Source organism: Phaseolus vulgaris, chromosome 2 (assembly GCF_000499845.2).
Source record: "Phaseolus vulgaris cultivar G19833 chromosome 2, P. vulgaris v2.0, whole genome shotgun sequence".
Taxonomy (NCBI): Eukaryota; Viridiplantae; Streptophyta; class Magnoliopsida; order Fabales; family Fabaceae; genus Phaseolus; species Phaseolus vulgaris.
The window spans coordinates 8788690-8932868 of record NC_023758.2 but is presented as its reverse complement, the minus strand read 5'-3'; the positions used below and the strand labels follow the sequence as shown (position 1 = coordinate 8932868).

General features: G+C 33.5%; 4 protein-coding genes across 6 annotated transcripts; 1 reads left to right on the top strand and 3 right to left on the bottom strand.

Moving 5' to 3' along the window:
* Nucleotides 1–29441: 29441 nt before the first annotated feature.
* On the bottom strand, nucleotides 29442–63163 carry LOC137810590 (uncharacterized). Of its 2 annotated transcripts, none has more exons than XM_068611943.1 (10): nucleotides 62745–63163; nucleotides 61733–61810; nucleotides 61107–61577; nucleotides 54857–55483; nucleotides 54270–54424; nucleotides 31810–32006; nucleotides 31597–31727; nucleotides 31119–31447; nucleotides 30918–31021; nucleotides 29442–30032 (listed from the first exon to the last, which is right to left on the bottom strand). In XM_068611943.1, exons 1-10 carry the CDS (start codon nucleotides 62946–62948, stop codon nucleotides 29974–29976), a joined length of 2355 nt encoding a protein of 784 aa, XP_068468044.1. In that variant the 5' UTR covers nucleotides 62949–63163; the 3' UTR covers nucleotides 29442–29973. The 2 variants fall into 2 exon arrangements, with proteins under 2 accessions (XP_068468044.1, XP_068468043.1); XM_068611942.1 differs by having other exon boundaries at nucleotides 29475–30032; nucleotides 61107–61621; nucleotides 62745–63106.
* Nucleotides 63164–76195: 13032 nt separating this feature from the next.
* On the top strand, nucleotides 76196–80838 carry LOC137810589 (protein TWIN LOV 1). Of its 2 annotated transcripts, none has more exons than XM_068611940.1 (7): nucleotides 76196–77404; nucleotides 78055–78262; nucleotides 78367–78431; nucleotides 78800–78879; nucleotides 78995–79050; nucleotides 79139–79202; nucleotides 80476–80838. In XM_068611940.1, the coding sequence occupies exons 1-7, from the start codon at nucleotides 76873–76875 to the stop codon at nucleotides 80626–80628; spliced, it is 1158 nt and encodes a 385-aa protein (XP_068468041.1). In that variant the 5' UTR covers nucleotides 76196–76872; the 3' UTR covers nucleotides 80629–80838. The 2 variants fall into 2 exon arrangements, with proteins under 2 accessions (XP_068468041.1, XP_068468042.1); XM_068611941.1 differs by having other exon boundaries at nucleotides 76218–77404; nucleotides 78995–79030.
* A 1425-nt stretch (nucleotides 80839–82263) lies between these two features.
* On the bottom strand, nucleotides 82264–84226 carry LOC137809611 (aldehyde oxidase GLOX). Its single transcript, XM_068610723.1, has one exon. It carries the CDS (start codon nucleotides 84108–84110, stop codon nucleotides 82422–82424), a length of 1689 nt encoding a protein of 562 aa, XP_068466824.1. The 5' UTR covers nucleotides 84111–84226; the 3' UTR covers nucleotides 82264–82421.
* A 1668-nt stretch (nucleotides 84227–85894) lies between these two features.
* On the bottom strand, nucleotides 85895–91268 carry LOC137810588 (protein NRT1/ PTR FAMILY 4.6-like). Its single transcript, XM_068611939.1, has 5 exons — nucleotides 91182–91268; nucleotides 90978–91086; nucleotides 90403–90620; nucleotides 87494–87925; nucleotides 85895–87195 (listed from the first exon to the last, which is right to left on the bottom strand). Exons 1-5 carry the CDS (start codon nucleotides 91182–91184, stop codon nucleotides 86218–86220), a joined length of 1740 nt encoding a protein of 579 aa, XP_068468040.1. The 5' UTR covers nucleotides 91185–91268; the 3' UTR covers nucleotides 85895–86217.
* Nucleotides 91269–144179: the final 52911 nt, after the last annotated feature.

Here is a 144179-nt window from a genome sequence, read left to right as displayed (position 1 = left end):
TAAAAATAAGTAAGTTGTATTCGAGAAGTACCACTTCATTCTTTGGAAGTCATCACCCTTAAACATGACTTAGTGGCAAATAAAAATGAACAAAAAAGTGTTAGAATTTCAGGGCTAAAACAAGAGGGGGTGAATTGTTTATGCAAGATTTTCACAAACTTTGAAGGTTTAATGAAAGTCACTAGCAGAATCAAAGATAGAGAACAAATTCAGCCAAATCAAATATGTTTTTAACTTGATTCCAGAAAATCAATCAGTTGTTTCTTCGATTCAACAAATTGTTTTTATCAGCAGTGTATAAAAACAATGATTAAACAGATTTTAAATGAGATAAGTGAAGAGAAATCAACACAGTAGGTTTTTATTGGTTCACTCTTAACAAAGAGTTACATCCAGGCCCCAGAAACACCTGGGAATTTCACTAACAAATCAAACTCTTTTGATTTACAGCACACACAACAAAGAGATCTTCTTAAACCTTTCAAGAACACAACCTTCTCTTTGCAAACACTACACATATCAGAATACCCTATTGATCTGCACCACACAACCTTACAGAATTACAAAGATTAAAAGAAAAGGAAAGAGTACACATAATTGAAAAATGACTTTACACACAGCAGTCATATTCCTCTTGAAGAAAAGTCCAAAGCCTTAGGCAATCTTGGAAAACTGAACTCAAATTTGCAATCTGAATCTCTTGTAAAAAGTATATTTAGCTAGGAGTATAAAACCTTTTTTATAGACTCCAAGTAGTCGTTAAAATCGTTAAAAACAAAAGCCAAAGCAATTTAAAAACCAACCAAAACAAATTTAACAGACTTAACAAAACTTTGTTAAGAAATTTCAAAAATCAATCGATTGATTTATCGAAACAACTAATTGAATTGGTTTGACAGTAAAGTCAACCAAAGTCAAATTCTTTCAAAACTCTTTTAAAAGCTTCTAAGTGTAAAATAACCGATTGCAACGATAAATCAACTGGTTGTTTTTCCACTTGTCTTTGAAAACTTATCTTTTTAAAAGGTTTCAAAATCAAATGGCATTGGATCAATTCTAGAAGTGGATTACAAATTCAAACACTACAAAATACCCAACTAAATAAGCAACAACAAAACTTCACACAAATCTTGAGGATTTGGAGTCATCAAAGCCTTTGTTCAACAAAAAATTCTCAAGATAAAGAATGACTTTTGTTATGAAAAAATATTAAAGAACTTGTGTTCACTGAGAATAAAATTGATTAACTTTTGTTGTTAACCTTTTTTTTAGAAGTTGGAGTCATCACGGGTATGATGACTTGATGCAATCCTAGATTGCATGGCTTTGTTTCTTTTGTTTTATATTTTTGGGATGCGGGATTTGGTAACTAAAATGAATGAAAGAAACCATAAGAGAATGATAATGAAGCTTAAAAGAGGTTAGACCAACCCCTAAGAGGTTTTCATACTAGTTGAGGTTGAAGTTTGGCCACAATTCAATAGTCTATTTAAAGCTCCTTTACAAGGAGACTAACACTTGTATTTGTAGGGCCTTAAGGTGCAAACTTTAACCCTCAAAATTCTCAACTCATAGAAGAACGAGTAGATCTCTCTAATTGGAGCAAATCCTCTCAAATTAGAGGTTGACAAGTGTCCTTCTCTAATTGGAGAGAATCATCTCCATTTCCATGAAGACAAATGGCCCTTTTGTCATTGGTGGACCTCTACATTGAGGGGATAACATGTGGACCTTCATGCCTTTCTTGTCACTCTATGCTTTCTATTTACACTCTAATAATTTATTTATGCACCCTAGATGGTCTAGAGTTGCATTAGGTCCAAGAAAGCCCAGTTGTAACTCTAGCTAGACTATTTCTTTTTCTATTTACACCATACTCTAATTGGCCCAATACATGGTTCAAAACATCCCAAGAAAATGACTCAAATACAAGCCCAAAATAAAGCCTATACCACTCTATACAATGTTTATAAAACTAGAGAAAAATGGAAGAGCAGACAACACTTAATTCTACCTAAGAGGAAAGTCTTTACAACTCCTTATTCTGCTTCTATAAGCACTTCCAGATGGTCCTCCATTAGAACCTCTCTCTTAAAAAATGATTTTTCCTTAGATCCAAATTTTTTTTTATAGGCATCACCACCTTTCAAAGACCACTTCCTCAAACATTATTTTTCCACCAGGTTCATGTATCCACCTATACCATACAACAAACATCATTAAAACGCAGATGTTATATGGACAATGTGAAAAGATGGTCCTTGATTTTTGTAAATCTTTGCATGTGAAAAACTTGGACCTTCTCCTTTGAAAATAGTTTTGTTCACTTTGTAAGAGTCATTGCCTAAGTCAGGAATTTTTTTTACAAAGTGTTGATTTGGAAAATTTTGCAAAGTTAATTTATTACCTTCCTCTAAAGAAGAGTTCAAGAGCATACATACACAAGTGGAAGTCTCTACCCTAGGCTCTTCTTTTCTTCTTCTTTTCTTTTTCCTCCTTTTTCAATTTTTCTTTCACATTTATCTCATCCTCTCTCACTTGTTAGGGTGTGGGAGGAGATAACATTATTTTTCTACCTTCATGAGTAAAAGTTATGTTGTTGGTGTAGCCATCATGTTTGGTGTGGTGATCATATTGCCATGGCCTTTCAAGTATAATGTGTTCAAGCTCCATAGGTATAACATCACACAAAACATTTTCAAAAAATGTTTCTATGGAAATTGGTACATGTGTTCCTTTACTACTATTTCACCATTATTATTAATCCTTTCAAGTTTATAAGGTTTTGGATGGGGTATAGTAGTTAAGGATAACTTTTCCACCAAGCTAGAACTACAACCGTTGCAAAAAGATCCATTATCCACAATCACTAAGCAAATATTTTGCAAGATTTTACATCATGTGTGGAAAATATTTTTTTGTTGTGATTGTTTTAGTTCAATTGGTTGGTTTTGAAGAAGCCTTCTCACCAACATCAATTATCCCTCACAAGGTTGAATTTTCTCCTCAGACTCTAAGGCTTCATCCTCATTGGGTGGGGATGTAGAGTCACTAGTGTTATCACTGTCATAATCTTTTAAAACTGGAGTTTTTTTTCTTGGACACTCGGAAGCATAGTGCCATTTTTCATGACAATGAAAACACTAAATGTCTCTAGTTTCTTTATAGGAGTATTTTCTTTAATTTATCTATCTTTTTATTTTTGCTTTTTCTTTCTTTTTGCCCTTGGATCCTTCATACTCGGATTTGGAGGGGTAACCCCCCCCCCCCTCTTAGAATCTTTCCAAGAATAGGATGTGTTGAGGTAGTCTCTCTTAGAAATAACTATTCTTTTCAGCTGTTGTTCTACCCTAACACAGAGTTGAACCAACTCATCTAAATCTTCATAAGGCAGGAGTTCAACCCTATCCTAAATTTCTAGGTTAAGGCTACTTTGGAATCTTGCAATTGTTACTTCAGGCCTTTCCTTAATATTAGCCCTCAACATGAGTAACTCCATTTTCTGCCTATAATCCTCTATAAATAGATCTCTCTATTGGAGCCTTTGGAGTTGATACACCAACTCCCTTTCATAGTAGTAGGGAATATGGCGTTTTCTAAAGGCATACTTTAGTTCATTCCAAAATCTAATGTTGACTGCAACGTCTTTTATTAAGGAATAATGAAGTCCACCAATACATGGCTTGTCCCTGAAAGCTAAGTGTAGTTAGGAACACTTTTCTAGTTTCCTCTACATAGTGACTAGCAAAGATTTGTTCTACAATCTAGGAATTCATCTATATCATTTCTTCCATAGAAGGGAGTCCTACTTGTTCTTTTGTGGAATGTTCATGTCTAGGTCTATGATGGCGTCTATGGTGGTGTTCTTCACTATATTCAAGATCATACTAACTCTTAGAATGCTGATCAAAGTCAGAACTTCTTCTAGACCTAGATTCTTCTCTCCAGGCCTTTTATCCCTATTTTGGTTAATAACCACTTGGGCAAGAATGTCACTTATATCTTTTTTTATTTCCATTCTAAGGTCATCAATGTTTTCATCAGTCTTTTCTACTTGATTTTTTAGATTTTGATATCTTTTATCTAAATTTTCTTTCAAGAACCTAAGTTATTTTTTCCACTCATAAGCCTCATCGGGCTCCTTATTGCTACCTTGAACACTAGATGATTGACTATGATCACTCATTTTGCAATTAAAGGAAAAGGTTTTCACAAAACGTTTGATCCTAATATTGAGTGATAAAGATTTACACAAATAGGTTTTTGAATTTTGGGGAAGTTTCAATTAAGGTTTGCAAGTCAAGATTTCTCCAAGTTCACTCCCAGGAAAGAAATGTGAGTCACTACGAGCGCTTAAGTACCAAATCTTTCCTTAGCCAGATCTGACCTATAGACAGTCTTAACAAATTTCTCTTAAAGAAACTTCAAAACAATTTTTTCCTAAATGTGTATGTGCAAGGCTTCCTAAGGATTAAAAGAAAATCAAAGACAATGGAAAGAAGGATCCTAAGTACCATGGAGACTTAAAATAAAAGAAAACAAGAAACTAAGAAAGAAGGAATTAAAGAAAAGCAAAAAAAAGAGTAGAAAGTAAACTAGTTATGTCATATGTGAAAGTGAAAATGATACTTAGAGCCCTTTGACACAATTTCACTTTCTAAAGTGTGAGTTAACTATTACAATATTCTTAATGGGATTGCTTTGAGAGCATTTTCCCAAATAACAAAAGAAAGCAAGAAATTAAAAACACAAAGAACTCAAAGGTTATGTGATACTAAACCCTATTACAAAAATCTTTTTATTTATTTTTCTTCACTTGTCAAATTCATCATTCACTTGGTAATTTATTCATTCTTGAACCTCAATTTTTTCCATCTCCAAATAAGCACGGTCTTAGCAATGAACCAAGGAGAAAAAAAATAGCTTCACAACTCCAAAATCAAAATTCTACTCAAGATGAAATTTACTTTAGGAGGCCAATAAGTTAAAATCAATAAAAGCCAATTAAAAATTGGCAAACTCAAAAAGAATTAATTTGACAACTTCAAAGATTAATTTGAAGACATAAAACAACAATTAAAGTTGGAAAAATAGTGAGCACACAAAATGTAAACCTAAGAATAACACTAGAATAGATTTCAAAACAAAAAGTTTAGAATAAACAGACACTGAAACTTCCAAATTTTGTGAAACATTATCCAAAAATTATTTGTGTATGAAATTTTTATGTGAGAATTTCAACACAATATGTGATCAAACGCAACAAATTTTAGATCAAACGATATGTATTCTCAGAGAAATAAATCAAACACTGCAACACCAATATTAAAAAATTGAAACTAATTTTCAGCACTAGCAGAGATGATTCAGAAATTTATTGGAAAAACTATATAACAAATTTGAGGCTTAAATTTTTATCCCAATTCCAAAACAAATCAAATAAGGTAGGGATGACAATGAGAGCTGGCCCACCATGTGTTTGGCTTGCCTTGCATTTGGCCCGTCCTGTATAAGGAATGCGGGTTCATTTTACGGGCTTGCCCTGCATAAGAGGTAGTCCGCGGGCCAGCCCCCATAAGGAAAATACTTTTTTTTTAAAATTCATTAATTATAAAAAAAACCCTATTTCTTCTGCTGAAAAATTAAAATTTTATTCATGTTTCAATTCATTAAATTAAGATCAAAATATGAATTCAAGTATGAGGATTGTTAGAAGGCTTGATTAAAATAATTAAAGTTTTGTTTTGCATATATTTTCTCTCTATATGTATGTAAATGTATCAGAGTATCTTATCAAAGTTTTGCTACAAATATTTTAATGAAGATGACTAATTTTTTAAAGAGTATCTTATTGAAATCTCTTCTATATATAATTTTTTTATTAACAAATTTTAAATATAATTAGATTCAATTTCACTCTTAATATTGACTCCTTTATATTATTAAAATAAAAAATTACATTTTCTAGTTCATTAAATTTAATTTTTTAAAAAGAAAATAAAATAAAGGCCATGTTACAATAATAAATAAGTGGGGTATGATTTTTTCTTTTAGCAGAAAAAATAAAATAATTATTTTTTATTTATGCGGGCTAGCGTGTCAACTCGCTCTGCCCACTATTGGTCCGCACGGATTGCAGGTCATGCGAGGCAAGCCTAAGTGGGTCAACAAGCTAGATTAGTGAACCCGACCCTCGCATTTTTATAGCAGGCTACAGGCCGACCTGCATGGCTCGCCCTGCATTGCCATCCCTAAAATAAGGTTTGGTAAAAATTTCATCTTAAAAAGCCCAAGGAGAAGGTGCAGTAAATTTTATACTGAGAGCAACACCACATTGAAACTTGTTTTTTCTAAGTGTTCTAGCTTTTATTGTTTATAACTTTGTTTATATTTTTGTTTTTGGACTTGCCTTTTTAACTAGATACAAACAACACATCAATATACTTCTGTGAATGTTTCATATTGTTTTACCAAAAAACAAACCCAAAATCAATTCTCAAAACTAGCCTAAGGAATGTGAATAAAAAATTACTTGAAACTTCAAGATATAATAGAAACCTAACTCTAATGAACTTGTTAATAATCTAATAACAAGATAAGAGACTCAAAATTAGAAAAATAAAATCACACAAAGGCACCAAATATGACTTAAACCAAATGGGTATTCTTTGCAAAACAAGAAACAAAATTCAAACAAAGGACTACTTGAATTTTATGATATATATGGAAACAACATGACTTTAGACAACTAGAAATGGATCATAAAATGAAAATGAAACCAACATAAACTTTTTTTACCAAATGAAAATGAAAGAAGACTAAAAATTCACAAACACACAAGAAAAACACAAAAAGAACTCCTAAACACCAATATAGATGGTTCAAGGAAGAACAAGCTATTTAAATTGATTAAAACAAGAAAAAAAATACATGATGCAAAAAAAAAAAAGATTCGAGACAAGAAGAACAACATGTAAACAACACATAACAATGACGAGCAAAAAGGTTTGAACACTTATCTCTTGAAGAACTAAAAACCTTGTTGTAGATACCACTTGATGCAATTCTAGCTTGCATGACTTAGTGTATTTAATTTTATATTTTTGGGGTACAGAATTTGGTGGGATTTGTGGCTAAAAGGAGTGAAAGAAATCGTGAAGTATTAGTCTATGGAGAATGATAATGAAGCTTAAGAGAGGTTAGGCCAACTCCTAAGAGGTTCCATGTTAAAACACTAAAAAATAAGGCTAGTAAGGAGTGAGCTAAGAGACTAGTTGAGGCTGAAATTTGACAACAATTGAATATTCTATTCAAATCTCCTTTACAAGGAGGCTAACACTTGTATTTATAGTGTTATGGGCAGTCAGGTGCAAACTTTAACCCTCAAAACTCTTCACTCATAGAAGGACAAATGGATCTCTCTAATTGGAGAAAATCCCATCAAATTAGAGGTTGACAAGTGTCCTCCTCTAATTGGAGAGAATAATCTCCATTCTCATGAAAACAATGGTCTTTTGTCATTAGTGGGAATTCTCTCCATTGAGGGGATAACATGTGGACCTTCATGCCTTCCTTGCCACTCCATGCTTTGTATTTGCACTCTAGTAATTTATTTATGAATTGCATTGGGTCCAAGGAAGCCCAATTGTAACTCTAGTTAGATACTTTAATTTTCTCAATACATGGTCCAATAAAATGGCTCAAATACAAGCCTAAAATAAAACTTATACTACTCTATACAATGTTTATAAAACTATAGAAAAATGGTAAAGTAGACAACAATGAATTCTCCCTGAAATGAGAGTCTTCTCATCTCCTTCTTGCTTTCATAAGTCCTTCTGGATGGTTCTCCATTACGACTTCAGTGTAAAAATAATACACATAATTCATACATGGGTGTAACGACTTCTGTGTATTATTTGTGTAGTGAAGTCATCATATCCTATGACGATTTCAGTACATTTTATTTTTTTTTTGCATAAAATCATAATTTTTATTTTCATAAAACAATAAAATTGTGAAAAAGTGATGAATAATTTAATAAATATTTTTATAAATTGTTTGAGATTTTTTTTATTATAATGTATAAGAAGTGAGAAAATAGTGCATAATAATGTGAAAAATAGATTAATTTCATAAAAACATATATAGTTGTGATGAATTGTGTAATAAGTATGGTCAATTATTTATCAAGTAATAGAAAATTTTATTTATGTTATTTAAAAAATGATACATTGAATTCTTTAAAAATATCAAATAAAAATATGTAAATATTTGTTTAATAATTTGGTTGGTTTATGTAACAATTAATTATTAATGTTTTTTTAATAAAATAGTAAATAAAATGTTTTAATAATAACAAATTAGTTGTAATAATATAACTAAATTTGTAAATATATATGTGGTTATTTTATTAAATAGGGTAACAATATTTGGATTATTTAGAAAACAAATTAAAAAGCATTTATTATATTGTGTGAATTGTGGTTAAAGAAATTTGTAAATAAAACAAGATTTATAAATTAATTAAAATAAATAAATGTAGCAATAATTTGGATAATAATATTATTATATATAACAATGAAAAAGACATGTATGAGACATTGTGTTATATGGTGATCTTCTTCTTTGTCTTGATTGTTCTTGTGGGTCTTGTTGGGTTGAAATGCTACGAGGTCTTGCAGATGGACTATCATTGTCATTGTCTTCGATTTCATTGTACTCACTTGGATTTCTGAAACCCTGTGAAGGCATTGTGGTTCTATAATAATACATGGATGACATTGGACTGTAGGTAGATAAGGGTTCATCTTAGAAGTGACAGAGATATTCGATGGACCGGGAAAAGAATTGGCTGAGATGGAAATGTAGTGTAAGTGTAAGGTACTTGTTGGAACGACAATTGAGATGACATGTTGTGGATTGAACAACTGAGTTGGTTGAATACTTGACAAACGAAAAAATGGATGTTCAAATGGTTTAACATTAGAAGAAGACCCAACATGATGTTGATAAGGTTGAGAATGAGGTTGTTTAGTCTCATGTGGTTGTCATACTATTTCAAAATTAGTTAATTTAATATGAATGAAAGAACAATATTAAAGAATTTTGGAATTGAACTTACATTGTCATCGGGCATTGAATGTATAACTTATATGTAACAAATAATATGTTGGATGTACCATTACATGTATGTTGTATTGTCACACAAATGCCCATTTTCGTCGAATTGATTTCTTTGTATTAGATAATTTTTATGGTGATTCCACATAACTATCCATTTGACATGATATTATGGCCAATATCGACCAGTTCTTCCTCTCATGTCCTCTTTGTGATGTTGATCAAGGTTTAATGGGTTAGGTGGAATACTTTGTCAAACCTCAAACTTTTGTATAACCTTATGAACTTGATGAAATTTAGTTGTTGCAAAATAAATAAGAGCAACTACCACCTGAGTTGTTGAACAAGGTTGCTTTGATATTTTTCAAATCCAACTTGAAGAATTCGTTGTTGTGTGTGTAGTTAGGTACATTTTGAGTTGTTAATTGGCACTTAGTTATGATCCAAGTTCATATGATTTGAAATCTCTTTTGAAAGTTTTGTTTTTCAAATTTGTTTCGTGTTTTAAATCAGTTCAAAAAGCTTCTACTCAAGTCTGGTGACTACAACAAGTTCTTCAATAGATTGATTTATCGCGACAACCGATTGAGTAACACTTAAGGTTTTTAAAAGGATTTAAAAATAATTTTTTTATTTTATTTTGTCTTTTCTGTAAAGCAAAATCAGTTAGTTATTTCGATAAATGAATTGGTCTTTTAAGTTCAGTTTTTAATAGAAAATGAAAATAGTCAGTTTGTTTTAAGAATCAATTAAGTGATTTTAATAGAATTATGTTATAGGTTCCTTGACTCAAGCGATGATTAGAAGAATAGAGAAAGAAGGCACTAGCCTGAAGACTCTACTTATGTGTTCCATTTTATTTTATGGAAATACAAATGTATAAAGAGAATAATACACAAAGTAAGGGCATTTTCTAGATGGAAAGTAAAAGACACTCTAGGAGACCCTCACTTGACACACAAGCAAGGATCTTTAGAGCATCTTAAAAAGGATATAAGTCACTCCTTAAGCCACCAACCCTACCATGGATAAGCAAGCTTACCTAGGGTTAGAGTAGCTTAAGGAGCAAGCTACCTCCTTCCCTTATCATCTATAAATACTTTGCCTAAACACTTTGTACTTAGATTTGACATAAATGTGAATGAAGCTTTCTAAATTCAGAAATCATTCTCTCTCAAGTCTCCCCTTGCTTGCAAGCCTAGACGGCCTAATGAGCTCTTGGAAGGTTGGCCTCACCAACTTCCTCTTCACGTTTCCACCAACACCTTCACAAACCAAAACGAATTGGTTTCCTCTCTTCACTCAAGTCTTCCGCTGCATTTCCATTCTTCACTCCACAAGTATGTATTGAAAATGAAGCTTTGATGCCTCTAAATATGTGAAGAGGCTTGATGTCTGTGCTGTTGTGTTTGGGGTTTAGTTCTAGGTAGTTTAGAATTTGTAAATTTCATTCTTAATCCAAAGTGCAGCTGAATCAATCTGGTTTTGAAAATGAAAAGTGTTTTTCTAAGCTAAGTAAAAAACAACCGATAAATTTCTCAATTTAGTCGGTTGTTTTACACCCAACTTGTTTGGAGGGTTTTCAAACTATTTTTGACTTGGTTGACTAACTGTCAAAACCAATTCAACTGGTGAAAACAACATTTCAACCGGTTGATTTTTGAATTTCTTAACAGCTTTTCAAAATCCCGTTAAATCTATTTTCAGTTGATTTGAAATTGTTTTGGCTAGCGTTTAACTGCCTAAAATGGCTAGTTTGAAAAGCTATCAAACTGGGTTGCCCTCCATATTTGAAAACATAGAAAGAGAGATTAAGAAATTGTTTTAAGAGAGATTTGATTCAAGATTTGTAAGATTGCCTAAGGCTGTGCTATTGGTTCAAGAAGTGAATTAGGAGCTCTGTGATTTCCTGTACACCGGGTGTAATTTGTTCCTTCTATTCTTGTAATTGTTTTATATTTTATATACTTGTAAAACAGTAAATATGTAAGGTCAGAGGTTGTTCTTACTATGTTTGTGTGAAAAGGCAAAGAGAGTGTGTGTTCTTGAGTCATCAAGATCACCTCTTTATAGTGTTGTGTGATTGTAATTTGTTGTTGGTTACTTAGTGAAATGCCAGTGGTTTTCTGGGGGCTGGATGTTGCTCTGGTAAGGAGTGAACCAGTATAATTGATTGTGTGAATCTTCTTTCTCTCTTTCTCTCACTCATTACAAACTGTTTGATGTAGTTTTTGTCTCTGCTACTATAAACAACCGGTTAAAACAAAATTTCAACCAATTGTTTTTCTGCAAACAGTTTTAACAGCTTTGATTTCTTGGCTTCCCTGATTGCTCTTTTTGGAATTCTTCATAAATCTTCATTCTTAGCTAACATTTGCGAAAATCTTTTCTTAAACAATTCACCCCCTCTTGTTTAGGCCATTAATTCTTACAGTGTGAACCTTGGCTTTCATCAGCGTCCTTCACGACCAAGAATGCCTTTTCACATACATCGTCACATACAAAGTTCTCGTCTTTTGTCATGAGTTTCAAAATAGTCTTTATCTTGTCACCTAGCCTCGACATGAACCTCGATAGCAACACCAATCCCCCTACCAACCTCTAAACCTCCTTCAAAATTCGAGGACTTCTCATCGCTTCCAACGCTTGCCATTTGTCAGAATTTTCCTTGATTCCTCATCTTGTCGACATAAAATTGAGGAACTTTCCTCCCTCAACCCCGACTTTCAAGGTTCAACCTCATATCGAATTTGCTTAGTCGGCCAAATATCTCGGTCAAGTCGGTCGCATGCTCCTCACAAGTAGTAAACATCACAATCATATAAAGGTTATCAATGATAAGCTCCTCTTATTTCTCTTTTCAATGAGATTAACAAATTGGACGACCCTTAAGTGTCTCTTCCTCGAGGAGTATATGTTGCCTCCCCCAGCAAATCCTCATGCATTGGTGTTGATGACGTCTCTCAAGGGTCTTATTTCTCCTCGATCTCGACTATCTTTCTTTGCTCTCTTTGCTTTCGTCTTTCAAGATGGTCAACTGCACCAACTCCTCAATTTTATCTTTAAACGTCAGGAATTCCTCTATTTTGTGGCTATAGTTTTGATGGTATCGATAGTGCTTTGTTTGGTCCGAGTCAGCAAACGAAGGGGATTTTCTCGAGGTGAATATAAGGAAGGTGTTGAGGAACTCCTCGAGTATCTGGGACCAATCCGCAGTCAATGTGATATAGTGCATGAAGCAGTTTGTCCTAAGAAACCTCCTTTCTCTCTTCGGCAGCTGCTGTGGCTTACCTCGACCTTTCTCTGCTACCCTCCGCCTTGCGTCGTTAGGTGATCTCACATTGGTGTGGAATTCTCGTAATTCTTCAAATTGTATGAAATTATGCTGCATTTTGTCGCAACTCATCAATATCCATAACTGATTTTTTAGATAGGGTATCTGATAAAGGGTCAAATTTCAATGTAATGACCATGTGATGCATGGCCACGTTGGACTCAAGTTTTGGATAATAAGCGTGACCTTTCGGAATTGCTCCATGCATGCTTGTAAAGACTCTGTCTTTTCTTGTCTAATATTAATGAACACTATCCATGTGAGATCATAAAGTCCTCTTGTTGCGAACTATACCCCAAATTTTTGGAGATCTTAAAGTATTGTGTGTTGCAAGTTTGATCAAGACAGTTTTGTTTCTTCTTCAAGGCATGGTTATTTGATTCCATCAAACATGGGGATATTGTTGGAGATCTTAAAGACTACCTAACTATAGTGTTTGATGAATAAATAGACCTTGAAGAGACGTGAATGTTGTCATATATCTTTATGGGAAGTGAATGTTGTCATAAGCATTAAAGTGGAGCTTTGGAGCCTAATAAGGTTGTCTTAGTAGCTAAGGTAAATTATATTAATAGTTCTTGATATCTTGATCTATTTCTATATCTCAAACCTATATGATGGTAAGCCAAAGCACAAAGCTTTTTGAAAGAAACAAAATTGTTTTTAACCTCTCACGGATTTTTCAATCTGTAAGTTTTTTCAACTAGTTAAAAAATTTTGTTTACACACTCTACATGTTTTTCAATTGATTTTTTGGTGAAACAATTGATTTAAAGTTTTTCAACTATAAAGTTGTTTTGTTTCCAATTTTTTTTGTTTCCACATTCAGGTTTCAGCTTCTCAAAGTTAGTTTTGTTTTCCCTTAGTGTATTTAAAAAATTAAATCTGTTATTTTAACTTTTAACCAGTTGTTTTCTTAACAAATTTTAAATTGTTTTATCAAATAAGTTCTGTTTTTGAAATCTATAAAAGGGAAGTAGGTTCTCTAAGAAAATTATCACTTGAATACACATATTCTACTGTTTTCATAAATTTTTTGAGAGAATTCATTTTTGGAAGGTTCTTTGAAAATCTTTATGAGGTTCTTGTGTTGTCACTTTCACCATTGGCTTGTGAGTAAGAGCTTCTTCAAGGTGCTTCAGATTGGATGTCCAGTTTGTATCTCCTACTAAGTCTGTAAAAAAGGAGTATTTGTTTCATACTTTTTCTTTGATATAAAATTTTGATAGTGTTCTTCTAAGATAAGGTTTCTTGGAGCATAATCTTAGTTGAAATAGTACTTTTCAGTGTATGTTTGTCGTTCTTGTAGGGTTCAAGAGTTATTCTTGAGCAATCTTGTGTAAAAGATTCTTGTGATATAGTGAGATCCATTTTGGTGTGAGATGAGACTGGATATAACTCATTTTTTAGTGAACCAATATAAATCCTTGTGTGCTTAATCAATTGTTTTTGCTGCAGTATTATTGTTTTCAGTTTTCTGTTAATACAATTCCTAAAAAACTATTAATTGCTCTAAAGAACTAAATAACTACAAAGTGTTTTGGGTTTTGAATCTTTCTATTCAAATTAAAATCAAGTTTTTAATAAGTCATAAAGTATTAGAACAAATCAAATTCTTATATTTGAAGACTAAACTTAAAACTGATTTTGTGTAAGTCAATGAGGAGTTTAGAATAGAAAAATTTAAGTGAAAAATATAATCACTTGTTTCGAATACTAATTAGTTGTTTAAATCTGATGGAGAAATTTAAATTTGTTGTTTCTAAAAACAAACTGTTATTTTACTGTCAGGATTACTTAAAGATTACTTTTGCGAAAATTGGTCTAAGTACAATTCACCCTCCCTCTTGAACTTAGACTCCCATAAAGTCAACAAATGGTATCTAGAGTTAGGACTTGTATTTTAACCAAGTTTTATTGATATGACTGAGTTTAATTTGCCTTTTGCTAAAGGTGCATCTATTAATAGACCTCCCATGTTTGGTGGTGTGAATTATGCCTTTTGGAAAATAAGAATGAAAAACTTTATGGAATCAATAGATATGGGAATATGGACTTAGTAAATGGACCGTTTATACCTATGCATGTTGTTAAGGAAGAAACCATTAAAAAAAGCTTAGTCTGAATGGTCTGATAATGAAAAGAAAAAAGCCCAATATGATTCCTTTGCAAAAAATATCATCACCTCTGAATTAAACATAGATGAATTTTTCAAGCAAGAATTAAAACCAGAATTGAAAGCAAGAATTGAAATGTGCTAAAAATTAAACGCAGAAATCAATTCAATAAAGATAAGCACAATTAAAACCATGCTCTGAATACCATATCATGTGAGTTGATTTTAGGATTGCACATTTTATTGGTTGCTCTTTGTTTAAGATTTTTTTGAATTAGCGATTTAAGGTGAGAACCCTAAAAAGATTCTCACTGGACACGAACTTAATCAAGTGGTTATGTATGTGTGAAGGTTCACTTCAGAAGGGCAAAGAGAAAAGAAAATTATAAGGTGAGAAATGATGCAGTGGAGTTAGAGACAAGGAACAAATAAAGAAGAAGAACAAAGTAAAGAACAAATTAGAGAGTAGAAGAAGATGTATATGGAATGGAGAGGAAGAGATGAAGAAAGGAAGAGAACTTATAGGAAGAAATGAAGTCACACTAGTTGGAGCAGAGGGACTCCAAGATGAGTGATGCGTCGCCACTTGAGATATTACCCACTCAAGATAAGACCCAACATGAGAGCTCACAAGTCTCAGCAAATCACTCATGCAGAGTTTCTTTACTTTTCAAATCAAGTTGTGAATACATGAGGCAAGGCACCCTATTTATAGGAAAGGGTGCCTTGGTGGGCAATATAAGGGAGGGGAGAATTGGAATAAGAGAGGGGGCGACCTAGGGTTGGACTTTTGGTCAATGCCGCCCCTAGTCCTAGCTTCTAGAAGCTAGGGCTACCTTCTTGATGTGAGTTGATTTTAGGATTGATCATTAGGTGACACTTTGATATTTATGATTGAGATTTTAAGACAATTAAAGAGTGAAAACCTAAGGAAAATCCCCACTGAACATTAACTTAACCAAGTGGTTAAGTAGATGTGAAGGTTCATTTCACAAAGGCAAAAGGAAAACACAATTATATGGTGAGAATGATGACAAATATGGTGCGTAATTGAACAAACAATAAAGGAACAAAAGAGAAGACCGAATTGAAATTCAAAGAAGCAAAACTAAGAACATGTTTAAGATAGGATAGAATGGAAATGGATAAATGGAAGAGATGATGAAAAGGAGAACTTAGGGATGGTGAAGCAAGGATGAATCACGCCACTTGATGGGATTGAATCACCAAGATGAGTGAAAGGAGGCCGCCACTTGAGAGCTTCATATCTCACAAGATAAAACCAATTTAGGAGGATAACACTCACTCACAACTCACACAAAAAATTGTGCATAATTTCTTTACTATATTTTCAACTTGTAAAATACACTAGGTAGGCCTCCTATTTATAGGCGCAGGAGCCTTAAAGAACAAGCTAAAGGGGTAGGATGGGAAAAGGGAAAAAATGAGCAGCCTTAGGGTTTGACTAAGTCAATCCCGCATCCTAGGCTTGTCCTTCTAGAAACTAGGTCAAAGCTTCCAAATGGGCTAGGAACAAGCTAAAATGTTACCCACACCCCCTATTATGTTAATGGTACCTTATTCTAGCATATCTTTGCTATTTGGACCCCTAAAGTGAGCCCAATTTATTTACAATATATTCTAAACTTTTAAGAAGACTAGCAGGAAGAACTTTAGGTGCTCTAGTTTATAGTTTTTTCTTCTATTGATGTTGTCTCGAGGTTTGGTGGGGCCCGACTTTGTAACTTGAGATGACTGACCCTTTTGGAAATTGTTTGTTGTGTCTTTAGTCATTTGTGGGTTTGTATCACTTCCTACCCTAATGGACTTGGCACAAGCCCAATTTGATAAATACACCCCCTATTATGCCATATGGACCTACTCTAGCCTATTTTTCTATTTGGACCCCCAAAGTAAGCCCAATTTATTTACAAACATATTTTTGTCTTTTAAGAAGACCAGAAGAAAGAACATTTGATGTTATGGTCTATTCGTAGTTCTTCTTTTGTTGAGGTTCGTCTGATTTCGTGGGGCCTTGTCTTGATTGCTGACTGATCATAATGTTAATTGTCTCTTGAATCCTTGGTTTGGCTACTTGGATTGTATCACCAAGACTAAGGGTACCATATGTATTGATTTTTATTTTACAGAAAAATAAAAAGGACAAGAAATTAAATCAGTGGTATTTGAAGCATATGACTAGGGACGTAACTCAATTTGCAGAATTAAAACTGAAAGCTGAAGGATATGCAACCTATGGAGATAATAATCGTGGAAGAATATTGAAACCAAGAGGTCAATAATGATAGAAAATGTTTTATATGTTAAGGGATTGAAACACAGTCTTCTTAGCATTAGTCAACTGTGACAAAGGTTACAAAGTAAATTTTGAATCTGATAAGTGTAAAATCTCAAATGAAGTCACAGGTAAGGTGATCTTCATTGGTAAGAGGTTTAACAACATATATCTCCTTGATATCCATCATAACAATTATGTGAATGAATGCCTTATATCAAAAGAGGATGAATCTTGGTTATGGCATAGAAGATTAGCTCACATTCACACAGATCATCTAAACATATTAAATGCTAAAGAACTTGTTTCTGATTTACCTAACATAAAATTTCAAAATAATAGACTATGATGCATGTGTAAAAGGCAAATGATCCTGCCTGTTGACCAGAACGCTGGAAACTGCCTCGTCAAAGGATCGACGTGTGCACCGCTTCAAACCTCCGTCCTTCCTCAAGATCCACCTCAAGAACCTGCAAAAGAACAGAGCGGCGCCGCTGCGGCCGATCGCACTCCAACGCCCAAGTCAGTGACCGAACCACCAAATACTAAGAGCAAGAACACTCAAGAAATCTCAAGGAACCGTGCAATGTTCTCTCTCACAGTAAGCTCTAGAACTCGCAAGCGTAAAGAGTATAATCTAAACGTGCGTACCTCAGAAAGTTCGTGAGAACTCTTATATACCTGGTCACTTTCTCTCTCCTGGCAGTTACGGACCTGGACACGTGGCTCGCATCCAGTCGTACACGTGCCACCATCTAGAGCCTCCTTGACTTGGGCGCTGCTTCTGACTCTCTTTTTGACTAAGTTACTTATGCATGGTACTGCCCAGTGCATAGCTAACTTGGGAGCGCGATCTCTACTGGAATTGGCGAGTTAGGGTGCTCTCGTACACCTTCCCTGTGGTCTCGCCGGCCGCCTTCATAATCTGCACCCCCTTCATCTTCGGCGATGTGCTTGTTCTGGTGATCTCCAATCACTTGGTCGCCTGAGTTTACCATCTGGCGACTTCATCTTCAACTGGGCGATCGCCTGGTATGCTGGAGATCGGAGCACGCCAACTTAATAACTGGCGATTACACGAACCCCCCGACTTCCTTCCCTTCTGCGGATCTGGCGCCTTGTCAACACGCCTACACTGTAGCTTGGTGCCACGTCATCACTTCCGACTACCAGGGCGGTACACAAGCCCCCCAGTCTTAAGCGAAGACTTGTCCAGCGAAAAGACTGAAAGAGTCACGTCAACACCGATCTACGTGGCACTGACGCAGAATTCCAAGCGGTTGTACCTTCTGCTTCTCTGACACGTGGCTTCATCAACGGTTACCTGCAGTTACCGTTTGCGCTTCCCAAACCCATTTCGAAAAACCCTTAAACCCATTTTCGCTCTACTGTTCCATCACTTTTCTTCGCATTCTCAAACGCTCCAACTTCCCTCTGCAAAAAAGCTCTCGACGTTCTTCAACTTCCCGAATCACCAACATTCTTCATCGCCCTCCTGATCATAAAAAGGTACTTCCTTTCCTTCTTCTGCTAGTTTTCACTGCATTTTAACCGATTCGCATCATCCTGTAACTGTCTGGTGCATATGTTGTGGGTTGTTTTTGCTATTTCTCCTTCTTCGTAACTTAGGGCTTTATCGTTGTTGCAACGAACCTTCGTTCGTTCGTCTTTTCACCCTTCGTTCATGGTTAGAGTCAGCCCCTGCAAGTCCTGATTACCTTTTCCTTTCTTCTTCCTTTGCAGCTTCCATCATGACTCGCTCCAAGATCACCCCGAATCCACCTCCTTCATCGCGAAACCCTTCCTCACAAGCACACAACCCACCGCGAGCGCGCGGTGCCTCATCTTCTCAGGCTGAAAGGCCTGCACCTTCCCGCCCCAACCTGGCCCAGGCTGCTCTGCCTGCCACCGGAGGAGCCCCCGTTCCCCCACCAGACTTCAAAACCTTGTATCCCTGGGCCAACTCGACCCTCTTGAGGGAAACTTCTTCTGTGAACACTGCTGGGCAGTTTTGCGGTTGACTAAGGGGGATGAGCCTCACCAAACATTCCACAAGGAGCACGACAAGAAGATGACCGTGCTGCCTTGCCCCCCCGAGCTGCCTGTTTGTGCTGACGACAAGGCGAGCAACGATGGGCCCTTCTGCTTCGTCTACACAACTTTGTTCAAGAAGGTGAAACTGAAGTTTCCCTTCACCCGCTTCGAGAGGGAGCTCCTTACCGAGCTCAACATCGCCGCCGCCTAGCTCCATCCCAACAACTGGGCGTTTGTGCGAGCATTCCAAGTTATGTGCGACCATCTGGGGTTGCCAGCATCGGTGGATGTATTCCTGTTCCTTTTTGAAGCCAAGCACCCAGGAGACCGCCTGTGGGTAAGCTTGAATGGGATTGCTGGGAGGTCGATCCTCTCTATCTTCCAGCAATCCTATAAGGACTGGAAGGGGAAGTTCGTCCAAGTGCGCCCCAACGACAAGGACGCTTCCCTACTCGACGGTTTCCCCTTGTACTGGGTGAACAAGGGGAACAAAGAGTCCAAGAGCTGCTTTAGGAGACCCAGAAGTCCTGATAGCATGGGCGCCTTGGACAGAGACCTTTGCTTCTTTTGGAAGAGCGTGGCAGATGCCAACATCACCTTCCTCACCACCACGCTCATCAGCTTCGAGTTCTTCGAGGACCAACTCGAAATCCGTATAGGTTAGAACGCCTAAGCTCTTGCTTTAATGCTGCTTCTGTTAACTGTTCCTGGGCGTCCTGTGCGTTGTGCACAAGACTTTGGTTTTATTTTTCTGCACTCTCTACCTGCTTTGCTGCACATTGCCTCATGCATTGATTTTCTCTCTGAACTAACCCATGCATTTTTGCTCATGCAGATAACATGCTGGGTAAGGGTAAGCTTGCTGAATTGAGGGCGCTCGCCCAAACCCATGGGTTGGCGACGGGCTCTCAAACAGTGCCCAACTCTGTGGTGGAGATCGCCGCCGCACAGGGCCGATCGCCACCTAAGGGCCCAGCTCCTTCCGATGTCCAACCCGCCGCCCCTCGCAAAAAACTTGTCCTCAAAAGACCCAAGAGGAAAGCTCCCCAGGTGATCCACGAGGAGGAAGAGGAGGACGACGAGGCCACTGAAGATGGCCTTGTTACGAAGAGGAAGAGGGTGGCACCTTCTTCACCACCTGCACCACCCCCTCTTCCCACATCAACGCCGCCATCCACGCCTGCTCCTCCTCCATCATCGCCACCCCCACAAGCTCTTGTTTCGCCAGTCCAAGCCATTCCACTGGCCACTGCACCACCTGCGGTTGAGGCCCTCGAGCCAAACTTCATGGAGGACCCCCCGAGTGCCTCCACGCCGTTCGTATCAGCTGAAGGGGGTCCTCCATCAAATGCCTCAGCCGCAGACGCTGCTCCAATCGGGGATGAGGTTGCTCATACCTCTCCAATCCTAATTACCGAATCCCCGACGTCGCCACCGCGCTCAGAAGCACTTACTGAAGAACCAACTAGAGAAGGTGGCGACGAAAACCAACAACAGGCCCACCCGGTGCCTCTATAAGCAGCAAACCTCCCTCTTGAGGTCACGAGGATGTGGGAGCCTCTATCTGCCAAGCTGAAGACGATAGCAGAAGACATTCCCACCATCATAACCAGGGCCGTGGAGAGCTCCACCAGGAGGCTCCAAGACGACCTCTTCAACCTTAGGACTGAGAACAGCACCATCAGGGTTGAGGTGGAGAAGTTGTCTGCCAATCTGACACTCGCGGAGATTGAACACTCCCGAGTAGAAGATGCGATGAGCACCGAGCTCAAGTTGGCGCACAAGGAGGCCACTGATCTCTGCCATAAGGTACAACAACTGGCTTAAGAAAAGATCGAACTGGAGAGCAAGATTGTGCCTTATCGCGTCAAGGTAGCTGACCTGGAGGCTCTCATAAAAATTGACGCCGCCAAGGTGAAGAAATTGGAGCAAAGGTCAGCCGACCGAGAGACCTTCCTTGGAAAGGTGGAGAAAGCGAGGGATGACGCCATGGCTGAGCTCGCCGAGGCCAACAAGGAAAAAGGGGAGCTCGCTGCCGAATTGGGCCAAGTGCAAGCAGAATCTAAGAAGGTTGCTGAAGACCTTCTCCAGGCTCAAGAAACCAACGAACAACTCAAGAAGCAAGTAGAAGAGCTGGAGCAGCAGAACAAGGGGCTGAAAGAACAAACTGAATTCGCCTGCTTGTTCCCCGATCTGGATCTCAGCATGGTGTCTCTTGATAACGAGGTAGTGGATGGGAAAGTGGTTCCCGCTGAAGACTGATCAGTTTACTCCATCCACTGCTTGTTTCCTTTTGTGTATAACTTGTAATAAACTTTTTATCTTCTCGTACATATGTTCTGAACTGATATTTACTTAATGAAATTACCTTGGCATTTCTTCTTATGACTTCTTCAACTGCTTTAACTTTCCTTGCGCGATTTACTTCGAAGAAATGACTTAGCGAAATCGTAGGCACGATCTTGCACTTAACTGTTTCGAACCACTTTAACTTCAAATAATAACCGCTTTAAAACTTGTAATCTCAAGGCAATTAACCTTAGCGTAAAATTACTCTTCAAGCAACAAACTTTAACTCAACTACTGGCTTAAAACATTGCTTCACCCGATCTGTTTCATCAAACGGGTCTTTAACTTACTCGCCACTGTTTGAACTTTTCCTGATCGCCCAAGACCCTTGGCGATATCAGCTTCTTTTTGGTTTCATGCCTTGGCCATTGTTCCTTTATCTGGGGGTAGAGACGCCTTTCGGATCCTTCTCTACCTTCCAGAACTTCAGAACAAGAGACCGGGTGGCTAGGTGCTCTCTTCGAACCTACCTCAGCCACCTTCCAAACTTCTTCCACCCTTTACACCATACCTGAACTCGTTCGAGACGAGAAGGTTTTTATCTTGCCTGAACTCGCTCATAGGCGAGAAGGTCTTTAACTCGCCTGAACTCGCTCATAGGCGAGAAGGTCTTTAACTCGCCTGAACTCGCTCATAGGCGAGAAGGTCTTTTACTTGCCTGAACTCGCTCATAGGCGAGAAGGTCTTTAACTCGCCTGAACTCGCTTATAGGCGAGAAGGTCTTTTACTTGCCTCTACATTGCCCCAGGGGTTACATCTTCTCGCCCCCAGAAACACTGAGGACTTTTCGCTGGTGCCTCTACATTGCCCCAGGGGTTACATCTTCTCGCCCCCAGAAACACTGAGGACTTTTCACTCTTCCTCGCCTGCACTCGCTTGACGAGGAGGAGGTCTTTAACTTGCCTTAGGACGCGCGAGGGCGTTGAGGTCTTTTAACTGGTGCCTCCGATCGCCGAAAGACGATGAGGACTTTAACTTTAACTGATGCCTCCGATCGCCGAAAAACGATGAGGACTTAAAACCTTTTAGAAAGCATGCAATATATCTTTAACTTGCCTTGAGTCACATATAAGTGACAAGGTCTTTCTTCAAAACTTTTCTGAAAACAACAAGCACGCAATCTAAAACAACTTGTACTTTGAAAACTTCTCTTTATTGGGTGGCCTCATTAAAAACCCTCCTTAGGGAAAAAAGAGTGCCCCCTTCAAACTGTTTTAACAGAGACATTGTAATATAACTTCGTGTTCGTTTTTACTTACAAAGCTCTTAACTGTAATACAACTTCAGGTGCGTGGCGTTCCATGTTCGAGGAATCGCCCCTCCTTCCAATGTCTCTAAGCGGTAGGCGTCGTTCCCGAGCGCCTCGGTTATTCTGAACGGTCCCGTCCACTTAGGCGACAGCTTATTCTCCATCTCGTACTGGTGGGCTTTCCTCATCACCAGGTCACCTTCTCTAAACTGTCTCGGCATCACCTTCGAGTTGTATCTTCGTTCAATCCTTCTCTTCACCGCCTCAACTTTCAATCTCGCCTCTTCCCTGACCTCATCCAGTAGATCCAGGTTCAGCCTTCTCTCTTCATTCGAGTCTTCCTCTACAAAGTTCTGGAATCTCGGCGAGCTCTCCTGGATCTCTACTGGAATCATAGCATCACACCCATAGACCAAGCTGAACGGGGTCTCGTGGGTTCCTGACTGCTCGGTGGTGTGGTACGCCCAGACTATACGGGGTACCTCCTCAGCCCAGCTACCTTTGGCTTTTTCTAGCCTTCTCTTCAAGCCTCTCAGCAACACCCGATTAGCTGACTCCACCTGGCCATTTGTCTGAGGGTGCTCGACGGATGCAAACACTTGTTGAATTCCCACCCCTTCGCAAAGCTTCTTCAACAGGTGGCTTGCAAACTGAGTCCCATTGTCCGACACCAGGCGCTTAGGCACTCCAAACCGGCACACAATGTTCTTCCACACGAAACCTTCGATCTTGTGTGCGGTGATCTGGGCCACTGGTTCCGCTTCGATCCACTTGGTGAAATATTCAATCGCCACCACCAAGTACTTCATCTGCCTGATCGCCAGCGGGAAAGGTCCCAGGATGTCGATTCCCCAGGTATGAAACGGCCAAGGGCTGTAGATCGATTTCAACTCCTCGGGAGGCGCCTTGTGCCAATCGGCGTGCTGTTGGCATTGTTTGCAATATTGGGCATACTTCTTGCAGTCTTCTCTCATCGATGGCCAATAGTAACCTGCACGGAGAGTCCTCGCGGCCAGAGCTCGACCCCCGACGTGGCGTCTCGTCAACACGCCCATACTGTAGCTTGGTGCCACGTCATCACTTCCAATTACCAGGGCAGTACAATGTGCTTCTAAGATAGGGTTTCTTGGAGCATAAACTTGGCTGAAATAGTGTTTTTCAGTGTATGTTTGTAGTTTTTGTAGGGTTCAAGAGTTGTTTTTGAGCAATCTTGTGTAAAAGATTCTTGTGATATAGTGAAATCCATCTTAGTGTGAAATGAGACTAGATGTAGCTCAATTTTGAGTGAACCAGTATAAATCCTTGTGTGCTTTTCTACTTTCGTATCCATTACCTTGAAATTATGGAAAAACTGTATAACTAGTATAAAAATAATTTTATTGTTTCATAGTTTAGCCAGTTGTTTCTGCAACAGTATTAGTGTTTTCCATTTTCTGTTAATACAATTCTAAAAAACTATTAATTGTGCCTAAAGAACTAAATAACCACAAAGTGTTTTGGGTTTTGAATCTTTCTAGTCAACTGAAAATCAAGCTTTTAATAAGTTATCAAGTATTAGAACATATCAAAATGTTATATTTGAGGACTAAACTTAAAACTGATTTTGTGTAAGTGAATGAGCAGTTTAACAATCACTCTTTTAGCACAAACAAGCATTCCCATTGAACTAAAAGAAAAAAAAAGTATGTAGTGTGTAACATAGTGATGGAGGAGGGCCAAGCACACCTCACCATGGAGGCCAAGACCCAAGACTAGACCGTGATGAGCGTCTAGACTCAAGGAGAGAGCGTCTAGGACATGATGAGGGAAGGCTACACATGGAGCGTCTAGGAGGAGGCCTAGACCGTCTAGGCCCTATTACAAGGTCAATGGCTAAGCATATTCACGCCCACATGGACCTAGCCACGGATGGAAGAGAGAAGACCTTGTATATGTTACATGGAGGCCCATTAGGGGTGGCTTAGTAATTAGGGTAGTGTTAGAAAGCACAAATTTGTCTTATATGTGATTTACCCTAGATTTGTGCACTTTCTAGAACCTTAGCACACATGACCGGCCATGTGCCATGTGCCTTGTCATTTGCATTTCATTTTGCTCCCATTTCATGTGTAATTAGCTTAGCTTTTACGGCCCATTAACCTATAAAAGGGAAGGCCATCTCTTGTATTTTTCAAGATTAATGAGAGTAAAGTTATGCTGCCAACATTGTGCCATGCTTTGCTTCTACCTAGTTTCTAGGCTCTAATCTTCATCTTCCTCTCTTACCATAGGGCTGGCCGAACCTCCCTACTTCCATACATATCATGCACCTTCAAGATCACCATAGCTCCTAGGAGGATCTTGCACATTCACATCCATGGCTTCCGCACCATCTTTCACATGATTCTAAGAAGAGCTTCATGAATTTGCCACAAACAAGCATTCCCATTGAACTAAAAGAAAAAAAAAAGTATGTAGTGTGTAACATAGTCTCAATAATGAGAATATAATGTAAATTCTTATGCTACTAGCAAATATAAATATCCTACTTCCATAGTATTTTTCATTGCTATATTTAAATATCTGATGAGGAGGAAAGAATCACAACACAACAATATGTAAATAAACAGTAAAAAAAAAGGTATAATTACCTTATTCGTCCCTACTTTCTGGGGCAATAGTCAATTTAGTATAATGGTTTTTAAAAGAATCAATTTCATCCCTATGTTTGTTTAAATGTATGCAAAATGGTTCTCTCTGTTAAGTCGCACCAAACAGCGTCAACTGGTGCTTATGTGGCAGAGAGAAGTGTGATTGGGTTTAGTGTGAGGTGTCAAGTGACGCGGATGATTAAATTAGTTTAGTGAAAAATGAATTGGGGATTACTGTTTCTGAAATTTGAATTGGGAGTTATGAATTTTTAATTGTAAATTATAAGCAGGTGATGAGCATATATTTATTCACACTCAATAGCCTTAATCATAGATTATTGGACTATAATAATAAATAAATCCATTGTTTTAATTAATATTCTTATAATTGGGTTTATTTGGGCCTTATATATTATTATTGTTAATTTTGTGTTTTTAGGGTAAATGATCTAAAGCATCTACCCTTGTGAATGGGCCAAATATGCAAAAGTCCAAGTTGCTTCTTTGAATCAAAACAGAAAACAAATTCTGAGGAGAAGAAAGAGAAAATAAAAGCTACAAGATTCCAGAAACAGAATTGGAAGCAAATCTTCTGCAAAATAAAACGAATTATGGAAAGTGGAAACTGTTTACAAAATCTAAACTGCAATATTTTCCCAAGATCCTTGGAGCAGAAAAGCCTTATAAAAGGACACAAGCATCAAGTAGAAAGGGAGAGAGCTTCATAGGGTTTTCTTAGTTTCTTTTCTTATTTGTAATTCTTTTGCCTCCGCATGGAAAGCTAAACCTTTTGGTTGATTCCTTTGTGATTCCCCATTGAGTTCTGAGGTTTTGATCAATAAAAGTTTCTATTTTTAATTCTCTATAACAGTTGTTTTTATTGTCTAATCTCCTGGAAAACTAGTTTTTGTGAGAGGTTGTACTTGAACGCATGATTGAGAGTCTTCCTTATCTTAAACTTTGGTTTCTTAGTTAGTTCGTATTGTTCTAATTAATTTCTTGGGCGCATGATTCAAGAGAGAGGAGATAAGCATTCCCATGGAGTATACGCATGGAACAAAGTGGGTATTAATTAAACCGGTAGACGCATGATTTACTGGTGAGCTTCAGTTGAATTAGGTTTGGCGTATGTTCAATCTAGTTTAGCTCTGCTGAGGAATGAGAAAAGAATAATCTTTAGGGAGCCTGTGAAGAATTCATTGGTGGAAGAACTTGGGAGTCAATCTGCATTCTTTATTGATTCAAATCATCATTTATATTTTCTTGCTAAACGATCGCAACCCCTGTTTCTTTACCATTATTGCTAATTTTCATTGTTTGCAGATAGGTTTTGAATTCTATTCACTGAAATTACTATTGGATTCGTTGGGAGACGACTTGGGGTCATCTTACCACAACTATATTATCATCTCTCTAGTGTTAGACAAGTCTACGCTAGAATCATATTAATTTGACAGCAAAACGACAGCTATCAGCAGGGTTGAAAGATTAAGGAAAAAACAATTGGAGATTTAGGGTTTTTTGACTTGTAATTGGGGTGGCAGCAAGAAGACGCCTGGGTGTTCTTTAGGCCATCTAACCCTCGCCTAATGCCACAAAGTTTCATCTCACACCTTCAATTAATGAGATTCATTCACACTTCACCCATGCAGGCAATCAATTTCTTTTTCCAAGTAAAGGCGATGCAATACTCGAGCTATAAGAAAGAAGCAGTCTCAGGCCTTAGGTCCATACCAAATCTGAGAACTTTCGAGATGTGAATCTAGTTTCGTACAACCCTTCTCATTTCCTTTTTATTTTTCATTATTACACATAGGAATTGAAAAGGAAGAAGAAGAATAAGAAGAAGAAGATGAGTTTTGTGGGCATATCAAACTGTGTGAGCGACGCATGTGTGCCCGTGCGTGCAACATACGTGAGTCTCGGTCAGAATCGGACGCGGAGTTTATGCGTAGAAGGGGTTCGCACGTGTGTGGGCACCCGAGGGTGGTGGATAGTGTCTCGTGCCGAAGACGGTGTCGGAGAAGACCCAAAAATGTTTCGGAAAAAATATGGAGAGAGTGAAGGGTAATGGGTTTGTAAGGAGAATGAAGTGTTTGGTTTGGAGAAAAATGAGAGAAATCTCATCTGCAATGGCAGTAAGGTGATATAGGGAAGATGACTGCAAACAGCGGCCACTTCTATACTTAAAAAACGATTATTACTCCTAAAATCACATAGTCCACCATCCAAAATCACAAGAAGAAACCCTAACCCAATGCCACCTAACACAAACCCAATATGATGTCTCTTTAAATTCACATTGCACGTGAACACCTCTCTCTGCCACATAAGCAACAACTAACGTCGTTTGGTACGACTTAACAAAAAAGTCCATTTTACATACATTTAAACAAACATAGGGACGAAATTGATTCTTTTAAAAACCACTATACTAAATTGACTATTGCCCCAGAAAGTAGGGACATATAAGGTAATTATACCTAAAAAAATATCTAAATATATTGTGGTGTGAAATGTGAATGTATTTTGACAATTGAGACACTACAAGAAAATCATGAAATAGAAACCAATTTTTAGAAACCAAAATAATTAGTTACAAGAGAAACTAAAATAGAGATCATTTTAGAAACTAAAAAAATAAATTGGTTTCTACATTAGTTTCTATTATTTTTTATCATTGTTAAATAGTTTCTAAAATGGTATCTAATTAGCAACTAAGGTTTTAACTACCAATTATTTAGTTTCTAAATTTGGTAGCAAAAACTTTGGTTGCTAATTAGATACCAATTTAGAAACTATTTAACAATAATAGAAACTAATTTAGAAACCAAATTTCTTTTTAGTTTCTAAAATGGTCTCTAACTTAGTTACTATTGCAACTAATTATTTTGGTTTCTACAAATTGGTTTCTATTTCATGATTTTCTTGTAGTGAGAACTTACATTAGAGAAGTCATAATTAATTCTATAATGTCATTTTTGTGCATTTTGAAGTAATTTGGTTGTAATTGATGATCATTTAGAATTAATGTGATATTTTTAATGCACTTGGTTTTATTGGATATTGAATTAATGTGATATTTTTAATGCACATGGTTTGATTGGATATTGAACTAATTTGAGATTGTAGGTAGAATGTTATATGCTATAATAGTAAAATATAACTAACTATATTTTATTCACTATTTTATGATTTTATTTCATGATCTACTTTAATATATAATTTTATGATGTGTTTTTTATTTGCATATAGTAAATAAAAAATAATTAATCTTTAAGTTTTTCTTATAATTTTATATTTGTAGTAAATCTTTGTTTTTATAAAATATTTAAATTTAGGATTAAAAAGAACTTTATTGATTTTCTTATCATTTTTTAAAATATTTATACAAATTGACTCGTAAGCCCATACTTATGCAAACGACTCATTAACCCTTAAATCTTATTTGAATCACCCCTATGATAGATAGTATTACCTAAAATCTGTTATAAACTATAAATTATAAATATGAAAAATTAAAATATATATTTTATAATTATTAATACTTTTTAAAAAATATTGAAATTCAATTTAAAAATAAAATAAAATTGGTATTGATTAAAAGCGATAAGTGATGAAGAAGATGAATTTGAAATGAAAGATTTATTTATTCATATATTTACAGCATAGTATATGACAGTTATGTGTATTATGGCAGCTATTTGTTCACCTAGTTACCAGTAGATGGGTGTTGTGTAAATTATTAATTCTTTTTATATATAATATTTATCTAAACTTAGTTATCTTTACTCATACTACCGAAAATTCAAACGTTAATACGTCTATGTCCGAAATTTTACCATGTTATTAAGTTACAACTTAATTAATATTATTATAATTTTTATTATTTTCCATATTAATGTCGATATGTATGGTTATGTTGTTTTGTTTTAATTTATGATATCATTTGAGATTTAAATTTAAAAAAAAAAGAATTAGAAGTTTTCATTTAATTTAAATCTGATTTTAATTTGAATATACATTTTCAAAAATTTACTTTTTATACTAAATTATTTAAAAAAATATTTTACAAATTATTTTCTAAGTATAGTATAAAATTTATTCTATGACATTAATTAAATTTGGTACGAACTTTTGTTTCACCATCCAGTCACTTTCTTTCTTGTTCTACTCTAGTCCACCCTCAATCCAAGGAAAGCCTCGTCATCCTTAGCTTATAAACAAGAAAAACGAATTTTTCAAACGCAACTTCAGTTCCATGTAGTTTCAGCGTAAGTACGGAAATCACAGTACGGTAAAAGGCAGCTGAGGAGAGAGTGGTACATGATTAAGCATTAAATAATTGGAAGTTGACATCATAATCTTTCAGTTAACAAAACATATCAAATAAGAAGAGATTTTACACCAAATGAAATTTAAAGAATCAAACACCCTTTCTTTCTCTTTCCCTCCTTCGAGAAATACAGTAAAAATCTGTAAATTAAGATGATTAGTTGACACTGCACTCAGTTGCAGCTGTCTGATGCAAATTAAGATGCCTTGTTTTCACTCTGAAGAGTTATCACAACAATACATATAGATAGTAACAAGCTTCTACTTAAGCTTGTGGTTTACAACACAAAAGTGTAACTATATTTAACATAAACTGACATCCCAACTTCATCCCAATTTTCAACAGACAGAAGGACATTAGAGTTACTGACAGTTAGTCGCAAGATCAATTTGAAGTCCAAGCAAATTACCCATTTTGTGCCATTAAGAGTATGCAAATCATCCATTTTTGTTTCTACTGCACCCGTGTAAAATGCAACCAGCTATACGGCCAATTTACATAATTCCCTAGGAAATACCGGAAGTTGCATATATCTGTAATGAGCGCTCAGGAATATAAGTAACACCTGTTACACCCGAATGTAACTCAGTGAGAACATATTTTTGCAGAGAAAAAACCATTTCCAATGACAAATAAAACGGAATGTAAAATAAACCAATGTTCTTTGTTTACATGCATACTTTTCGCTTGTGAGTGTTTCGTAAGAACATATGCTCTTCACATGTAAATAAATACCTAGAGAGATGAAGGTGGGAACTGTTGTTAGTAGGCACTAATTAGAAGAGACTCCCAGTGTATAATTAGAATATATTTATAACCATTAGGATTTTTTTTCTTATTTTCCCTCTTTCTCTCCATATGTTAACATATAAGTGTTAACATATAAGAGACTAGTGCTTGTATTGCAAAACACTCAATAATATTCACTTTTTCTCTTTTTTAAGTTGATATCACAGCTCTAAATCTTGGGAACTTTTTGTTAGATTGTGCATGTGGCCATACCAATAGCGGTGTCATCATCCCCACCACACACCTCCAGTTCCCGACGTGTAAAGTTACATGCTACTGTCTACTGCTGCCACTCGCCACTGCCACTATCTCCTCTTTCCAGTCCAAGGGTCAGTTTTCCCCTATCCCATCCCGTTTGGCTTATAAACAGGGATTAGTGCTTATATTGAAAGACACACTCAATAATATTCACTTCTCTTTTCTAGTGAAATAAATTATTAAATTTAGGCACCAAAGTTACAGAATGTCGTCCAACAAAAAAACCTTATTGTTATGCAGATGGGTGAGACTTCAAAATAACCATGACAATTTACAAGTAACGGAACTTTACCCATCAGTTCATCTTCCCGTAAATTTGTATTAAGCAAATATTTATTTACATAGATGCTCAAACATGAAATTAAGAGGAAAAAAATGGTCCAAAAGTACAGCAAATATGTACCTTTTCCCTGGACATCAATTTGCAAAGTGTCCAGAACAATTATGCCATCAGTCAATGGAAGTAGTTCAAGTTTGATAGTGGCATTGGATTGAGAAGGAATGCATCTGATGAGGTGCAAACAGGGCTTCAAATCAATTAGTACATGTCTAAACACACAATTTACAGAAAAAAAGAGACAGACGGAAAGATTTGATGCATTACCCAAGTGGAACTTTACTCTGAAACCATAGATGTGTACGACTAAGACCGGCACTAGGGATGACATCATCACTTGAAGAAACAGTCTGAGCTTTGTCATCATAACTTTGTTTGTCATCATTATCTTTTGCAACAGAAGTGAAACTTTGCCCCTGGGTGGCACCAATTCCTCTATCGTCATTTACTCTTCCTAAAACGTCTGAGAAACCTATACAAGGACGTATTGGAGTCGTCAGTGAATTCAGGGAGGCTGTTGAAGTACATGAGGCCGGAGCAAGCACTGTCAAAGTTAGATCCTCAGAGGTCAAATTTGAAGCTTGAAGAGTTAAGATCTGACCAAATTAAATCAAATAATAAATTAATTGTGATTGAGGATAATGGCATTATAAAAGTTTACACAGAAATCTGAATGAAAAATAATCAAACACAAACGAGCTCACATGAAACAAAAAAAGCATAAGTCGAGTTGAAAAATATTAACCTGTACGGGAAGTTGACAAGTTTTCTCATAACCAGGAGACTGTCTTGACATATCTGACACAATAGAGATTTTAATATCCCTTGAGTTACGTGGTCGCCAACTGGTTGGTTGCTTAAAGAACAATGTTGACGCTAGATTAAGCAACAAAAAACTAATTAACACCTTAATTCATCGGATAGCACAACAGCAAACCAAGGTCGCTGAAAAGCATACCTGTATAATTGCATCGACATGACACCAAAATTGAATACTGATCATTAATTAAAGCAGTCTTTCGTCTGTTGAGACTTATTTTTGATGTTTTATTTCTAAGCTGCAACTTTGACCAGTGAGTTCTATCATCCTGAATCTTGAGACCCTTCCATGTAGAAGTTGCTGGTTTTAGAATAAAAGAATGCTCTTCACCTCTCCTGTAATTAGAAACTTATGGTAAGATGAAGAAGATTATTATATCTAATTAAAATTTTAAAAACAACTATTGATTTCAAAAACAACAAAATCAAGTGTTCAAGAAACACGCATCACCTTATCTACATGCTGATTTTTATTTATTTTTCATGAACAAAGACATACTGTTTTTTTTATCAGCAAGAAAAACAAAAACAAAGACATACGGTATTCTCCAAGGTAATTTTTGGATTATTTACACACTATTGTACACTTCATTATTAGCAAGTAAATAAAAAATGCAACATGATATAATTCTCAAAAACATCATGGTGTTTCCTATGGTGCCTCTCCTTTAAAACATGTTTCAGTGCCCTCTTTACATGGAACGAATTAGCGTATGGCACGTGTAGTAACTTTACATGTCATTATGCGACGTGGATACATAAATACATCCTGAAATACATTGTATTAACCGAAGGCAGGTGCGCATTAAATGCGAAGTACGTATTTCTGCCAGAGTACTAAATTTGACGTACGGAAAGAATAATAAATTTGACGTACAGAAGATATGTGAGAAATGGCAGAGTTGCTTGTCTTCCTTGGAAATCCATTGGTCAAGGAAAAGCAAGTACGAGTGAGTCTCTTTTCTCCAGTTTTACCACAAGGCAAAAAAGAGAAGTGGAATGGTGCATAGTCCATGATCGTCCCTTAATGATCGTGGTTGGATAATGCAACTGAAGGAGATGTAATCGTTGACTGAAGTGTTTGAATGAAGGAAAGCGTTATTTGATGGTGGGGTGGTATGGATTGAAAGAGCAAGTGTTGTAGTTGAAATACTGGTTTGTGACTGATTTCGAATTTATTTGGTGGTATTAGTTTAATTTTTTGTGTATGTGATATGTAAAAGGATGGTCAAATGTAATTTTTTGTTTGTTAGGGGTTTTGTGTTACATATTTATGGTGGGATGCAGATGGAGCACTGTAATGAGGAGGCATTTGTAAATTTGGTTGAAGATGACAAAGTTAGTGTTGGTGTGTGTAAGAGGGGAAGCATTGGTAATTCTAAATAGGAAAGTGATGCATATGTTGAGAAAGACTGTGATATAAGTGTGCTTATAAAAGTTATATGGACCTGTGTGCTGAAGACATATTAGGGATGAAATTTGAATGTGAGGATGATGTTTACGCATATGGGAGGTGTCATGGTTTTGGTATTAGAAAAGATTAAGTTGGTTATGGTTATAATAATGAAGTAATAATGCGAAAATACTTATGTAGTAAGGCCAGATTAAGGTACAAGAAGCATTTAATGAGGGAAGACCGAAAAAGGTATCACAGACCACTGACACGAACAAAGTGTAAGTGAAGTTTCTTCCAAGGTAACTTGGTACGATAAGTAGGTGGGAAGTTGTTTTGTTGGAGGAAAGTCACAATCTTGTGTTGTATGAGCCTAAACAGGTTGGATTGATTAATTGTTATAGAGGTCTCAATGTTGGTGACAAGGCTCAAGTTGATTGCAAGGACAGGGTGTAAATAATAGGTTATTTAATTGAACAAAAGGGTGGACTGTCTAATGTTAGGTTTAGTAAGTGTAGTAAATAAAAGTTGAAACCACAAACAAGGTGATTAAAGACTTATCCACAATGTATTGCATAAGTTCTCATGATAAAACATGATCTTCTCAAAAAATATTGAGGATAATAAAACTAGCAACACAACTCCTAAAAGAGTAAAAATCCAAGATACCGAAAAATATTAGTAAGGAAAAGAGAAAGAAGAAGTCGTGAGTCATGATTTGAAGAGGCGGGGAAACTCCCTTTTATAGAGGGAGAAGAAAGCAACTCCAGCTGCTCCATTTCCAATTTTAGTGGTGCACGAAATCTTTTTCTAGCATCCAGCCGAAAAGGGAGGAGGCCACCGGAGAAGGAGGAAGTCTCTCCTCTAGTCAAGGTGGCGCCAGTTTTGGAACTTCTGAGGAGACCGGGTCACACTTGAACAACTTGTAACTGCGGAGAAAGTCAATCCAACTTCCATTTGTTTTTGGGTCCGAGAAACCCTCCTTCTAGATCTGAAACCAAAAGGCCTGAATGATGTGCATCAGGAACTCCATTGCTTAACTTTCGCAACACTCTGTTACGTTTACAATATCTAAGATTTACAACAATCCCCCACATATTGAAAAAAATATAAGGAAAGAAAGAAGAAATTCATGGGTTCGTATAAGATGTAATACATCAGAGTTAGTATAACAAGCTATATGAACAAATCATAGATTGTTGAACTTAACAAACAGTGTAGTTGGTAAAGCAAGCTATATGAACCAAGACACCTAGCATGTGTTAGCAGTTTATCAATCACAATACACCTACACAACCCTTGTTGTTATCACTTTGTTATGCTTATTAGGCCATGCGCGTGCCCGATATTCATGAGTGCTCTAGAAATCATGTCAAGATCTCATGCAAGTGGCCCCACTTGACATCCATATAGGTGATTTCATCAAGTGTATGCTACAAATCATAAACCACCCATAAGGGATATGAAAATTATTAAAAATTTTGTTAGATGTTAAAACTCTTATACCTCAAAAATTTTACCACAAATTTTACTCCCTCGATAATACAGTATCTAACACTTTCACACACCATAGGAATGGACAAATTTGATATTAAATCAATTCTAATGCTAGGAGAACTAACAAATGACTTGTTTTTTTACCCATATGAACCTTATTCATGGGATCTCCACTCACAAAGGTTGGGTTTCCATCACTTGTTTGTTTTCAAGTGGCTTAAGTCTCATTCCCCTCGATGTTTCTAAATCAGTTTTCTCCCTAGGAGTTTTGTCAGAAGAACTGCCAAATTCCGTTTTGATTTGACATAATCAATGGAAATCATTCCCTATTTAGCAGTTGCTTCACTAAATTAAATCTCAATTGTATATGTGTGGTCTTTTCATTGTAAGTTTTACTTTCAGCCATAGCTATTGCCAATTGGTAATCACAATGCATAGATACAGATGAGGTTGGTTTCATTCTTAACATAATGTTAGCTAAGAATTTTTTTCAACCACTCAACTCCACTACCATTCATTTCGAGAGCAACAGACTCGGATTCCATTGTTGATCTCGCAATAATTGTTTGTTTGGTTGATCTCCATGTAATTGCACCACCCCTAAGTGTAAACACATAACCACTAGTGGATTTTGTCTCATCTGAATAAGAGATCCAGTTGCCATCATTGTACCCTTCTTCTAGCACAAATGGAAATTCACTATATTCAATGGCATAATCATTTGTACCTCTAAAGTATTTCATGAGTCTCACAAACGCATCCAAATGATTATGGCTAGGACTTTAAGTGTACCTACTCAGCCTAAAAGCTCATTAAATGCAATAAGCTCCCAATTATTTGGGCATACTGAGTTTGAGAAATAGATTTTTCTCTGTTCTTTTATAATTTAGAGTTAGCATCATAAAGAGTGCTCACTGACTTAAAGTCATAGTAACTAAACTTCTTAAGAAGTTTCTCAGTGTATTGTTCTTGTGATAGTAATATACTATCTCCCTTCCTTATGACTCTAACTCTTAGAATCACACTTGCCTCACTCATGTGTTTCATCTCAAACTTAGATCCAAGAAAAAATTTTGTTTTAAAAACAATATCTTCGCATGTACCAAAAATCAACATGTCATCCATATATAAACATGTAATGACACATTAACCATTTTCAGATCTAGAATACACACATTTATCATTGTCATTGGTAGAAAAACCTACAAAGTAAAACATTGTCAAGCTTTTCATGTCATTCTTTTGGTGTTTGTTTCAATCCATACAGAGATTTTAAAAGTTTTCACACTTTTTCCTCTTGACTTGCAACTATACATCCTTCAAGTTGAGTCATAAATTTCCTCCTCTAGTTCACCATTCAGAATTTTTTTTTTTAACATTCATTTGGTAAATGACTAACTTATTATGTTAGGGCTAGCAATACTCAAATGGAGGAAATCCTAGTAACCGGAGCAAAAATATCAAAGTAATTTATGTTAGGTTTGTTAGTAAAATCTTTCACTACTAATCTTGCCTTATGTTTGTCTATGGATCCATCAGGATAGTACTTTTTCTTAAAGATCCATTTACAACAAATGGGTTTTGCTCCTTTAGGAAGATATACTAAGGTCCAAGTATTATTTTTCTTAATTGAATCAATCTTAGTCTTAATGGCATTATCCCAAAGTTTAGCATTAAGAGTACTAGTAGCTTCTAAAAAACTTATTGGATCATTTTCAACTAGATAAGTATAAAAATAATTTCCAAACGAGGTTTCCTTTTTCTATCTTTTACTTCTCCTAATATCCTCACTCGTGACATCATTAGCACTATCTATAGGTTGTTCGGATGTACCACTACTCTTTAAAAGAAAGATATGTTAAAAAAACTCAACATTTTTCATCTCTACTATAATGTTATGTTCAATTATATCACTATAAAGAACAAGAAACTTATAGACAACATTATGTTCTGCATTGCCTAAGAACATACAATCAAAAGTTTTAGAACCTACTTTCCTTTTCTTAGGATCATGTAACATCACTTTAACTAAGCACCCCCACACTCTTAGGTATTTCAAATCATGGTTATAGAATCCAAATTCGAATCCTGAATTTTTTTTCAATTTTTTTGAATCGTGAATCGAATCTTATTATGAATTGTAAGATACATAATAAATAAAATATATATTTTTAAATAAAAATAAGTAACATGAATAAATGTTCAATCTATAAAATCAAAATATGAAGTCAAAATGTTCAATCTACACAATCACAAAACATAATATAATGTAAAATACTTTTCATATTTAAATCCTACATCCTAATCTTATACTTTCATTTATCATCTTCGAGATCAAGGTCACTTAGATCATCTTCTTCCTCTAATATAACATTCTCTTGGAGCTCATTTTCATTCTCTTCCTCCACATCTTCAACCATATCTTCAATCTCATTATCATTTGTAGTTAAGGTTATCAGACTCGAGAGTCTACTCAGACTCGTGGGAGGCCTGTAAACCCGACTCATAGACTCGTAAGAGTGTACTTCATACAAAATATTTAATAAAATAAATTCATGATCATCCCAAAAATCCACAATCTGCCAAAAATACATTTGTCAAAAAATTCCCAATCTACCCAAAAATTCCCAAACTCAACCTAAAAATAACCCTAAACCCAATCAGCTAAAAAGCCCCAACCCAATTTAAAAATTCCTAACCCTAAACCCAATATGTCCTAACCTAATTTACTAAACCCTGAAAAAAAAAAGAAATGTGAAACCTGGGAGGAGGAGTGCAGCGCGACGCTACGAGACATGCGACGAGGCGGTGCGGTGTGCGGTGAGGCGAGGCAGTACAGCATGCAGCGAGGCGAGGAAGACGACGACAATGATGAAGATGAGAACGTGAACGCAACTATGTGAACTATTTTGGGCTTTTTTCTAGACTCTGTGACTCAACCTTGAACTCGCGAGTTTGCACTGAATTCATCGAGTTTGACCGAGTTTACTGCGAGTTTACTAAAAAACAAGTTTACTTATGAGTCAACTTTTAAACTCGTAAGGGTATACGAGTTAACCCTAGGGTTTGATAACCTTGTTTGCAGTTATGGTAGATTTTCCCTTTCTATCAACCTTAGTAGTTAAATTTCATAGACCTCTCTTCCTTTTGTTGCTTGGAGCCCCGTCTTTAAGAATAATAGATTCATGTATATCCATCCATGAAACATCATTTAGTATGCACGAATCTTCCTTTTTAGTAATCCACTCATCATCTGACTCCATATCAGATAAACATATAGGATCATAAGTATCCCTTTATTCCTCTCTAACCTTTTGTCTCATCTCAAGTTGAAGGTTATACTTAACAAAGACAAGAGCATTTAATCTTTGTTGTTCTAAGTGATTCCTTCTTTTAGTATGCTCTTTATCAAATATGCTCCAATTTCTTTCGCACGCAGTAACACTACAAGTTAGACTTAAAACTCTTATTGCTAGATTTTGTAGCTCTTTACTCTCTCCACCATAACTTTTCCACCAAAGAGCTGCAACTTCGAACAAAAAGCTAACATTAATAAATTGTTATCCAAATTGTTATGCCTTTTATGAAACTATTTAGGATTAATTAAATGCTTTACGAGGATGCTTCTTATCCCTAATATCTATTGTCATGCTTCTTCCAAATAATCCTTGTGCTCTTTTGAATTTGTCAAGTTGAAATCTAATCCTTTTATCTGGGATCATTTTTTCAATGGTCTTATATAAACCATATAAAAATTCACTATCTGCATTGAAATTTTTGTCATAATGAAATCTGATCAAAAGAAACAAAAATTATTGAAATAAAAATCATTATTAATTTACAATAATGATTAAGGTAATAATAAATTAATAATAGTTACTTACTTAGGATTAAAGTAGTAAGCAACAATATGAAGAGGCCTATGTAATTGCAAATTGCAACGAGTATCAATTATTTTTCACACCTTTTTGTATAGAGAGTCTGCATTCTTGAAATTTGAGGCAATTTGTTGTTTGGCTCTATCCATAGCTTCATATATATATGGCATGACAGGATTTGCCTCTCATCTACAAGTCTTAATACTTTCACAAGTGAAGTTACACACTTCAAATAATATTGGATGGATTTCCAGAATCTATCATCACTTAAACAAATGTTCACCTCTTATTTACCTTCATTTTTACTAACATGATTACTTGTTGTCCATTCTTATGAAACAAGCATACCTCGAATAGCTTTTTTTTGTTATGCTATGGATTGTAGGTAAGGAAAAAAATTGCAAATCTCGTGACTGCTGCTCGAGCTAATACTTTTTCTTTGGAATACTTTCAATATAAGTTTAGGACCCATGTGTGCCTATAAATGAAAGTTTTGATCTTTTAGGTATTTGCAATGGTATTATAAAATACTGGGAGCTGACCAATGTCTTCAAGAATTAAATCAAGGCAATGAGTTGTACAAGGAGACCAAAAAGTTTTGTTCTCTTTTCTTCTAACATTGTTCCTGTTGCCACAAAATTAGAAGCACCATCAGTCACAACTTGCACAAAATTATCCTCCCCAAGTGTTCCACTTGGACTATTCAGCAAAAAAATTGGTAAGAAACCTTCCTTTTTCCATCTGTCCAACCATCACACATCAAAGTACACCCACATTTCTCCCATTCAACCTTATATTTCTCCAAACTAGCTTGGATATTGTCCACTGAATTTTTTTCAAATAAGACACCCTAACTTCATAATAAGTAGGAGGCTTTAGACCATTTTCATATTTAGCAACAAATTTTAACATTACAGCAAATAAGGAACTTCTTACCAAATTAAATGGTAAAGCATTACCGTATATGCATTTGCAAATGTTTGTAATCACAAATTCTCTATCTTTAAACATTTCATTCATGGTTTTTTGTTTTCCTTTCCTAGAAAATGACTCCAATGTCCCCTTCTTATCTTGGATATACATTTTTCCAAAACAATCTTGACGGTTTGCTTCTTTGATTTTTTTCTTTATCTTCTAATAACTTCATAAACATGTTTTTGAAATCATCTGAAACTGATGTACACGCAATGACATTTTCCTTTGTACCAGCAAGATGATGATTCATTTTTGCAACACCACCCCAACAACTGAAATTTTTTCAAATAAGACACCCTAACTTCATAATAAGTAGGAGGCTTTAGACCCTTTTCATATTTAGCAACAAATTTTAACATTACAACAAATAAGGAACTTCTTATCAAATTAAATGGTAAAGCATTACCGTATATGCATTTGCAAATGTTCGTAATCACCAATTCTCTATCTTTAAACATTTCATTCATGGTTTTTTGTTTTCCTTTCCTAGAAAATGACTCCAATGTCCCCTTCTTATCTTGGATATACATTTTTCCAAAACAATCTTGACAGTTTGCTTCTTTGATTTTTTTCTTTATCTTCTAATAACTTCATAAACATGTCTTTGATATCATCTGAAACTGATGTACACGCAATGACATTTTCCTTTGTACCAGCAAGATGATGATTCATTTTTGCAACACCACCCCAACAAGTATGTAAACAATATTTACACTTAACTAGAAGTCTATGAGGGGGAACACTTTCACATGTAAGATCTATTTCTTTCTTTCGCTTGGTTTGCTCTCTACCAACAAAGTCAAACAAGTAACATAAATAAACAAATATAAGAATTTATTTTAAAATATAGTTTTTTAAAAAAAATATTATATAAGAAAATCAAATAAGTACTCAAATAATTTAATATAAAAAATAAAGAAATAGAAACTTAAATAACTATTTATAAAAAAGTAAAAATAACATAAATAGTTATTATTTTAAAATTCAATTTTTTTTAAAAATATAATAAAATAAAATAAACAGAAACTTAAATTATTATTTATAAAAATGTAAAAAAAAAAACATAAACAAATTTTATTTTAAAATACAGTTTTTTAAAAAAAATATAATAAAACAAAATAAACAAAAACTTAAATAATTATTTATAAAAAGTAAAAATAACATAAATAGTTTTTATTTTAAAATACAGTTTTTAAAAAAAAGATATAATAAAAAAAAGATTTTAAGGGTGGGTCATCTTTTCTGAAAAGTAGGTCAGCTTTTCTGAAAGGTGGTTTAGTCTTTTAGAAAATGGTTCATAATAGGTTAGGTGTTGTTCAAATATTAAAAACCTGCTTCTGCAATTACTTTAGAAAATAAATTTTTTTTCTCCCAAAGATCTTCTTCTCGTGGTCCTTCTTCTTCTTTGGTGAATCCCCTCTTTTCTGGTGACTGAACTTCTTTTTCGTGTTTCTCACTTTTCTAATTCTTCAAATGTTCTTCTTCTCACTTGCTCCGCCATCGGTAAATTTATATTTCCCGTGTTCCTCACTTTTCTTCTTCTCTCCTTTTCTCCACTGTCGTTCTTGACTTGATTTATAGGAAAATTGATTGTCTCTCTCGGTGACGGTTTGTTTTCTTTATTAAGTTTTTTGGGATTTTTCAAAACAAATTAAATGTTTCGATTAAGCATCTCTATGAATCTGTGATTTTTTTGGGTACATTTATCTCTATACAACTATTTGTTTCTTTATGGGAGTTTTCAAGAAAAATTAATGAATCGTGATCTTTTCTCTCCATTTTGAGATTTTTCCAGAATTTGATTGAATCGGAAATAACGAAACAGAATCGAGAATCCCACTATTCACTCGATTCATCTCACGATTCAAATCCTAAAATGATTCATCTTCTGATTTGAATCGAGAAAGTCATGATTCGAATCTTACGATTCATTCAATTCTAACTACCAAGTTTCATATTAGATTGATAACCTTTCCCCAATTCATAGGATTACCGATTTTCTTATGTGGTATCCTATTTTACAAAAAAAACATGCGATAAGTTGAGATTCACTCCAAAGATTATTAGGAACATTATAACTAATAAACATAACATTCATCATTTCTTTAATAGTCCTATTTTTCCTTAAACTCCATTAGATTCAGGTGAATATGGTGGTGGGGTTACTTCATGAATAATATTTTCTTTAACACAATAATTATTAAACAAAACATATTAACCATTGTTATCTAACCTAATCCTTTTAATTTTACTATTCAATTCATTTTTTACTTCTGCCTTATAAGTTAAAAACATATAAAAAAATCCATCCTTATGTTTAATTAAATATACTTTAGTGTATATAGAAAAATAATCTATAAAAGTAAAAAAATAATTTACCACATCTAGACATAGTTTGTTTTAAATTACCAAGATCGGTATGATTTAAACCAAGTTTAGTTTGATGTCTCCAATGTAGAGTTGTTGTTCGTAGTGTTAGCCATAAGTCCTTACGATTATAGTAAATAAAATATAAAAGCACGAATAAAGTTGATTTCTTGAGGAGTGAGTGATCACTGTCCATAAGGACTTATCCGTAGTGTATTGCACAAGTCTCCAAGGATACAATAGGAACTTCTCGGAAAAAACCGTTGATAACAAAACTAACAAGCAACTCTTAAAGCGTAAGAACCCAGGATACCGAAAAAAATAGTAAGGAAAGAAAAAGAAGAAGAGAAAAGGAGGAAAAAGCCATGAGTCGTGATTTGAAAAGGCGTAGGAACCCCTTTTTTATAGAGGGAGAAGAAAGCTATTTTTATTGCTCCATTTCCAATTTCAATGGCGCACGAAATCTTGTTCCAGCAGATTTAAGTGTTGTCCAGCCAGAAATGGAGGAGGCCACCAAAAAAGGAGAAAGTCGCTCCTTCAATCAAGGTGGCACGGAATTTGAAACTTTCGAGGAGACCGGGTCACACTGAAACAACTTGTAACTATGGAGAAAGTCTATCCAACTTCGATTTGATTTTGGGTCCGAGAAACCCTCCTCCTAAATCTGAAACCAACAAGCCCAAAGGATGTGCACGGGACTTTGGTATGTTGCAAGAACTTCGCTACTTTAACTTTTGCGACATTTTTAGCGATATCTGTGATTTACAACAATCCCCCACATATTGCAAAAGATAGAAGGAAAAAACTCACCTTGAGTTGGACATTATAGAGACACTTTTCTTAGAGTTGGATCATTGTTCTAAGACAAGAACTCACCAAAAACTAGTACCAAATCCCAAACTCATTTGGATGAACCAATTGTAGTCAAATTGAACCGAACAAATGAGCAAGAAAAGCAAAGGAACAAGATGAATGGACAGAATTATAAAACTGCCGAACCAAAAACTCATAAAAACAGCAAGAACATCTAACCAAAACTCAAGAACACAAGCTAACACAAACAATAGAAAGAGGAGAAAGAAAGGAGAGAAGAAATGCTCATGAAGATGGAAGGAGGATGGATGATCTCGCCACTAGAAGTGTGGAATGCTCCTAGATGAGAGTGATGCCGCCACTTGAGGACTCCATTGATCCATCAAGATAAGACTAGAGAAGAAGGCTCAAAGCTCTCCAAAGTTCACTCAAAATTTGAGTAGAGTTTTCTTAGATTAATTCCAATCTGAAAAATACAAAGAGAGCACCTCTATTTATAGCCTAAGGTGCTGAAATATAAGCTACACAAATTCAAAAACTCCCTCCCAAAAAGCTTCTAGAATTTGCGCCTAAAACAAAGCATGAGGAAGGTGTGACCTCTTCCTTCACTTTGGCACCTCCTTTTCTACTCCTACACCTATCTACTAACACCCCCCCCCCCCCCCTAAGACTCCTAACTAAAGACTAAAAGATGCTTTAACAATAGAGGTTTCTAATGTTTCCCTCTAACCACCTTTCTAATATTTATTTAATATTTGGCCTTGCCCTTCATGGGATGGACTTTTGGGCTTTTGTGGGCTTTGGCCTTCTTGGGCTTGGGCTTGGGCTTTATCTTTTGCAAAGATTAACAAGAAAAACTTTAAATGTGAAGGCGAATGATCTTGTTCTTCATTATAAAAAGCCACCTTTAGTTGATTCTCATCATCATGGGTTCATATGAGATGTAATAATCAGAGATGGTATAGCAAGTTATATGAACTAGTCCTCAAATTGATGAACTTATCATATTGTACTTAGTATAGCTAGCTATATGAACCAAGACACTTAGCGTCTGTTAGCGGTTTATCAATCATAATACACCCCCACAATCTTTTTTGTTATCGATGTGTTGCGCTTACTAGGCCATACGTGTGCCCGGTATTCGTGAGTGCTATAAAAATCTTGCCAAGATCTGATGCAAGCAACTACACTTGACACTCATATAGGTGATTTCATCAAGTGTATACTGCAAATCATATACCACCTATAAGGGATATGAAAACTTTAAAAAAAATTGTTAAACGTAAAACTTTTATACCTCAAAATTTTAACCACAAAGTTTACCCCCTCGATAATGTAGTATCTAGCACTTTCACACACCATAGGAATGGACAAATTTAGTATTAAATCAATTCTAATGCTAGGAGAACTAACCAGTCTTGTTTTTACCCATATGAACCTTATTCATGTTATCTCCAATCACAAAGGTTGGGTTTCCGTCACTTGTTTGTTTGCAAGTGACTTAAGTCTCATTCCCCTTGATGTTTCTAAAATCATTTTCTCCCTAGGGGTTTTGTCAGAGGATCTGTCAAATTCCGTTCTAACTTGACATAGTCAATGGAAATATATTGCAAGATGGGGCCAAATAATGGGTTATTTAATTGAGCAAAAGGGTGGACTGTCTAATGTTGGGGTTAGTAAGAAAGGATTTATTTATTGATATTTGAGACATAAAAGAGGTAAAAACAAAGATGGAGATGTGTTGGTTGCGTTGAGTTATTATGCAGCCATTCTTTTTTCCAAAATAATTTATGTTCTTCCACTAGTCTTTTCAACCTATTGTTTCAGATATTTCACCCTAATTTCATGGTATGACGGTGGCTAAAATCTGGGACCATGTTTGGCAACCAACTCAAGCATCCTACTGAACTCTTCATTGTTTGCTACATGAAATGAATAACATTTCTTGAAGATGTAATTGATAGTAGTTTGAGGTCCCTTTCTTTTGAAAATACTTGATGAGTCACCCCCACTCTCTTCTTGAGTTGGTCTTTTTTCCAACATTTTCATAATCACTTACACTATTATCCTACTCTTCTCTAGACATAGATTTCTTCATCAAATTTTGTTGCAGCACAAAAACATTACCCAACATTAAATTTTTAACCTCTTCATACAATACATGCTCCAACATCCTTTGAAGTCCCTGCAAGATGATGCTTTAATATGTAAATCCCGCTTGTAAAGACCTTCTCATAGTATTTACATTTTACATTTCTTGATTTTCCATCAATAGAAACACAGTGATTCCATGCAGGGCCAATCCTTCTACTTCCTTTTCATTCACCGCTAGCGTTTGATGCCATTATAAAAGGCACCCAAAAGAAAAAGAGAAGAGCACTACAATAGTGATGGATTAGAAATGGTAAACAAAAAGAACAACAAGGTGAGCCAAAGCGCTACAGTCCATAAGCGACGGCGACCAGCGCAAGCAATGAAGATCGGTGGCAAGAGCAAGCGGCGGTAGATGCAAACACAATTGCTTCTCGCGATTGGGAATGCAATTGCAAACATGAGTGCGACTACGAATGCAGTTGTGAAGTGCAACAACAGCGAAAGGGAGGGCGACAACCGTGAGGATGGTGACTATGGCAAGCACGAGTGGCAACAGCGATTGAAGGTACGTGGGTTCGTTTTTGCCACTAGACCTTAACAATAACGAGTGAATACCCAAAAAAATTTACCGAAAATGGTTGTTCACGAGTTAAGTACACAATTGACAACCTTCGACGATCCTCCAACCCACCAAGCCACGAGACAACTCACTCCGATCTATTTTGATTATGATTCGTCAACCAAGATACCTCGACTTCTCTTCAAAACTTGCTGACTTGTGCAAGTAAACTCCCGAGTTTAACAAACATTGGTCTCGATTGTTTTTTCTTCTGGATTACGTGATCCAAAAAATTTCCAAATTATAGAATCTAAAAATGTTCATTAACTAGAATAACTTCTTAATAGTGAAATCTAAAATAGGTGTTCAGATCTGAAGTCACTTCTAGATTACACAATCCAAAAGTTTCTATTGTGAAATCCTAAAGTGACTTTGAGATCTTATTCCATATTACACAATCCTTCTATAACAAGGACAAAGTAGGAACTTTAACATTATAAAAGTATAAAAGAAAATGACGGAGGCGTAAAAACAAATTGACGATAAAATCTAGTGAAGCCCGAAACCAAAAAAATCCATCAGTACAGCTAAGAAAGCGAATAATCCACCCAAATGAAAAATTGTATCTATCCAATCCATAATTTAAATGACTTCAAACATTTTGACTTTATCCGTCCTATATCAAGCAAAGAGGGTTATTTTGACCCAATTCAGAAGAACATAAAAAAAGAATTCTAAATTAAAAATACTCTTGAAAATTCAAGTCAAATAGATTAATTAATTTCAACTTTTATATATAGAATTTGATCTGTAAAATTTTAACATATATATATATATATATAGTAAAATAATATTATTTTTCATTTTTGTAAAATTATATAATATTTTTAAAAATGCATCAGTCCATAAGTTTATAGACTAGGTTGATATGGGCCAACCTACTTTACGAAGGCAATTGTTGCTTGCATTCTTAAATTTTTTTTAAATGACTATTTTACCCTTCTTTAAAGTGACTTTCGAATTACCTATTAATATTTCTAGAAAAAGATTTCCATAACACATTAAATACATTTTGAAATAAGCTTTCTAAAACAGGATTTCTGAAACAAATTTTCCAAAACGTATTTAATACCTTCTAGAATAAGTTTTCTAGAACACATGAAACGTCACTACAAGAAAATCATGAAATAGAAACCAATTTTTAGAGACCAAAATAATTAGTTACAATAGGAACTAAAATAGATATCAGTTTAGAAACTAAAAAAAAATTGGTTTCTAAATTAGTTTCTATTATTTTATATTATTGTTAAATAGTTTCTAAATTGGTATCTAATTAGCAACTAAGGTTTTAACTACCAATTATTTAGTTTCTAAATTTGGTAGAAAAACTTTGTTGCTTATTAGATACCAATTTAGAAACTATTTAAAAATAATAGAAACTAATTTAGAAACCAAATTTCTTTTTAGTTTCTAAAATCTGTAGTTACTATTGCAACTAATTATTTTGGTTTCTATAAATTGGTTTCTATTTCATAATTTTCTTGTAGTGCGTGTTCTAGAAAAAACTTTATGGAACAAGATTTTTTCCAACGTTCTCCTTCTCTTCATCTTTAGCAATGATGGTGTTGAAGCATCGACAGCAATAGTGGGGTTCAATAAGGGAGAAGCGAATGGGAAATTCGATCATTTCACCCAATTGTCTCGGTGTAGTGAGGGAGAAACGAATGGGGAATTTGATCATTTCATCCAATTATGGGGGTGCAGGTTCAAAAAGGTGGGGTGGAGGAAGTAATTTCCCTTAACTGGATCTACCCGTGAGTGAGCATGGTTCTAACCAGTGTAGGACTTTACATTGTTGCCTGTTTCCTTGTTACCCACACTCCATGTACAAAATGCTTCTTGGATTCTTTGCAAACACTCTCGAACTTGCATATCCTTAGAAAAGTTGCCTTGCTTGTGTACATGCGTCATAAGCTCTAGGCCTCACATTTGTTTATCCACTTGTTCCTACATGTTACACTAGGTAGCTATACCAAGTAAAGCAATATGAACAACATTAACAACTATTATAATATAAAAAAAAAACTATTTTCTAACCATACTCGCACGATCTTACAATCTTTTAAAAGAAAGTGTGTTGACTCGCATGGAGGATCACTAGCTGAGCGGATCAAAACGATCCTCCGAGTAGGTAGCCAGATCAAAGATTGTCTCTAATTTCGTTACTCGGGCTAGTTTAAAAAAAAAACACTTACATGTTGTTTTGAAGGCTCAAAATGAGTCTAAACGTGTTTCATCAAATCTATGAGATTGATCGCAATCTTAACTGTAAAAGAAGCCCCAATTCACGGAGCTCTAAAACTTGAGTCACTAAAATCGTGTTTCTTGCGTCTTCGCCGCTAGCTTCTTCGTCGCGCGCACCTTTCGTTGTCTTCCATGTCAGCTTTTTCGCTTTTGTTAAAGATCATCATCATTCTAGATCATGTGTTTATCGTTGTCATCGTGCTTGTCGTCTTCACACACCCTTCCTTATTGCTCTTCTAGTCCCGTCGTAGCTCCTCCCTCTATTATTTTCATTTTTCCAATATTGTCGTTGGAGGAAGAGAGCTTTTTTGTCTTATAGGACTTTAGCCAAGTCGCGGGATTGTTCCTCTATTTTGTTTTAGTTTTTTTTTTTTGTGTTGGCTGATAATTATGATGGCAAGTGGAAGAATTGATCTACGTGGAAGCATTATGTTTTTGTTGGTGGAAAAGCAAGGAACATAAAATGTAAATATTGTGAAAAGGTATTAACAAGAGGAATTTTCAAATTAAAGCACCCTCTAGTAGGGACTTCAAAGGATGTGGAAGCATGTGTAGTAATTCCCGAAGAGGTTAAAAAATTAATGTTGGATATTGTTACTTCACTGCAACAAAATTTGATGAAGAAATCAATATCTAGAGAAGACAGTAGTATGGGTGATTCATAAAATACTAGAAAAAGATCAAGTCAAGAAGAGATTGGGGACTTATCAAATATTTTCAAGAGGAGGGGCACTCAAACTACTATTAATTCCCATTTCAAGAAGTGTGAGAGGGAGGAGGCATGTCAAGAAATTGCTTTCTTCTTCTACAATAATGTTATTCCATTTAATGTAGAAAACAATGAAGAATTTAAGAAGATGCCTGACTTAGTTGCTAAACATGGTGCCAAATTTAAGCCATCATCATATCATGAAATAAGAGTGAAATATTTGAAGCAACAATTTGAGAAGACTAATTTGATTATGGAAGAACATAAACTGTTTTGAAAAAAAAATTGGATGTACAATAATGACATATGGATGGATGAATAGCAAGAGAAAGACTATATTAATTTTCTGGTAAATAGTCAAAAGGGGTAATCTTATTGAAGTCTATTGATGCTTCTGACATGGGCAAGACAACTAAAAAAAAATCAAGAAAATGGATGATGTTGTTGAAGAGGTTAGAGAAGAGAATGTCATCCAAAACATGGTAGTCAAAATCGTTAGTTGCATTGTAAGATCATATGATGTATACTCATGGTGTCGATCTGCAATCACCAGAATAATATGATTCTGGCAGATCGCGTGCGGTCGTCGTTGCAAATCGAAACTTGCATGGGATCGTCGAGTTTCGCGATGCTGGAAATCGCCACATGCAGCGCTTCTTATATCGTTGTAGCAGCACGACAACACTTATAGTTTCGCGACGCGACAACGTGTGGCACGATGGTTGAAGGATGGGTGTGGTGTGGCAGCAGTAGATGGGGTAGTTGATATTAGGTTTTTTGTTTAAGATGAAGGCAGCAACACAATCAGTATATGGGCTAGTTGATATTAGGGTTTCTGTTTAAGATGGAGGCAGCAACAGCATATGAGCTCATTTAAATAAAAAGCCCAAATAAGTGAAATGAACCCAGTTACCGCACAGTGAAAGAAACCACTTATATTGCATAGTGAAATTTTTAATATTTTACTAAAAACGTAACAACCTCTCCAACAAAATTAATATTTAATTAATTTTTTTAAGCCAACTAATTGTTTCCTTCCCTTTCAACTTCCCCACTGCAATCATGACTCCCGCTCTCCTCTCTCCTTCCCTCATCTATAATTTCACTGTACATACACTACATTTCAAAGTGCAATTTTCTTTCTTCCTCTGTTTTTCTCATTGCAACAAAAGTGCAGTTTTGTCTCTTTCTCTATTTTTTTCACTGCAACCAAAGTTCAATTTTGTTTCTTCCTTTGTTTTTCTCATTGTAACCAAGTGCAGTTTTTTTTCATCAGGTTTTTTTTTTTCATTGCAACATAAACTGCAATACCAGATTTCCATCATTAAAATGACTTCTATACCTGTGACAGTGACTCCCTAAAATGCTTCGGGAAATAGGAGTAATGTTTCTTGGAAGCATTGTATCTCAGTTGTTGGGGATACTAGAAAACTTTAATGCAAATAATGTAAAAAGGTATTAATAGAGAGAGTTTATCAATTGAAGCATCACTTGGCTGGTACTCAAAAGGATGTTGGAGCATGCAAAGATGTTGGAGCATGCAAGGATGCTCCTGATGAAGTTAAAAAGGAGATGTGGGAAATTGTTGTTGGTTTGCAACAAAAATTAAATAAGAAATCAAGTCTTAGTTTGGATGATGAGGAAATGGCAAAAGTTGGTGAGAAAAGAAAAAACAGTGAGGAGTCCACTCAATCGAGCAACAGCCCCAATGACAAAAATACTTTTAATAGACAAGTTATCATCAACAACATGTTTAAGAAAGGTCTTAGAGAGGAGGCATGACAAGCAATTTCTAGGTTCTTTTATAACAATGTTATACCTTTCAATGTGGCAAAGAGTGAAGAATCCACTGTTATGTTTGATTTGGTTTCAAGAGGTCTTGAATTTAAACCTTCATCCTATCATGAGATTAGATTCAAATATTTGAAGGAGGAAGTTACAAATACATCACTCGCTCTACAATCACATAAGGATAAATGGAAGAAAACAGGATGTACAATTATGATTGATGGTTGGACTGATAAGAAAAGATGGACAATAATAAACTTCTTGGTGAACAACCCTAAGGGAATTGTATTTCTAAAATCCATATATGAATATGCTATATCTAAAATAGCTTGGAAAGTTTTTGAGATGATGGATAACATTGTTAAAGAGGTGAGGGAAGACTGTCCTTCAACTTGTCACTGATGCAGCAAACTAAAAAGTTGTTGGTCAAACGTTGATGACAAAGAGAAAAAAGTTATTTTGGACACCTTGTGCTACACATTCTGTGGACTTATTGTTGGAGGATTATGAGAAGAAAATCTCAATCCATGAGGAGACCATTCCAAAAGGTAAAAAAATACTACTTTATTTATTCAAGATCTTCTCTAATATCTTTACTTCAACATTTTACAAAGGGAAGAGATTTGGTACGGGCGGGTATTACTCGCTTTGCTACATCTCTTTTGACATTAGGGTGCCTCCATGGGAATAAGGGAGCTTTAATTAGAATGTTTACTAGTGTTGAATGGAAGTCTAGCAAGTTTGCTAAAACAAATGATGGAAAAATAGTTGAAGATGTGGCTTTATACCAGAATTTTTGGAAGAATATCATAATGTGTTTGAAGGGTGCATTGCCTCTCATTGAAGTGCTTTGATTGGTTGATTTATATCAAAAACCAGTCATGGGTTTCATTTATGAAGCAACGGACCAAGCTAAAGAGAAGATACAAAAAAGTTTTCAATCTCAAAAAAAGGTATTTTATCTATTTGTTTGTTGAGATAATGATTTTGAAATTCAAAACAAAAAACTAATTCAATGTAATATATTTTGGTTAGCTATTTTCCTTTATGGAACATCATTGATGAAAGGTAGGAGAAGCAACTCCATAGGCCTTTGCATGTTGCTTGTTATTTTCTTAACCGTGAAATGCATTATCGTCCTGGATTTGAAGCAGATTTGGAGGTGAAACGAGGTCTAATGGAATGCATAACTAGGATGGTGGAGGATGAGGATGAACAAACTCCCATTGATGTTCAAATTGATGATTTGAAAGAACGAGCAAAAAAATTTGGTTGTCCCATGACTACTAGGTCAATCAATTTAAAGACTCCAGCAGATTGGTGGGAGTCTTATGGTGATGAGTATCAAGAACTCCAAAAGTTTGTCATTCATGTATTGAGCTTGACATGTAGCTCTTTCGGATGTGAGCGTAACTGGAGTTCCTTTGAGATGGTAAGTTGACTTAAAATTTATCTCTAAAATAAAATTAGTAGTCTACTAATCCACTAATTACTTATAATATTTGTCTTTGCATTTCTTTAGGTCCACACAAAGAGAAGAAATAGGCTAAAGCAAAGCACAATGATTAATGTTGTTTTTGTTATGGATAATTCCAAATTAGCTAAGAAGAAGCAAACAAGAAAACCAACTCAAATTAATAAATCATCCGATGACGAGTGGATTATGGAAGATGAGCATGAGCATACTGAAACATTTGATTTGGATGAAAACTTCCTATCGAAGTATAGGAGGATGGATCTTTACATAGTCATGACTTAGACATGACTGATTTGAATGATGAAGGAGATGGAAATCATGAAGTTGAATATGAATTTAACTTACAAGATTATTTGGCTTAGATAGATTATTATTTTCTCAATGTTTTGATTAGTAAATGGTTTCTCTTATCATAGGATGTGTTGTTTACATCTAATTAATTATGTACTCTTTTATATATTATCAAGTTCAATTATGAATTTCATAAAATTTGTAGGATCTTATGATCCATGTTTCGATCTTCCGATTTACGACTCATGTTTATTTTTCTGATGGGTAAGATCTCGATTTCAACTACCTTTATCCAAATTGTAACCGATAATGCAGCAAATTATAAGCCAGCTAGAGAATTGTTAATGCAAAAGAGGAAAAAGTTGTGTTGGACATCTTGTGCAGCCCATTGCATTGATCTAATGTTGGAAGATTTTAAAAAGAAAATATCACTTGATCATGAGATAATAGTCAATAGTAAGAAAATCACAATCTACATTTAGTAAAGAACTGGTATTATTTCCTTGTTGCACAAATATATTAAAGGAACAAATTTGATAAGACCATCCAATACTCGTTTTGCCACCTCCTATTTGACTTTTGGATACTTGAATGAAATAAAGGATTACTTATTAGGATGTTCACATCCAAGGAGTAGCAATCCAATCAATTGTAAAAGCTAAAGATGGATTTTGTGGAAAAATTGATATTAGACAAGGGATTTTGAAAAAATATTTTGATTTGCTTAAGGGGTTTTCTTCCCCTAATTAAGGTGTTGTGAATGGTGGATTCAGATGAGAAACCAGTCATAGGATTTATTTATGACGAGATGGATATTGCTAAAGAGAAGATACAAACTTTTTCAATGGAGTTACTTTCACTTAGATTTGATTTCTAATTTATTTTTTTAGAAATATAGACTTGTTTTGGAGATTAATTTATTAACTTTTATCTTATTTAGCCTCACTCCCCTTTGAGAAATCATTGATCAAAGATGGGACCACCAATTGCATAGGCCATTGCATGTTGCAGTCTATTACCTTAATCTCACTATCATCCTGAGTTTAAAGTTGATTATAAAGTGAAATGTGGAATGTATAACCTGTTTGGAGAGGTTGGTGGGAGACACTGATGAGATGAGTAAAATTGATGTTCAATTTGAGAGTTTAAAAAGCAAGTCTAGATTTTTTGGTAGTCAGATAACTCAACGTGCACTCAAGACCAAAACTTTGTCACAATGGTAGGAATCATATGACGATGAACATCTGGAACTACAAAGATTTGCTATTAGATTATTGATTTTGACTTGTAGTACATCTGGTTGTAAGCGTAATTAGAGTGCTTCTAAAAGGGTAAGAAATTAAATTTATGAAATTGATTTTATAATTATTTTTAGATGATAATATCATGTGTAATTAATTTTATAGTTATTTAGGTCCACATTAGAAAAGAAATCGTTTACACCAAAGGACCATGAATTATGTAGTGTTTGTGATGACTAATTCAAGATTGATGAAGAAGAAAGATGTTAGGAAAACAAATGACTATAATATTAATGATTTTGCTTCTGGCGATGAATGGACGATGGAGGAGAATGAAACAAATTCAAGTTTAGATAGTTTAGATGAAAACATCTTAGTTGAAGTTGGAGAAGATGATGCTAGTAGAGGTGGTGTTGTTACATCCATGAATGATTTGAAAGTTCCTCCAATTGTTGATAATGATGAAGGAGATGATATTAATGAAAATGAAGATCATTCGGAGGAGGACGATGATTTATCCTATGATTAATATAAATGATTTTCTTGGATAGTTTCTTTGTATTAAATGTTTATGAATTTCTTGGTTGTTTTATGGATGAACATTTTATGAATTATGAAACTATTTTTTATTGTGTTATGTATGAAATCTAATTTTTTTATATAATAATAACTCTTCCGAGTTGAGTTATTCGAGTTACGAGTTTTAATTGCCTTACTGATCCTCTTCCGATCCTGAGTTTCACAACATTGATTTACAGTCAATTAGATAACATATAAGTAGTTATAAACTGATTGTAATATTTATAAGAGATGTCAAAGTATGACCAATGTTATAATATAGAGTAGGGTATTTAGCTTCACAAAGCACAAGCCAAGAGGTAGAATCATTCAGCAGATGAGATATCCATTTTAACATGATGATGCCCTATTATTCTCTCCAGAGCCATTAATTTATCTTTTTAATCTAGGTTAATGGTATAGATTCTAGTAGTCACACTGTTTGGGAACTCTAGTTAGTACTTTCTCAAGAGCATGTTGATTTTTGAAACACCTTCCCCCGTTTGACAAGGTTTGTTTTAGGTGTTTGGGGGTGGAGTTGTTCATCTACACAAACATATTTAATTTGATGGCCATGTATCAAGATGAGCCAAGACATCAGAGCAGTAATGATAGAGTTATAAACAACATTAAAATATTGATTCAGTAAAATAACCTGAGCACTAGATTTGGTAAAGAATGATCATTTCCAGCTTCAATACATGAAATCGGCAACGACGACAGTGATCCATTTTGTGTAAGCTCCTCAAAAACAACAGTAATGGTATCTATAAATATCACAATATCTGGAGCATGTGTAGGAGCAACATTCTGGAGAACAGGTAAAGAACTATTAATAAAAGCAGAACTGGAAAAAAACAGTTGAAATGGCTAAAAGACAAGCATGAAAACATAAGATATAATATGTTAGAAATATAATATAAATAATGAAACCATTCATGTTTTCACCTAACCGCTTAGCTTTTAGTACAGTTGATTTTTGAACACATGGTATCAAAGTCTCAAGTATCAAGTAGTCTACAGTTCAATCCTTCCCCATTCTTTTGATAAAATTAAGTATAATTTCATCACAGGGTATTTTTTTCATGCGTCAAGCTCTAAGAGCTCTTGCGTGATAGTGTGCTAGAAATATAATACAAAACCACTCATGTATCTTCATGTGACAAATTGAGAAACTAAGATAGTACATTCGCACACACAAAAATTGTTAAAGAATTTGATGGCTAACATCGTAGTTCAAACCTTTATCTGAACACAAAGAAGATCATCTGAATTGACATCAGCAGCAAAAGAATGAATGTCTAATGGCTGTATTATTTCAAGTTTCCTTCTCCACCTTCTTCCTGGTGTATATAGGCCTTCTAATCCACAACAAACATAAAATCTATCTCGCTCCAATGAAACACCTCGAAAAGATAGAAGTCCTTCAACCCCCATTTTTTTCCATAAATATTTCTGAGATGAGATTTGATCCCAATCCTCAAGGTCAAAACTTGGCTTGGAACTAGCTGCTTTAACAGGAGCAGCTGGAGCATTCACTGGTTGGGGTAATGATGACATGGAGTAACTTCTAAAATTGCTAAAGGAGAATATTTGAGAGCTAGATGATCCAGGAAGATTGGATCCCTGAGAGGAGTTACCAATTCCTGAACTTGAGGTTAAAGGAGGAGATGGTGGAAGAGTAGAAGGCTTTCCGTTATCCAATGGAAGTATCCAATTTAACAGCTCTGCACATGAATCCTGATTTGTATAAACTGCATCCACCTTGCTGTCGGGAGATGACATTCTCTCCTGAAGTTTTTCAAATTGAAGAATTTCTATACAAGGATCTCTAAGAAAATTAACACCAACATTCACCTGTAAAAGAACCTGCATCCTTCCACATAAGAAAACTGAATAAGATCAATAATCTGAGTTATTAAAATAATTAACTTTTCCAAAAATAGGTTTGCGCATATTAAAGGATAACACCCCAGAAGCCAAGAAGCCAATAAATTATATGGAAAGTATTTCATGGTTAACTGAGATTTCCCAGCAAAAGTTCACAAATGTCATCAAAGGCATTAAAGAGGAAAGATAAACAATGCTAAAAGATATTTAAAATTTAATAAAAGGAAAGAATATGTTATAGATAGACCAGTGATGATGTGATTACACATGTAAATATACTCTCCACAATAGTAGGTCCAAGTATCGTATGCATATTGAAATTTGTTACTCTCTAAATACTCCAGAGAAAATATAAAATTGCAGATGTTGTCTGTTAAACAGTGAACCAAAGCAGAGCATACAATAAACCATTCTACGACCTCATACAATTTTCACATAACTATAAGATTCTCTATATTTCACTAACAATAACAAGATGAACAACTGAATTGAACTACAGTGTTGCTTGTCTTAGTTGTAAAAGCTTTTTCTAGTCTTATAGAAGCAAGGATGTATCGGAATGGATTATTTTATTGAAGAAAGAAATTTCATTACAGAGAAGAGGAAAATATAACTAGAGTAAGAGCAAGATATCATCAAAGAAAAAACCTAGATACAAGAAAAACGTGTAAAAGCATAACCACTGGCTTAACACCAAAGAGGGGCCATAAACGTTTATATCTATAATAAACTGAGTGGCAACAAGGATAAAGCATCCAACCCAAACTAAAGTTTAGGATCCTCCTCTAGTTTGCATGTTATTCATTACTAATAATTGATTTCAAAACCATATCTTTACGGTTTCCTCCATTGTATGGATTAAAACAATATCATAAAGAAATTATATGGCACGCAAAATAGTAATTTATCCCAAAAGAAAAAGAAACTAACAGACGTAAGCTAGGAAAATAAAAAAAAAATAGAGGTACACAACGACCAACAACAATGAAATCTCTTTCCCACTAGGTGGGATTGGCTACATGAATAAAACAACAGCATGATTTATTATCATAAATCGTGTCTGTATACAAACTATTAACCTCTAACTCCTTCAAAACGGTTTCACCAACAATTTTTTTTGGTATGGCGATTGGGTTATGCCCTTTATGTACTCTCCTAACTAGGGCTTCTCCACGTATGCCCAAACTTCTTAGGGCAGGAATCTAGAGATTAGGCTACCTTGTTATCTAATGCATTCATTCCTAATCCTATTTTGTGTGGTTTATCCACTCATCTAACATGACATTCTCAACTCTCTCGGATTGTAGTTTGTTCACTCGTAACCTTATTGCCTTTTTACTGCCCAACATTCAATCCATACAACTTTACAAGTAATAGTTGTGTACACAATTCTTCATTTAAGATGAAGGACTTTTTGCTATGGATAACAAGAAGGTACTGTCTATCAATTTACCTTATTGATAGGGACTTAGTATTACGGGGTGCTTAAGTCCTGTATAGAATAATGAGATGCTCAGGGGAGTATTTAAATACTTGGTTATACTCTCCATTAATATGTAGGTGATTGGTTCTCCCCCTTAATTGCTAACATTTAAAGATGGGTTCCCCATGTGCTTCGGTGCTTTCTAATTGACTACAAGTAAAAGATCACCCACAATAGTTGACTTTGCCTTAAATTTTATTAAAGGGAAAGAAAGAATAGGGTAAATCCCTTGTGTATATTGAACACATAGGGTTATGTTTATATAGGAAAAAGAAACATATGGACTAAGCCCATTACATAAATATGAGATATCTAACAATATCTATAATATCTCATAATATCAAATAATATCTAATAATATCTAATTATATCTAATAATATCTAACACTCCCCCTCAAGCTGGTGCATATAGATCATATGTACCCAGCTTGTTACAAATGTAATCAATCCTAGGTCCTCGTAAGGATTTAGTAAAAATATCTGCTAATTGATTATTTGAATTAACAAACTCGGTCTTGATATCTCCTGATATAATCTTTTCTCGAATGAAATGACAATCAATCTCAATATGTTTTGTCCTTTCATGAAAAACTGGATTTGAGCTAATATGAAGAGCAGCCTGATTATCACATATCAGTGTCATTTGAGTAACCTCTCCAAATTGCAATTTTTTAAGTAACTGTTTAAGCCAAATAAGCTCACAAGTAGCCGAGGCCATAGCTCTATATTCTGCTTCTGCACTAGATCTTGCCACAACACTTTGTTTCTTGCTCTTCCAAGAGATCAAGTTATCACCAATGGAGACACAATAACCAGAAGTTGACCTTCTATCAGATGGAGATCATGCCCAATCAGCATCTGAATAACAAACGACTTTAGTATGGTTATTATGACCATATAACAAACCTTTTCCAGGAGAGCCTTTAATGTACTTCACTATACGAATGACTGCATTCCAATGATCTTCACATGGAGAATTAAGAAATTGACTCACCACACTGACTGCAAAGGAAATATCAGGACGAGTAATAGTGAGATAGTTCAATCTTCCAACTAATCTCCTGTACTTCTCAGGATCTGAAAGAGGCTCCCCCTGATTGGGTAGAAGCTTGACGTTGGGATCCATGGGAGTATCAACAGATTTCGAATTCATCAACCCAATTTCCTCCAAAATATCTAATGCGTATTTTCTTCGAGAGATAACAATACCAGTATTGGATTGTGCTACCTCAATCCCCAAGAAATATCTGAGTTTGCCAAGATCTTTGGTCTGAAAGTGTCGACAAAGGTGTTGTTTTACTTGTGAGATGCCATGGTGATCACTGCCTGTAAGAACAATGTCATCAACATATACTACAAGATAGATACACCCAGCACTCGAGTGACGATAAAAAACTGAATGATCTCCTTCACTGCGAGTCATACCAAATTGTTGAACAACATTGCTAAATTTTCCAAACCAAGCCCTAGGAGACTGCTTGAGGCCATATAAGGATTTGTGAAGACGACATACCAATCCAGAAGACTCCCCCTGAGCAACAAAACCGGGAGGTTGCTCCATATAAATTTCTTCCTGCAAATCCCCATTAAGAAAAGCATTTTTAACATCCAGTTGATAAAGAGGCCATTGTTGAAGAGCAACCATAGCTATGAATAAGCGAACAGAGGCCATCTTTGCTACTGGAGAAAAAGTATCACCATAGTCTAAACCAAAAATTTGGGTATAACCCTTAGCCACAAGACAAGCTTTGAGACGATCAATAGTACCATCAGGACCAACTTTGATAGCAAAAATCCACCTGCAACCAACAACAGATTTCCTAGATGGTAAAGGAACAAGTTCCCAAGTTCCAGTATTCTGAAGCGCATTCATTTCATCAAGCATGGCCTGACGCCAACCAGGATGAGCTAAGGCATCACCTACAGATTTTGGAATGGATACAGAAGAAATAAACGAAAGGCAGGTATAAAAGGGTTGAGATAGTCTATAGTAACTCAAAGCAGTATAATGTGGAGAGGGATTACGAGTAGAACGTATACCTTTACGGATAGCAATAGGAAGATCAGGTTCAACAGTCAGAGGTTCAACTATAGGAGCCGGAGGGGGATGAGGTGTTGGCACCAGAATAGAGTCTGCTGATGGACGATGAGACGGTTGACGACGACTATACACCTGAAGAGTTGGCGGCGGTGGTGAATTGTTAGGTGCACTAGGCACAACAAGAGGAATATTAACTTGATTAGATGAAGAAATTGAAGGAGAAAGACAAGACTTAAAGTAAAGGGAAGATTCACTGAAGGTGACATCTGCTGAAATAAAGTAACGGTTTAAAGACGGTGAGAAACATTTATATCCTTTTTGTGATCTAGTGAACCCTAAAAAGACACATTTGGGTGACTTAGGAGATAATTTATCAAGACCAGGACTAAAATTATGAACAAAACATGTGGACCCAAAAACTTTGGGAGGTAAAGAGTGGAGAGGGTCATGTGGAAATAAAATAGAATGAGGAATTTTGTTATCTAAAACTGAAGATGGCATGCGATTAATGAGATAACATGCACTAAGAACAGCATCACCCCAAAAACGCTGAGGAACATCACCATGGATTAAAATAGTACGAGTTGTTTCAACAAGATGTCTATTCTTGCGCTCAGCTACCCCATTTTGTTGAGGTGTATAAGCACATGAAGTTTGATGAAGAATACCATGAGAAGCCATAAAATTTTTAAAAGAATGAGAAAGATACTCACGTCCATTATCACTGCGCAAAATTCGGATGGAAATTCCAAATTGATTTTTAATTTCATTGTAAAATATTTGAAATATAGAAAACAACTCAGAACGGTTTTTCATTAAAAATACCCAAGTACATCTTGAATAATCATCAATAAAAGTAACAAAATACTGAAATCCTAAATTAGACTTAATACGACTTGGTCCCAAATGTCAGAGTGAACTAAGGCAAAAGGAGATGAAGCACATTGTGAGACACTACGAGGAAAAGAACTACGAATGTGTTTCCCTAACTGACACGACTCACACGATAAAGTAGACACATTAGACAAACTTGGAACAAGTTGTTGCATCTTGGCAAGACTAGGATGACCCAACCGAGCATGAATGAGAGATGCCATATTACGAAGTGGACTTTAAGCCTAACTCAACCCCATAAAACCGGATTATAGGGTTGAGGTTTGCACCCACTTATATACAATGAAAGGCTCTAATCTCTAGTCGATGTGGGATCTCCAACACACCCCCCCTCACGTCGAGACTGCCAACTCGTGCGTGGGACTATATATTATGGGTGGTCCGATAGCGGGTGGCCTGATAAGCCCAACAAATACTCGTTAGGATAGGCTCGAAATGGTTCTGATACCATGTTAAAGGAAAAAAAAGAATAGGATAAATCCCTTGTGTATATTGAACACATAGGGTTATGTTTATATAGGAAAAAGAAACATATGGGCTAAGTCCATTACATAAATATGAGATATCTAACAATATCTCATAATATCAAATAATATCTAATTATATCTAATTATATCTAATAATATCTAATAATATCTAACAAATTTTATATTTACTTACGAACAAAATAGCATGAGTTACAACTATAGGTGGTGTCTCAACTACATTTGAACTAACTCGGCCAAAATAGATAGAAAAGCATATGTAATTGTTGAAATTATAACTGCTAAAATACTACTTTTGGGTTATTATTTAAGTTATTCTCAACAATACGAATTAACTAAGATTCAGTAATCATAGCACCCTCCCCACCACAGGAGATAAACTCAACTACCATTAATCGAATTTCTCTGCTATTTTCGTATGGAGTATCTCAAATTCACCATTGATTTTCCAATCATATTTTGTAAACAATAAAACATAGGCCAAAGTGCTTGCGAGCACGTGTTGAAATAATGGAGAAATCTAGACAATAAAAAGGAAAGAAGAAGAGAACTTACATACTGATTGATCCCAAATTTAATGAATGTAGAGTAATTGATCTGACAGTAAATATTAACAAACAAAAAACACCTCTGTCTCTCCTTAACAATATTAGATCAATTAAATGCACAATCATAGTTTCCAACTTTTATGACACATACCACTATGTCTCCATTAGGTAAAGCACAGCACTTCACAGAATTTCTCGCCACTCCACCAGAAACATTTGAATCAAAATTTCCCCTATCAATAACAGCACAAATAGAAGACAGTGTGGACCCTTCACATGTGTTTGTTGATCCGTTTTCGTTATTTGCATTAGAAGTGTCTGGAAAATTTTCTGTAGAGCTTCTTTTAGACCAAAGTGGGTCATCTGACTCGGAAATCCTCACAAAGAAGTGAGAATTTTCAAACTTTTGCAACAACAATGAGGTTTGTTTTTTGAGAACCTCTTCTTGAAGAAGGGAGTCACCATCAGAAACATCATCCAGCTGCTCTTTACCACTGGTACTCAGTTCCCCTTCTCCAGACACTGTATTATTTCTGTTTTCAGTGTTTCCATTTTCTTTCTTGGGGTTGTGACCTGTGCCGGTCTCACTTATCGCTGCATCAATTTTGAACGATGATGTTTCCTGCTTACATGCAGACAAGCATGCCAATATATGAACTTGTTCACCTGAATTACAGGTATAAATTAGGTCTGCTAAACTTTTTTGTGAAAGCCAGCTGACCAAATTACACATGCCAAAACTGTGATTAAAATATAAAGAATGAAACAATCTATTACCAGGGAAAAGAAAGGAACGATCAAGAGAGCATAGAGACAGTATATCTGGTGCACAATTCCAGTTTTCAGGAAGTTCCTCTACAAAATGAAATCGAGAATTGGGTGTATCGTATCATACATGCAGAGTAGTCTGGTCCATAAAATCACATACAAGAGGAAGGACATCAAAGAAAATACTCTGTTTAATTCTACAGTTGAACTGAATGCTAACAAAAACCTTGATATGATTTTGATTTTAGTCATGTGCTAAGCATATAATAAACAAAATTTACAAATTGATTCTAGACCTAGAAGAGAAGAGACAGTTGACCTACTCCTACTTCCCTAATGGTTTAAAGATACATTCAACAGCTGCCCTTTTGCCCCATCTAGGTATCAATTCAGTACCCCCATTAACCAAGTACTGGCAGCTCACAGGCTTATATTTAAAATGATGGGGATTCCTCCCACATAAATATTTACAAAGGGTATGTTGGGGAGTTGTGTTTTGAAGGAGAGGGTAAATATTTTAATTTTATATCGAACTATTTATATAAGGTTAATAAACATTAAGTTTACATTGATTTATCTTTTTATTTTCATTTTAAAAATTATCAAATTAGAGACCTAATCAGAGATAAACAAATTTGTCCTCTTTCCCTTCTCCTCCAAAACTCTCAACTTCCGAACATACCCTAAAATTGAAAGTGAAAGCTGGCGGAATCATTTTTAAAAGTGCTTGCAAAAGAACAACCCGTTCCTCCCATTTTTCTCCAACAATCACGAGGGGAGTCTTCCTTCACACTCGATAATTAAGTGTGATAGATAATATGTTGCTTACATTTCTCAGATGAAATAAAAAAAAATTGTCATCTTGAGCAAACATTAAAATGTAAATAAATGACTCAGGACAAATATGAATGAACCATATTGCCATCAAATTCTGTATCCATGTCCAAGATTCAGTAACCAAATGAAAGCATTAACAGTATAGAAAACAAACAGGAAAATGATAGGTGAAGCGAAGATATACTGCATGGGATGGAAATCCATCCTTCTTCGTTGTCAACATCGGAGTGCTTATTAAAGACGCCATAATCCAACTTGGCATCATAGCGTGCATAAGGATCATTAGGCACACGAGTCTCCATAGAAGATCCAGCAGATGCAGACCTTTGATGCGTATCAGCACGAGGCTCCGGAACAGGAATAGGAATAGGTGGATTACGCTCTCCATACACGCCAGTAGTAGACCGCATCAAAAAATTCATTGCGCCACTAATAAAATAAAATAAAAAACACTATCCTGCAAATTCACACGATTCAATTTCAGCGAATAGCGATGAAATCTACTATCATTACCGAACAGCAAACCGCGAAAAGGATTTTACTGGAACTGAGTGAGCGAAATGAGAGTGAAAATGCGAAAGCGGAATCGGAACAAACGAGTATGCGAACATGAAATGGAGAATTGATTCGATTTGGATGGTTACCTGACGAAGGATGAAGCGTTGGTGCGAAGAGAATGGGAGAGGGAAGTGGCGGAAGATCCGAAGCTGTAGTCGCGATCAGTGAGAACGTTCGTATGCATGCACGCCAAATTTTGGCAAATTATTCTCTTAGCTATTTTCATGTGGCATCAACTTTTTCTTCTTCAGGTGCCTTCAACTTCCATTCAATATTTCTCTCATTTTTTATTTATTTTGTAAATGATATAATTCCCTCCCTCTTTGATGAATTTAAAATATTATAAAATAAAGTATATATTATTCTATTCTTTGCTCCATTCACGAAACAAATTTCAAATTCATTAATAGATATAAATTAAGTTTATATTATCTTAAATTTAACGAAATTTCAACAAAATTTCACTTATATTTCCAAAGTATACAAAATGAAAATGAAAGTAACGACCTACAATGCACCAAAAGAAATATGCTATAACCAAAATTTCATTAAATTTAAGGTTATATTTCATCTCTATGTATTAACTAAACATTAAAAATATTTTTCTAAGTTATCCAACAATTAAAGATTTAGTATAAATTATTAATATTTAATTAACTTTATTTCGTTTAATCTATACATCAATATAAATATAAATTACCAGAATAAATGTACTGCATGAATTAAACATACATATTTATTCTGAAGCATCAATTAAGTTGAATAAGTTCAACTAAAATAATTTAAACAATTTAAAAAAATTATGTTTTGGGTCAAAACTATGATTTAAAAAAAAAATTATCTTATAAGTTAGTTTTAGGGATTAATATGTAATTTATATTCTATATTTTTCCTACAATTTGTAAATTTCTTATAATTAGTCCTTATAATTTTTAAACATTTAAAGGACTAAAATTATTTAGTCCATAAAATTTAAAATAATTTAAAATATTTATGGACTAAAATAATTCAATTTTTATTTTTTAAACAATTTAAAATATTTATTCGCACATATTAAAATAACTTAAAATCATATCATTTTAAATAATTTTAAATTTGAAAAATAAATAAAATAATTTACTCTTAATTATAACAAAATTTCCAAAATCTTAATGTTAATAAACAACGTTCAACATCAATTCAATATAAACGTTCATGCATTTTTTTGACTGAATTTTCCAAAATCAACCATGAATTCATTGTTAAAAGAAAAAAGGAGATATAGAATAACGTATGATTCAACACTTGTAAAGAGAGACACTCTAATGTGCTCTAAATCACAAAAATAGAAGGAATGATAGTTGAAGCATTAGAGGACCACCAACACAAGCCTTTATCACTAGAGAAAAGAGAAATAATATGACAACTTTGTTTGCACCACAACTACAACAAAAAAGATGAATCAAGGTTATCTTAAAAGACATTTTATGACAGTTTCCCTAAGCTTAACATAGAGAGTCTTCTTCCTTTTATGATGGTTAGAAAGAGACTTTCTACTTCAAGCCTAAGACAACCTATGTATAAAAGTTCATCTTATTTTATAAAAAATGTCACCACATATTTATGTTAGTTTTATGGTCAATCAACATATATAATGAATGACATAAATTGTTTTTTTCTTTTAGATATAATATCCTAAAATATGTATTCTAATTTGTTAGACCGTCTATAACATTCATAATTTGATTCACAAATACCAATGAATATTTTGACATAACATATTAAACCTTTATGAGAATGTGTGCTACAAGTTAAGTGCAGTATAAAAAAAACAACTTAAAGGCTACCACAAAGTATAAAAAAAACAACTTAAAGGCTACCACAAAGTCCTGATCAACTCTGACACTACAATAAAGTAATAAGATACAACCAACAACAATCATTTTCTTAATATCTATAAATAAAAACGCATTTATCAAACAAACTAACAAATGAGCCTATGTAAAATACTCACATCAAAATTCTTGCACGTTGTGTGATCGTCTTTAAGTATTGAAATATCATTAAACCATCTTATAGATGAAATAATCGGTATGCACCATATTTGCAAATCCTTCTCTTTTTTGAAGTTATCTCACCCATTGAGAATTTAGAATTCATATCCTTCGGTAGATAATTTTCTTTGTATTCAAACATCTTTCTCTTCTCGTTGTAGAAAAAAGTGGTTCTTTGACAGTACTCGTGAAAACTAGAGGTGACTTAATGAAAAATAATACTAATTCACCTTATTTCAATTGGAAATAAAGAAAATAACTAGGAGTGATTTTATGTATTCGTGGAAGCTCAAAATGAAATTAAAAATATTTATTTAATCTTCTTATTATAGTGGAACTCTTTAAGATTTTCATAAATTATAAATAAACATATCTATATTTGAGTGAACTAGTATAAAATACATCTTTATTACTAAAATGTTGTGTTTCAACATATAAATGATCTCTTTAGAACATCTATTTATAGTTATCTTTCAAAAGAATATGCAACAAAGTTTTAAAGTTCTATTTCATCATCGTTTAAGAAATAACTTATGATTTCACTTTATTTAGGTGTAGAACAATATAACAATATCAAGAAAGGTTATTTCAAAAGATGTTTCTAACCCAAGTTTGAGTTGACGTAATATAAATAATTTACATTTCTAACTATGTTTTTACCTTTACTTTATTATCATATAAGAGTCCAATTTTAACTAGATAAGATAAAGGTATTTTATCCTCTTATTTTCAACCACCATTGGTGATTTCTTGATAACAATTTTAAGGTGAATAGTATTCATGAAATTGTTTGTTAAGACGAACAAACTTATTTCATGATTTATTTTCTTGTGTGGGTTGAGAGAACTAATAAGTTTGAGTGATTGTGTTCATTTTTTCCCTATCCACACATTATATTATGTTCTTTTATTTCTTTTGAATTTTTTGATCTCGTACTTAACCATTTTGTAAGAAGGTATAATGTAATGATTTCACTATCTTTACTATAAATAATATAAACAACATAATAAAAACACACACACGCATATATGTGTGTAAAAATGTCATCACACGTTGGATTACAAAATATTGAGAATTATGTTTTTTACAATATATAAATATATATATATATAGCATTCATATTACAAAAAATTCTCAAAATGTGCTCCTACAAATCATCACAAATGGTCAATACCTAAACTATTAGGTTCTCTGATATCAAACATTATCATAACAAGGTAAGCCGACATCTATTAGGAAAAAAACCTAAAATAGAATAATTGTAAAGAAACACACTTGAATTTAATAAATTCTCATACACATTCATTACCTACCAAAGACACCAAATAATTTAACAACAAGTATAAAACTCAATGACTTATAAAAAACCATATTAAATACTAACATATTTCATGTTCTATATGTAATATTATAAGCTTATATCACCCATATGAAAATCAATAAATTATCATATCACAAGTCAATTCATATGATAACAAAACTAAGAAAAGGTAGTTTGTTACACATCCATCAAATTTATGACCAATGTTAGATTTCTCCTCTAATAACTACCAACATAATAATATCATCTCACTCTCAAATGCCAAACAAACATTAATCACATTTTATAAAAATAAACTAACATAATAATTTATCAATATTCTACAAAGTTACATTTGTAACATAAGATCAAGGTTAAACAATAAGTTTGAAGTTATATAAAAAAAAAATTTAAAAAATAAAATTAATTTAAATAAAGAGAGAGAAAACTCTCTTTTTAAGACTAAGTTGAATAGTGAGAATAATTTAAAATTAAAGAAATTTCACTAAGTGAAAATATTTCGTTGAGTAAAAATAATCATTTTTGGTTACTAAAATTCACCAAAATTAATCAATTCTTTTAGGTGGATTTTTTCTTTGCAAAAATAATTCGTGTTGAACGAATTATGCAAATATGAGCAATCCAAAACTTAGAATTTGAAAAAGATTAATAAGTTTCCATTACTCCACTCCATTTCATATTCTAATACATTCAAATCATGCATGTGACATTGCCTTATATTTGACTAAAACAAAATAAAACTTGCACCTAAAATCACATTCTTTGTCCACGTACGAAATCTATCATATTAGAATGTAGAACTGAAGTGTTGATTTAACTAAGTTTAGGCTAATCAAGATCCACTCTAAGGTGAAGGTTTGAATATACACTTAAATAAAAATATAAGAATGTGAAAATCAAAAAAGTACTCCAACCATTATTGTTTCTAATATATTATATCATTCTCGATTTTTAGGTAGTAATTGTTGCAGATCTCACATCGACTAGAGATTAGAGTCTTTCATTGTATATAAGTGGGTGCAAACCTTAACCCTATGAGCCGATTTTATGGGGTTGAGTTAGGCTTAAAGTCCACTTTGTAATATGGTATCAGAGCCATTTTGAACCTATCCTAGCGAGTATTTGTTGGGCCTATCGTGCCACCCGCTATCGGGCCGCTATCGGATCACCCATAATATATAGTCCCACGCACGAGTTGGCAGTCGGCGTGAGGGGGGTGTGTTGGAGATCTCACATCGACTAGAGATTAGAGCCTTTCATTGTATAAAGTGGGTGCAAACCTCAATCCTATGAGTCGGTTTTATGAGGTTGAGTTAGGCTTAAAGTCCACTTTGTAATAGTAATCGTCAATAAAAGTAAAAATACATTCAAGGACTAAAATTAAGCTCTAGCTCATAGATATTAACACAACTTTCTCTAGATCTCACCATTTATAAGATCAATCATTACACTAAAATACACAATTTCTACTCAAGAATCCATATTTAGCTTTAACACTTCAAATTGCTAATAGAAGTTATCAAGACTTTCCACTTTATTACTATAACTGAAACTTGAATGTAGAACAAAGTTATCTTACTTTCCTTGAACTTTCCTTATGTTTTAAGGAAAGCAAGATTTCAAGAAAAAGATGGGCTAAAACACTAAAAGGTTTTCATGATCACTTCAAAAATCCATACCCCTAGTGACAAAATTTCCAAAATAAGTTCAAGCTCATAAAACCTTATTTCCCAAAGAAAAACCCTAGCATGCAAGATTTCGAAGAGGGGAGAATAGAAATTTAAGAGAAGTGTTAGGAGAAGAAACTCATCCAAAGTCATAATAAAAAAAATAACATTGTTCTCGCTGGTTGACCTCGGTTGGACTAGATGGAGAGTTCAGCTTCTGGTCTGTCTTCTCTTGGTGCATTAGAACAATGCTTCGTTGGGATAGAAGGGACTCTACCGGTTGATCACACTCTGACGATCAAGTCAGTGAGAGCATACAAAATAAGTATTCAGTTTTAGTCTAAGTATTCAGAAACAACGTACCTTTCCCGGGGGTCTCAAGCCCCTTTTATAGATATCTCTTTAACATATTCTACTAGTGAGAATATAATCTCAACAGAGAGCATATATCATAACAGAAAAATCACCTATTCACGCACGCTCACCTCTTATCTTCGGGTGCTAACTACTGGAAAATATTTTGTTTACATGTGCACAATTATTCTTAGGTGCTAACAACATTATTCTCAACATCTTTTATTTATACTTAACTAACATATGTATTATAACCAAAATAAAATATTTCTTTTATCTTTAATTATTTTTCCCGAGCTGACCATTAGTATTTGTGTCAAGCTCATGACCCTTCTTTTGGGTGCAAAGCCAAGCTGACCACACCTAAATGTTTGGATCGAGATCCCGAGCACTCCTGTCCAGTACAAATACTTTACAATATCCCTTAGCTAGCTTAATTTCACAAACAAAGAAAAAAGAGAAAAAAAGAATAGAGATAAATTTAAGAATGAAGGTAGAAAAAGAATGTATGTTATGCTTTTGAAAAAGAAAAAGGTCTTCTTAATTCTTTTGGACACACCCTAAGCTCGTCCTCTCTCCATCTTTTTTTAAAATTTTATAACACTACAAAAAAATCATTAAATAAAAATTATTTTTAAAGACCAAAATAATTAGTTATTATATTAACTAAATGAGAGACCATTTTATAAACTAAAAAATTATTGTTATCTAAAGTAGTTTCTATTATTAATAAAAAATTATATAGTAGTTTCTAAATTGATATCTAATCAATAAGTACCAAGATTTTTGCTACTAACTACTTTATATTCTAAATTAGTCTTTGTGAGTCTTTTAAAGACTAATTTAGAATCTAAAATATTAGTAGCTAAAACCTTGATAACTAATTTAAATACCAATTTAAAAATAATTTTATAAATTTTATTAATAATATAAATCACTTTAAATATCAATTTTTTTTTAGTCTCTAAAATAGTATCTAATTTAGTCAATATAATAATTAATTATTTTTTATTTCAAAATTTGATAAATATTTAATGATTTTAATTAGATTCGGTGAAATAACTCACCATGTAAGTCCATTTACTTTATACACCACTCACATAAAACATATACACTACATTAAGCATACAATTAATTAAATATATATATAATATCTTTAATTATATTTTTTAAATTTATCACAAAAACTTATATTTAAACATAACAAAAATATGGTCTGATATGATAAAAGTTATGCAGTTAGAATGTTAATTATAAATCACATATATATATATATATATATATAAATTAAAAGCACGATTTCTTTTGGAATTTTTATGTATTGTCCTTAATTTGTTATGATTAAATCTTTCAAATCTAAGGAGAAACGTGTGTACACTTTATTTAATTATGTGTTTAGATTTTGAAATCATATTTGAGAGCTTCAAATAAATTTTGAAACTGATTTTAGTCCTTAAATTATAAAATTAAGAGACTAAAATAATATATATTTTTTCAATTCTGAGAACTTAAAATATTTTCTTAAAATTTAAAATACCAAACAATATCCAAATTTGAGTAGAAAAAAATATAATTAAATATAAAAATAATAAGAAATACAAACAAAACTCACCTAATAATGGGGCGTTACAAAAGTACATGCAAGATTATTACGCCAAGAAAGAAAAGGAATATTGCACTCACAAAAAATCATTCGGTGTATTCTTAGACTATAAAATAAAAGTAAGACATAAAAAGTTATTGGCACAACTTATAAAATTAATGAAATAACAAATGTACTATTTCAAAACACAGTAATTACATTTAGGGTAGAGAGTGATCTAAAAGGCACGTGGCGATGGACAATTCGCTGTGCTTCGAAGCTCGAAATTTCCTTCCCATTTTGGCAAGAGCCACTGCTAGTAATTTCAGACATAACCTTTCACTCTATTTATCTTTATAACATAAAGGACAAAACTTACCTCTCATTCTATATATTTATTTATTTCATAATGTATAGCTATACTAAAAAAATTTCTATTTTAACTGTTTTTTTCCACAAATTTCTTTCTATTTTATTTTTATTTAATATATTTTATTAGTAGAATGAAATATATTTTTTATTTTATTGTTTAAAAAATATTTTTTTTTAATTTAATATTAATGTACAGTTTTATAGACAAACTAATTCCTTATTCTTTCCTTAATTATTTATTTTAAGGCAACAACAAGAAAAAATACACGTTTCTACATCAAATCTCACATATCAAATAAAATAACTTTCATTTTCAATCAATCCTTTCACTCCATTTCAAGCATGAACATCATCACACTTTCCGATCTTAAAACTACCAATGGAATAAGAGAAAAATCTTGAAGAAGAATAGAGACTAAAATCGGAGAAGAAGAAAAAAGAGGTTGTTTAATCAATTCATCATTTTTTTACATGTTATTTTTTGTTTTTCATTTTCGACTCATCCAAAATTATTTTTATATATATATTAAATTTTTATTAACGTAAAAATGAGTAAAAAAAAGAAAATGTGGATACACTTGTTTCTGCTAGTAATAATAATAATAATTACTTATACTATCAATACTTATATTTAATAAAATTATTTATTACTATTATAAATTACTAGCGGGAACACAGACACTGACGTGCCTGTGTATCCGCATTTTTTTATTTTTGTTTCTTTAGTATTTTTTTATTTTTTAAAAATAATTTAAAATGAGAAGTTAAAGAGTATACAATTAAATAGTAGTGTGTATCCGCATTTTTTATTTATCTTTCTTTAGTATTTTTTTATTCTTCAAAAACAATTTCTCTTAGTAACATTAAAATGAGAAGTTAAAGAGTAGGTTAATAAAATAGTAGAGAGCGGTAATTAAAAGTTGCATATGGCAAAGAGAATGAATGAATTTATTTATTTACATGAAAGTGAAAAGGAAAGATAAAAGAAAGTGAGAAGTATGGTAAAAAAATGATGTGTTAGGTGTAATGGGGAGAGAAAGTGGGGAGTAGGTACCTATATATGAGAGAGGAAGTGGGAAGTAGGATACGTGAGTTATGTGTAGTGGAAAATCATAAAATCCGTTTCTTAAGTCAATTTTAAAATTCTACAATTTTAATAAAAGAGAATATCAGTTTAAATAAAAAAAGTAACCTAACAAATCTCCACTCTCCGCTAAGGTGGTCCACAAAATATTACAAATATCTTTAATTTTTTATTTAATAGAGAAGAAGATCTTTAAAACAGAAAAGCAACTAATCAATCTCTCCACTCTCCCCACTCTCTAGTTAAATAATAACAAATAAAATAAATTTTAAAATTATTTTATTAATTTTTGAAATTATAAAATGTCCAAATAACCAAAATAAATTAATACAATAAATTATTAAGTAAGGAAAAAATAGAAAAAAAAAATTAAGAGCAGTTAAGAGGGGAATAAGAAATGACATAATAACCATAATACAATAATAAAATTAAATATTAATATAAAGATAAAATAGGAAAAAAAATTAAGAAGAGTTAAGAGGGGAATCCCCTTTATATATAGGTATAGATTTTAAATAAATGTTAATACTGATATATTTTTTTTTCATTTATAAATCAAATAAGTGAAAAAATATTATTCTATATTCACTGATGTATTTCAAGTTATATAAATAAATAAGGTATGAGGGCATCTTAATATCTTTATTTTCTAGTATTTTAATTATTTATACAAAATAATTAAGTATATTTTAGTAAAAAAAAACTCCTTCCTTATTTACTATTTTTCTTGATATTAGTAATTAAACTTTAAATTACTGATAAAATAAACTAGAGAAAGTACTAAAAACTAATAACTTTTGTACTATAAAAATATTATATAGTGACAATATTGTTATATAATACTCCCTACAAACACAAAGTTGAGGTGGAAAATTTGAGAAAGTACTTTTATACTATTTAATAATATTATTTTTAAATACTCTTCGCTTTTTTATATGTTATTTCATAGCACTCATTCTCGGTAATAAGTATTAATAAAAGACACTTTAGGAAAATAAATTATTTTTTAGAATGTGATTAGTGGATTGTATTAATTAAATTTTAATTCAGAATTTTAATTATTCTTTTATATCTGGGGTGGGATGAATAGTAAACAAAATTATTATCAACAATTTATCTTATTGTATTAAATATGAATACATTAGAGCATTAAAATAAAAATATTAGATGTATATCCAAATTTATAAATCAAGTTGAAATTATGATTGATTTATAATATTTTTAAAATTTAATTTATCTAAAAAATAAACACTCTTAATTTGTATAATGTATCAATAATATCGTCTTTTAAGTTTATATTAACATATAATAAGAATGAAAAGATATAGAGCATCATCGTCGTAAGTTAATTTGTATATATATAATAAAAAAAATAATACTAACCCTTTCATTTTATAACTAAAATAACGAAAAAAATAACAAGAAAATATCTTTATCATAATCAATATACATAATCAATTATATATATATATATATATTAAATCATTATTGTAACATAATTGATTATGATACATAATATTATTATTATTATATGTTATATAATATAATTACTATATTATAATTATTTTATATTATATAATGTAATATATTTGTAATATTTTTTTTATCCTCTCACTTGTATGTAATTTTTTTTTCTTTTTAATTTTTTTTTCTATTCTTTCTTTATCTTCATCTTTTCAAACCTTTTTTTTTTAAATGTGATTACACCCTACAACAATAAGGAGATTTTGGATATCATTTGATTGAACAAGATTAGCATTAGAGTTTATAGATGTTTCACATTTTTTCACTTGGCCAAGTTGTACTTGAGAATGTAAACTCTATGTAAAGAAAACTATTTAGTTAAGCTTTAATTAGTAATATCAAAACAAAGTATTTTTTTTGTTAAGATTTTTACATGATGACCTTTCTTTGAGTTGCATGTTGGGTCTAAATGTTTGGGGGTTGCATGTAAGAGTAAAGTTCTTTAGTGGGAAATTGAATAACACTAGTTGTGTTTGCATATGATGTTTTCCGGTAATATGAGGAATCTGAACAACACTAGTTACACTTGTGTATAGTATTTTGTAGTTGCATGTAGAACTAAATAACGTCCTTTGCATGTGCCCCTAAATTTCTTAATAGGTATGTAGAATTTTGAGCAACATTAAACTATTCATATGACATGTTAAGTCCAAAACCCTTGTTTTATTAGTAAAACTAGGATCTTTTCTTATCTCTCTAAATTTGAATCACCACTGAGTCTTAAAACATAGTACAATTAACTCTAATCTTTAGTGATTTTGAGATTGCGAGTATGTTTTGAAAATGTAAGGAAATAGTTACATTTAAGTGTTAAGGTGTTAATACTAAAGACTTCATCTAAATTGCTTAAGTGAGAATATAATATGATATCTCATTTCATCGAATATGGATGTACTCAAAAGAAGGTATTATTCGTGTCTCTCTATTTAGTGCTTCATTTGATACCTTCATTTAGTGAAACTATTTTCTTTCAAGTGAAAATAATGTTTGATGTCTTTATCTAAGTGATATTTACTTGGCTTGTCTGAATGTATTTGTTTTATATAAGTGTCTTTTATGTAGAAGTGTTTGATTGTGTGTATAAATGATTATTGCTTTAATTCAAGGAATGGTGATGTGTATGTATGCATGTGTATGAAATAACATATTTATGTATGAGGTGTGATTTTGAGGTCACAAATTTGGATGATATGTGAGTCATGACTTTTGTGGGCATTAAGCAAATATCTATGTTATAATTGAGATTTCCTAGTTTTTTTGATGGTCTAAGTCACGTAGACTAAGATATAATGATAAGAAACTGAATGAGGAATTATTGTATCGTCAAGTGTTGAAGTCTGAGGGAGTGAATAAAAATGCATGTTAAGGTTTAGATAAGGATATACTTTAAACTTACCTTGATCAATGTAATCAAGGTTACATACTTAAGGTGTTAAAATGGATCAAATGTTAAATCTCTGGTGGAAAATACTTAATATGGGTATTTGAAAGACATTTGTAGATATACATTGATGAATATCCTGGTTATGTGGATCCATGTATGTATGTGTATATGTGTATGATAAAAAGACTAAATGATTGTATGTGATTATGTAGTTCATTGTTAAATTGTATAAACTTAGAATGATGAGTTTCTTATAATTCATTTCAATAGCTCACCCTTATGTGTCATTCTTTATGTAGTAATCTGATATAAATATATTAGGTACATGAATAGACTCAGGTACAAATTCTAGAGTGGTGTCCAAAATAATGTAGTACTAGAATTCCTATGTTGTTCTCATATTCTTCTTTTAGAAACAAACTTTGTGTATGATTATTAATTTTAATATTGTATTAATAATAATGACTACATAAGTTTTATGTTAATATAAATTTATGATTTTTTTATATTACAATATTCTATTTTTTATTATAACAATTATATCTTCATAAATTTATAATTATTTTTATTTTTCATTTTTATTTTTAATTCAAATTACTGTACTCTTCACTTTTTTTTTTCATTTCAAATAAAGTATTAGTTGCGAAGAAGTTAAATATTTTACATAAGTTTCAAGTTTAAACTTTTTCTTATTGTAAAAGAATAGTGCACAAGTTGTAAAATTTACAACAAATTGAAGTTGAAATTAAATTTTAGTATTTATAAATAATAAAATTACAAATAAAATATTAAAACAATGAAACATTAAAGAAATAATAAATAAAAAGGTTACAATAAATATTAAATGTAGACATTTTCTATAAAATATAATATTTTTTTTTGTTAGAAACTTTTCTCTATTAATACTAATTAAAATATTAAATTTAATCTAAAATAAAAAATCCCTTTTTTCCAATATTAATATCATATTTTATCAAACTCGTCAAATTTTATTATTATTTTAAATTAATGATTAAAATTTTAAATTATTTTCTCACCCAAATTTGTTGTAATTTGTAACTATTTAAATAGAAAAAGTATTTTAAATATTGAAATAACAAAAGATAGGTATTTTATCCCGAATACCGTTTTAATTTATACAATACGAGGATATTTTCGGTTATTGTTGGCATACAATTTTGGTTTGCATACCTATTATTTTCTTATTTTGTGCATAGTTTAGTGATTTTTAATTTAATTATGAAATAAGAAGCTCAACATTTATAGATTTTTCGGGTTTTTAATTTTTATTTATTTTATTTTTATATTATTATTTGATTTTATTATTATAGATTTTGTGTTATTTTTTATTTTTTCTAAAATATATTAAAATACTTATTGGAAGCCGTTAGATTAAAGATAATTTTTTTTAATTTATCTTTTAAAATATATCTTAACTTTTTCAATTTTTTTGCGGTTTTTCAATTTAATTTTGAGATTTTATAATAGTTTTTACTGTCTTTGTTCTTTCTCACTTTGAAAAAATCCAATAAGATAACTCTCATATACTCTGTATATCTTTTATACATACATAAATCTATATATCTTTCATACGTACATATAGACATAAATCTATATTTAATTTAAATAAATATAAATATACATATTATAATAATAAAAATAAAAAATAAAAAATAGAAATGGATATTGGTAATAATGGCTGTAGTATTTAAGAAAAAAAGACATAAGATAAGAAACCAAAATGTACAAGAGAAATGACGCGGATTGGATAAGAATCAAGGCTCTCTCTTTATCAAAATTGAAACTTCCTATCTCCCTTTTTCAATTGCTTAAAACCATATCCATATCTTGAAAAGCTTACAAATAAAAAATCAAGTTTCTTACGCTAACGTGCTTTTTGAACATCCCAAGTGCCAAACGTATGGTTGCAGCTTTACTCCTTCGCTTCTCTGTCTTCTACATCTTCCTTCACTGCTCAATTTATTTATTGAGTTAGAAAAGTAAAAGAATATTTGAATTAATTATTATAAAAAAATAGAATTACGTGTGACTGCGGTTGCCGTTGCTCCCTGAGGTGCTTGGTGTTGTGGTAGGAGTGAGAGTCTGCGTTTGTCTTGTCCACCTATTTGTTAACACATAATTTCCCTCTCCTTTTCCATCCAATAATTTTTCCTCAAACAAACACCAGTTAATGGCTACCACAACTCTTTTCAGATATTATTATTCTTATTCTTCTTTTGCTTTCCTCACTGTTAAGTTAAGCTAATAATATCTTCACCCTTCTCTCAACCAAACGCTGTCGTTTTCATGTCTTCACAATCGGCACGCTGCTAGCACTAGCCGAAGAAGAAGCTCCAGCAGTGGTAGTTCACATGGGATTGGGAAAAACTGTAAGAAGAAGAGGAGTCATCGAAGGTTCTAGAACCACCGCCGATGTCGATGGACCTTTGTGCCGAAATCCACCGATCCTTCGACGACCGTTACACGCGCTACGCGCGCGACTCGCTCGACGAATTGCCTGACAGCTTCACCATCACCGACCCCCACATCCCGGGCCATCCTATCGTCTTCGCAAGCCCGGGCTTCCTCAAGCTCACGGGCTACGACCGTTGCGAGGTCCTGGGCCAGACCGCCGCCATCTTCCAGGGCCCGCGCACTTCCCGGAGGTCGGTCATGGAAATTCGCGAGGCCGTCCGAGAGGAGCGCAACGCGCAGGTATCTTTGCTCAACTACCGCAGGGACGGCACGCCGTTTTGGATGCTCTTCAGCGTCTGTCCCGTGTTCAGCGGCGACGGCGGCGCCGTCTTCCACTTCGTCGCTGTTCAGGTCCCGCTTCACAAAAAGGAGGGCTCCAGCGTCAGGGATTTCGGCTTCGGGTGCTGTCGGAAGGAAGTGTGCGCTGATTCGTTATCTGAGCTTGGTCGCGCGTGTTCCGTGGAGCAAGTGTTGGAACGTGATGTCATTGGTTGGTTTGTTTATTTGTTTTTGCATTTTGCCATTTTCCTTTTCAGTTGGGAGTATGCATGTGTGAGTGCTTCCTGTTAAATATTGCTTCACCAGCCATAAGAAATGTTGGTTGCACATTTAAAAATGATTTCAGGACAAAACATAGATATGTGTGCTTTCTGTTTGTGTTTTCTTAATTAGAAGTTTAGTTTGATCTTCTTAATCTATCTACAATTTTAAAGTATACTTTTATTATATCAATCGCTGATATGGAATGAAACTCTTGATTAGAAAGCAACACCCAAAGTACTCAAGCGATAACCTTTATTCTGAAAATCATGAATAATTTTTTGATGTTGTGCTTTTAGGCAAAATTCGAGTTTCAGCCCATTAATCGATATAATTTTTTTTACATAAAAAGTCATCGTAAATTGATTAAGTAAAACATTGAAGAACAAGATCAAAATCACACAGAGAACTGGATTTAAGTTTTGTGCTAATTTTAAATCTTTTTGCATCCTTTTCCTGTTAATCCTTGTACTTGCTGAATAAAAGAAGTTAAATGCATTTTATATTTGATTCAGAATTAATGCAGTGGCCTCATGTGGTCTCGCAGTAACTGTGCTAGTGGTTTGGGTTATACTGATTTATTAGCTTTTTGAGATGCAGAATTGGAGAGGGAAGAGCCGTGTCAGGCGAGTGATGAGGAGAAGCGAAGTGCTGTCACAGCCATGGACAGGATCTTCTCTGTGCTAACCCATTTCAGTGAGGCGACTGGCAGATTAGTGTGTAGGAAGAGGTGCAGCATTCCTGACGTGGGTCTTTTAAGCACATCCTTGATTATTTCTCTTGGTAGAATCAAACAAAGCTTTGTATTGTGAGTTATTGGAAATGTCTAATTTTGTTATTACTTTACCAAGAGCTTTATCCTTTTTACAGACCCTTAATTTGTTGTTTATATGGTTTTGAGTTTCCTTGCAGAACTAATCCGCATTTACCGGACATGCCTATTGTTTATGTTAGTGATGCCTTCTTGAAATTGACAGGTTCTAAAACTATTTCCTTGTATAAATTGAGTTTTGTTTTGATAAACTTTTCAATAAGTACTTAAGGAAAAAAAAAAAAGGCAAATGAATTGCACATTTTTTACAAGTTAAAATCATCTTATGGATTCCAACATTTTATAGAAGTTCTCTCATCCAACTATTTCCAACAACTGATGTGCATAAGTTGATTAAAGAAGCTTGATTCATTTATCTTTTATTTTCTTTTCCTATGGTGCTTTTTGAAAAATTTATCCACAATAATGAAAGCCTCATGCTCATTTACAGCCTAACGCTGGGATCTGATGTAAGAATATAAAACCAGTAGCTCAAATTTGCTTATGTTTTCAATTATCCCATTACCTGAATAGGTTATGGAAGAAATGAAGTTTTGGGTCGCAACTGTAGGTTTTTAGGTGGAACAGATACTGATACCTCTACTTTATATCTGGTAGTATGATTTTCTTGCCATAGTTTTTCAATGTTGTCTTCCTAATTTGGCAACTTGGAGGCATAGACTAATGGAATTGAACTTCGGGATTATGCCTTTTTCTTGTTATTTACAGATAAAGGAAAGCATTAAAGCTGAACAACCATGCACAGTACGTATTTTGAATTACAGGTTAATACTTCACTTTTTGCTTCTGCTGCCAAAGCTGTGAAGTTTATTTATTGAATATACTGAATTAAATTCTTTTCAAAATGAACAGGAAGGACAAAAGTTCATTTTGGAATTCTCTTCACATCTCACCCGTTCGTGATGCTTCTGGCAAGGTAATCTTGACAAACTATTTATTAGCTGAGCTATAAATCTTAAACGTCTGTTTTTCAATTTCTGTCAGTCATTTGTTTTCCTAAGTCTGATGGGAAACCTGAGAGAATTTTAACACAACCAAACATGAATATGGTCTTTATATTGGTAAATAGATGACAGCTACTGCTTTGTTGCTTTGACAGTACCATTCTTTTAAATGTTATAAGCAGTCAGGTCCTAGTGTGTAACTATATTTAAAGTTATGAATATTTTGTTGTTGTTTGTCAACCTATCTCGTGCATGATTATAAACTCTGAAATTTGTCATTCCTTGTGCATAAAAAGTGGTTTGTTGCTCTGGAAAAGTCATTTTCTGGTAGTTGGGCTGGGGAACCAGAGAGTTCATAGTTGATGTTGTGTGCTTGGGGTCATCTTACTAGTAACTAGTATTTCTGGTTAGGTTGTTAAGGAGGTAATGGTTCATATTGTGATAAAACTGGTCCTATTTTGTTTGCTTTTACCAGTTGTTACTCATCTAGCCCGCTCCGGAAAATTAAAAAAGAAATTCGAGAAATGAAGTCAGTAAACTGATTTGCAAAAAGTTACAATGTATTCAAAATTGCTTCATTGGAAATTGCAGGACTGTAATTACTGTGTAAATTTCGGTGATGTATCATCAGATAACTTGATAGATCTATCATTTATGGCTAAAGTGCTGTGGTGAAGAGTAGTAGCTGAAATTATAGATGATGGCTTAAAAAATATTCACAATTCTGACGTGGTTATTTAGGATAACTTTGATAGTCCATTGTAGTGTCTGGTTACAATTTTACTTGCAAACACTTAGTCTTTTGCTTACCTGTTTGATTGGTACCTGGATTTTTCCACATTCTCATTTTCTTTCTGTGGTTAAAATAATGAAAAATCCGGATTCTAGCCTTCTCTTGCCCAATCTACTTTACTTCCTCAGAAGATACTGACTAATCCAAGCTTTTGTAGTTTGAGTTACCAATTATCGTAAGTCAGTTGGGTGAATTTGTTTTCATGTGGATGCAAATAAGAATTCTATTCCTTATAGGTTTTTGCGGAGTTAAGTTAGTCACGGATCCACATCCATTAACTGCACTTTGGGAAGGACGTCATCCTTCACATATGGTGTATACATCATGTGATAGTCTTTCACATCTATGTGTCTTGAATTTGATTATTTTTTACCCAGTTTATTATACTTCCATACAAGCTAAACTGAAGCTACTAATTACACTGATCGTTGCTGAATCATGTGCTTGTTCAGGTTGCATACTTTGTGGGAGTTCAAATAGAAGACATTAATAAAAATGACGATCGCCAGTGTTTGAGTCCAGAGAAGAGGCAGCTTAGTGTGGTTGGTGTAGTCAAGGTTGCAGTGAGGAGTTTATCAATGACTGCGGGATCTTCGAAGTCGTAGCACAAGGATCATGTGAGTTCGTTCCATATAATATTAATCCATTGGGGATCAGTGATCGTTGAGGTGATAGAAAGCTAAAAATATTAATTGTGAAGAGAAAAAGAAAATCCATATTGTAAAGTCTATAAATAAAATGTATTATATTTTCGCGTACTGCGTTGAAAAGAACTTTATTTTCCGTATTTTAGCAATAAAATTTACTTGTATTAATTCCACCTTGTCCTTATATATAGTACTTTGTAGTCCCTTTGATATGTATGCAGTGACCTTTTCATAAAAGTGTGCGTGTGTATATATTCATACTTTGAGTAATTAAAAGAATCATACTTTGAGTAATTAAAAGAATGAATGCCTTCACATTCATACTAGGCATTTATTGCAATCAGTAGATTAAGACCTAATGCAGATAGTTTTTATAAACAGACTGTAAGATGAATTGCAATCCTTATATCAAAGTATTAGAACTTTAATAAGATGAAATTATGACGGTTTCTTCACAATATGAAAATACTGCCACCTCCATAAAGTAGCTTTCAGATTATGTAATTTAAACACGTATTTAAAAAAAAACTTCTAAATTATGTAATTTAGAAGCTAAAAAAAATTGAATTATATGTAATCTGAAAGTTAATTATAAATTTAAAAAAAGAAAATTGGATTACGTAATTTAAAATATTTTCTTCTAAAGTTAATTATGAATTTGAAAAAAGAAATGAAATCTGAAGTTAATTACGAATTTAAAAAAAGAAAATTGAATTACGTTATTCAAAATATTGTCTTTTGGATTATGAAAACTGAAAGTTAATTACGAATTTAAAAAAAAATTTGAATTACGTAATTTAAAATATTACAGAATTAAAGAATATGAATATGAAAATTTATGAAGTTGAGAGAAAAATATACGTAGCTGCAGGAATATATTTAACAATTAAGCATGTGTGATGTTTAATCTTAAAAATATGTGGTGGCACATTTTTCTTTTGTACCTTCAAGAAACTATTATATTATTTCCTGGAAAAATTACCAAAGGAAATTAATCACAATACGTTTTTTTGAAAAACTATTATTATTATTATTATTATTATTATTATTATTATTATTATTATTATTATTGCTAGTTACTATTATTATTTGTCAATATTAAAAACTTTGGTCAGAAGAAACCATTGAATCTTACTTCGAGTTTTTTAAATTAAGTTGTTTTTGTCCTTCAATTCAGCAAATACATTGATGTCGCTACTTGAAATTAAACTATTTTTTTTTCTGTCTTTTCTTAATGTATTTTTAATAAAATACTGTAATTATTAAATGAATAACTTAGGTTGTTACTGCTTTACATAGTTAGAAAGTTTACAGGAAGAGATTATTAAGTTATTAAGTAGGTAGCACATTAATCTGGTGGACCGTTATTATCTTACACTCGTCTGTCTAGTTGTGTGACGAGAAAAATAAAATAAATGAAGACTTTTGTTCATAAGAAAGAGAGAGTAAATTATTGTTGTTGAATAAAGTTTGTTTAGTCTTAGGATTGGATATCCTCTGTTTGAGTAACATAACTTGGTTTAATTGGAGGCATAAGAATATTAATCCTAAGCGATGAATTATATATGATGAAAAAAAGGAATAAACAAAAACTGAGTGTTGAAATAAGATTAACCAAAAATTAAATAGAATAGAAATATGGTCCAAGTGAAAACCTGAAAATGCTCCCTCTACATAACCACACGCATGAAGTAAGTATTTGAACAACCACTTTCCATCTAAACCATAATTTTGATTTGAAATTCCAAACCTCACTTCACCTGAACCCAAACCGCGGTGCTGGGAACTCCCGCGTGAACCACAAAAAGCATGTAGAAACCAGGCGGCGCAACAGCTTGTGAGGGGGGCCCACGCGCCACCACCCTGTACCCGGACGTCGCCACCTGCTGAACCGCCAACACCTGAAGCAGCAGCAACCTCTGGTTCATCGCGAACGAGTGCGTCGTAAACGACGGAGCCACCAGCGTCACGCCCAGCCCTCCCACACGGTAGTCCCAGAGCGAAATATTCACCGCAAACACCCTGCCATAGGATGCCGTATTGTTCACAGCTTCAACAGCAACTATCGAGGGCCGCAACGAGTCAAACTGGATCCCCAAATACTCAGGGTAATACGCATCCAAACTCAACTCCGTCGGGTACGGGTTGGCCCGAAAATCATATACCCTATGCGGGTTGCTCCCGCCCACTAAAACCCTTCCATCTGGCAGCAGCACAGCAGACGAGTGATACATCCTCGGAGTACTCGCCGGCGCCAGTAACTGAAACTTCGGAAACGGTCCAACCAAACCGGGTCTATACAAAACCGGATACAATACCGGGTTGGCTGCGTTCTCCCACCCCGCGGTCCCATTCATTGCACCGTTCACGATAATGACGTTCCCAGTGGGAAGCAAAATCATGTCAGGCATAACCCTCGGCGTGGGCATGGTTTCCATGACCCACACAGGGTTCGAATCCGTCACCCTCAACCTCCCGCACGTTCTGGAAGCTTCTAGAAAGATCTTCAATGTGTTGGCCAAGCTGAACGTGCCGGGGTAGGCGCCGCCGCATATCATAATTTCCGCGTCGGGCAAACGCGTTCCATTGAGACCCGTTAGGTTTAACGGGAGGAGGACGGAGGAGGCTGTGCTGGGGTAGTTTCTTTTTTCTTGGCCGGGGATGATGGGGAAGTTGCGGAGGACCTTGTTGGTGGTGTAGTCGAAGAGAATGGAGTTGCGGTTGGCGAAGATGAAGAGGTTTCCGTCTGGTAAGAGGTGCAAGAAGGGGTAAAGATTGTTCTCCTCTCCACGGTTGGAGTCGCGCGTGAGTTTCAAGAAGGGGAGGTAGTGGAACGACGAGGAGGGGACGTCGTTTTTGGGGACGAATTCGTAGGTGAAGGAGTTGCGGCCACCCACGATGATGATTTTCCCCGAGGGAAGGATTTGGTTGGAAGAGTACCAGCGGCTGTTCGAGAGGTTATGGTTGCGGATTTCGCGCCAGTCGCAGGTGTTGTGTTGGGGGCAGGGGGTGAAGGAGCGGAGGGTGGTGTAGCCGTCGTTGAAGCCGCCAGTCTGGAGGAGTGAGCCGTCGGGGACGAGGGCCCCGGAGGAGCACCAGGCATCGGTGCGGAGGGTGAGGGGGCGGAGGGTGTTGTGGGAGAGGTCGTAAAGGACGGAGTGGGCGGTGCAGTCGAGCTTGAGGGCGAGGTCCCGGGGGTTGAAGCGGCAGCGGTGGTGGGAGAGGGAGATGTTGGAGGGGCCGAAGTCGGTGCGGTCGAAGATTAGGACCTTGTTGTCGTACATGACTTGCATGTGCATGGCGGAGATGCCTATGCTGCGCTGCAGCTCCACCCAGTGCCCTCCCGTGGTGCTTCTACTCTCTTCAATGCTCATTACCACCTCAAACAACATGCTTTGAAGAAGAAAGAAAGATAGAAGCTTCTTGATCTTGAACGCCATGGTGCGTGCGTGAATGATACCGAAGAATTTATATTCTCTGTGTAGTGTACTTACTACTTTTGTTCTCACTTCTTCCTCTTCTCATGATAAAGACTACCGAAACACATGCAGCAAGGCCACACTCAGTTCTTTATCGTTTTGCTTTTTAACACAGTTTCTTACTAGTTATATTCATTAAATAAGTAATAAGTCTCATAATAAATTTTACTTCACATTAGAATGTTTACAAAATACATTATTACCATTTTTCTTGATGGTAACCTTTTGGCAAGTGTTAATCAAGTGATCACATTACTTTCGTGTTTTGAATATTAAAAAAATAACATCAGTTCCATCTCTCTTTTTATACACACGTGTGAAAGGACAATTTAAGTTTTAAGCGACATTCTTGTGTTGTCAATTTTGAGTGTTAACATACCAAGTATCTTGAGATAAGAACACTTAATTATATCTAACAGGTTTTGATATGGGGCGTGTGTAGGTTGGTCAGTCTTTGCAGTGAGTGTTAGTGAATGGGGCCATAATCCCTTTTGTGTTTTGCAGCATTTCAAACACTTTAATTGGAAAGATGGACGGTGGAGGCTGTGACCTGTGATGATATCAGACTAACTACATTCACTAGCATGGACCAGTTTTGTCTATTTTCAATACAAACTCACCTTACACAACAGGGAATGGCTCAATAATTATGAAGCACGATGTAAATTCATTTAAATTGGATCATACAAGTGGAAAATCACCATCCGCATTAATACAAGACGTGATGATTCAATGACTGTACACATTTTCTGTGCATGCAAGCAGTGACCTGCAAGGTGATATATGCTTCTCCAAATTTGTATTTCTCAGGAACCATGGCTAGCTGCTTCTACCATTAGCTTGGTTCATGAAAAGAGGAGATAATAATAACAATTTCTTTTGACATTGTTAAGTATATATATGATTTTTTGTTAAGACGTAGAGGAAACTGAATTAAGTTGATTTGGTCAATGTTACCTTACAGCAAATGAATTCAACTATTTCGATATATACAGTTTATAAGTTTATACTACAAACTAACTCCAATTATCTCCTAATTTCTGATTTACAAGGGGAGAAATTATTAAGTAGTTCTAAACCACCATAAACTCCACTAATCATTATATAACACTAGTTAAATGTCATTAACTGTTTTATTTTAATCTTAAAATCAATTAAAGATTAAGGAGAATTACATATTGAGTATTAGTTAAGAGTGTGCGTAAGACTGATAAACTATAATTAATAAGTTAGTTTGATAAATACAGAACATTTAGTAAAATATATCAAAATAGTTTATTTCAGGAGTTTTTAACTTCTAGTCTATAATTTATTTAATTTTTTCATTACTATTTTTAATATTTTTTTATTAATTTTAATTTATTTTTAATTATTATATATTTTAATTTTATAGAAATAATTAGTTATTGTATTATTTTTAGTATTTGTTTAATTATTTTTTATGTAGTTCAAATTAAAAGAACTATATAACATTACAAATTGAAGTAATAAATAATTACATGAAATATGAAAATTATACACAATCAATTTTTAAAAAAAAAATAAAAGAATTTATTTTTTTAAAAGTAAATAAAAGTTAAATATGCTTTAGCTAAAAATCACGTATCCATCACTTATTTAAATGAGATTATATATATTATGTGTTTTGGTTGCACATCTTCTCTCGGCTCTTAAGAAGCTTTGTTTTCAAACATAAGTGGATGTTTAAATTTGAGTTGAGAAAATTCAAAGTACTTTTGCTGATATGATAAAAACAATAAATTTGATATAAGAACCATTTTTGCTCTAACTGTTGACAAACGAAAGAGTTAGAATGATTACACATGAAGAAGCTATACCATTATTTTTGTTTCTTTTTCTGTGTTGTTTCTATTCTATATTAGCTAGCATATGTATATATATAGACAGATAGATATAGGATATCCCAATGTTATCTGAATTGGGGTAAATGCTCTGTGCACCTTGTTGAACACAGCTCCAGCATAAGACTGGCTTGTACAAAATTTGATCGATGAACTCTTGAACTCAAATGCTCATATGGACCTTATGGAAATTCCCATATGCTTCATTAATTAGCAGTACCTGTCCCTCTATATTTGTATCTAGTGGCCCAGTACAGGTAATGTAGGAAGTTCAAACCACTTAGCACACACATGAGCCAATAGAACTTATGTAGGTGATAGTGGTTCAAGTTGGCACCAGATAGCCATGGTTTCTGGGTGCCATTTCCAGTGACGCTGTTTACTATAGATACAATCACTGAACTTAGGTAATACCCCATTGCCAAAGAGGCCCATGAAAGAGATGTGGCCAATGATCTCATTCTTATTGGTGCTTCTGAGAAGAAATATTCCAACAACCCAGCCAAGGTGAAAAGATCAGCAGATCCAAGGAATAAGTACTGAAAAGCAATCCACAAGAATGTGATAGGTAGTGGTTTGGTTGGATCATCAAGTAGGCCTGAGTGAGTGGCTACCTTTTTCCTTTTCATTTCAACAAGAGCAGCCACTGCCATGGCAACTATAGAGAGTACTAATCCAAATCCTATCCTTTGGAGGTGAGTGATCCCCATTTCTGATTTGGTGGCTTTCCTGGTGTAGGGGATGATAATGTGGTCATAAATTGGTGCAAGGATCATGATGAACACAACTGGGAAAACTGGTAATGAAGATGGTGGCACCTTTAGGGAACCAAGCTTTGTGTTCATAGAAGCAGCTTGTTCAACAGAGAATGTTGACAACTGAGCTAGGCAACAGTTAAGAATGATGGTGCAAGCAAATATGGGTAGTACTTTCAACACTACCTTTACATCTTCTACTTGTTCTACAGTGCATTCTAGTGATGAATACCTTGGCTTGTTTGTAACTGCTTTGTTGAGAAATTTGAGGTGCCCTGTTGGGGTTTCAGTTGTTGTGTTTGCCTTTACAGTTTCTTGTTCTGATTCCATTCTATTTGAGTGTTGATTAGAAGGGCTAGAAGACATATTAACAACAGCACTGCTAGAGTTTTTGTATGTGCAGCTATTCAGTAAAGCAGCAAGAAAAACCTGCTCAAATCAAGCCAAAAAAACATACCATAATAAATTAGTCAGAGAGGACTATAGGACAATAATGGAAGGAAGTTATCTTAACAAGACTAAATCATGAGTACACTGTCAATGCAAAGAAATTTTACATATCATCTGATAAAAAACTGATAAGTTTGTCGAGTTTTTTTAATAATAACCTTAGAAGTTATATTCAGTTAACAGTGTACACACTTTTACATTGATAGTGTAAAGAAATTAAAATCATATAGTAAACTAAATAGTCAACTTAATTAGAGATTGGTGCAACGTTAGTTACCTTTAAAATTGTTGTAAGTGGACTTCCTGAAGGTATCTTGTTCTTGTAAGTAGCAGAACCGGAAAGGAAAACTGGGATAGATAGAAAAATGCTAATAGTAGAAATTGCAAAACCCCATTGCCACCCTTTGTTGTCTTCAATCCACACAACAAAAGTAACTGCAATAAGGGCACCACATGATAGGCAGAAGACAAAGTAGTTGAAGAAAGTTGATCTCTGCTTCCTCCCAGATGGGGTGGTTTCATCAAATTGTTCACCACCATGTGCTGGCAGTGACCCTTTGATCCCTCCAACCCCCAAAGCCACCAGATAGAGGCCAGCAAACAGCATTGCTGCTTTCCCACCATTAACTTCTTCACACCGACTGTCTCTGTCACACTTTGGTGGCTTTAATGAAGGATCACGAGCTTGGATGGTCAGAACAATCAGACCCTGCACAAATTCTACGCATTCTTTACCCATGCATGTTTTTGAAATATAAAAACCAGAACAAATATTAGCTCTAATTACACACTAAGCACTCATTTTCTTCAAATAATGCTAAAATGAATTTTGTTAGAATTAATTTTACACCATTAAAAAAGATTGAAAACTACGCCAAAATTAACTTCAATTATAAATTGCACCTTGCTGACTATTGATATGTATGTATATGCATAAATATCACATTGAAAGAAAATGATTCTTGACGTAGAAATAGGATTGGCTACATGACATTTCTGGGCTAGACAGGGGTTTTTATAGAGGCCCAAACTGGGTACAGAGCCTGCCAAGTCCAAGGTGTGTTCCAGCAGATGGGCTGAATGTGATTATGAACACAACCAAAAGCTGTAGCAAAATATCAAGCAATGGAGCCCACTACCAAATGTTAGACATGAATGCACATGGGAATTGTGGTGATGGAATTAGTGACACCTGCCCCTCTTTAATTTTTTTTCCTCTTTTCTTGCTGAGTGGAAGAAGGCAAACCAATAAAAAAATCAGAATTTCTCCAAATGCTTTTGGACTACACATCATCAAAAGTGTGCCTAGTGCCTACCATTCGTCGAATATTTGACCAACCAAAGAATGGTCTAATACTATGCAAAAAAGTGTCTCATGTGTCACATAAAACAAGTTCCATGCGTCCTTCCTGACCTCGGTTTTGGGACCGTGCACGGACAAGGACAAGGACGTGTTATGATCCACTACTATCATTTTCTTATCAAATATCACTGTGTTGTGTTGGCGTTTTGAGTAAGTTATGTGTGCACAATGGATCATCAAAACCACAGCCACACACGTGTGCTTCTCAAACTTGGTCTGCTACTACTATGATCCGCGAACTTGCCTTATATGTGCCTTTTAAACTTCTGGAACGTGGAGACTTTACAAAAGAAAAACATTCTAATAAAAACAAAGGCATTAGGACAAGATGCTCATCATGAAAATCTTTTGCACAAAGATTACAACTCACATCATAAACCAACGAAAAATTAACTTTATCTCTCATGTCATCAATTCTGCCTCTAGACCAAGACATATTTTAGGTAAAAACACTTTTGATTTAGGCTCAGAGTTCATGTTTCTGTGTGTGTGAGTGCATACTATATATATATATATTTTTTATTTTTTTTTCTAGGGAATTTTTTGACCAATTCGTGCCTGAGCTGGTGGGGCTTTTCACACGCCACAATATCTTAATAGCATTCATTATTCACTTGGTTATGAAGCAGTTTAGAAACAACAGCGTGAAGTGAAAATGATGTCTTAATTAATTTGAACTCCCTGCTGTTATTGTCCATTGTTCATGTATTTAAATGGCTAATTGTTCCTTATGCGTAGCAGAAAACATTATTATTAAAAAACTTAAAAAAATAATTAAGAGACGAGGATGAGGTGTAGAGATGATGATGAGACGTAATAGTTGGGGGCGAGATTTGAGGAGGCAAAACGACAAAAGTTGATGCACTAAACAAAGGGGTCCTAGGCATTTGAGCAAATTAAATACGTTGCATGAAAAATAATACGTGGGTCCTCTTATTTAATAAACATACTTTTCCAAAGAATCAAAATAGTATAAAAATTATTTATTTAATAGTTTTTAAAATAAAACACTCTTTAACCTTTATAATAAACTCTCTCTATATCATAAGTAACACCAAAATATCATATTTATAGAAAGACAAAATCTTCCCCACCAACATTATTTTATCTCCTCCACTCCAAAATCACACAGTCGTCGAACACTATCAGCCATATTATGTGCCCTTCCCATTTAAATGTTGTTGTTAGATGCTGACCACAAGATCAATTAATATATATATATATATATATATATATATATATCATGCTCATAAGTTACTTTTTTTTTTCCCTCCCCACCACTAAGATTGCAAGTTCAAGGTAATAAACATACATATATTTACAATATTTGTAGTGAATCTTTTAAACTAATAATTATTCTTGACTTGCTCTGTGTCTGAGTGGGCATTAATGAAATTCATATCATAAGGTTTTGATAGACCAAGTGGAAGAGGGAATGCAGGAAAAAAGAAAGAGAATCCAGGGTTGGATAAGTGTTTTTAACACCATTCATAGTTTTCAATTCTTCCATCTCAATTTAGTTTTGCACCATTTGATTCAACCCTACTTTACAAGTTGCAAACCTTTGCAACAACTCAATCTTATTCCTGCAGACACGTCACATTCTTAAATTAATATTCCCTTTTCTTTCAGCGACATAACATGGAAAAGGGAAAACAATAAGTGCAAAAGCAAGGATGAGTTTATGCAATAGGTTTGAGTTGTGTGAGTAGTGAGAGAGATAAACAGAAACAGAAAGACTTATATACAGAAAGCAAAAAGTGATATATCTGATGAGATAGAAGAAAAGTTGAGGAAAAGAGTGTAATAATGTGGCGGCTTACCAGGAACTCAATAACTGCACTTATCAGGTAGACACGATAAGTAGTGAACAAGGCATCGGATAAGAAACCACCAAGGAGAGCAAGAAGGAAAGCAGTTCCCATGAAATTGGTGACATTGTTAGCAGATTTTGAAGGTGACATGTGCATATACTGCTTCAGGTACAAAACCAAGTTGCTAGCATTCGCCAAAAACGCCAGATTCTCCAATATCTCAGCCACTGTCCAAACACACAACAACCTCGGAATCAGTAACATACCACTATCAACTGTCTCCTATATTAAACTTTTCTTATATAAATTATTAATATTTTTATGTTTATCTTATAAACTCCCTTTTTCTTTTTGTCTCTAACACAAGAAGAGGTTTGTGGCTGAAACCATGCCCCCAAGAAATAAACGTTCATGCATTCTGACAATACCAGACTACATCTCTTTCAAATTCTGAGTCAAGTAATCTTTTCATGATGAAAAAAGATGCTGATATTGTTGGTTGTAGGAAAAAAATGCCTATAAATGTATGTGTGTTCAAATGAAAAGTTTTTTTTTGAGTGAAAAAAGAAGATTTTGAGACAGACCCAGAACAAAGGAGGCTGCAAGCATGCCTCCATGGCGTGCTCTGAGGGCAGGTTTGTTGTTCCAGTCCACATAGCCTTGCCATGTGGTAACTTGGGGAGCTTCTAGTTCCTGCAAAATGAATGATTGAGTGTGTTATATTAATGTAACAGAAGTTGTGAGAGTGAAAAATGAGAGAAAGAGAGAGAAGTGAATATGGAAGTGACCATGGTGGTTTGTTAAATTTGGATCTGAGAGAGGGTTGGGGAAGAAGAGTGATGAGTGTGGGGGAGATTTATAGGGAAGGAGGGAAGAGTCCAAGTTGGGCATAATGGTCATCACACACCACACCTTTAACATTCAAATTCACTTTAATCCTGCTTTCACATTCATTTTTTTTATTCCTTGCTAAATCTACTTTATATTTTCTTATAATAATAATAATAATAATAATAATAATAATAATAATAATAATAATAATATAATAGTGAGTCGTGAACACGTTAATGCCTTATGTATTATATTTAAATGCGTATTTTACACTTAATTTATATATGAATTAACTTCTAAATAAATTAAAGTTACTAACGTGTTTATCAAAGTACATTTCAGCAATATTGTATTTACGTAAATGATTATTAATTATGTACATAACTTGGATTTATAATATAAGAATAAATTAGTACAATAATTTATTTTTTTTAATTATACAATTTAAAAATATTTTTAAAAACAAAAAATCAGGCATTACTAAATTAAAAATATAATTTTAATTTTATAATTTCTAAATTTTGAATTACATTTTTATCACTTTAAGTTCTAAATAAATTATTATTATTATTATTATTATTATTATTATTATTATTATTATTATTATTATTATTATTATTATTATTATTATTATTATTATTATTACTACTGTTTATCTATGACTGCTAATAAGTATTTGTAATAAGATACCATTATAAATTTTATATAAATTTTACAATTTCAGAGTTTTTGAATTATAATTTTACTATTATAAAAAAGTAATAAGTAAATTATTATTAATATTATTATTAGTTAACTCATTTTTTATGAATATTTGTAATGTGATAAAGTCATTTTACATCATGATCATGATCAATGCATCTTATTAAATACTTTAAATTAGTTTATACGTAAATGGAGAGGGTGATTAAAAAAATAAAAAAATTTAAAACATTTTTATTAAAAATATTATGTAACATTAATTTAATGTTAAAGCACTTGATTTTTAATAAAATATATTTATTCTACCAATTTATTATAAATCACTTCGATTCCTAAATAAAATAAAATTTCATCCTAATTTTATAATTACCACATTCAACCTAATTGAAGAAGTAAAACTCTTGCATTTCAAAATCCTAACCAACACCATGTTTGTATGAATATAGGTGCCAAAGTAATAATATTACATTTTACATCAATTTAAATCTCTAAATTTTAAAGAGCATAAATATATAATAAGTTAATTAATTTAAGTTGTGTAGACCAATAGTTCACATATAATATATTAAATCGGTAAGAATTGATACTAAACCATCCACAGATTTTGAGTACAATTACATATTATGTGGATCAATATCTATATATCAAATTTTAAGTTCATAAAAAAAAGATATTATACTTTAAACTTAGTGAAAGTGGTTGAAATATAAATTACTTGATAAATTAATAATCATTTCAAATTTTCAATTTGCAGATTCAAAGCCTTCCAATTATAGCATATATGATAGAGCACATATTATATCATGAAACTCAACCATTAAAATTAATTCATGTTATCAACATTTACTTTTTTAGGTTTGATAATACTTTAATAGAGTGTTTGGAAGGGAAATTTTAAGACGATAATTAGTTTTTTTTAGAGAATTTTAAATATTTTATAATAAAATATGTTGTTTAGGCAAGGAATTTAAAAAAATAAAAATGTTATAATTTATTAGAATAATTGATTTTTTTTAAATTATAAAATTTTAAATTCTATCTAAATTGTAAGAATTTAAAATTCTTGATATTTAAAGAAAATGTTTTCATGTTTTTGGTTTTCTGTTCAATGGTAGCTGGAATGTCATCAACTTCACTAGATCGAGATATTGTTGAAATGATTAATTTTTTGAATTAAATTTTTTATTAGTATTAATATGAGTTATTTTATGATTTAAGCTGTTGGAACTTTTATTATTTTTGTAGATATTATTATTTTTTGGCCTATTAGTTAGAGTTTATTAGAATAATTAGATTTTTTTTAACAAATGTCTATTTGCTAGTATTTTTTTTAATGTTGACTAGAAACATTCAGCCAATATAAATTAAATTTTTTTTTTTTTACAAATATCAATTAGGGAAATTTGTAAGTTGACATCGATAAAAAAAAGTCAACAAAAACTCAAATAGTCAATATGGTAAAAATAATATTGATCAATGTGAACTTAAACAGTTGTAGTCAAATTGAAAACAATTTCAGTTAATTAACGTGAATTGAGAAGAAGTTTTATTAAATGCAAATTTGTCTATAAACTTTGGCTTAAAAATAACATCAATCAAAATTAACTACAAAATATTATCAAAAATGATATTTTTATTTTTTAACAATTATTTAATATTTAAATAATTTTTTGAATTTAGTGGTAATAAAAATACTTTATTCAAAAAAGACCTTTGAAAAAAGAAATAATTTAAAATAAGATCAATTCAAATTCATTTATTTGAATTTTTTACTATTTGTGAAATTCTCTATTCTCTTACTATTTCTGAAATTTTGTATTCAAACAAAAACTTAAGGTTTTGTTTGGATTGAAAGATAAAATTGAGAGAATAAGAAAAGAAAGAAAGAAGGAAAAAAATTATTTGAATTGAAAGAAAAAAAGTAAAAGTGATAAATATCGGACGAAAAGTTTGTAAGTAATTTGATTAATATAATAAGATCATTAAAATTTATAAATTTAAAAAATTACGAGAGTGTCTTTATATTAAAAATAAATTATGAATAAATGTTAAGAAATATTTAAATATGTATAACTCGCTTCATGTTAAAGGTTTATTCCATTACAAACCATGTATCTACATTTTCGATTATGTAAATGCAGGTTAATATTCGTAATTTTATAAAATAATTTCATATAAAATATTTTTTAGAAATATAAATGAGAGTTAAAAGAAATTTTAAATTAAAACAAAAGAATCATTATAAAATCTTAATTAACAATTATATTTTAAAATAAAAGTTAAAATATTTTCAAATAATATCTAAATTCAATTTATTTGATTTTATTTATTATTTCAATAGTTTTTATTTATTTATTTATTTTATTATAATTATATATATATATTAATAAAATATAAACCATTAATGAAAAAATATAAACTATATTCAATTATATTAGAACGTGATTTATATGCATAATGTGTTACTATATTACATAATCAATTATCTACATAACGTAGTTGATTTTGTTAAACTTTCTTTCAATGTTTGGCATTAAAAAAACTTTTACATTTATACAGTTCATTATGTGTAAATTTTCTTCATCATTATTTTAATAGTTTTTATTTAACGCGTACAATGCTTTTATTTTTCTATTTTTTTTTATATTAAAGAAGACGTTAAATTTAGCTACATGTAAATCATTAATTAAGAAATCTCTTCTATATCAAACTTACTAAACACATGTGGAATGAAAAAGAAAAATACATAACTTGTATTTATGTACTCATAAATATCTTGAGTTAAACTTCAGCATACCAAGTCAAATTCATTCTTAATTTTTTTCCTAATAGCCTAATTAAATTACGAAGGATGTATTCTCCATCTCCATCACTATATAGTCAAAGAAAATGCAAGACATTCATCTATGCAAAGGAGATATTTTGGGATGTTTAGAAATTTCCCAAGTTTGAAATTTTTGAGTGGAAGATAAAAGCAAAGAAAGAAAGAATGAAATAAAGGACATCCATACTTTTTTAGATACTCAAAACGTGTGAAATTTGAAAAGTCACAATTTTCACATTATTTTGTTCTTAAAAATGTTTTTTTTACATAAATTAAATTTTAAAACGGAATCAATATAAAAAAAAACTAAAAATCAAATAAAAAATACGAAAACCAATTAAAACTTTTTTTTAATTTACCTTTCTTTAAATCAAACAATTTAATTTAAATTTTAGATTAAAGACATATAACTTTACATTATTGGCACTAATTGTCCACCTTTACCTTTCATGAAGATTTTTCTATTAAAGCTTTATTAGAAGTCCTAAGAAAATCCATTCTTATAATCTTTTCCCTGTTCACACACCCTCAAACTTTAAAGAAATTTCCTTTTCCCTTCTAAAAAAAGTCTAAAAGGAGATTAAATAAACAAATTACGCCTAGTGAGTTTTTCTTAGAAGTAAATATAAATGAGTTAAGTGGGTTAATTTATTTAAACATATTTTGTTCTTTAATTTATTTAATATATTTATAGAAATATTTTAATTGATTTTATTTGATTTTATTTATAACACTACAATGAGAGTGTTAATCTATTTTCCTAAACATTAATCACAAAAAATATATTATAAAAACAATAAATAAAAATATATTAAATAAACATTCACTACAAGAAAATCATTAAATTTAAATCAAATTTAGAGATAAAAAATAATTAGTCACTATATTGAATAAATTAAATACTATTTTAGACAAAAAAAAGTTATTGGTATAGTAATTTATATTATTAATAATTAGTTACAAAAGTTTTACTTACCAATTTAGATACAAATTTATTGGTAGTTAATTAGATATCAATTTAAAAACTATTTATTAATAATAAAAACTACTTTAAATACCAATAATTTTTTAGTCTTTAAAATAATATCTAATTTAGTTAATTTAGTGACTCATTATTTTTTTTGTCTCTAAAGTTGGTTTCTATTTAATGGTTTTTTTATAACGATCAAAATATTAACTTATTTAATTGAGTAAACAAATAAATTAAGTATCCAAATTATTCAAACACTATATATTTGAACAACCTTTTAATTTAAAAAAAAAAAACTAAAATGTCAACCTACATAATTAAAAATAATAAATAGTTATGATAATTTTTTTATAAAGAATTTTTGATATTAAGGTATGAGTCAATCCATCATCATACTTAGCTCGAACTCATTCAACTCATGAATTAAGTAAATTGAGTTTAATTTGACCCACATTTAAAAAACTTATATTTTTTCAACATAGCCTAACTTAACCCATATTTAACTTAGTTTGAGTTTGAATCCATTTTCACATTCCCATGTTTAGCCTATTTTTTAAAAAATAAAAAATTAATAATCTTTAAGGTTAGATTCTTTCGTTAATTAGGAACTTAATTTATACGACGTAATCTTTGAATATTTAATTTTCTTTTAAAATAATCATGTTTGAAATAGATTGTTCTTTATACCAAAATCAAAAAGTAGGAGTATCATATCCACACTGAAAATCTAAAGGATTTAAGGTTTAGGGTTTAGACTGCACATAATTTACTGCATTTTTTTTATCAGCAAGAAAAAATAAATAAATATGAAGCAGGGTAACTCGTTCCGATTCCCAAGCAAAAAGACCACTTCTCCAAGACAAATCCCACACCCAAACATTATTAATTCAAGTCTCGCAAAAAGAAATCTTAACATCTTTTGATACTGATAGTGAAAACAACCTTGGAAAAAGATTTTTCAAACTGTCAGAACCCACCCAATTATCTTTTCAGAAAAGTAACTCCTACTTATTACCCAACATTTATTTGAAACGATCTTCAAAGGATGATCCCCAAATTTCTTGTTTCTAGACCTCCTTCAGATCTTTCCACCAGAGTGAATTTGAGTTGAGTAATCGTTGATCTTTAAGAATCCTCCGCCCACCATATTTAGATTCTAGAATATCCTTCCAGAGCCCTCCCTTATTCTGACTTAGACGCGACTGTATTGTTTGAAAAAAAAAACAAAAAACTAAGATATGTAAAAAATAATGAATATGTGAAGTTAAAATGACTAAATAGTATCTTTAACTTTAATTAAGAAAAAAATTTAGCATGCTTTAAATTGAATTAATTACAAATATTAATAATTAGGGTGTTCAACACTCATACTATACTTTATGGAGGAGACTATGGATGTAATGAAAATTTTGAATTTATTTATTTATGTTTAAAAACTTGTTGAATAAGCAACAATCATATATGAGATTAATTACCAATATACTAAAGCAATAATAAAAAGTATTTAACAAATATTTAACGACATAAAAGAGATATTTTTAGTCTGTTTGATAATAAACTTCACAATTGCACATTGAAAAGACATTAAAATGTAATTTTAAAATTACTCCATTTCACTAAAATATCATTTATTTTTTTAATTGTAATCTAATACAGATTTTTTGAACGTTTTTATTCCTAAATTCGGCTTGTTATATATTATTATGATGTTTGAAAGAAAAACGATCCACCCTATTTCCACTAACATGTGTGGCAACATCACATAGGTAAACTATGGTTGTCCTACCCTAAAGGAAATTTATAGGTTGTTCAGTCACCATGAAGCTGTGCAACACATGTTTACGCATGCATCACATTCACACACATTGAGTCCCTATTGGTCCATAAGAAGATTTGGTGCATAGTTTTAATTGGTACGTAATATTTGTTTTTAGGCATGCAACTTAAGACAGAAACACGAAATGTAAGAACTTAGGTTGGAGAAGTTAGTGGAGTTTCCATTTATGGTTAAGGAATTCCATTTTTTTTTTGTTTTTTTGGAAGAGTTCATGCATAGATGAGTGAGTCAAATTTTCACCTTTTCAGGACATACCTAACCATCGCACACTCCTTAATGTACAGCTAGTGACAATAACTGGATCCCACAAAAGTCATTATTTTAATAAAAGGAAATTAACAATGTTTTTTTTTAACAGTTGATGAGGTTCAAAATTCCTTTGACCCTATCCCTAAATGTCAAATGTTTTGACTAATGAAGATATTACCCTCACTCAAACCAATCCATGACCTTTATTTTGTTTTTGGGGTAGAAAACATGCGATTCTCACTTTCATATGTTTCGTGTATTGGTACGTCATGAAAGCAGTTTGAATCTGTCATGGGAATTGATAAATTTAACAAAGGGTTGTTTTCCATACCAATATTTAATCAATTTTGTTAGAATTTTTTTCTACTTTATTTACTACTTTTGGGAGATAATGTTATTATTAGAAGATTATTAAATAAAAACTAATTTTAAAAATAAAAAAGTAATAAATTATTATATTGAATAAATTAGATAATATCTTAAAGATTAAGAATTTTTTATTATTATTAATAAATAGTTTCTAAATTGAGATACCGTTAATTGGGATACAATTTGTTCTCCTCTTGAGAATGGAGGTTTGAAGATTATTAACCTTCATGATGAAAATAATGTGTATCTTCTTAAGCTTGCTTGGAACTTTGCTTATAGCAACAAACCTTGGTCTTTTCTCCGGAAAGCTAGGATTCTTAAATCAAAATACGAGTTTAGAATGATTTATAGATCCTCAACTATTTGGTCTGGAATTAAACAGTTTTATTCTATTATACTTGATTATAGTTCTTAGACTCTTGGTACAAACACTTTTATTAATTTTTGGAATGATAAATGGTGTTCTACTACTTCTTTAGCAAATATTGCAGGGTTATCTGATGGTGCTAGCATTCTGGATACAGTCTGTCACCTTTGGACTGGTTGTGATTGGAATATTCCCTTATCTTTACAGCACATGCCCCATTTTTTTTAATCATATCATGGTTAGGGAGGAACAAGCTATTCCGAATTGGATTCTAGATGAGTCTGTTCCTTTCACTCTTAAATCGGCTAGGACTTTTTTCTTGGAACTAGGAGTTCCCTGTGGTTAGGTAAATTCATTTGGTCTTCATCTATTCCGCTTTCCAAAAATCTAGTACTCTGGAAAGTTTTTTCATGGGCGACTTCCTACATATCAACATATTCAAAATAAAGGTTTGCATATATGTTTTATGTGTACGCTTTGTGAAAAGCACGAAGAGTCTATTCAACATTTATTTTTTGAATGTTCTAATGTTTTGCATATTTGGAGTTTGGTTATGCATATTTTTCTTACTTCTCATTTCTCTAATAAGGATGATCTTCTTTCTTTTATTAAGAATGATGGTAGTCCTTTGGTTAAATTGATTAAGTTTGTTGTGATAACTTTTTCTATTTGGATGATATGGCGTATGAGGAATTATTCTATATTTTAGGATAAGATTGATGTTTCTAGGGCTATTTCGGCAATTAAAGCATCAATGAAGAATGATATGTTGGACTTCAATGTGATTAAGTTTTTTTGATATTAATACTCGTACTAGTAAAGTTCTTCATCCTCTTCCTATTAGATGGGAGTTCCCTTCACCAAGCTGGGTTGAAATTAATACTGATGGGGTTTTTAGGGGATATCTTGGTCTTGCTACTTGTGGAGGTATTTTCCGTGGGACTATGGGGGAGTTTATTAGTGCTTTCTCTGCTATGGTTGCTGAGTTTTATGGAGTTATACATGCTACGGAGGAAGCTCAAATGATGGGGCTTACTAATGTATGGCTTGAATGTGATTTTGCCTTGGTTTATGTCGCGTTTACTGCTAGGACTAATGTTTCGTGGATGCTTCACAATAGATGGAATACTTGTCTTAATTACTGTGGGAAAATCAGGTTTAGGGCTACTCATACTTTTTGTGAAGGGAATGCGTGTGATGATAAGTTGACTAATTTAAGATTTATTCATAGAGAATCATTTCATTGGTATAATAAGCTTCCATCTACTCTGTTCCATCTAGATACTATATTAAAATAAAAGAAAATAATAGTAGGATAAATCCCTTATGTATATTGAACACACAAGGTTATATTTATATAGAAAAAGAAACATATAGAAAATATGGGCTAAGCCCTTTACATAAATATAAATATCTATAATATCTAATAATATCTAACAATCTTCATGAGCAATTTTGGATTTATTGCTACAAAGTGTTATGTAATATCAGTATATCAACTTAGTTTATGCATGATTGTGGCTAGAGATGAAGTGAATCACTAGTGCAAAAATCCATACTTTACAAAAACAAATTACATTAGTTTAACTGTAACTATTGTTAACAAAAAAATTATGTCAATTTCATAAAGGACTGTATTACGTTTATTGCCTCTAGAACTGATGTAATAGAGTCATTTTTACATTGGTTCTCACTTCCATCGGTGTAATATATGTTGTTTTATATGTTCGTGCACCTTCATTTTGTACCTTCATATATGTTCTCCAAAGCTTTTCTCCTTCGAGTAATGTGAACCTCTGCGCGTCCAACACTGTCGTGCAGTGTCGTCCACCAAGCACTATCCAATATCAGCCACCAAGCACCATCAAACAATACAAAATGGAGGTTCAATTAGTGGGAGAGAAGTTTGGAACCTTCATTACATACACACCTAATTAAGACAATTTCAAAAAATAATCAGCTATATTTGTCTTATTTAGATTGATATACAATATTTTTTATGATGTATATATATTTATTTTATTTATATTGATATACAATATTTGTTATTGTGTTTTACAAAACCCTAAAAGGAGACAAAAGGCCCCAATTGCATCTGATTTTAGCCTTGAGTCCTAAATGTTAATACAATTAAGGAGTTTGTTAGGGAACATGATTTATTTCATGTGTCTTGTGTCATTCCTTGGATAGAACAATCTTTGGCGTCGAAAATGGTAATCTGCTCTTGTACATAAGCATGCTTGATATGTTTACAATTATCCAAGGTAATTAGATGTTGAACATTGCAATCATTCAACTATGTTTAGAATCTAAAGTAGTTAGTAGCTAAAACATTCGTAGCTACTCTTTGATACCAATTTAGAAAATATTTTATAAATTTTTATTAGTAATATAAACTACTTTAGATATAAATAATATTTTAGTTTATATAATAATATCTAACTTAGTCACTATAGTGACTAATTATTTCTTGTCTCTAAAATTAGTTGCTATGAAATGATTTTCTTGTAGTGAATGTTGATGTTTAAGTAAAATTTTGGATAATTTTATTCATTTGTTATGTTAGAATGGGTGGCTTCAAACAAGAGGGGGAGGGGTGAATTGTTTTTACAAGATTTTCACAAATACTGGAGTTAGATTGAAAACTCAATAAAATCAACTAATTGATTTATCCGTTGAACTAATTATAAAAAACACAACAGACATTTTATCAAAATATAAACCAATTGTTTTTTAGAATTCAACCAATTGAATTAAACACAGAACAATGTAAACAGTTTATATAATAGATATCAAAGTGTGAGAGAGATAATGTACATGAAATTTATATTGGTTCACTCTTAACCAAGAGCTACATCCAATCCTCATCACACTACTAAGAATTCACTAAAAACAATTACACAAGAACAACCAAGAGTGTTGATCTTGAACCCTACAAGAACACACAACACTCTTAACCACACACAAAATTTAGAAACCTTATCTAAATCTATTTACAACACAAAACAATGAAAAGAATAAAGTTTGAATACACCTGGATTTAATACAATGAAGCACAATAGAATTGCAAACCCATAAACCTTCTTCACATCACAACAATAATCTAAGATCCAAATTTAATCTCCAAGAATGATTTAAAACTTTAGCATCTCTCTATTTTAAAAGTATTGTGTTAAGTGATCAGGAAACATCTTTATATAAGGCAAGTAAGATTGTTAAACCAATTTGATCATTTAATGTAACTAGTTGTATCAATTAAAAATAGTTTGATTAACATAATAAAATTTTCTTAAAACATTTAATTGATTTATGAAAATAATTGACTATTTTCTTTAACAAAAGAAATCACTAGATTAAAAACCGGTACATTTATCAAAATATCTGGTCGATTTCACTTAACATAAAAGATAAAAAAGAAAACAAATTATTTTTAAATCCTTTAAAAACCTTAAGTGTTTTCAATCGGTTGATCAATAAATCAATTTGTTAAAATACTTACTATAGTCAACAAACTTGAATAAAAGTAGTTTCAACTAATTAATATATGAATAAACTAATTAAAAAATAAACACAAATTTGGAAAACAAAACATTTAAATGATATTTCTAATAAAGTTACTTGGATCAAAATGACATGCAAATTTACATAGAAAAATCTACCTAACAAAACACACACACATCAATAGGTCTTCAAGACAATTTTGGATTCATCAAAGCTTCTTGTTCAACATATTAGTCCAAAAAAAATTTATTTTATTTTTTCAAAATTTGGTATAACTGGTTGAATTTATTTATAGTTACAAGTGGACAAACACATAAAATTTTTCAATTAAAAAAAGTACAAGATATTAAAATAGTTATGACTAAAATCGATACAATGTTTTCTCACAATCTAATTTTGAGATGATTAGTGTTGAAAAAGAGCTTTGATGACTCCAAATCTCCATGGATTGCTTGAAGGCTAATGGTAGCTTAGTTGGATGTGTTATTGGGTAGTTTGAATCCAAAGTTGGTTTAATTCAAATCTTTTTGAAAAGAGTGTTTTATGAAGAAGCAGAAAAACAACTAGTTGTTTTATCGTTTCAATTGGTTGTTTCATATTTGAGGTTTTTTGAAACTGGTTTTGGAAGATTTGAATTTGGTTGACTATGCTGTCAAACCAATTCAATCGGTTGTTTCGACAAAACAACCGACTATTTTTTAACTACCTTAACAGAATTCTGTTAAGTGTGTTAAATCTGCTTTAAATGTTTTCAAAATGATTTGGCTTTCATAATAAATGTTTTCAATTGCTTATTGGAGTATAAATGTTCTGTTATACACTCCTAGCAATCAAGTTACAAGATCAGTTTTTGAAATAAAGTTTTCTCCAAGATTGCTTAAAGTTTTGGATATTTCTCTAAGAGTGTGAAGTAAGACTTGATGTGTACTTTGATTTGATTTGTACCAGGTGTGATCAATCCTATTTCCTTCTTCAATTGTATTTTTGTAAGGACTTGTATTCACAGAGTCAAGGGTGTTCTGATCTGTGGTGTGATTGTGGTGTGTCAAAGGAAGCGTGTGTTCTTGAGGGGATCAAGATCACTTATTTGGTGGTTGTGTGTTTGTAATATGTGATTAATTGTATTAGTGGATACCCAGTGGTTTCTGGAAACTGGATGTAGCTCTTGGGATGAGAGTGAACCAATATAAATCTTTTTGTGTGCTTATCTCTTTCCCTGATCTCTTTGATATTTGTTTTAAGTTGTTTATATTCACTGCTGATAAAAACAACCGGTTGAATCGCAAAAACAACCGATTGATTTTCTGGAAATCAACTTAATCAGTTTTGTTCTTTGGCTTCCTTGATTTCTTTCTCTGTGATTCATCATTGGATTTCATTATACCTTCAAAGTTTGCGAAAATCCTTTATAAACAATTCAACCCCCTCTTGTTTAAGGCCATAAATTCTAACAATTAGATGACATATTACATTGGTCCTATAAGGTAATAACACGTGACATATATTACAACAATTATACTAAAGAATCAATGTAATATCTCCCATGATAATCTCAAAATTAACTTGCACGAACACATTTTGTATCAATCTTAATCATAATGTTTATAACTTTTTTTTATCAATTTACGAATCAACGTAAATATTATCGCATTTATTACATTGATCACATTTATATTAAATTACACTTTTAAATAAACATTATACTTAATTGAAAAAATTGGATGTAGGGAGAGGTGCCTAAAATATTATTTATTAAGGATGAAATTTTAATTTATTTATATTATTTTGTATATGGATTGCTAAGTTGTGCAAGGGAAGGGGCACAATATGGTATGGTCAAATGAAGTTTTTTGTGTTAACATATAACACACAAAAGATGTAATATCAAAGAGAATCAATATTCTTTAGATGTCATGAGATTGTTGTTGGGCTTTTGAACCAAAATATAGGTATTTATGCCATTGTATTGGGGTGTTTGTATAAAGGACATTGATACATTGACACAGTTCCATCCACTTGACACATAAATTTTTTTTTATGATATAATATTTAATCCAAAAAACAGTTGTAAAATGATTGTTTTTTAATGTTAAAGTGTAAAAAAAACTTTATTCTTGTATAAAACATTTGGAACATTGAAGGTTGTGTTTACTATAAAGGTAAAATATTATTCTACCAATGATGCCCAACTTACTTAATTGCCACACATTTGTTGACAAGAAACTATGTTTCATATTTATGTAACACTATTGGTCGAATTTCTTATCATTATTAGGATTTTAGGATAATTATTTATTATTTATATTTTAATGGATAAATACACTATAACTATTGGAGATCCCACATCAATTAGAGATAAGAACATTTTATTGTATATAAGTGGGGTGCAAACCTCAACTTATAAACTGATTTTATAAGGTTGAATTAGACTTAAAAAATCTATTTCTTAATATGGTATCAGAGCCATTTAGACCTATCATAAAGATGACTTGTTGGCCTTATTAGGACACCCACTATCGGACCACCCATAATTTATAGTCTCATATCCGAGTTAGTAGCCTCAGAGTGAGAATGATGTGTTGGAGATCTTACATCGACTAAACATAAGGATATTTCATAGTATATAAGTAGAGTGAACAATATAATAATAACTTCTTACATTGATATAATTTATTAAAATTCATTATTAATAATAACTATTGACATAAATTTGTTTTTCATGTAAAAGGGTGAACACTTCTTCTCCATGTTAAGGACATATACAGACGTTTCTTTGCTAAAAATATTCACGAGCATGATAAGTGTCTTGTTAAGGATTGAGTCAAATATCATGTATCATTGCTTGGATTTATGTGTAAATTCTTCCAACTCAAGTTTTGGCTTTAATTGCTCGTGTATAGTATATATGCACATAGAGGTTGGATAGTGTTATGCCATTCTTCTTCGGTTAATTTTTGTTTTTATTATAAAGTATTCATGTTCAGGTTATCTACACTATCACGTGCATTTGATTAATTGATTTCCATCATTGCCATGACTGAGTTTTTTATAAAAATTAAAAAAGAAACTAAGAATTGGAAGAAAATTTCCTCATGAATGCTAAAAATACTATTTAATTTCAAATCAATATTATTTTGAATTACTCTAATCACTCTTAAATTATTGTTGATAAAATCATGCAATCTTTGTCTAAATGTCGATATTAAAAAAAATACTAAAAGTTTTATACGCACGTCTCACTATTAAAAGTAATTACGTTCCAAAAAGAAATTATGTATCGTATTTCAAATAATATACGTAATTCATTTTGAAGTTACTAATAAAATGGTATTTATATAAAATATGCTGAGGAAATTCAATACACATATATATTGTATGTTGAAGTTGTTTGGACTAGAAAATAATAATTCAACTTTTTAACATGTTTTAATTAGTGATAATAGTTTTAGATTATGTACTGGTATCGGACGAGTTAGTAACTTGGTTTTGGTGACCAACCGATCGTGTCAAGGGATACTTCAAGACATTAAATAAATGACAACAATGACAGTTACAAGAGTTTTTCGTGAGTTATAATCATATCCCGAATTATGCGGGAGAAATAAGCTAAATACTATTTAATTGAAAGATATTAAAGATATTCTTCATATATACCAACATATCTATATACCACTAAGATGAAGCCTTGAGAGATAGAACATTCCCTAAACTAGCTCAATTCTTCATCATCTTATGCTTCTTTTCATGTCTTTTCGCACCTTCATCATCATAATCACCATACTTGTGTTTTATCTTTGCCTTCTAGAAGTGCATCTTCAAACTTACTTAACCACTCGGTTAGGTTTGTGTCCAGTGGAATCTTTTTTGGGTTTCTCACCATAATTTATAATCTCAAACTCATAAACAAAAGAGTAACCCATAAAATGTGCAATTCTAAAATCAAGTCACATCATGTGATATTGGAGCATGATTTTAAATTGTGCTTATCTTTCTGAGTTGATTTCTGCCTTTAAATTTCATCACATTTGAATTCTTGCTTTTATCTTTAAGCACCTTTCAATTCCGTCTTTAAATTTTTTTCATTTACAATTTTTCCCTTTTATTCATTAAGCAATTTAAATTCTACTTTTGAATTATTTTGAGTCAATTTTTTTTACCTTACCTATTTTACTTGAGTCCTATGTTCTTAGTGTTCTAGGAGTCTTTAAATTCATTCTGCTTATTTTGCTTTTAATTGTGAAGAACTAAAAGTAACTAGAAATGGTTTAAGTGGTAGCTATTTAGTTCCAAACAAAGAATTCAAGTGAGCATATGAATTGAATCCCTTTCTCTTTGTGAAAATTCGAAAGTGAAGTAAAAATATGCATGTAAAAAATGTGGACATTTTAAATCCATAAAAAAAAAAATACAAAAACTATTTGAATGCAATTCACTTTTCAAGATTAAAATAGTAAGAGGATTCTTTTTATGTGACAAATTGTTTTCATATTTGTGAAATTTTATACTTCTTGCTTTTACAATTTCTAAGAAAATCAAAACTTTATAGTTAAAAGTTTAAGTAAGTTTCTTTGAGTTTTCATTCGTACTTTTCTTATTTGTCTTGTTAAAAGTTTTGTCATCCTCTAAATTCTAATTTGGTTTAGGTTTCTTTCTTTTATATTTTATTGATTTTCTTCAAATCTCGGTCGAGTAATCACACTCATAACTAGGAGAAGACGGCAACGGCTCGGACGCAAACTCATCAAGGTTCCCGACGAACTGAGAAGTCCCACACGGTTGATGATGATGAAGACTTAAAAGAACATACTTTCATCGACGATATCATGGAGGCACAACCCCCTTCCAAATGGAAGGGACTGAGCATCAAACTCTATGATGGTTCCACAGATCCAGATGAGCACCTGAACATTTACCAGATGCAGATGAATCTCTACACAACAAACAAGGCAGTGCGGAAAAAGGTTTTCCCCACTTCTTTGCAAGAGGGGGCACTCAATTGGTTTACCCAACTTCCACCAAATTTGGTGGACAGTTTTAAAACCCTGATGACAAAATTTAGCACTCAATACACAACGAGCCGACTGCATCATATGTCGTTGTTAGCTCTCTTCAACATCAGGCAAGAAAAGGGGGGAACCCTTGCATACGTTCATGGAGAGATTTAGTAGAGTCTCTCAAAGTATCAGAAACCTCATGCCAAAGATAGCCATGCATCACTTGGTCTCGGCACACCGACCCGGCTAGTTCACCGACAGTCTGATAAAGAGACTAGACAAAAATGTTGAAAAATTGTAGAATCGGGCCATTAAGTTCATGCAAATTGAGGAATTGCGTGAGTGTTCGAGCTGAAAACGGAGGAGATAAAGGAAATGAGAAAGATAGAGGAACTCAATCCACATCTGGTCGGTCTGACAGGTTCAGGGAAATCGAGGTCCTCAATTCCATACCTACACGCCATTGAATGCGGTAAGGGCTAAAATCATGGATGAAGCCATATAGACCGAACTACTCCGACCTTAAAACAATTATAAAGTCCGAGAAACGCAGATATGTCTAAATAGTATCGGTACCATCGCAACTTTGGACACACGACAGAGGGTTGTCAAACATTGAAGGAGAAGATAAAAGAGCTTATTCATGCTGGCCATTTGCGCAGGTTTGTCTAAACAAACAGCAGCTCATATCGGTCCCCACAAAGGGAGAGGTACCTCTTGGGAACGGAAAACGCAGTACATACAACATGGACGAGAAGGATCACATTGTTCTGAAGATAACCAATGTCGTACCAAGCATCAGAGAAGCAACGAAAGTCCTTTGCGTCGGGCTCAAACTCAGAGCGAGATTTCTCGTAGGAACGATCGTTCGATATGTAACGTCTGGGAGGTCATAAACACCATAGCTGGTAAGATCCCAATTGGAAGCATCGGTTGAAGGGCGGGACGATCACGTTAAAGTCCTTCTGTGGAAAGTAGAAGTCCCAAACATAGTGTGGGGCAAATAAACATTATCGCTTCGTAGGAGGAGGATGTTCTAGTTCCTCCCTTAAGAAGCACCTTCGGCCCATTCAATCGATCCAATTAATAACGACCAGGGACCGACCGAGGACTCCTCCAATAACTTTTACAGATGATGACTTTACCACCATCAATCCAGCTCAAGATAACCATATGGTCATCACCGTGGAGATTGACAAATTTTCCATCACCAAGGTCTTGGTGGATCAAGGCAACTCAGTTGAGTGACATTCTGTACTAGAAGACTTTTAAGAAAATGAGGATTCTAGAATCAGAAATCCAACCCTACGAAGACCAAATTGTTGGATTTTCTAGAGAATGAGTGGACATGCGACGATTCATTGATTTGTATACCATGTTCGGGGAAGGAAGATATCTGTGCAAAAGTATAAAAATTACACACCTTCTGGTAAATGCAAACACTTCTTACAATATATTGCTCGGTCGGTTGTCCATTAACCGTCTGAAAGCAATAATGTCCACTCTGCAGCTTGCAATGAAGTTTCCATTGGCAACAGGTGACATAGTTACCGTTCACGTCGATCAAAAGATGGCTTGTGAATGCTATGTCGCAAGCTTAAAAGTCGAACCAACGAGTCGTCTTTAAAAGGCATAACCATGCGGACAGTCAACGGGAAGAAGATGACGTTCATCAAGATCTAGGGAACCAACCAGGGATCGATCTTGAGAGAGAGATTCCCCAAAAAGAAAACATATGGTTGCCTTCGTCGACCTCGACCCTTGGTTGGACGAAGCTCGCATTGAATCGGGTGAGGATCTTCACTCGCTACCCCTACGAGATGAAGAACTTGCAATACACATGGGGATTTCCTTGAAACTGGATGACAACAAACTGATAAGCCAAACATTAATTGATAATGTTGACTTGTTTGCTTCGACAACTTCAGATATGCTCAGAGTGAGTTCGGACATCATCACACATCATCTCTCTGTCTATAAATAAGTCAAACCTATCGCCCAGAAAAAACGAAAGATGTGCGAAGAGAAGCATGTTGCCGCACAACAAGAGGGCGATAAATTAGTAAAAGCTAGCTTATCAAGAAAGCACACTACACCACCTGGTTGGCCGATGTGGTCATGGTAAAAAAGTCAAATGGCAAGTGGAGAATGTGTACTGACTACATCGACCTCAACAAAGCTTGTCCGAAGGATTCTTACCCTCTACTGAGCATCGACCGCCTCGTTGATGGAGCGACCAACCACAACATTTTAAGTTTTTTGGATGCATACTCAAATATAATCAAATCCGGATGTACCCAAGAGATAAGGAAAAGACGGCGTTCATGACCGATTGTGACAATTTATACTATGAAATCATGTTGTTCAACCTAAAAAATACAGGTGTCACCTATCAAAGGCTGGTGAACTACATCTTCAAAGGGATGCTTGGTCGAAATGTCGAGGTTTATGTGGACGAAATTGTAGTCAAATCCGACTCATGCAAACAACACATCCAAGACCTGAAGGATGTTTTTCAAGCCCTTCGAGACCACGACATGGGGCTTAACCCCGACAAGTGCGCGTTCGGGGTAGAAGGAGGGAAGTTTTTCGGTTTTAAGCTCACTCACTGAGACATAGAAGCAAACCCAGAAAAGTGTAGGGTAATTGGTGAGATGCCTAGCCTTGAGAATGTCAAAGAAATTCAAAGACTGATCGGGCGGCTAACAACCCTCTTCAGATCGTGCCGAGACTGGCATAGAAAATCAAGCCCATTGTACAATTGTTACATAAGGCGGCTAAGTTCCAGTGGATGGACGAATGCGAGGGGATTTTTCTTCAACTAAAAGCTTTCATGGCATCCCCCTTGGTTATTCAAAAGTCGAACACTACAGAGGCCATAATCATTTTTCTCGTCGTCTCAGAAGACGCATTTAGTGTAGCACTGGTACAAGAGGTGGAAAAGGAAAATCGACAATTTTACTTCATTAGCCAGGTACTTCATGACGCTGAGGTACGTTTCCAGATGATCGAAAAGGTAGCATTGGCCTTAGTGATAACAACATAGAGGATGTGCATGTATTTTCAGAATTATCGCATAATATTCAATATCGAATATCCAATAATGAAGATACCAGTGAAGTCGGATTTGGCCGGCCGGATTATTGGATGGATCGTTGAACTATCCGAATTTCAGATTCAGTATCAGCCTAGGGGGCAATTAAATCTCAGGCCTTGGCCGATTTTGCAGTCGAGGTCAACCCTCATCCAACCAAGGATGAGGACTCCTAGTGGATCTTGCATGCTGATGGGTCTTCTAATAGTAGATCATGCGATGCAGGGTAGTGCTCGAAGGACCAAGTGATATCCTCATCGAGCAAGCCTTAAAATTTGATTTTAAAACATCAAATAATCAGCCCGAATATGAAGCTATTGTAGTTGGTCTCGATCTAGCACTGGGTATGGAGGCTAAAAAACTTGTTTGCAGAAGGTGACTCTCAGCTCATTGTCGGGCAACTTAGAAGAGAATTTGAAGTGAAAGAATCTTTGCTCCAAAGGTAGTACCATTTCGTTTAGAATTTGGTAGCCAAATTCACTGATGTAAGGATTGAGCACATCCGTCAGGAACATAATACCAAGACCGATATGCTTTCACGGTTAGCAACCGTTAAAAAGAAAGGGCTACATAGGTCGATCATCTATATCAACCTCAAGAATCCCAGCATTGGCTTAGATGAATGCATGACAACTGAAGTCCAACCAAACTGAATGACACATATGAAACAGGTTTTAGACAATGGGAACTGCGGAACACAGTCAAGGAAGACAATGAGATAGCAAGTCGCTCGATTTCTCCTCATTGACCAAGATCTCTATCATCGAGGATACACTAGGCCACTGCTAAAGTGCATCTCTCCCGAACAAGCTGACTATGTCATGCGAGAGATACACGAGGGAGTATGTGGCGCTCACTCGGGGGCAAGAACGATGACCGCTAAGGTACTAAGGGAAGGTTATTACTGGCTGACCGTGCAGGGCGACTGCACAAAGTTTGTTAGAAAATGTGTAAAATGCCAGGAATACGACACCCTGTCTCACCAAAAGTCTGAGAATCCTCACTATAATCTTTATCCATGGCCATTTGTGAAATGGGGAATGAACATCATCAGATCCTTCACCCCAAGTAAGGGACAATGTAAATTCCTACTGGTTGGAAAAGATTACTTCACCAAGTGGATAGAGGCTGAACCTTTGACAACAATCACAACATAGAATGTTCAAAGTTTCATGTGGAAAAATATTGAGTGTCGCTTCAGGATACCCCACGTCATCATCACTGACAACGACCAACAATTCACCAACCGAGTACTTGCTGAATTTTATGAGAAGCTCGATATCAAACATATACGAGTACCTTTTCCACACAGAGTACTTACTTGATCGTTGGAGTACCTTTTTCAAGTCAACTCTGATTGAGTACCATCATTTGAGAAATGAGACTTAAAGGAAGGAGTTAGAAGATCACCGACATGTCAACAATTGTACAATTCGTTCCAAGTACTATCTAGGCCCTCTTTTCCTATACATATATAGGAATATATAGGAATGAAATTAAAGTATATAGGAATGAAATTAAAGTGAGAGTTGAGTATAAATTACTTTTAGGTATGGATAAAAACGCATATGTTTTGTATGTGAAAATAAGATCATTATTAATGCTAAAACTTTGGGAAAATGTTTTGTTCACACTCTTCCAAAAAAAAATAACATTCACTTTGACAAACCACTTCAATATAATATAATATACAAACTACTTTAATATAACATTTACTTGTCACTTCTAACTATTGAAGCATTCTTCTATTTAATTTATTTTTTAATAATATAATAATATATATTAAAATTTAAATTAAAAAAAATAAAAATTATTAAAATATTATTTTTTAGGAATGTGATGTGTGTGTTTTTTATTTGATGGGTGTGAATGTACCATCATCCAAAACTTCTTATCACCAAAACTTGTTTATATATATATGCACCTCTAAAATTTGAATTCGATATCAATATTAAATTAGAACAATTCTTTATTAGTTGATGTACATGTTTAATGATAAGAAATAAAAATGTATTAAAAATTGAATAAATAGAAACTAAAGTTTGAACAAAATGCTACACTGTTGAGTTCAGTGTATATAAACAGTTATTTTTTTTCCTTTGTAGAGTTTATACACGCAAACCCTATTGACCATTTGTGAGAGTGAAACAATGACCTGGTTTTGTTCCATGCTAGATGCTTTACCAAATTTTAACCAATAGATGCTTAGTTTTTGTTGGTTCATTTTCACATGACAATACGGAAACAAAAATGAGATATGAATTAATGTTCAGTATTTATGAGTTTTTTTATTTGTTATCCGTCTTTGTCATTTCTACTTGATTTATAATACTTTCAAGCTATACTTAATTTTTTAACTCTTATTGAAGTGTGAGTTAAATTTTACTACATACTCTTATCACAACGGGATATATTTATTTTTCATTTATCTCAACATACTATTCTTAATTCTAATTACTATTGATTTATTACTATAATAAAAGATACTTCGTATTTTTTAATAAGTTATCAAGATAAATCAAACTCAGATACCATTATTATAATATAATTTCACTTTTAAGATTTTTTTTAATGAGATAAGATTGATTGGCCTATAAAAAATATATAAGAATAATTATTACCAATAAACACTACAAAAAATTATTAAATAAAAAATTAATTTTAAAAACCAAAATAATTAATCACTATATTATCTAATTTAAATAATATTTTAGAAATTAAAAAAGTATTTGTATTTTAAGTGATTTTTATTATTAATAAAAATTTATAAAATGACTTCTAAATTGGTATCTAAATTAACTACCAAAGTTTTAGCTACTAATATTTTAGATTATAAATTAATCTCTAAAAGACTAATAGAGACTAATTTATAATATAAAATAGTAATTAGCTAAAATCCTAGTACTAATGGTTAGATATCAATTTAGAAACTATTTTATAAATTTTTATTAATTATAAAAACTATTTTAGGTACCAATAATTGTTTTAATTTATAAAATGGTCTTAATTATTTTGGTTTTTAAAATTAAATTTTATTTAATAATTTTCTTATAGTGGAGGTAGTAGGTATATATTTCAATGAACTAGTAGGTATATATATGATTACATGCATTCTCAAGTGCAATTTTTTAGTTAATTCAAAGATTTGTTTTAAGTATGTGGGTGAACCAATGAGAAATTCCACATATATTGACGAAATATGCATATTAAAGTGTTTACTATTGATATAATATACTTAATAGTGGAGAACAAAATCTTACCTAGCTAGAATGTTACATGTACCAGAATTGAAAAAATGTTATTTTATAGAGAAGTGCGATATTCTAAGCCTACCTTACATCTTTTGACAAAACCAGGTAAGCAAATCAAAGCATGCCACATTGTGGACAAATTCAAATACAAGCAAATAAAGTCATTAATAATAATCTCCACCATAATAGAGACAAGATAGAGAACTTGGAAGAAAAAGCTTTTTTTTTTTTCTAAACCTACAAAAGATGAAGAAGATATGTAGGTATTACATTTGTTAAGTTTGTTTGTGGCTAATAACTGGTTACCAATTGCATATGCCGTCACGTCATGAGTTGTGGAAGGTATAAACATTAAACAACCCTTACTTTGTTTGTTTCAATAAGTTGGAAAACAAGAAAAAAAAATATATAATATGAAATATTGAGGAATAAAAATTAATAAACATTAAAAGTAAGAAATTTTACACGTCTTAAATATATAAAGAGATTTATGCTAAAAGTTTATGCCTATAATATTCTTTAAATTATATGATAAATATTTTCTTAATATTTATATTAGATAATCCATATTAATAATATAATTGGTTATATTATTAGTATTTATGTTTTATATTATAATGAAATAAATAGTTAAAAATATGAAAAAGATAAATAATAAATAAATTTTATTATCTACTAAGTTTGTTTTTTTTTAATTAAAAAAATTTTAGCTATCATTTTTCTTTCTCTTTTTTTCAACTTTTTTACTTTACATCGTCTAATAGAAATTAACGTTGAACATATTTACCGAATAATATCATAACATTTAAAAGGAATTATAATATAGTTTTAATTTTTAAAGTTAAATAAAAAACATGTAATTATTCATTATTTGTAACTTGTTTATTTAAAACATATGACAATGCAGGGAGCTTAAGGTTCACACGAATGTAACTTTAGAAATATTTATATAAAATTATATTTATTTTCATCCTTTGTTTTAGAGAGTAATGTCTATAGCTACCAACTCTCTAAGTAATTTTTGAAGTTAATTTTGAAATAATTTGATCTCTTTTTATATATTAACGCCTAAATCACAAATCTCTTAATGTAACATTTCATTTTATTTATTTTTTTCGTAGTTATTCGTGGTCTACAAGTAAGCATAAGCAAACGTCCATAAAAATTCTGTAATTGTTTTAGATAAAGATTTAGAGGTTAATTATGATGCATTAGAAAAAAACGTTAATTTAGTTTTCATATTGATTTTCAATAAACTTTATCAAAACATTATAGGAGATATTTTAACTCATATTCACCAATAAGAAAGCAAACATTAGTTTAATAACTTTTGAATATTAGAATACCTTATTTAAAAAAAAAAGCATACCCACAACTATAAAGCAAAACTAAGATTAAAATTTCACTATAATAAGATCCAAAAATATGAATAATATTATGATTTTTTTTATCATGCATTCTCCATGAAAGATAGCATTGGTGTCTTTTCTCTGATTGGTGTTCAACCCTTTGGTATGTCTTTACTCGCTTTAGTTTGATGATGGAGTTCATTTTTGTCAGGATTAATATTTTTAATATTTGTTTGGAAGGTGTAAGGTGGTCAAGTCATTTACGTTTTTTTGTATAAGAGTTGAATCATCATTGAAGTGTTTCATACGTATATAATCTTTATTGCTGGAAAAAAAATGAAAGATAACATTGGTTGAAATTTAAACCAAATATAAACAACAGACAAACACTACTATGAAATAACCAATTCTAGAGATAAAAAATAATTAGTTTCTATATTGACTAAATTAGTTTTTATTAATGATAAATATTTTTTTAAATTGGTATCTAATTAGTTATTAAAATTATAACTACCAATTACTTAAATTATAAAGCTGGTAGGTAAAAACTTGGTAGCTAATTATATATCAATTTAGATTAATGAAAACTAATTTAGATACCAATAATTTATTTAGTCACTAAAATAATATATAATTTAATTAATAGAATAACTAATTACTTTTTTATTTATAAAATTAATTTTTATTTGATGATTTTCTTGTGGTAAAATTTATGGTAAATGTCCATTTATATTTATTTTTAGTAAAAGTTATAGAAAAAAAAAATCAAAGCTTTTAGTTTTATTTTCAAAAATTAATAGAGATGTTAGGTTTAATGTAAGTTTTAGTCTATTAAGTATCATAATCATCTAAATTCGTTTTTCGTCAAATGTACAAATTGGATTTCTCTTATATATGAATTACGTAACACTAAATGATATTATTTATTAAGTCAAAGGAATCAAAAGTGTTAAGTCTATGCATATGGATGAGTAAGGAAAGTTGACTAAAGCTATGGAATGTACACTATCTATTAATTAATTAATTAATTATTTTTTATTTATTGAGAAAGCCTAGCACAGGTATACGTGCCTATATTGTAATCAATGGTATGGTATCTTTGACAAAAGATGGTCTAGGTAAATGCATATGTTCCTCTAGATCTAAAGTTTAACAAGAATAAACCTATTCGTCTAAAATAAACAAGAATAAACAAGAACTTTTTGCTTAAACATTGAGTTCACATTATTTTTCTTACCACACTTTATAAGTACAAAGCATCCACCAACTTTATGTACATTTATGTTGGAAAATGGTTAATAGACTATATTATAGAAAAATAGGTACACAACATATAGTAAAGGGATAGTAAGAAAGAGAAGTAGGAAGAGACATGAAGAGGTAGAGTACTCGTGGTGGTAGGAGTGACTTCAAAACAACTATGTAGGGAGGGTAGAACATAAAAAGTATATAAACAATACAGGAAAGCTTCATTATGAATCATTTGAACTTTTTTGCAGTTAAGGAATATGAGGGAAAATGCGATGTTAATAACGAGTGAAGGTGAGGAGAATATAGAACACAAATAATCACTATCATCTATTTCTAAATTAATTTTACTATAAGAAAATTATTAAATAAAAAATAATTTTAAAAATAAAAAATAATTAATTATTATATTAACTAAATTAAATACTATTTTAAAGACTAAAAAAATTATTGGTATCTAAATTAGTTTCTATTATTAATAAATATTTTCTAAATTGATATCTAATTAGATTTTAAAGTTGGTGGCTAAAACTTTGATGGCTAATTAAATACCAATTTAGAAACTATTTATTAATAATAGAAACTACTTTAGATACCAATAATTTGTTTAGTCTCTAAAATAGTATCTAATTTAGTAATATAATAATTACTTTTTATCTCTAAAATTAGTTTTGATTTAATGATTTTCTTATAGTGTTTCAAAATGTAATAAACAACTATCGTTGAGAAATAGAATGACATGGGTCAGGTGTTGGGGTATTCTACTATTGCTATAGGGGAGGGAATGTGATGTAATCAAAGCTTGAGGTCAGATGAAGGCATAGAGTGGCATTGGAATTGATTTGGAAATGTGCACTGAAGATGAGAGAAGAAGGTAAGTTTTTCAGATGAAATTTGAGGTGCAATGAAGGGAAAAAGGTGTGGCCAACTTTCCTTGGGTTTACTAGGTCAATTAGGCTATCTAGCAAGGGAGATTTGGGAGAGAACGAGGTTTCAAATCTGAATACTTAAGGAGGCCATGTATGTCCTCTTTGAGAAGCTCTAGAGTCCCTTACTTATGTGACAAGTTAGGGTTTCTAGAGTGTCTTTGTTTCATCTACAAAGTACTCTCGAAAAGAAAACAAAATACAATTCCTATACATGTTTATTCTAGTATTTATATAGACATTTCTTCTGTCTTTTATTCTTGTGTATGGTGGCTTGGATGGTCCGCCATTAGGCTCCCCCTTTCAAAATGATCTATCCTCAGATCCAGTGAAAATGCTACCTTATTTTGTAATGAATGAAGTTAAGATCCACTTGTTCGTGGATCCACTTGAAAAAGAAAAGAAACAAAGTAGGAATATATCATAAGAAACTATATATGATTATTGTCCAAAATTTATCTTGTAGTAGTTGTTTTTGTTTTTCTTTAAACTTTGGAAGAAAGAGGAAAAGTGGAATTGAGATGTACCTTCCAGCGAAGATGGAGTAAGGAGACAAATTTTTGGAAGGTTTGGAATGTGGCTCTTCTATTTTGGATGGAGGTGTGATAGAGGACCATTCAAAGCCACCTTACACACTAATAAAGAACAAAAGCACTATCTGTATAAATAAAGTAGAATACGATTGTATAGAAGTTGTATTTGTAGATATACTTTTGAAAAGGCATGTTTTAGAGATATTAAAAGACACTCTAGAAGATCCTTAATTGTCACACAAGCAAGGATCTCTAGAGCATCTTAAAAGGATACAAGCCACTCCTTAAGTCATCAACCCTACCATGGTTAAGCAAGCTTACCTAGGGTTAAAGTAGCTTAAGGAGCAAGCTACCTCCTTCCTTATAAATACCTTGCCTAAACAATTTGTATGCAAATTTGACATAATTGTGAATGAAGCTTTTTGAATTCAGAAATCATTCTCTCTCAAATCTCCTATTGTTTGCAAGCCTAAAAGGCCTAATAAACTCTTGGAAGGTTGGCTTCACCAACTTCCTCTTCACGCATACACAATTGCCTTCACAAACCAAACTACTCGGTTTCCTTCTCATTCCATTCAAGTCTTCCACTGCATCTCATTCATCAATTCCACAAATATGAACTTTGATTCACATCACGTGGATCAGAGTACCTAAGATCCTTCGACTAAGCTAAGTAAAATTCTCTCAATTTTTTTTCCTGTCAAGTGTTGTTCTTCACGGTTCATACTTGTTTTTGTTTGTTTGTCTGTAATTCTTGTGTTTCCACCAATTAAATCTTGTTTCCATAATTTATTTCTTGTTTTCCACTGATTAAATTAAGTTTTCATCATTTATTTTTTGTTCACACATTCATCAAACAATTTTCTTTGTATTTCGGTGCACAACATTTGTTTTCTTTATTGTTTTACCTATTTCTTACTGTTTTCTTCATTTTAATCGGTGAATTATGTGTTTTCTTGGATATTTCATCGTTTAATTTCGGGATTCTAGGAAAAAATGTAGATGAAAGGGCTAAAGGAGAATGGACAAGAGGAAAAGTGATACAAACCACATTGACAAGCAGATAACTAAGGACACAACAGGCACTTCAAAATTAGGTAAGTCATCTCAGTATACAAGGCCAAGTCCCTCCAAATCTTAGAAGAGCCTCAATAGAGGGAGAATCGAACATGAACAAGAATATAAGTTGTTATTCCTTCTAGTCTTCTTACAAGACAAGTTAAGTAAATAAATTGGGCTAACTTTGAGCTTCAATTAGAAAAATAAGCTATAAAAGGGTGTATTTAGTAAATTAGGCTTGTGCCCAAGCTCACCTTAGACTAGCTTCTAGAAATTCATCCACGTGCTCACCTTTGACCTAGATTCTAGAAGACTCCCATGTACTCACATTTGACCTAGTTTCTAGAAGCGTGTAGTCATTTACACCTCTACCCTTCCTCTCTTCCTCTCCAAGGCACTCATATCTATAAATAGGGTGCCTCCCCTATTGTAAATCACACTTGGATTTGAATTAAGAAGAGAAACTATGCTTGAGTGATTAGTGAGCTTTGTCTCCTAAATTGTTTTTGGGTCTTATCTTGAGAGTAGTGCACCTCAAGTGGCGTCTCCTCACCACTCATCTTGGAAGCTCCCATCCTTCCAAGTGGCGTGACTCCTTACTCCATTTCTCCATAAGCTTCCTTCCTTTTCTCTGCACCACTTCTCTTCAACTCTAATGTTATTGTGTTCTCTTTTCCTTATATGCTTTTCATTTCCACCATCATCATATAAATCATCATACAATTGTTTTTTTCTTTTTTCCCTCTAGAACTGAACCTTCACACTTACTTAACCACTTGGTCAAGTCTATGTCCAGTGGGAATCTTCTTTGGGTTTCTCACCTTAGTTTGCTTAAAACAAAAACTCATAAACAAAGTGAAACCCATAAAATGTGAAATCTTAAAATCAATTCACATCAAAAAGGGAAAGTTGAAACATTGGAAACTCATTCAAAACTCGCCCAAACTCGCCTAAGGCTCGTTTAAGCGAGTTTAGTAGTACATGAAACTCGCTTGAGAAAATAATATCTCGCTTGAGCGAGTTTAAAAATAATTTTTTTTATTCTCTATCGTCCAAGTTTCGCTTAAGCGAGTTCACTCCAGTGAAGTTGGGAAAATCGCCTAAGAAAGTAATAACTCGCCTAGGTGAAAAGTTATGTAGCCTAAGCCCAACTAGGTTAAATATGAGACGTGATGCATAACCCTAGACACCATTGGGAGAATAAAAGGAGATAGAAAATCCTAAAGAAGGCAACCTGAGAAACATCCTGGATCTTCTTCTCTTGCTTTCCATGTTTGTAATGGCGAACATGAATGGCTAATTCTACCCTTTGGGATTGGGAGTAATTTGTTCAAACTCTTATGCATTGAGGTGATATTTAAACATAATGTTTTGTTCTTGACTTATGATTGGTATTGTCATTTTATTCTTAATGCTTGACTTATCATGATTTTGATAATTATATTTGACTGGAAAATACTTCTAAGCATATGAGCTAAATGATAATACTGAACATATTTGAATGCTAAGAATAAATTTGAAATGTTAATTGCTATAAACATCTGTTCGTAGCGAAAAAGAGTTTTATAGATATGTGAGGAATCGATATTTAGGTGACTATCTTAATAAATTTATATGCAAGAAATAAATATAAATGAATTTTATATGGGCATCAATATCAATCAAAGATAGAATATTATATGCTTTTCAAAATACATAAGAGTGAGAGGGATGAACCCCAATCCTAATTTTCCTAATTGAATCAAACAACTCTTTACTTTGCTTTATTTAAATTCTTGCAATCTCATACACAACAAACATGCAACAAACTTTTATATAATTTTGTCTATTTAATGAATACTATACTTGAGAATTAAATTATTCCTTGTGGGTTCGATATTTGTCCTTAGGGAAAAATTTATTACTTTTGACATGATACACTTGTCATAAAATAGTCGTCCATAATTCATGAGGTGGAAAGATATGATTGATATGGATGGCAGTGGTTTAAGCTTCACCCCAAAATTTGACGGGTAAAGATGTGGAAGCAAGAAGACTTAATTGACGACTCTTTTTTACCAAAAATGTACAAAGTCAGAACTAATATTTTGTCTCCAAGGAAGAATAGTGAACCCACAAGGAACATTTATTTAAAATCCTAATAGTACCATTTGTTGAACATTGGCTTTGATATCTCCAAATTTATGTGGATTGCTTGAAGACTTTGATGATGGGTTTCTGGGTAGTTTGAATTTGTAATCCACTCATAGAATTGATCCAAGGTTATTTGATTTTAATCATTTTGAAAAAGATGTGTTTTCAAAGAGAAGCAAAAAAACAACCTCTTGATTTCTCGTTTTAATCAGTTGTTTTTCTCTCAGCATGTTTGAAGGGTTTTTAAATTGTTTGACTTTGGTTGACTTTGCTGTGAAACCAATTCAATCGGTTGTTTCAAAAAATCAGCCGATTGTTTTTTGAAAATCTTAACAAAATTCAGTTTAACTGATTTAATCTGTTTTGTTTGTTTTAAAACTCATTTAGCTTTTGCAATAAATGTTTTTAACAACTGATTGGAGTATAAATAAGTGGTTATACGCTCTTGGTTGTCATGGACTCAAATTAACACTTTCAAAATAAGTTTTTCCAAGATTGCTTAAGGCTTTGGATTTTTTTGCTAAGAGTGGAATATAATTGTTGTGTGTTCTTTCAATCCAAACTGTGATTGTATCAGGTGTATTCTATTCATTTCTCTCTTTGATTTGTATTTATGTAAATAACTGGTGTTGCACAGAGTCAGAGGGTGTTCTGATCTATCTTGTGTTGTAGCCAAAGGAAGTGAGTGTTCTTGAGAGGTTCAAGATCACTTCTTTGGTGTGTGTGTAATTTGTAATCTGTTGTTGGTTACATAGTGGAATACCCAATGGTTTTTAGGGCTGGATGTAGCTCTTGGTGAAGAGTGAACCAGTATAAACATTCTGTGTGAATCTCTCTATCCTTACACTCTTTAAACTGCTTTAACTTTGTTTTTTATAAAGTGCTGATAAAAATAACCGACTGTTTCGTAAAAACAACCGGTTGATTTTCTGCATCAAGCTTAAAAACAGTTTTATATTTGGCCGGACAGATTTTCCATTGATTAATTCTTCATAGCCTTTCACTCTACCTTCAATACTTGCGAAAATATTTAAAAAAAAATTCACCCCCTTTAGTTTTAGTCCTATAATTCTAACAATTGATATCAAGAGCAAGGTTCTTGAAAGTCATTCAAGTTTCGATCCTAAAACTTTTTTAAATGGCTGAAAAATTACCATTTGGGGAGGGTGCTTCAATAAACAGGTCACCTTTGTTTTGTGGACTGCATTATCAATTATGGAAGGTTAGAATGAAAATCTTTGTTGAATCAATTGATAGAGGAATCTGGGATGCTATTGTAAATGACCCTTTTGTTCCTAACATTGAAAATGATGATGTTTTCATTGAGAAACCTTGGTCCCAATGGACTGAGAGTGAAACTAAAAATGCTCAATATGATTGCATTGTTAAAAATATAATCTATTCTGCCTTAAATTCCAATGAGTTTTTCAGGGTCTCAAAATTTGCTTTTGCAAAGGAGATGTGGGACATCCTTGAGGTTATCCATGAAGGCACAATTGATGTGAAGAACAACAAGGACAAGAACCAGCCATCAAATAGGTACAATACCAAGAATGTTAATGAATTTAATTCTACAAATTACACTTTTTTTGGATGTGGTAAACAGGGACACATCAAGGCTGAATATCCAAGCAATGTGAGCAAAGAGAAAGGGGGTTACAAGAAGTATAAGAAGAAAGGCAAATCAAGAAGAGCATACAATGATGATTCATCTTCAAGTTCTTCATCAAAGGATGATGAGGAAGCCAATCTTTATTTCATGGCAAAGGAAGAATCCAAATCAAATAGTGTAAGTTCAAGCTCTTCCATTAATGTTGAAAATTATAGCCAACATCTTGAGGCCTTCAAAGAGACTCATGAAGAAGCTAATAGGTTCGCTCTTTTGAACAACCGGTTGAAAGGTTTAAACAACTGGTTGGAAAACAAAGTCAAAACATTGGAAGAAGAGTTGAACAATTCAAAAATAGATTTTGAAAGTTTGGAAATGATTTACAAAAACTCTTATTGCAAGTGTGATTTTAGCTTTTGTGAAAATTGTGAATCACTTGAAAAGAAAGTCCACTACCTTTTAAAAACTGTGGACAAGTTTTCCAAAGGCCAATCCAATCTTGAATTTGTTCTTGCTTCTCAAAAATGGGGTTTAATCCAAACAGCAAGAACATATTGTTGAACCAAGTGGTGTTCAAACTTTGAAGAATCCAAACCCTTTGAAGGATGTTGAAGGCTAGGCTGTGCTTGCTGTTGTTGTGCTGTCTTAGATAGGATCTGGATTAGATTGTTTATGTAATCCACTCTTGATTGAATCCAATGCATAGACATTTTCAATCTTTTTAAAAGAAAAGTGTTTTTCAAACTAAGTGAAAAACAACCGATTGTTTTGTCGAAACAACCGATTGTTTTATACTTAGGTGTTTTTAGAAAAGATTGAAAACTGTTTTTATTGTTGACTTGCTGTCAAAACCAAAACAACCGATTGATTCGTGAAAATAACCGATTGAGTTGCCCAAAGAATGGAGGATTCCTAGAGTTCTGTTAGTGGAAAACATCATAGGGCAGATAAAGGAAGGTGTCTCCACACGAAGCTCCATCTCAAACTTCTGCAGGCACACAACTTTCGTATCACAAATTGAACCAAAGTCAATTGATGAAGCTCTCAAGGATGAGAAGTGGGTTGAAGCTATGCATGAAAAGTTGAATCAGTTTGCAAGGAATGAGGTATGGTTTCTTGTTCCCAGAACAGATGAAATGAACATTATAGGTTCAAAGTGGGTTTTCAGGAACAAGTTGGATGAAGATGGTGTGATCACAAGGAACAAAGCAAGGTTAATTGCCAAAGGCTACAATCAAGAGGAGGGCATAGATTATGGTGAAACCTTTGCCCCTGTTGCAAGGTTAGAGGTTGTGAGGCTGCTGCTGGCTTTTGCTTATATGAGTGGTTTCAAACTCTTCCAAATGGATGTCAAGAGTGCCTTCTTGAATGGCTACATCAATGAGGAAGTGTATGTAGATCAACCACCGGGTTTTGATGATCATAAGCATCCAAACCATGTCTTCAAGTTGAAGAAAGCTTTGTATGGACTGAAGCAAGCTCCAAGGTAGTGGTATGAAAGACTTAGCAACTTTCTGCTATCTCATGGTTATGAAAGGGGAATGGTAGACAAGACTCTCTTCATCAAAAATTCAAATTCAGAAATAATTCTTATGCAAATCTATGTTGATGACATCATCTTTGGTGCTACACAAGATAGTTTGTGTGAAGAATTTGTGGTTGCAATGAAAGGTGAGTTTGAAATGTCTATGATGGGAGAATTGTCTTTCTTTCTTGGATTGCAGGTTAAGCAAACAAAGAATGGAATCTTTCTATGTCAATCAAAGTATTGCAAAGAGATTCTCAAGAAATTTGAAATGGAGAGTTGCAAAGAAGCAAGCACTCTAATGCCATCAAGCTGCTACATGGATGCTGATTCTGTTGGGAAGAGTGTAGATCAAACCAAATACAGAGGATTGATTGGCTCTTTGCTTTATCTAATAGCTAGTAGGCCAGACATCATGTTTGCGGTGTCTCTTTGTGCAAGATATCAAGCAAATCCTAAAGAGTCACACTTCAAAGCTGCAAAAAGAATTCTGAAATATGTCAAAGGAACATCATCTGTTGGGTTATGGTATCCTTCTCACTCTCCAATTCATTTAATTGGTTATTCAGATTCTGACTTTGCAGGTTGCAAGCTAGATAGAAAGAGCACAAGTGGCACTTGCCACCTCCTTGGCTCAAGCCTAATCTCATGGCATAGCAAGAAGCAAGCATGTGTTGCTCTCTCTACAGCTGAGGCTGAGTATATAACTGTTGGTAGCTGCTGTGCACAGATTCTATGGCTTAAACAACAACTAGCAAACTTTGGATTACAAATCAACAAAGTCCTTTTGATGTGTGATAACACAAGTCCCATCAATCTTACCAAAAATCAAATTCAACCCTCAAGGACCAAACATATTGAGATAAGGCATCATTTCATCAGGGATCATGTAAACAATGGGAACTGTGAAGTGAAGTTTGTGGAGACCAAACTGCAATTAGTTGACATCTTCACGAAACCACTACCAAAAGAGAGGTTTTTCTTCCTAAGAAATGAGTTAGGTATCTTTGATCTTAATAATCTCTCCTAAATCTGTGTTGTTACTGTTAAAGTCTATTTGTGAAGACAAATAGGGGGAGAATCAATTGGTCTTGTGTATCCTTATCTGAAACTGTTTAATTATGTTAAAATCTCTAATATAAAACTGGTTTTTGCTGCTGCTGATAGAAACAACCGATTGTTTATCAGATTTTATGCTTTAAAAGTGTGAAAATCTAACCTGCTGCTGTAAGAAGCATTAGACTGTATATATGCTAGTTTTGCAGGTACTGCTTCAGCTTCAATCAGATCAAACACAAGCACCAGGGATTTGTCTTCATCAAATAGGGGGAGATTGTTGAACCAAGTGGTGTTCAAGCTTTGAAGAATCCATTTTGAAAGATGTTGAAGGCTAGGCTGTGCTTGTTGTTGCTGTGCTGTCTTAGATAGGATCTGGGGTAGATTGTTTATGTAATCCACTCTTAATTGAATCCAAAGCATAGGCATTCTCAATCTTTTTAAAAGAAAACTGTTTTTCAAACTAAGTGAAAAACAACTGATTGTTTTGTCGAAACAACCGATTGTTTTATACTTAGGTGTTTTTAGAAAAGATTGAAAACTATTTTTATGGTTGACTTGTTGTCAAAACCAAAACAACCGATTGATTCATGAAAACAACCGATTGTTTATTTTGGTACCATAACAGAAAAATGGTTTGTGCTTTGACTGAGCATTAAATGATTTTCCAACTGTTTACGCTCCATTTTTTAATGCTTTGACCAATCCTTAAATGCAATGAATAGTTTGTTAAGATTTGATAACAAACAACATCTTTGAATATATTCAGAAAAACAGATTTGAGTTTTAAGAACTAACACAAGATTTTGAGATTTTTGAAAGAGTTGAGATTGCTTAGAGATTGAGATTGATCAAAGAGTGTGAGATAGGATTTATGCTATTATTGATTTCAGAATTGCTTCTGTAACAAGTGTAATCCTTGTATCTGTTGAACAAGAATCTTTGTGTGTTTGCTGAGAAGTGTTGTGTGTTCTTGAGGGGATCAAGATCAGCATTCTTAGTGTTGGTGTGTTGGCCAAGAGAAATGTGTGTCTTGAGGGGATCAAGGTCACTTTCTTGGTTGTGTTGTAAGTGATATAGGTTTGATTACTTAGTGATGTTCCTCAGTGGTTTCTGAGAAGACTGGATGTAGCTCTGGGTTTAGAGTGAACCAGTATAAATCTTTGTGTGCATTTTCTCTATCCCTTAACTCTTTAAATTCAGTTTTTATATTTGTAAACTGGTATAAACAACCAATTGTTTCTGCGAAACAACCGATTGGTTTGCTGGTGTTGTGCTTTTAGCTTTGTGTTTTGAAAAAATGATTTCTTAATCAAGATATTCTCGAAGTAATTTCATTCAAGGCTTAAAAGTTTTCGAAATCCCTCTTTAAACCATTCGCCCCCCTCTAGTTTAAAGCTATACATTCTAACACATATATGTTTCAAAACCCTTTTGAAGTTTCTTTGAAAAACAACCTATTGTTTTGTCGAAACAACCAGTTAAAATTTGCCATTACTGCATGAATATGGGCCACACTATTAGATTCTACAGAGTAAGGAGGTTTTCTGTTCCCAAAGGTATTTTGAAATGGGTTCTTAAGGTTCCTAAGATTCCTACTAACACCATTGGACTCAAATTTATAACGGGACCAAATCTTGCTTCTTAATCTTTTTTGTAGGTATCCTCGGCAGCCAAGAATCACTTTTGGGCTTGAAGAATGTTTGCTAAAGGGGAAAACATCAAGAGAAAAGTCTATCTTTGTGCCTGTACTTTCAATTGTATATGATTTGCAAGGTTCTTTGAAAGTCAAGAGACATCTTGGCACCTTCATAGTGGGTGCTCAAAAGAGAAACTTCAAGAATAAAGAGAGTATGTGTGTTTCCATTTCTCAATTTATTTGTTTCCTTGAAAGCTTTATTGTTGGTACTGAATATGGTGTACGCTCTAGTGAGGATGAACTTGCTGCAGAAAAGCACATGACTTATGATATTAGGGACCAAGATGTAAGGTTTTACAAAAGAGTGTCCTATTGTATGGACCACCTGTAATAAGGAAGACCATGCTTGCCAAAGCTATTGCTAAGGAGTTTGGAGCAGTTTTCATCAATGTTTGGATATCAAACTTGATGAGCAAGTGGTTTGGAGATGCCCAAAAACTTGTGTCTGCCATATTTAGTCTTGCTCATAAGCTCCAGCCTACCATCATATTCATCGATGTTGTTGACAACTTTTTGGGTTAGCGTTGTACAACAAATCATGAGGCTTGTTTGAAGGGTTTTTAAACTGTTTGAATTTGGTTGACTTTACTGTCAAACCAATTCAATCGGTTGTTTCGAAAAATCAACCGACTATTTTTTGAAAATCCTTAACATAATTTAGTTTAACTAATTTAATCTGTTTTGTTTGGTTTAAAACTGACTGAAGTATAAATAAGTGGTTATACGCTTATATTTGTTATGGATTCAAATTAACACTTTCAAAATCAGTTTTTCTAAGATTGCTTAAGGCTTGGGATTTTTTGTTAAGAGTGGAATAGGATTGTTGTGTATTCTTTCAATCCAATCTGTGATTGTATCAGGTGTATTTTATTCATTTCTCTCTTAGATTTGTATTTCTGTAAAGAATTGGTGTTGCATAAAGTCAAAGGGTGTTCTGATCTGTATTGTGTTGTAGCCAAAGGAAGTGAGTGTTCTTGAGGGGTACAAGATCACTTCTTTGGTGTGTGTGTAATTTGTAATCTGTTGTTGGTTACATAGTGGAATACCCAATGGTTTCTGGGGACTGGATGTAGCTCTTGGTGAAGAGTGAACCAGTATAAACATTCTGTGTGAATCTCTCTATCCTTACACTCTTTAAACTGCTTTAACTTTGTTTTTATAAAGTGTTGATAAAAACAACTGACTGTTTCGTACAAACAACCGGTTGATTTTTTGCACTAAGCTTAAAAACAGTTTTATATTTGGCTGGACAGATTTTCCATTGATTAATTCTTCATAGCCTTTCACTTTACCTTCAATACTTGCAAAAATCTTTCAAAAACAATTCACCCCCCTCTTGTTTTTATTGAGTATAGGGTCTATAATTCTTACACCATTCACTGAGTATAAGAATATGTACAATAATTTGATTTGATTTGATATTGACAATAATTTGCATGAAAATTAAATAAAAGCAAGGTAAATGAGTAAAATAATTTAATTAAGAAAATTGGGATTCGGGTTAATCCTTCTAACTCATCTATAGTTTTAAACATATAACATTTCATCTTGATTGACATTGATGCACATATAAAAAATCCTTTATATAGATTCCTTACATACAAAATTATTAAGAGAGTCTCCGAAATATTGATTCCTCGCATATTTATAAAAACATTATGAACAAATGTTATAACACAATTAATATTTCAAATCTATTCCTAGCATTCATATATGTTAAGCATTATCATTTAGATTAGATGCTTGAAAGTACTTTCCAGTCAAATCTAAGGATCAAAATCATGAATAGTTTCAAACTTTAAGAATAAAATGATAATTCCAATCATCAAGTAAGAACTGAATATTATAGATAAATATCACCTCAATACATAAGAGTTTGAATAGATTACTCTTAATCCCAAAGAAAAGAATTAACCACTCATGGTGGTTGTACTAGACAGAGTGCTCAGTGCTTGGAGCTTAGTACACCGTTGTGGGTAGGTCAGCTTGGCAGTTGGGCCCATGGTGTGGGTCATGAGTTTTGACCCAATTATATTAGTAAGCTTGTTATAGAATACTTAAGATAATATTTTTATTATATATTAAAATAAGGTTATTAGCATAATATGTTTTTAACCTAACAGATAAGTGTGTGTTTGTTAAGATACGTAAATATATGCATACAGTTGTTGGTTGAAAAGATAAAGTTGCACCGTAAGTAAGGGTTCCCACGTAAAACAAAATGTATTCTTCCTGTTAGCACTTGAAGTGGTGCCCCGTTAACAGGTGGTTTTTCTGTTGTTATTTTATGATTTTAGTATGGATAAGATTCTCATGAGAGAAAGTTGTTACAAGAGTAGTTATAAAAGGGGCTAGAGTCCCCTGGTAAAGGGACGTTGTTTCTAAGACTGAAACTGAATACTTATTTGATTTTAGTAAGCTCCCACTCACTTGATCATCAGAGTGTGATCAAATGGTATAACCCCCTCTATTTCAACGGAGCCACGTTCCAATGCAACAAGAAGACGTAGAACATATTCCAGAGGAGATAGGTTAGGAGTGGAGCTTTCCACCAGAATCAACGGGCGAGAACAATGGCTATTACAAGCATGGACAACAAGAAAAGAAGATCTAGAGTGATATGTCTCATGCCTTCCTTTGGTTCCTTCTAATGATCTCTAGGGTTATGTCTCAGGCCTTCTATTTAACCTAATTGGACTTGGGGTAAGTGACATCTTTATTCATAATATATATATTTGCTTCATCTCTCTTTAAATTTATGAAAATAACACAAAATTGGGAATAAATCGTTCATATTCATCTATAGTCCAAAAATATGTAAAGAGGTTAAGATTCTTAAATTACCGGTTGAATTATAACTATTTTATCAATTAAAGTTCTTAAGTGTCTATCTTTTTTGTATGAAATATTCCTGAATTATGACACTTATCATTAATCCCATTTTAGAAATGTGCATATGCTTATTATGTGAGTTGATTTAGAATTGCACATTTTATGGGTTACTCTTTGTTTATGAGTTTTTGATTTTAAGCAGAATATGGTAAAAACCCAAAGAAGATTCCCACTAGACACGAACTTAACCAAGTGGTTAAGTAAGTGTGAATGTTCACTTCTAGAAGACAAAGAGAAAACACAATTATATGATAATGAATAGGTCCGAAACTAAAGAGCATATAAGAGAAAGAAAGAAGACGAAAACCAAATAGAAAAAGATGAACACAAGAAAATAAAGGAATGGAAAAAATAAAAAAGATGAAAGGAAAGAAAAGTTTAGGATGATGAAGGTGTAGTCACGCCACTTGAAGGGGGAGGACACTCCAAGATGAGTGGTGAAGAGCCGTTACTTGAAGTGTAGAGCACTCAAGATAAGACCTAAATTCTAGGAGACTCAGCTCACTAAACACTCTAACAGAGTTTCTCTTCTTAATTCAAATTCAAGTGGGAAAAATACATGAGACAAAGCACCCTTTATATAGGAGAGAGTGACTTGGGAAGCAAGAGTGAGAGGGGGTAGGGGCGTCATTAGTGAGCAACCTTCTAAAAGGTAGGTCAAAGAAACCTTAAACCTAGGTGCACATGTCATGAAATGTGGGTTTGGCACAAGCCCAAATTACTAAGCACACCCTACTCTAGATTATTGTTCTATTTGAACCCCCCAAAAAAAGTCAAAATTATTTACATAAACTTGTCTTGTAAAAAGACCAGAAGAAAGAATATCTCAAGCTCTGGCCTATGTCTAATTCTTCTTTTGTTGAGGTCTTTCTGATTTTTGGTTGGGCTTTGTCTTGGATGCTGAGATGACTGACCTAATTGTGAAGTTTTTGTGGTATCCTTATTCATCTGCTTGTCGATTTGATTTGTATCATGCCCCCCAAGTTGGAAAGAATTTGACCTCGAATTTTGAACTCCTACAAATAACATAGTTAGCTTGTTCATTTGATTTCTATATATGAGTTGTGAAGCAAACTTATGTTCATGGGTACTCTCCTTCATTCTCTAGTTACATGTGATGTTTGTTGAGAATGTGTAGGATCAAAGGGAATTTGGTGTGAAAAGCTTCTTAGAAGGTGTAAACCTTTAGAAGGATTTTCAAAAATATTCCCACATTTCTCTAACAAATATTGCATGTAATTAGAGCTACGAATAGAAAAACAAGAGAATGAAGGAGAGTACCGAAGTGAGTCGACAATATTTATATTTGGACGAAGCAACATTACGGTTTTCACCACGTTTGGTGAGGTTACGAGCCTCGTTTTGTTATTTTCGTCATCTTTTTCAGTTTTTCTTTTATGTTTCATTTTTATTTGGTCTTTATTTACCTCTTTTGGAGATAGAGGTTTTGAATATGATCTTATGGCCTTGGAAGTGAAAAGAAATCTTGTTAGTTAGGCTATCAAGTACATTTTTCCTATCATATTGCCATGGCCTTCCTAAAAGAATATGGGTTGCTTCCATGGGCACAATATCACATAACATCTCATCTTTATATTTGGAAATTGAGAATATATGAGGACTTGTTTATTAACAATTATTTCACCCTTTTCACTTTTAGGGTTGTGTATGAGAAATAGTGGGTAATCCAAGTTTCTCCACCACTCATGTACTTGCCACATTTGTAAAACTACCCCCATCAATTATCAAGGAACGTAATTTGTCATTAATAAGGCACCGGGTATGGAAAATATTTTTCCTTTGACTTTCATCAATTTTTTTTTGAAGTTACTCTAGCATGCACCTTACTACTAACAAATCTCCTTCACATGGCATTTTACACTCGTCCTGATACAAACCACCTTGACAAGAAGATGACTAAAGACACAACATACACTTCAATATTAGGTCACTCGTCTCAACATACAAGATCAGGCCCCACCAAACCTCAAGAGAGCCTCAGTAGAAGAAGAACCAGACATAAACCAGAATATCAGATGTTCTTCCTTCTAGTCTTTTCACAAGACAAGTTTATGTAAATAAATTAAGCTCACTTTGGGAGTCTAAATAGAAGAATAAGCTAGAACAGGGTTCACTTAGCATAAATTGGGGTTGTACTTAGCATAAATTGGACTTGTGCCAAGCCCACCTTTCATGATAAGTGCACTTAGGTTTATGTTTTTTTGACCTACCTTTTAGAAGGTTTCTCACAAATGGCACCCCTACCCCCTCTCACTCTTGCTCCCTAAGTCTCTCTCTCCTATATAAAGGGTGTTTTGCCTCATGTAATTTAAACATTGAATTTTGAAAGTAAAGAAACTCTGTCAGAGTGTTTAATGAGCTAAGTCTCCTAAAGGTTCTTGGGTCTTATCTTGTTAGTGTAGTGCACTTCAAGTAGCGACTCTTCACAACTCATCTTGGAAGCTCCCATCCTTCCAAGTGGCGTGATCTATCTTCCATTCCATAGCTTTCTCTCATCTTTCTCTTTTTCTTTCTTCCATTACGCCTTCCATAATTCCATTTCCATTTGCTTATTTGTTCTTCATTTTTTATTCGGTCATCATATTGCTTCCTTCCATCTTATGTTATTTTAATTTTCACACCTCATCATCATCATCACCTTATATTGTTTTTTTTCTCTTTTCCCTCTAGAAGTGAACCTTCACACTTACTTAACCACTTGATTAAGTTTGTGTCCAATGGAAATCTTCTTTGGGTTTCTCACCATATTCTGTTTAAAACAAAAACTCACAAGCAAAGTGCCACCATAAAATGTGCAATCCTAAATTCAACTTACATCATGTGGTATTCAAAGCATGGTTTTAATTGTGCTTATATTTTCTGCTTTAAAAGTCTAGCACATTTCAATTATGTCTTTATCTTCCAGCAGTTTCAATTCTGCTTTACACCTTTCAATCAAGTCTTTAAATTCCTTGTCATTTAAAATTCCAGTTTTTATTCATTAAGTAATTTAAATCTTGTTTTTGAATTATATGTGTCATTCTTTTTCTTTCCTTATCTATTTTTGCTTGAGTCTTATGTTCTTAGTGTTCTAGGAGTCTTTAAATCCATTCTGCTTACCTTGATTTAAATTGTGAAGAACTAAAAACAATTAGAATTTGTTTAAGTGGTAGTTAATTTATTTCCAAACGAAGAATTCAAGTGATCATAAGATTTGAATTCCAATCCATTTGTGAAAATTGAAAAGTAAAGTAAAAATATGCATGACAAGAATGTGGAGCTATTGAATTCATAAAAACAAAGACAAAAGAAACAATTTGAGTTCATTTACATTTCAAAATTCAATTGCAAAAGAGGATTCTTTTTATGTGGCAAATTGTTTTCATATTTGTGGAATTTTATCCTTCTTACTTTTACAATTTCTAAGAAAATAAAAACTTCATAGTTAAAAGTCTAAGTAAGTTTCTTTGAGTATTAAAAGTGCTTTTCTTGTTTGTCTTGTTTTAAGTCTTGTCAGTATCTTAATTGCAATTTGGTTTAGCTTTCTTTCTTTTAACTTTCTTGCTTGTCTTCAAATTTTTTCTTAAGTTTTGTTGGGGTTCTTTGTATGAGCAAGTGATAAGAGTTTTGACCTCTTTCGCTTGAAGTGTTGCTACCAAGTGTATACCCTTTTGGCAAATGTTTGAAAATCTTTCTTGACTGAATCTATCCTTGCAATTCCTTTTTACTAAATAGTCGAGTGATACACGTGAATGAGTGCATTATTTGTTGTTTAGAACTAATTGTTTAATTTTTGTTGTGTACAAATATGCATCATTTATCCTCAGGGAAATCTTGCAAACCACCCTCTCCTAAAAAATATACCTTTTGGTGGAACTTGAAGAGGCCAAGAGGAGCTTGGTACATAAGGAGGAAGATATGAGACAATTGGGAGAAAGGATGAAACGTGTTGAAGACACCCAAGAGAGGCAAGTCAGGGAAAGGAGATGGGAGCCTAGAAGAACTATAAGATGTTAGAATATATGGCCTTAAACAAAAGGGGGGTGAATTGTTTATGAAAATTTTTCGCATACTTTGAAGGTATAATGAAGTTCAATGCAGAATCATAGATACAGAAATCCAGAAAGCAATCAAACAAAACTGTTTAAGTTGATTATCAGAAAATCAACCGGTTGTTTTTGCGATTCAACCGATTGTTTTTATCAACAGAGTTAAAAACAACTTAAAAACAGAATTTAAATGAGTTCGGGGCAAGAGAAAAGCACACAAGCAATTTATACTAGTTCACTCTTATCCCAAGAGCTACATCCAGCCCCTAGAAACCACTGGGTATCTACTATGCAATCTAAATCCAGATTACAAACACACCACCAAAGAAGTGACCTTGAACACCTCAAGTCACACACTTCCTTTGGCACACAATCACCACAGAAATCAGAACACCCTCTGATTCTGCATTTACACAACAATATTCAGAAATACAAGAGATACAAAAAGGATTACAACAAACCTATTCCACTTCTTTGAGAAAACCCAAAAGCTTGAATGCAAATCTTGAAAACTCAAATCTGTTTTCACACTTTCACAAATGTCTAAACTGTTCTCTTTTTTTTAGGAGCGTATAATAACCTTTTTCTTAAATACTCCAAAGGTTTGTTAAAAACATTTAAAGTAGGAGCCTATTCAATTAGAAAACATTTAAAGCTGATTTGCAAACTCAACAAAAATTTTGTTATGGATTTTCAAAAAACAACCGGTTGAATTTTCGAAACAACCGCTTGAAATGGTTTGAAAGCAAAGTCAACCAAGTCAAACAACTTCATAACCCTTTTAAAAAACCACTAAGTGTCAAACAACTAATTGAAACGATAAAACAACTGGTTGTTTTTCACTTCTTTATAAAAGAATCTTTTTCAAAAATGTTTTGATTCCAAACAATTTTAGATTCAAACAAAGAGTGGATTACACATAAATCTACCCCAATCCCACCCACACAAGCAACAACTTCAGCCTTCCACCAAACACCATGGATTTGGAGACATCAAAGCTTCAAGATCATCCTTGATCAACATGAGACAATACATGGACTATGGAAGTGAAGAAGAAGAAGAAGATTGGAGAGTGCAAAACTTTGAAGCTAGGCGCCAACATCATCACCAAGCAAAGAAGTCCATTCCTTTTGTTAAATTACCTAGTTTTAATGGGGATAGTGACCTAAACCTGTATCTAGGATGGGAAGCTAAAGTAGATCAAATTTTTAATGTGTATGATGTAGAAGAGGACCAAAAGGTTAAGTTAGTTTCCCTAGAATTTGAGGACTATGCCATGCAATGATGACATCAAACTGTAATGGATATTGGGCTAAACAAGAGGCCAGTCGTAGTCTCTTGGCACGATTTAAAGTTATGCATGCGTGCAGTTTATTCCTCCTCATTATAGGAAGGAACTCTTGTTGAAGCTCCAACGACTTCATCAAGGATCTAGGAGTGTAGACGAATATTTTAAATATTTAGAAGTAACTTTGACTAAAATTAATATGCATGAAAGTGAAGAGTCAAAGATTGCTAGATTTGTGAGTGGATTAAGGCGAGAAATACAAGATGTTGTAGAATTATATGAGTATGCTTCTTTGGAAAAATTGGTTCACCTAGCCATCAAGGTTGAATCACAAGCTTTGAAGAAAAATTCTTTTAAAAATACTCATAATGATGGTCTTTAGAAATCATCTTGGAAGGGCAAAAAAAAATTTAAAACCAAGATTCTCCTTCCACTTTCTCAAAAGAAATCACCCCATATCATAAAGATTCTAAAGATAAACCTTCTACTTCTAAATCACCCACCAAAGTAAAAAATGCTTTAAATGCATAGGTTTTGGGCACATTGCTTGCCCAAGTAAAAGAACAATGACGGTAAAAGGGAGAGATAGTCGTGATGGCCATACCAATAAGATTTCTTTCAACTTCCAAGGACACAAGGTTATATTAAAACACCTATCTCCCAAGGAAATTAATGAGGACCAAGTAAAATTAAAAACCAAAAGAGAAAATGAAAAAGGTGAGGAAAGTAAAATCAAAACAGGTTTCATCGTCTCATCTCCCGCAGTCAAAACAATAATGTTGACCCGTATAAAACTAATTCCTCCTCCTAGGTATACTTCTTCCTTATATTTTTCATTACCAAATCATTCTAAATACTTGACATATTTGATAAAGAAGTATAGGGATGACATTAAAAAACTTTCTAAGGGTTCTCACCTTCTAAGAGGATTTTCACAAACAAATCACTTCCTCTCTAAACATTCTCTACAAACATGGCATGTATCTAGAACTCATCCATGCGAACTCCCAAAACTTCATGAACATAAGTTTGATTCACAACCTAATGCTCGAAATCATGTCAAGTAACCATGACTGACCTCTTGTTTAGCCCGATGTCCATTACAGTTTGATGCCACCATTGCATGGCATAATCCTCAAATTCTAGGGAAGATAACCTAAAATTTGGTCCTCTTCGACCTCATACACATCAAAAATTATTTCTACCTTAGTTTCCCATCCTAAATACAAATCAGGGTCACTTTCTCTACTAAAACTACGTAACTTTATGATGTGAGTTGATTTTAGGATTGCACATTTTATTGGTTGCTCTTTGTTTAAGATTTTTGGATTAGCAATTTAAGGTGAGAACCCTAAGAAGATTCCCAATGGACACAGACTTAACCAAGGGGTTAAGTAAGTGTGAATGTTCACTTCAGAAGGGCAAAGAGAAAAACACAGATATATAGTGTGGATGATGCAAAGAGAGGAAAAAATTAAGACAATAAGATGAAGAGAACCAACAAATTAAAAGACAATTATGAGAAAAGATAACGAAAGTGAATGGATGGCGTTAAAAGAAATATAAAATGAGGAAGAGATGAAGATATCTTATGGTAAGAAAGGAAGTCACGCCACTTGGAGCAGAGGGATTGCAAGATGAGTGATACAAGAGCCACAACTTGAGATATTACTCACCCAAGATAGGACCCAGAGTCGCCACTTGGGATATTATCCACCCAAGATAAGACCCAAAAACTCAAAGTACTCAAACTCACAAATTCACTCAAGCAGAGTTTCTTTACTATATTCAAAATCTAGGTGAAAATACATAAGGCAAGACACCCTATTTATAGGAAAGGTTGTCTTGGTGGGCAAGATGGGTGAAGGGTAGAAATGGCAATGGAGAAGGGCTGCCTAGGGTGTTGACCATGGTCAAAACCGTACCTTTAGGCATAACTTCTAAAAGGTAGGTTAAAAACCCTAATTCTAGGTGCCTTGTCTTGAAAAAGTGGGCTTGGTACAAGCCCATTTTGCTAAGTACACTCCTTTTTATGCTATGTTAACCTACTCTAGCCTATTATGCTATTTGGACCCCAAAAGTGAGCCCAAATTATTTACAAACATGTTTTTGTCTTTTAAGAAGACTAGAAGAAAAAACAGTTGATGTTTTGGTCTATGTCAACTTCTTCTTCTAGTGAGGTCCGTCTGATATTTGGTGGAGTCTCGACTTGATTGTTGAGATGATTGCTCACAATGTGAATCGTCTCTTGAGTCCTTGGTCATCTTGATGGAGGAGGGCCAAGCTCACCTCACCATGGAAGCCAAGACCCAAGACTAGACCGTCTAGTACCATGTGAGGAGCGTCTAGACTCAAGAGGGGAGCGTCTAGCACAAGAGGAGGGGCGGCTACACAAGGAGCGTCTAGGAGGAAGCCTAGACCGTCTAGGACCTATCACTAGGTCCATGGCCAAGCATATTCACACACAAATGGGTCAAGCCACGGATTGGAGGGAGAAGACCTTGTACATGCTACATGGAGGCCCATTAGGGGTGGCTTAGTAATTAGTGTAGTGTTAGAAAGCATAAACTTGTCTTATATGTGATTTACCCTAGATTTTGTGCACATTCTAGAACATTGTCTCACATGGCCGGCCATGTGGTCCATGTGCCATGTGCCTTCACATTTCCATTTCATTTTGCTTACATTTCATGTGAAATTAGCTTAACATTCACGGCCTCCTTAGCCTATAAAAGGAGATGCCTAGCTCTTGTATTTTTAAGATTAATGAGAGTAATGTTATGCTACCCACATTGTGCCATACATTGCTTTTGCCTAGTTTCTAGGACCTAATCTTCATCTTCATCACCTACCATAGGGCTGGCCGAACCTCCCTCTTTCCATACACATCATGCACCTTCAAGATCACCATAGCTCCTAGGAGGATCTTGCACATCTCAATCCATAGCTTCCGCACCTTTGATCACAAATCCGAGAAAAGCTCCATGACTTTGCCATCATTTGGTATCACAGCATAGGTTCTTCAAATATGAGTAGTTCTTGGTCATTTTCATTTTGAGTTCTTCTTTATTTCATGTTGTTCATCTTGTTTTCATATTTATCTTGTTGTTTTTAATTTTTACTTTGATTTGGTGTGCTATTTGGAAATTCCAATCGGTGCACCTTGTTCAATTGATCTTGAGCAATCCTTGTGTAATTTTTGGTAGGATTCCATACACCTTTGAGTTGCTGTTTTTATTTTAGGTATTTGAGTCCTTATTGCAATTTTTTTTTGTTCATTTTATGCTCTTTGAGTCTTTTAATTTCTGAATCTATATGTGTTTTGTCTAGTCATGTTTTTCCAAAATGTCATCAAATCATAAGTAGTACTTTGTTTGGCTTATTTGTTTCTTGATTTTGGTCTAAATATTTGTTTTGAATCTGTTGTGTTTTTGATCTTTTGTTGCCTTTTATTTTTAGCTTGAGTTCATATTTGTGTTTAGATCTACACAAATTCCTTTTCATCAATTCTATTGTGTTTGTCTTTTGGTATCTTGCTGTTTTTTCCAGTTTTTACAGTATCCCCTGTTTACATAACTCTGTGCTAGCTGTTTTGTTTAAGAAAATTATTTTCCTACATAGGAAATTTCTGATTCTCTGGATTATGCAAGATTGAGGTGTTACATAAAAGACAAAAAAAAGAATCAGCTCAAAAGAGTCAATAGAAAAAAAATGATAAATATTATAAAAACAGTGTGCAAATCTGGGTGCTACAGTTGGCGTAACTGAACACTGATTTTGAAAACTTTATTAAAAAAAAAATGGTTCATGCGTTTGGAGTGAAACCAACTTCAGATTTTAGTTAAGATCTTGAATTATTTGCATATAAATTTTCAGAAGCAAATCTTAAAAGGACAGCTCAGTATAAATCGGGGAAAATCACGTTCTCTGGCCCACAACAATTTTTCAGTGGTGCTGTTTTTTTATTTTGAAATCTATTCTAGTGTTATTCTTAGGATCCATTTTGTGTGCCTACCTTTATTATTTGAGTACCTTTATTTGCTTGTCTAATATTTCTTGGAACTCTTTCTAGTTGTCACAATTTAACTCCATTTGTGTGGTACTGTTTTTCTAATTAATTTGTTTCTTGCTTTAATTCCTTGGCCTCTAAATTTGGTGCTGGATTGTTTCTCAATTGGTGCTTATTTGAGTGGAAATTTGACTTGAGTGAGGTCTAGTTTGCTTGATAGGTGCTGGATTGGAGAATTAAGTCCCTAATTTTAGGGTTTAGGGTTTTGGTGCTGGATTGTTTCTCAATTGGTGCTTATTTGAGTGGAAATTTGACTTGAGGGAGGTCTAGTTTGCTTGATAGGTGCTGGATTGGAGAATTAAGTCCCTAATTCTAGGAGGAACAAAGGCAAGGGCAGAAACAATTACTTACGAAAAACACCACAAACACTTGGAGGGCCCAACAAAGAAAAGACAACCAAGGAAGTGCCAATAGCAAAAAAAAAAAGATCAACAAAGGGAGTTTTCTTAATTTTCTTTGCAACTTAACTTTTGTTAATTACTTCTTTAATTACGTGATTAGACGGTGAGTGTGTCTTCAAGGGCTCCAAGTGTCCAAGAAGCCTCACCTAGGGCCGACTAGTGTAGAGTTTTCTAATTAGCAATTGTTAATTGTTTTTAATTGCATTTCCTTGCCTAATTAGCTACGCTTTTCATTTGTGTTGCCTTGTTTAATCTTTGCTAAATCTTCTTGCTTGGTTAATTAGTTAGCTTGCATTGTTTTCTTGCATTAAAATCTGATTTCTCAACTTAATTGTGTTCTAAGTGGTTTACTAAGAGAAAGCTTTGTGTGAAGACATTGAGGGATAGTTTTTGCCTAGGGAAAGGCTTGGTATTTAAGTAGTCCTTTGTGACTCACCTCCCTTACCTAGAAAACTACCTTCTTTGACTTTCCTAAATTTTCTCAAGGTAAAATACTTGTATACACAAAGCTTTAGCCATGTCTTCTTCTCCTCACTCTCCAAAGTCTATTGAAAGTGAAGTAAAATCTATAAAAACTCTTTTGAAAGAAGTTTCACAAGCTGTGCAAATGATTTCTTTTAGACAATTGGAGAATGAGACTAAAATTAATGAGTTGACTAGAGCCCAAGAAGAGAAGTCACAAAAATAAAAAAATCTCATACTCATGCATCTAAAAGTAATGAGTCTCTAGGGGAGGGAAGCCTTAGAATCAATGACTATTACCAACCGCCCCCTAGAAGAAATAGGCAAAGGGAACAAGAGGGGCTTAGGGAGGTTAGAGTAGACCCACCTCACTTCCATGGTAAGGAGAATGTAGAAATCTACCTAGATTGGGAGATGAAAGTAGAACAACTCTTTGCTTGCCATAGGGTGAGTGAAGAACGTAAGGTACCCCTAGCCGCCCTTAGCTTCCAAGGGAACGCCATGTATTGGTGGACCTCTCTTGAAAGAGAAAGACGTCTTCATAGGGAACCTCCCATTACATATTGGAATGACCTTAGGGGAGCCCTAAGACGTCGCCACATACCTTCCTACTACCATAGGGAGTTAATGGACAAGCTCCAAAGACTCCAACAAAAGAACATGAGTGTGGAAGAGTATAGGCAGAAAATGGAGCTCTACATGATGAGAGCATCCATTAGGGAAGAGGAGGACACCACCATAGCTAGGTTCCTTAGTGGCCTATCACTTGAGATAAGAGATAGGGTAGAACTCCTTCCCTACCAAGACTTGAATGACTTGGTTCAACTTTGCATTAAAGTTGAACAACAAATCTTACGCAAAACTTCAAGTCAAAGGGTGAGTTCCTACTCTAGCTTTTATCCCAAGAAAGAGTTTAGAAGGGAGGGTAGCACATTAAAAGAAAAACAAAAAGAACCTACCAAACCCTTAACCAAAGAAACCTCCACCCCACCCATCCGAGCTAGAGATGTTAAGTGTTTTAAGTGCTATGGTAGAGGGCATGTGCAAGCACAATGCCCAAACCAAAGGACTTTGTTTCTAAAGGGTGTAGAAGAATACACTAGTGGCGAGGATGAGCCTAGTGAGAGAGAGGAAGGGGGAGAGGATGAGAGGGTAGCTCCACTAGAGGGAGAATTGCTTATGATGAGGAGAACCCTCAACAATCACCCTAGCACATCCATAGAAACACAAAGAGAGAACATATTCCACACAAGATGCAATGTTTTAGAAAACATATGTTCCCTCATTGTGGATAGTGGATCTAGTTGTAATTGTTGTAGTGCTAGAATGGTGGAAAAGCTTAATCTACAAGTAGTTCCTCACCCAAAACCTTACAAACTACAATGGCTTAATGAAAATGGGGAACTAAGTGTAGACAAGCAAGTGGAAATCAAGTTTTCCATAGGGAACTACAAAGACAAAGTTTTATGTGAAGCTTGCCACACTTTATTAGGGAGACCATGGCAATTTGACAAGAAAACCTTGCATGATGGTCTCACTAACGAGATTTCCTTCACCCACAAGCATAAGAAATTTGTACTTAGTCCTTTACCACATTCTCAAGTGGTGAAAGACCAAATACAAATGAAACATAAGAGGGATGAGGAAAAAAAAAAAAAAAGAGCGCTAGAAAAAGAGAAAATCCTTAGGGATAGGAAGGTGTGGGAGAAGAGTGTTCCTTCCCACAAGGTTGCTCAACAAGAAAAGCCTTTTGAAAACGTTTTAGAAAATTTGCTTCTTGTGGAACAACCAAGCCTAGTCTTTTGTAAAGGAACACTTACATGCACTGCCACAAGTAATGAACTCATGAATCTACCTCCTTCAATAGAAAAAATTTTAAGTGAATTTGAAGATATATTCTCTAATGAGGGACCCATTGGACTCCCTCCCATTAGAGGTATAGAACATCAAATTGACTTCATTCCGGGGGCAAGCCTACCAAATAGGCCCGCTTATAGAACAAACCCCGAGGAAACCAAGCAGATAGAGTCACAAGTTCAAGACTTGTTGGAGAAGGGTTGGGTTCAAAAGAGCCTAAGCCCTTGTGCTGTACCTGTCTTGTTGGTGCCCAAAAAGGATGGAAAATGGCGCATGTGTTGTGATTGTCGAGCAATCAACAACATCTCCATCAAGTATAGGCATCCAATCCCAAGGCTTGATGAACTACATGGGTCAACCATATTCTCTAAAATTGACCTTAAAAGTGGATATCACCAAATTAGAATCAAAGAGGGTGATGAATGGAAAACCGCTTTTAAGACCAAATTTGGATTATATGAGTGGTTGGTGATGCCCTTTGGGCTCACTAATTCCCCTAGTACATTCATGAGGCTCATGAATCATACCTTGAGAGATTGCATAGGTAAATATGTAGTAGTTTATTTTGATGATATCCTAGTGTATAGTAAAACCCTAGAAGACCATTTAAGTCACCTTAGGGAAGTTCTTCTAGTGCTTAGGAAAAATAGTCTTTTTGCCAATAGGGATAAGTGTACCTTTTGTGTAGATAGTGTAGTTTTCTTAGGTTTCATAGTCAACAAAAAGGGGGTGCATGTAGACCCCGAGAAAATCAAAGCCATCCGAGAGTGGCCCACTCCACAAAATGTAAGTGTTGTAAGGAGTTTTCATGGGTTAGCTAGCTTCTATAGAAGGTTTGTGCCTAATTTTTCAAGCCTCGCTTCTCCTTTGAATGAACTTGTTAAAAAAGATGTTGCATTTTGTTGGAATGAAAAGCATGAGCAAGCCTTCCAAAGGCTAAAAGCTCAACTCACCAATGCACCAATTCTATCTCTTCCAAATTTTTCCAAAACTTTTGAGATAGAATGTGATGCATCGGGGGTAGGCATAGGTGCGGTATTGTTGCAAGGTGGGCACCCCATTGCATATTTTATTGAAAAACTCCATGGTGCCACCCTCAACTATCCCACCTATGACAAAGAGCTCTATGCTCTTGTGCGAGCCCTAAAGACTTGGGAACACTACCTTGTGTCCAAAGAATTTGTCATCCATAGTGATCACAAGTCTTTAAAATATTTAAAGGGCCAACACAAGCTCAACAAGAGACATGCTAAATGGATGGAATTTCTTGAACAATTTCCTTATGTAATCAAATACAAGAAAGGAAGCACCAATATAGTGGCCGATGCTCTTTCAAGGCGACATACACTCTTTTCAAAATTGGGTGCCCAAATTCTTGGATTTGATCACATAAGAGAGCTTTAGCAAGAGGATCAAGAACTTTCATCCATCTGTGCCCAATGTCAACATAGAGCGCAAGGAGGTTACTATGTGTTCGAGGGATATCTTTTTAAAGAGGGAAAACTTTGCATTCCCCAAGGCACACATAGGAAACTCCTTGTCAAGGAATCACATGAGGGGGTACTCATGGGCCATTTTGGAGTTGATAAAACTCTAGACCTTTTGAAAGCAAAATTTTGTTGGCCACAGATGAGGAAAGATGTCCAAAGACATTGTTCTAGATGCATATCATGTTTAAAAGCAAAGTCTAGAACAATGCCTCATGGACTCTACACCCCTTGGCTGATTGCAAATGCTCCTTGGGAAGACATTAGCATGGATTTCATTTTAGGACTCCTTAGGACTGCAAGAGGCCATGACTCTATCTTTGTGGTAGTGAATCGTTTTAGCAAAATGTCCCATTTTATTCCTTGTCACAAGGTAGATGATGCTCAAAATATTTCTAGACTCTTCTTTAGAGAAGTGGTGAGACTTCATGGTCTCCCTAGAAGTATAGTATCCGATAGAGATCCCAAGTTTATAAGCCACTTTTGGAAAATTCTTTGGGGCAAACTTGGAACAAGACTACAATTTTCAACTTCTTGTCATCCTCAAACGGATGGCCAAACCGAAGTAGTCAATAAATCTCTTGGGACTATGCTTAGGGCTATCTTGAAGGGCAACCATAAATCTTGGGATGAGTATCTTCCCCACATTGAGTTTGCTTACAATCGAGTAGTCCACAAGACTACTAATGCTTCTCCTTTTGAAGTAGTATATGGTTTTAATCCTCTCACACCTATGGATTTGTTGCCTTTTCCTAATCCACAAGAATTTGTGCATAAGGAAGGAGTAATCAAAGCCGACTTTGTGAAGAAAATGCATGAGAAGATTAAACTCCAAATACAACAACAAAATGAGAAGTACACAAAATACAACAATAAAGGGAAGAAAGAAATAATTTTTGAGGAAGGAGACTTAGTTTGGCTTCACCTTCGCAAAGATAGATTTCCACCTCAAAGGAAGTCCAAACTAAGTCCCCGAGGTGATGGACTCTTTCAAGCCCTCAAGCGAGTCAATAACAATGCATACAAATTGGACCTACCTCTTGAATATGGAGTACATGACACTTTTAATGTAATTGACCTTTCTCCATTTGTAGGTACCAATGACAACGAGGACGAGCTGGATTTGAGGACAAATCCTTTCCAAGGGGGAGGGGA

Excerpts from the sequence above, each read along its gene's own strand:
- LOC137809611 (XM_068610723.1), bottom strand. The coding sequence starts at position 84,110 with ATGGCGTTCAAGATCAAGAAGCTTCTATCTTTCTTTCTTCTTCAAAGC.
- LOC137810588 (XM_068611939.1), bottom strand. Across the intron at positions 87,926-90,402 it reads GTGCAGTTATTGAGTTCCTG|GGTCTGATTGTTCTGACCAT; the intron begins GTAAGCCGCCAC and ends GAATTTGTGCAG. Across the intron at positions 87,196-87,493 it reads CACTTACAACAATTTTAAAG|GTTTTTCTTGCTGCTTTACT; the intron begins GTAACTAACGTT and ends TGATTTGAGCAG.
- LOC137810589 (XM_068611940.1), top strand. The coding sequence starts at position 76,873 with ATGTCGATGGACCTTTGTGCCGAAATCCACCGATCCTTCGACGACCGT. Across the intron at positions 77,405-78,054 it reads GTTGGAACGTGATGTCATTG|AATTGGAGAGGGAAGAGCCG; the intron begins GTTGGTTTGTTT and ends TTTGAGATGCAG. Across the intron at positions 79,051-79,138 it reads GTACGTATTTTGAATTACAG|GAAGGACAAAAGTTCATTTT; the intron begins GTTAATACTTCA and ends CAAAATGAACAG.
- LOC137810590 (XM_068611942.1), bottom strand. The coding sequence starts at position 62,982 with ATGAATTTTTTGATGCGGTCTACTACTGGCGTGTATGGAGAGCGTAAT. Across the intron at positions 31,448-31,596 it reads CTTGTCAACTTCCCGTACAG|ATCTTAACTCTTCAAGCTTC; the intron begins GTTAATATTTTT and ends TAATTTGGTCAG. Across the intron at positions 30,033-30,917 it reads AATTGATGTCCAGGGAAAAG|GTGTTACTTATATTCCTGAG; the intron begins GTACATATTTGC and ends CGGGTGTAACAG.